This window comes from Chelmon rostratus, chromosome 19, assembly GCF_017976325.1.
Source record: "Chelmon rostratus isolate fCheRos1 chromosome 19, fCheRos1.pri, whole genome shotgun sequence".
NCBI classification, from domain to species: Eukaryota; Metazoa; Chordata; class Actinopteri; order Chaetodontiformes; family Chaetodontidae; genus Chelmon; species Chelmon rostratus.
In genome coordinates this window covers 19,875,648-19,989,335 of record NC_055676.1, presented here as the reverse complement: position 1 = coordinate 19,989,335, position 113,688 = coordinate 19,875,648, and the positions used below count along the sequence as shown (strand labels likewise).

The 113,688-nt window shown below is 42.0% G+C and overlaps 10 protein-coding genes and 1 pseudogene across 16 annotated transcripts; 6 read left to right on the top strand and 5 right to left on the bottom strand.

The window, feature by feature from the left end:
- Positions 1-3,945: 3,945 nt before the first annotated feature.
- Positions 3,946-17,484, bottom strand: ptpn11a (protein tyrosine phosphatase non-receptor type 11a). 2 transcript variants are annotated; one of them, XM_041959964.1, is made up of 16 exons: positions 17,251-17,484; positions 16,091-16,213; positions 12,546-12,740; positions 11,065-11,257; positions 9,302-9,421; positions 9,085-9,198; positions 8,863-8,959; positions 8,669-8,766; positions 8,315-8,473; positions 7,499-7,630; positions 6,662-6,816; positions 6,507-6,574; positions 5,898-6,049; positions 5,695-5,813; positions 5,440-5,545; positions 3,946-4,434 (listed from the first exon to the last, which is right to left on the bottom strand). In XM_041959964.1, the coding sequence occupies exons 1-15, from the start codon at positions 17,262-17,264 to the stop codon at positions 5,476-5,478; spliced, it is 1,809 nt and encodes a 602-aa protein (XP_041815898.1). In that variant the 5' UTR covers positions 17,265-17,484; the 3' UTR covers positions 3,946-4,434; positions 5,440-5,475. The 2 variants fall into 2 exon arrangements, with proteins under 2 accessions (XP_041815898.1, XP_041815899.1); XM_041959965.1 differs by having other exon boundaries at positions 8,687-8,766.
- A 1,201-nt stretch (positions 17,485-18,685) lies between these two features.
- On the top strand, positions 18,686-22,076 carry tmed2 (transmembrane p24 trafficking protein 2). Its single transcript, XM_041960151.1, has 4 exons — positions 18,686-19,034; positions 19,593-19,785; positions 20,349-20,456; positions 20,552-22,076. The coding sequence occupies exons 1-4, from the start codon at positions 18,855-18,857 to the stop codon at positions 20,674-20,676; spliced, it is 606 nt and encodes a 201-aa protein (XP_041816085.1). The 5' UTR covers positions 18,686-18,854; the 3' UTR covers positions 20,677-22,076.
- Positions 22,077-22,888: 812 nt separating this feature from the next.
- On the top strand, positions 22,889-29,378 carry ddx55 (DEAD (Asp-Glu-Ala-Asp) box polypeptide 55). The gene is made up of 14 exons (XM_041959798.1): positions 22,889-23,066; positions 23,150-23,200; positions 23,634-23,720; positions 23,802-23,893; positions 24,172-24,234; positions 24,700-24,849; positions 24,950-25,142; positions 25,224-25,306; positions 25,699-25,830; positions 25,918-26,010; positions 26,127-26,241; positions 26,675-26,843; positions 26,931-27,217; positions 27,305-29,378. Exons 1-14 carry the CDS (start codon positions 22,959-22,961, stop codon positions 27,509-27,511), a joined length of 1,830 nt encoding a protein of 609 aa, XP_041815732.1. The 5' UTR covers positions 22,889-22,958; the 3' UTR covers positions 27,512-29,378.
- Positions 27,525-30,977, bottom strand: eif2b1 (eukaryotic translation initiation factor 2B, subunit 1 alpha). The gene is made up of 9 exons (XM_041959799.1): positions 30,668-30,977; positions 30,481-30,582; positions 30,238-30,374; positions 29,584-29,700; positions 28,826-28,938; positions 28,660-28,728; positions 28,479-28,554; positions 27,798-27,923; positions 27,525-27,720 (listed from the first exon to the last, which is right to left on the bottom strand). Exons 1-9 carry the CDS (start codon positions 30,678-30,680, stop codon positions 27,565-27,567), a joined length of 909 nt encoding a protein of 302 aa, XP_041815733.1. The 5' UTR covers positions 30,681-30,977; the 3' UTR covers positions 27,525-27,564.
- A 2,009-nt stretch (positions 30,978-32,986) lies between these two features.
- Positions 32,987-41,351, top strand: bcl7a (BAF chromatin remodeling complex subunit BCL7A). The gene is made up of 6 exons (XM_041960122.1): positions 32,987-33,166; positions 35,350-35,431; positions 35,521-35,617; positions 36,252-36,401; positions 37,502-37,605; positions 38,904-41,351. The coding sequence occupies exons 1-6, from the start codon at positions 33,075-33,077 to the stop codon at positions 38,976-38,978; spliced, it is 600 nt and encodes a 199-aa protein (XP_041816056.1). The 5' UTR covers positions 32,987-33,074; the 3' UTR covers positions 38,979-41,351.
- Positions 41,352-42,552: 1,201 nt separating this feature from the next.
- On the bottom strand, positions 42,553-76,429 carry clip1b (CAP-GLY domain containing linker protein 1b). Of its 2 annotated transcripts, XM_041960445.1 has the most exons (23): positions 76,329-76,429; positions 73,015-73,206; positions 72,402-72,782; positions 72,154-72,287; positions 71,783-71,907; positions 71,449-71,650; positions 69,889-70,086; positions 69,425-69,528; positions 69,217-69,277; positions 68,289-68,393; positions 66,208-66,369; positions 65,794-65,889; positions 63,968-64,025; positions 63,798-63,883; positions 60,494-60,568; positions 55,203-55,309; positions 50,767-50,812; positions 50,528-50,571; positions 47,415-47,520; positions 47,175-47,340; positions 47,023-47,075; positions 46,815-46,927; positions 42,553-46,051 (listed from the first exon to the last, which is right to left on the bottom strand). In XM_041960445.1, the coding sequence occupies exons 2-23, from the start codon at positions 73,121-73,123 to the stop codon at positions 45,817-45,819; spliced, it is 2,766 nt and encodes a 921-aa protein (XP_041816379.1). In that variant the 5' UTR covers positions 73,124-73,206; positions 76,329-76,429; the 3' UTR covers positions 42,553-45,816. The 2 variants fall into 2 exon arrangements, with proteins under 2 accessions (XP_041816379.1, XP_041816380.1); XM_041960446.1 differs by lacking the exon at positions 68,289-68,393.
- A 218-nt stretch (positions 76,430-76,647) lies between these two features.
- On the bottom strand, positions 76,648-78,709 carry LOC121622863 (hydroxycarboxylic acid receptor 2-like). The gene is given in 2 exon segments (XM_041959897.1): positions 76,648-77,923; positions 77,925-78,709. Coding segments are annotated over 2 exon segments (1,200 nt in total). The 5' UTR covers positions 78,573-78,709; the 3' UTR covers positions 76,648-77,371.
- Positions 78,710-78,839: 130 nt separating this feature from the next.
- denr (density-regulated protein) lies at positions 78,840-83,793 on the bottom strand. 4 transcript variants are annotated; one of them, XM_041959900.1, is made up of 8 exons: positions 83,524-83,558; positions 82,813-82,925; positions 82,693-82,712; positions 82,484-82,568; positions 81,214-81,294; positions 80,641-80,757; positions 80,411-80,550; positions 78,840-79,134 (listed from the first exon to the last, which is right to left on the bottom strand). In XM_041959900.1, the coding sequence occupies exons 1-8, from the start codon at positions 83,541-83,543 to the stop codon at positions 79,090-79,092; spliced, it is 621 nt and encodes a 206-aa protein (XP_041815834.1). In that variant the 5' UTR covers positions 83,544-83,558; the 3' UTR covers positions 78,840-79,089. The 4 variants fall into 4 exon arrangements, with proteins under 4 accessions (XP_041815834.1, XP_041815833.1, XP_041815836.1 ...); XM_041959899.1 differs by having other exon boundaries at positions 78,844-79,134; positions 81,214-81,303; XM_041959902.1 differs by lacking the exon at positions 83,524-83,558 and adding an exon at positions 83,735-83,793 and having other exon boundaries at positions 78,845-79,134; positions 81,214-81,303.
- A 1,290-nt stretch (positions 83,794-85,083) lies between these two features.
- On the top strand, positions 85,084-88,014 carry LOC121623417 (coiled-coil domain-containing protein 62-like). The gene is made up of 3 exons (XM_041960690.1): positions 85,084-85,513; positions 85,754-85,897; positions 87,279-88,014. The coding sequence occupies exons 1-3, from the start codon at positions 85,478-85,480 to the stop codon at positions 87,498-87,500; spliced, it is 402 nt and encodes a 133-aa protein (XP_041816624.1). The 5' UTR covers positions 85,084-85,477; the 3' UTR covers positions 87,501-88,014.
- Positions 88,015-92,603: 4,589 nt separating this feature from the next.
- LOC121623441 lies at positions 92,604-98,048 on the top strand (annotated as a pseudogene).
- Positions 98,049-99,479: 1,431 nt separating this feature from the next.
- On the top strand, positions 99,480-111,783 carry LOC121623354 (KN motif and ankyrin repeat domain-containing protein 1-like). 2 transcript variants are annotated; one of them, XR_006007821.1, is made up of 11 exons: positions 99,480-101,691; positions 102,411-104,984; positions 105,622-105,774; positions 106,269-106,377; positions 106,457-106,636; positions 106,791-106,878; positions 107,805-108,024; positions 108,928-109,070; positions 110,163-110,367; positions 110,544-110,642; positions 110,732-110,771. XR_006007821.1 is itself a non-coding variant. In XM_041960619.1 (11 exons), the coding sequence occupies exons 1-11, from the start codon at positions 101,655-101,657 to the stop codon at positions 110,792-110,794; spliced, it is 3,867 nt and encodes a 1,288-aa protein (XP_041816553.1). In that variant the 5' UTR covers positions 99,480-101,654; the 3' UTR covers positions 110,795-111,783. The 2 variants fall into 2 exon arrangements, 1 of the variants encoding a protein (XP_041816553.1); XM_041960619.1 differs by having other exon boundaries at positions 110,163-110,363; positions 110,732-111,783.
- Positions 111,784-113,688: the final 1,905 nt, after the last annotated feature.

Below are 113,688 nucleotides of genomic sequence, written 5' to 3'. Positions count from 1 at the left end.
TCATATTTATCTGCAGATTGGAGGGGATCGACCCCTTGGTTAGAAATTACTGGATTAAAGCGTATGTAAAGTGATTAAAAGCTACTTGTAATGCTACTACTAATGCTACTTATAATATGTGTGGATGTATTCTAAATGATGGCTAACTACACTGCACTCAACAACACGACCAAACCGAACTCTGCAGGATTCTCTGGTCTTTTGTGGCCTCAGCAGAAATATGAAGAGAATCGACTTCCATCATCCGACTGATCCCACTGCGAGCTGAGAGAACGGAGAAAAATGTCTGTCTTTGTTGTGGCCACTTCGTTTAGTCCGTTTATTATTCCTCGTCTGTCTCTTCTCCCTAAATGTCGTTATCCTCATTAAGCGCTGAACTCATGTCAGCTTCATTGTCCTCGGTCCCGTGAGGCAAACGGGATTAGGATAAACTAATACTGATCCCTGTTCAGTGCTTAAAGGTCTCCAGATGAGGTTTAATGCAATTATGACAAAAAACAAACCCCCAGCATGATCTCATTACTCAACAAAGAAAGGACGTTTAAATGTTAATCGTAAGTTGGATTTAGGGCCAATAAAAGTTTCTCTTTTACGTTGTTAAAGGGTCAGTTCACCCAAATTATACAAAGACACGTGTTTGCTTTTGGCTCAGTAGAATCCAGCCGTGAACTGCTTGTATCTGCTCTGGTTTTGAGTTATTTGTCTGAGTTTTAAACTCGTCTTTTGACTGTGTACAGAACACACTTGAACTGTCTTCAGTGCTTCCACTTCCACTGATATTTCAATTACTGCACACTGATGACCTCAACTGACATTTCAGCTGCTTTCATTTCTTACGCTTGAACTTAAACCGAATCTTCAGCTTTTTTTAACACTTCAATTGCAACTGGACTCAGTGTTCACACTTCAAATGACACTTCCACTTCCTTCAGCTCAAGCTTCAACTGCCTTCATCTCACTTTATCTGTTGCACTTTCCTATCAGCACCTTCACCCGGTGCTCACACTTCAGCTTCATTCGGGGCTCATGTTTAGTCACACTTGAACTACTTTTACCATTCAGGTGTCATTTCAACAGGTTTCTTCCAGATTAAATTGCTTACACTCCTTTCAGCACTTTTCAGCACTCGGTGCCAACACTTAAACTGAATTTGCTACTTTCACCACTTACACTCCTTTCAGCGCCTCAACTTCTTTCCATTTCAGCTCTTCCTTAACGTAAATTTTCATCAACGAGCATGTAGAAGTTTTCTGAAGAGTATTCAGCCTTTATGCATTAAAAGAAACCACTGAATCTCTAAATCCAGTATCTCCTTCAAACATGTGACCTGAACCATCTCCTGCCCCTCAAACAGGAACTTGGTCTCAGCTTCTTAAGGCTGCCGATCAGTTTCAACGTCACGGTTTTGTGCGTATGTTGAGCAACACTTGCCAAGAAAATCCTACAGATCACACAGAAAGAAACGAATAAAGTCTTAATGTGGCATGAGCCTGTCATTTATTGTTTTTGAGGAAGTTAACATGGTTAATTGCATTGAAAGTCATACAATAAACCTCTTAAGCTTTGTGAGAGGTCCCTCCCTGTGTCACAGAGAGAAAGCTGTAGGAATATACATACAGTATATCTTATTGGCAAGTAGATATGTTTTAGTAAGTACATTCTCCTCTACCAGGTGCTCATGTACAATATACATGTTAAAAAATATAGTTTGTTTGCATTGCGATCACCGTTTTTCCTCTTTTGTTCAGGATGAAATAATTCACATTTAAGTGTTACAGGTTCTTGAATGGCGGTGGAACTAAAGAGCACTGTTTTTTTTTAATAGCTATCACGTACACATAGGCATATGCATAGAAGGCACGTCTATGCATCTAAATTGCTTACATGATAAATGGAAAGCAGTTTTATCATCTGGGAAGAAAAACAACAAAAACAAGAAAAGTGTCCAAGAACATACGGCTGATAGGCAGCCACACACACGCACACACACACCCCGACACACACACATCCCTGCACACACACACACACACACACATCAAAGGACACAAAACACCACAAGCAAGCACTCCACGAAACATAAGACAAGCACAAACTCATCCGTTAGACGATAAAACTGCATACAGTACACCACACTACAGAAGATCTCTAACTCAGTCAGTGGATGGCGTTCACCCGGGAGGAGGAGAACCGTTTCAAAGAACACTTGCTGTGAAGCAGCAGCCGGGTGTTAAGAGTCCACCGGTGGGAGGAAGCAGCCCCCTGAAAAACACTGATTTCATGATTTTTAATTGTTACAGAAAGAAGCTGCTGAATCCTGGATCAGTGGTTGCTGAGAACTGTCCCTCGAGGCAAAGGGGAGAGCCGCTTTGTCCTTTTATCCACTGAGACTCTGCGTCAGCACTGTTACAGTGACTTCATCGCAAGACTGCAGTTTCTCAAGGCGCGGTGATGCTAAGCAAATGTGCAGAAGCTCGGAAGGCTTGACAAAAGAAAAAAATACTTCAGGCCACACGTTTGAGATGAGAGTTGCGAGTAGAAATTCAAAACAGCCGACTTCCCTAAAAACTGCAGCTGATTGTGAAAATGAAAATGAAGGAACAGCATGACATTCTGACAAATGCACTTATTTGCTTTCTTGCAGAGTTACAGGAAAAGGTTGATTCCACTCTCATGTCTGTATACTGAATATAAACATGAGCTAACAGGTGATTAGCTTAGCTTAGCTAAGGGAAACAGCTAGCCTGGCTTTGGACCACAACTTGACATTGACTAATTTTTAGTTTTTAGTTTTAATACAGATTAAACAGACAAGATGTGTTAATAAGTGAGCTTTGGGGCTGCTGGTAGTTGACTTTGATACCTTTGCACAGAGCCAGGCTAGCTCCACCTACTCCATCTCTAGTCGTTGCGCTAAGCTATTAAGCATAGACATGAGAGGTACTGGTCGTCTCACTGAAAGGCATTTTCTCAGCATATCAATGTAAAAACATCGAGCTTACAGACGTGAGAATGGCATCAGTCTGCTCATCAACTCTGCTAGAAAGTGAATGTGAAGATTTCCCAAAATATCGAGCTACTCCTTTAAACTGTTTAACAGAAAGACAATACTATCCTATAGAAAACTGTATACACCTGTGTGTGTGTGTGTGTATAAACTACTGAATCCAGCTGACTATCACAGGGCCGACGATCTATAACCACAACAATGACCGACTATCTATAGTGCCAAAGCTGAGAGATGTGTGATTGCTTCTTCAAACAGTGACTCTTAAAATTAAGTACATGTGGTGCTCAAAATAGGCAATGGTACACAAAAGGCATTTGTCTTAAAAAACAAAAAGAAAAAAAAACAAAAGTAATATGCACTAAAAAAAAAAAAAAACTTAAAAAACAAAGTTTTTTGGCAGCCGTGCGTCTGTGGCGATGCCTGCAGCTGAGATACACAACAGACTCCCCTGAAATCTTAATGTCGTCACACTGACTGACACACAAGTGCAGGCATGAAGGCCCCCCCCCCCCCCAGAAACTCCTCTCTAAACCCGAGATCAGATTATTCATGAATCCACCCAGCGAATCAAGGCTTGACTGTAGCGGCTTCGCTGCTAAATAAAAGCGCAGCAATAAGGGCACTCGGCTTGAGCTCAGGAATGGTTGACTGACAGACACTAAATCCCAACAAAAGCATATTAAACCCAACAAAGACGTTAATTCGCACGCTGAACAGCCTGAATTTAACGCTTTCTTCCAGGCAAAAAAAAAAAAGGAATTCATGTTTAGTGGATTACAAATCAACAGTAAATATGGTATTAAACTACAATGCCAATAGTTCTTCATTCAGACACATTACTCTATATAACACAGTGAAAACTAGACAATAAGCACTGGAAATTTTGCCCCACTTTAGTCCACAAATAAGGTCTTGTCTCCCACTAAAGGCTCAACAGGCCGAATAGAGACTTTTAATTAGCTGAGAAATGTGGATAAACTCATTCGTGGTTTTGGCACAAGCCTTTTTCAGAAAACTCCTCACTTCTACAAACAATCTACAAACTCGTCCTTTGGTTAATTAAAAAATAATACATAGAAAAAAGAGAGATGAGCAAAGGTTAGCTAGGTGTTTCCCTCTGAGGAGAGTGCTCGCTGTGTGCAGCCCTTGTTGGGGTGAGATTTACAAAGGCTAAACCCAAACCGTGGTTTAGTAGGGGGGGGGTTTAGCATGTTAGGCTTCTCAAAGGCTCTTCTGATGATCACAGTGGTTTAGAATTCAACTAGAGGGCAAATGTTCGAGTAAGATGAGCGAGAGCAGGAGGACCCTGGCGTCTGGTCTCCCTCGCGGTTTTGTGTTTTTTGTGTTTTTCCGTTGTTCCATGTCATTACGGTCAAGTCTCAGGCGTCAAGGTGTGGCTGGCGAGAAAACTGTCAGGTATCGAGAACCTGAAGGAGACGGAAAGAAAAATGGAAATGTGATATGAACTTTATCTCCCCTGCAGAGAGGTTTAGATCAGAGACAAAGCTTCAGTGGTTTCTGAGTGCATTTTATCATATATTTGTAAAATGTATCATCTTCTTATTTTTTAATGGGCTGTTTTAATTGGCTGCTGCTGTGAATGCAAACTCAACGCCTCCTCCAGGTTTACATGTTGTCTTAACTGAACATTTTCTCTGCACATTCAAGTCATGCCAGACTTTGAGGTTCACTTTTTAACAGGAATACAGTGTTTGACATTAATTCACTTTAATTGCTTTCTTCTTTCCTGGTGGGCTTTTAATGTGAAACATTTACAGGAAGTGTTCAGTGTTCAAGCTGAAAACTCATGAGTCTGTTATGGTAAGTGTTCCATCACGTGTTATTGCACGGTTTATTTACATTCACAGCGCAATGTTAGCATTAACATGGAGTCATGTGACCGTTTCACTTTTAGCTCTTTTGTCTCCTCCAGCTGCTGAGGGAAATATCTGTCTCTTCAGCTGCTAAATGTTCCACCATGTTCACCAGCGACTCTCTCACAGTGTCTGTCTGCAGCTTGCTGTTGTGCAGGTAGCACACGGTGGCTTTTTAGACCTAATTCGCTGAAAACAATGATCAGAAAGATGTGGAAATGCTCTGTAGAGCTGAGGGTTACTACAGAGTCGGGTGATTATTCTCTGTGAATTAATTACTACAAGAAGCCCCTTTCACACCTCATTATTTGATCCATTGCTCATATGAAAATATTGATTAATGTAGCTTCAAAAACAGGCACTCGGGGTGTTGAGTGCTGCTGAGTTACTGATGGAATTAGCTCTGAGGAAAAGTACATAATGCTGCATTTACCATGCGAGTTACTATAGCGCAGGTAATTCAACCTCCATCAATGCCACGGCATCAATGCTAATTTTCACTTGAGAATTTACAGAGTAGTATTGTTTTCTATATGAGCAGCATGTTATTTATTTTACCTGGAACTGGTAGAGCACTGGGGTCAAAGGTGAATCTCATCTGTAGCTCTTCTGCTGCTGCATCAGGCCCACGTTCTCATACACTCTGGAGCTGTCCTCCCTCATCCTGCCAACACACACACACACACACACACACACACACACACAAGGTGAGGAGAAACTCCCGACAGCGCTGCTTTAACGAGGATGCACAAAGTGATTCAAACGTAAACAAGCCGCCTCCTGCGGCGGCCTTTTCCGAACAGCATCACTCACTCTGTGCAGGTGGGAGTAGGAATAGGAGTGCAAGGAGGCAAAGGGCTCTGCTCTCCCCCAGTCAGGTCAGACAGAGAGTACTTAATGTTGGTGTACTCACGCCCTTTAATCTTACTTTTCTGCAGAGGGGAAAACAGAGCGAGGTTAGAGACGGGAGCAGGAAGAAGCGGAGCTGAAAACGGGAGGCGTTTTCTGGGGCGCACCTGCTCCTCCTCGATGCGTCTCTGCAACGTTTCTATGTAGTGCTGTACGGCCATGTAGATGAATCTGTACTGCGCCTCAGTCTGCACCATCCCAGAGCGCTGAGAGCGAACCATCTGGATGGTCTTTGGCACGTCGATGTCGCAGTCCACCCCTGCAGCGTGGAAACAGTTTTTTTTTTTACACCAAAACATCCAACATGAGCCTTGAAGTCGGTGGATACGAGATATTCAGATGTATGTGTGTGTGTGTGTGTGTCTTTTACACTTAGTCACTCTATGTGTCAGATCAGACAGCTTTCAGGATTGAGAAATTAAGGGAAAAGTCACTAAAACTGACATTAATTAGTAATAATTATCTCTTCACTTTAGCCTTTAACTAATTAGCTATTGGTTCCTGATGCGGGTCTGAAGCCTATATCTTAATATTATATTGTGTGGTTTTATGCATTGTCTTTATTTTTATTTTCACCCTTATCGACAAATCAACAGCGTTTTATTCTCCATCTTATTTTACATTCATTACATCTGTTTTTATGTCCGAGGTGTGTTGTCTTATCCGAAGAAAAGACCCTGGAAATGACAGGTGTAGGTGAGGCCATGCAGACTCACCTTTTTCTCTGATCACATCTATCAGGATGTCGATCACTATAAACGTTCCTGTCCGCCCGATCCCTGCACTGAAGAACAGAGGAGGAAGTCTTTGAGTCCTCCAGGCTCTCTGATGCTTTATGGCTCATTTATGTCAGTGTTTGACTTGTGTTTACCTGCAGTGTACCGCTATAGGTCCAGCGTCCAGTATGCTCTCCTGTTTCAGGTTGACCTCCTCTAAGAAGTCGAGTACACCGCCGGGGTCAGTGGGGACTCCGTGGTCCGGCCAGGCCCTGAAGTGGTACTGCCAGACTGTACGTTCTGTGTTACCCTGGAAACACGCAAGAACAACCTTCAACGTGCGGTCCACTACCAGAGAGCTTCAGTACAGTTTCATGACATGAATACTGTCGGCACTCCGTGGCTCTCAGCTCCAAACCCACTGCTTCCAGCTGAAGACGGAAATCTTTAAAGACAGGTCTTGAATATTTACTAACATTTTTAAAAAAGGCTACATAATTTCTGTACTTTTCAGCAAATTTTACACTATTTTTAGTCCTGGATTAATCCACATTTGGTGCTCTGGTGAGCATTTGGGCCAGCAAGTGTGTGTGTGTTCATGGTAGTGAAGGAACATGTCACCCAGTGCAACAGTGTGACTCACTGATGTGTTTTTAATACGGCTCTATGGCACAGAGGGATTATACATCAGGCTTTGGACACTCACACAGTATTTGTTAGTAGGATACACACTGTTGGTTTTGGTCTTTTCTGGGAATTTGTTAAAAAATAAGAAAAATATAGAACACTGGCAGACGTATTTAATGCTTGGACATGCATCTGTTTATGACATGTCAATTTAAATGTACACTTTTATTTTTACAGGTAGAGCAGATATGCGTTACAGCATCTGTCTGAAATGATAAAATAAACTTTCTTTAATATGTATAAATGACAGCGACCCCTCTGAGCTTCCACTTGGTTTATCCGTATGTCAAACAAACACAACTTACCTGTCCGACTTTAGACAGCTTGAGTTCTCTTAAGATGTAGTCGTGTGCAGCCGTCTCTCTGACATTGCGAACGCGCATCGCACCGTATTCCTTCAGAGCCGACATGTCCGGCCAGTACTTCACACACTTGCTCTGTTGAGACACAAAAACATTCAACACATCGATCAACACGAGACACAAGTCAACTCACAGGCTGAAGCAGGCAGGGCTCAGCTGGACATAAGTGATGTCATGTACTTCTGTGCACCAATCAGAGTTCAGCAGCATTGTCATTAACATGGGATGGCTGTGGTGAGTTTGTTTACTTTTGTTGCCACATCTGGAGAGAACAGAGTTTTTGAATACTAAACTAAATAAAATAAGTGAGATTTCTGCTCATTAAGCCATGACTATTTTATATTATAAGCAAATACTTATGATTTAAAGGCGAGTTTTCATGGGCTTTAAGCAAAAAAAAAAAACCCATTATTTGCTGCTTTTCTTTGTCTTCTGTGATTTTAAACTGAGTATCTTTGGCTTTTGGACTGTTGGTCATTCAAAGACATCACCTTGACACCTGGACAAATCACTTAATTGGGAAAACAATCACCAGATTAATTGTTGATGAAAATAATGATTATTCGCAGCCCCTACAATGGGACTCCAGTTTTGATTAGATTCTGTGTGACTGATGCCATTAATTAACAGCTGCTGCACTGGAAATAAATTGATGCAAGCTAGCTAGCTAACATCAGGAATAAGAACAGCACACCACAAAGCTACAAACTGGTGGACCGGCATTAAGTCACAGCTCAGTGCGTGCTCTGATTTGCTTACCTTTCCTCTCTCCACCTCTTTGGTGGTCATGACGATGACTCGCGAGTTCTCCTGAAACACCATCCTCCAGAAGTCACTGATGGTGTTCTGCAGACAGCCCTGAGTGGCGATGTAGCTCTTCTTCAGCTTGGTGCTGTTACACTTTGAGTCCAGCTCCGGCTGCACACACAGACGTGAGAGTCGGCTGAACACTCAAAACGAGTCAAATGTCACAGCAGCACAAACAGACTGAAAACACATGTAGGCCGACTGCACAACCAACACAAAACTACATCTTATACATCAACGTATTATCAAGCACAAAACAAATGATGTGTGAGTGTGTGAGTGTCCCTGAGGATGAAGTGAGTTTACCATGACAGCAGATACTACCATGATGATATTGGCGTTGATGTAGTCAGAGCCTGGCTCATTTGGGTCCCTGTCATTCAGCACCACACGAGTGTGGTCGACTGGAAACAGAAACAACAACATGACAGTTAGCTGCCGTTTTAAAAGGTGTTCAGCTGAAAGGCTGCTCTGCTGAAAGAACAGTCGGGGTTTCTCACAGGGCAAAATGTTCTTGTATCTGTTCTTGTTCTTGTTCTCTGCTCTCTGGCCCTCTTTGCGACTGTAGAGCAGCTTGCACTCTTGTTGCTGCAAGGTCTGCATGGAAAAAAAAGGGAGAAGAGTCAAATTCAACATGCGATTTCATGTTTTAATGTTCGCGTTAAATTCATAAAACACACTGGGACAGGCGAGCTGCAGCACGACACAACAGAACTGCTCACCTCAAATTCTTCCCAGAAGCCCTGTTTGACCTTGTCTGTTGCCTCCGCTAGTTTGCTCAGCTCCCGAACTCGACTTTCAATCTCTGCAGCGTTAATACGAGTAGTGTTCAGGGGCTGGAGGGGGGGAGCAGGAGGCAGGACAGACATTACAGTCAGGAAAAGCTGCCTGAGCTTACGGCAACATAACATGCATGAACAAAACAAACATAGGCAGTACCTGTTTGAGCTGAAGCACAGTGCCCAGAGTCTCCACCATGGGGTTCTTTTTGTAGTGCTCCACCAAGTCGGTGAGGGAGTCAAACTTCTCCCCTCCACCCACGTCGTACTTCAGGTCATGCTAAAGAAGAAGCCACGGCCACATGAGTGCAACAGACCAGTCTCAACATCATGAGACGATCAAAACGTTTAAATGCATAAGAAACCAGGCGACTCAGAGAACTCAGGTACACAGGAAACCAGACGACACCTTTACATGCACTGCAGCAACCTGGTTACAGTGAATCCACGTACACTTATAGCTCTGTGTGTGTGTGTGTGTGTGTGTGTGTGCATGTGTGTGTGTTTGAGGGCTGAAGGCGGGGGAGCACAGACTGCACTGAGAGTGCACAGCTGTTTCCAAACACCACTTCACTGTGTTTTATTTGCTGTTGAAAATAAAAAAAGCCGAGGAACGATTGAACGATGCATCACACCGTCTGTTCTCCACCTGAATTTTCAGGGTTTCCTCTTGTCTTCTGATTGAGGAGAGAACCAAGCAGCTCAGAACAGAGAGAGAAAGCAGGAGTGCCAGCTGTTAACTCCGCCTTCAGGGCAGCCACCTGTCTGCAGAAACACACAGCTGGCTCTGCAGAGTCAGTCAGCAGGGTGGGAGCTGGTCTGGAGCCAGTCTGTCCACCTCCTACTGCGGGTGGGGCCCTTGCATTAAATTAATGATACTTTCAGACGTTTAAAAGTCATTAGGTATAAACATGAATCAATAAAAAAATAAAAAAAAATCAATAGCAGCCGCACTCATTCCTTTGCCGTCTGTCCCACAACTGCACTAAACTATCAGTGACAAAACACAGTGGAAACACGAAGAAGAACAAGAACCAAAGCTTGCAGGTCTTAGAGGTTATTAGAGGCTCCAGATCAGGAATCATTCTGAATACCAGCACGCATCACTATGCGCAATGATCTCTCCTCTCATCCTCCTGCTGTCATAGCAACACCTGCCTGACTGAAGTCTGTGTCACATGCATGTTCACCAAGAAAACGACCTTAAAATCCTGCAATACACCTGATGTCTGTATGCATTCGCTCCGGTTAAATAACCGACTGGACATGATTCATCTCATGTGCACGACAAAGACTGAACAACGCTCAACCTGCTGCAGTTGAGGCCTGACTCTCCTCATCACGGAACATTTTCAGCTGTGAGAGACGACGATACACCTGTGACCTGCTTTATTTTTGTTTGACACGACTCTTCCTCTTCAGTATGTGTTATGTTTTCTTTCTGTTTATCACATTAGTGCTGAGAGCCAACTGTAATCTGATTACTTACAACCCTGATTCCAAAACAGTTTAAACTGTGTTTAAAAAGTTATTAAAAACAGAATCAATCATTTCAAATCAAACTGTGTTTCCTGGCAACAGTTTTCTGAAGTGTTCCTGAGTCCACGTATTAATCTCCTTTATCCAATCATAAGACACTGAATTTGTCCACTAAAAATTCAATATATAAAAACGTAAAAAAAAAAAATCAGTGGCTGTCCTGTCGCAAACTAAAGAAAGAGCATTTCCTCCTAAACCCAAGAACATCTGGATCCTTATCTTAACATCTGCATCGCTCAGTATATTAATGTCTCAATTTCTCTGAGCAGTACTGGCAGCTACACACATCACAGTAGCACACACACACATTCAGCAGTACATCTTCTGATGTAACAGCGGATGTGTGAAGGCAGGAAAGTGGGAGGTAACGAGGAGTGTGTTCACCTGGCAGCGGATCATGACGTGAGTCACTTTGGGTTTGCTGTCGCTGCTGTCCGTCTTGTCGTCTCCTGTACGGACGGACAGGACGAAATCCCCCGGGTGGCTCTGGCTCTCTCTCACCAGGAAGCTGCCGTTCTTGCCTTTCTCCGTCAGCAGCTTCTCAGCCTCCCTGCCCGACAAGTGTCCGTGGAACCACCTGGCAAAAACATCCGCAGCGGTCAAACGCGTTTCATCACGAAACGCCTGCTTCCAATGGCGGCCAGGATAAACTCACTACTTTAACAGCATCACTCTTTGCTTGCATGAAGTCAGCACAGGATATTCATAGTTTACAAGCCTGGTTAAAGACATTACATTTACCCCAAAGCAAAGCAGTTAAGACTGTGTGTATGTTATAGTTTTGTCACAGGAAATATAAAATCTGACTTCAATTCTTCACATGAATACCTCAGAGAATAACTCTGGTTGTAATGGCAAAACGGAGCTAGAAGAATGTTTTGCTGTGAGTTGCATCAGCCTCCTCGCTGCTGACACTGATGACGGGATCTGTGAGTTTTTCAACACTGCAATATATTAAAGACCAAACAACTGATAAACAAAATAATCTGCAGATTATAAAATGTACGAGGAGCGAATAATTTTAACCTGCCCTGATACCTGAGCCATTAGTAAAATGCCATGCTGTGTTTTATGAAATACAATATTATCCTTCAATGAAAAAGATCAGAGGTGGTGAATCTGTGTGGTTTACCGGCTCAGTTAAGCAACCAAACAAAACATATGGAAGAAACCTGAGCAGGTTTAATACTCGACTGATTCCAGGGTCTCCCTCAGGATGCTGCTTAGCACTGACTCTACTGGGTAAGACATGTGTTTAATCAGACTGACTTCAGCCTGGTGTTTGACCTGCAGAGTAGCCGTTTTTCTCATGCCGTCACTTATCGAGCTGATTGGATGGCTTTGGGGGTTTTTATTATGTCGTACAGCCTTCCTGCTGCACCCCTCCACATTTATCTGGGCTTTAAAGAGCTTCTTCTCATGTTGGTTAAATCCTGGTTTCACAAGGTCATAAAATGTGGAAGTATATATTTTTGCTGGTACATATTTTTCTTAGAAAACTGAGTGGCTGGCAGTTAAATTTGTACATATTTTATCTGGACAAAAGGAAATGTGAATAAACATTATGGGAACATACTTTGGCTCTATGATAACACAGTCAGTTCCTCTTTCTGAGCAAGAAAAAGCACATTTTCACATTAAGTCTAGACAATGATATGCAGCACATTAGGCTAAATTGGGTAACTTCAGGATGAGTTTTTAACCTTTAACAAAATTCAGAAGTATTTTAAATCCCTGTTAATCAATTTGGCTGATTCTCTCCTTATTACAGACCAACAAAATTCAATCCACGATATATTAAAGTGCTTAAAAATGGAAATTCAAGAACAGAAATATAAATATAAACATCCAATGTCATCACTCACCTCTCTGAGGTGGGGTCCGCACAGTTGAGTGGATACTTGAGCTCAATAACATCTCCGTTTTTCTCTTTCAGCTGCCCATGATGCTCCATGTAATACTGCACCAGCTCCGCCAGAGTGGCAAACTTCTCCCCACCATAAAGGTCATAGTAGTCTCCTGTGTTCTGGATCTTAATATGGGTGACGGCTCCATTTCGCCTGCAGAAAAAAAAATCGTTTAGAGAGGTGCTGCCACCGGGGGCAACCACAGACTCCAACTGGAATCCAGTTAATTAATAGCTAGAATTGTCACCACATTGAAATGTACGATTCCACTGAATAATTTCCAGTGAGAAACACGCCGTCTTCACTTAGAGACTTTTTTCCACAGGAGTCCAGAGGACTGATCTTCTGACTGAGCTTCATCACATGGTTTAACAACAATCACCTGAAGATTAATATCAGCAGAACCAATCAGCTCGTGGAGACTACAATGCTTCAAATATGGACGCGGCTGCAGAGAAGCTAAAACTACAAAACGTGGATGCTTCACACACATCTTCAGGCCAGCGGCACACAAGATCTTTACAATCAGCACACTTTGAAGGTGGACGCCCAAGATCAGTGTCACCAATTCAGCATCTGACCAAGTGTGAAATATTTTCACAATCTGCCTTCTGTTCCTGAGTGATGCTGCTGAATAATGGACAGAACAGTGTCTCTGCAGAACATTATGATGTCTCAGTGAAGCTGACCTTTGACCTTTTTGATCTAAAATGTCATCCCTCCATCATTTCATCCTGTGAGACATTTGTGTGAACTTTTGTCAAAATTAGCATAGGACTTCTTTAATTTTGGCCAAAATCATGGTTTGTGAGGTGCCAGAGACCTTTGACCTTTGACCACCAAATTCCAATCAGTTCATTGTTGAATCCAAGTGAAAGTTTGTGCCAAATTTGAAAAAAATTCCCTTCAGGCATTCCTCAGTTATCACATTAATGAGAATGGGACCGACGGACAACCTGAAAACATAATGTCTTTAACCACGACTGTGACCGGCACAGAGGCAGAAAAACTAAAATAAAATAAAATTTTAAAAAATCCTGTGTATTAAGTTAAATGTGGAAGATTTGTTTAACTCATCAGAGTTTAACGAGTCCATAGTCGACATAAAATGACTAAAATGTCTCAGTGGGCTGGTCCAACATACTTTATAATTCTAGAGATGAATTGATCATTTGGTGGAGGTTATGTGCAACTCCACCAATAATCAATTACCATTTTTCACAAAAAAATGGCAAACATCACCTACTTCCTGTCTCAAATGTGAGGATTTGATGCTTATCTTTGTCTTATGAGACTAAACCGAATTTCTTTGGGTTCTGTTGGTTGGACAAAACAAGCACATTACAGACATTATGAGACATATTATAGATTAATCAATCACAGAAAGAATCAGAAGCTTCATCAATAATGAATATAACTCCTAGCTGCAGCCCTGACTGCATCATCATTGGTTCTGTCTTATGATTAATATGAGCAACGGATAAATAGTTCAACACTGAGCCACATGCACTGCTAACAACATGGGCACCACGTCTTTTATTTGCAAGAGGTGTGAGACAAAAAAGAAAAATCTGAAAACATTCAAAAGGCAGAGCAATGCCACTCAGATTCAATGTTGGCAAGTCTTAACGGAAAACACCAAGTTTCTGTGACACGAACCAGATAGACGACATAAAACTGTGTTGAGTCATTGTCAATGTCCGCCATTAAATCGGAAAATAGAAAAGGAGAACTTGTGGCAGATCTGAAGCTCAGTAGCATGTAACTTTGAATGACTTACGGTTAAGTCTGGCAGAATGTGCACAAAAAGAGACAGACGTGCTGGTTTGAACCAGCGGGGACCAGTCTCCCTGTGGAAATGTCTCCGCTTCCACAAGAGGAGCATGACTTGTTTTGTTTCCATAGGAAGTAAATATGGTGTGAGATGAGAGACTGTCCAGCTAAAATATGAGACTGTTACAAGAATAACATTGGCTACATCAGCTAAACGGAGTTAATGATACTTCATCTTAAAAATTTATGACTCGACAGGCTCTGAGATAAAACCACAAACTGTTTTTTATTAGTAAAAGGTTGGTCTTCCTTCTGTGGATAATGTCGGTTTCCCACCATCAATCAACATAGTTTATGCATAAGATAGAGCAGCGTTCAGTGCTGGAGCCTTTGTTGTTATTATTCCAGCGTCAATTAATACTGTGAATATTACAGCACATTTAAAGCTGCATTCATTGATTTTTCAGGCCTCTTGCAAACAGAAGAACAAGCTGAAAACACAACACAGGCACATCATTTCAACATCAGATGTGTTAGCAAACGGCGGCCTGTTCACACATCCAGCGGACTCAGAACATCATCATTCATTTAGAGTCATGTTTGTGTCCGCCTGATTAACGCCAATATTTACTCTGGTTTTAGCTCCTGAGTTATACATCTAGCTCTTCAGCTGTCAGATGTTCACCAGCTAGTTGCTATGTGAGTTAGTGCTGCTCAGGCGGTGTAAATCGAGGGTTTATCAGCGCTTTTTCACTCTGTGAACACAAACCAAAACAATGATCCAAAATAGATTAAAATACTCTGCAGAGGTGAAGGGGAAGTGCAGAGTCAGGTGACAACTATCCATGGAGTCGTCACTACCAGTTGGGTGACCCCTTTCAAACCGCACAATAATTTCATCCATCTTAGAAACATATTGATCATTAGAGCAAGTAAGCTCCTCAACAGACTGCTCTAAAACCAAAGGATGTTTAATTTCATATTCAGTTAAAATGAAGTTTATAATGTTCTTGTATCAAAGAAGAACGTTTCCCATCGTTCTCCACTGATGCTTTTCATCTGGTTGCTGGCTCACAATCACTGCTGCTGGACGTTTGAATAGTAATAACTGAGTTATGGATGGAACATCTGATTTGCCTGGTCTTCAGCTTATCATAACAACACATCAGCCATTTTCACTGCAATGGTTACAAGCCTGATTGATGTCAGCAAACATTTAACAGCATGAGAGAACATTTACTTTTAGTCTAGACCTAGTGCCTGTTTTAACAGGGTAGTCAGTACTTTAGTGACTGACTGCAGGCGCTAATATTCTGATGTGATTTTCTGTTAGTGGTGTTTCCCTTTTGTTGACGTTTGGGTGACGGATCACACCTTTAAAGCCCTACATTTTATCATCTTTATTCATTGATGGCTATACTATCCAAAACAGAAAACTTAAATTTGAAAAAATATGTATATCAAACGTCAACGTCAAAACTGGTGCTGGTAACAATATCATGAAATAAGAGCCTCTAAGCCTTTCACGCATGCAGAGGCAAATATATATATATATATAAAAATAAGGGAAGCCAGAAAAACATGGAGCCAACACTCTCAGAAAAGTCAGTGATCAGGTGGTGGTTCTTTCATTTTTACTTTCACTCGCACATACAGAAGTAGAGAGCACCTGAGAGTTTATCAGGAGACTTGACATTGTTGACACAGTATCACGCTGGATATGCACTTACCGTACTGAGAGGGTAAAGTCTCCTGGATTACTCTTACTGGGCCTGGCTAAAAAGCTCCCATCCACTCCTCGAGTCAGCAGGAGGTTTTCGGCCTCCACACCTGTGATGTTGGGGTGAAACCACCTGGAAGAGGAGCGAAACAATGATCAGCCTCAGTGTGGACAGCAAGGCTGTGCCCAAAGTCTCTCCCTTCTCACTGTAACTCACTCTGTATTTACTTTTTTACTTGAGTTTTTGCATCTTCAAACATTCTGATAAATTTCCGCGAAAAGCAGTTTGCATCGCCTGCACAATACTCTTCTTAACAATCCCGCAATGCAGAAACTGCAGTTGCATCAAAATATAATCTTCAACTTTATTGTTCAAGTGGAAAATCTGTTTTTGCAGCCACATAAAACACAGATAAACCTGAACATAAAACATATTACGCGTGCTGACTGCCTCTCCCTCCTTTCTCTTTCTGTCTGTCTGTCTTTTGAGGTACTGAGGCTCCTTTGAGCTGGACCATTAGCTATTTTGGGACTTTTCCCTTCTTGCTTTCTTCCTGTCTGACTGTCTGGTTCTGTCTTGGTTCTTGTCTGTGCTTCACTCAGACAGGATCCAGGTCATCATCGTCCAAGAGCCTCAACCAGTGTTTCCTCCGTCGTTGTTCATAACTGTCCTTACATAGCATGGTGCCTCTGTGTGAATAGTCTGTCCTCTTTCTACGTCTTCGTGGTCCTGAGGAAGTTTTGCGGTCTTTAGCTAACTTATTATAATAACGTTTCCTACTCTCTTTAATTATGTTGTTGCTTTACTTTCCTAATACTGTCATTGTGTTAGACCATATAGTATTTCTACTACTGTAACTGCTTTCTGCTCTGTATATATAACAGCTACACCGCTATGTAGCCTGTGAGTTTGATAGCAGTGTTGCAGTGTTAACGGTGTTTACTAACCTAAACATCTTCTGACTGGGCTCTAACGTTAAGTTGCCGGTGTATGCTAAATGAAGCGGTCCTTAGCTAGCTATTCCACAGCCAGCAGTTTTTTTCAGAAACGTCGTCACACTCAGAGCTTGTTTACGGACATACCAACATCCAAACAGCTGAGTTTGGTTAAAGTTAGCTAGCTCAGCTAACATAATCAGCAGACATTGTTTTCCAGACAGCCCCCCTTACCTCCGAGATGTCATTTTTTTCGTTCCTCACTTCCTCGCTGGCAGTTAGCAGTAGCTACAATTAGCTGGCTAACGTTTCCGACCGTTTCTGCTTCAATCACAGAATAAAGTGCTTCATCTGTTCACACCCGGTCAAAACGGGCACCGAAATCTGGGCATCGAGACTAGATTTTAAGAGCGTGCGTTACAAAAAAAGTCTGTAGGCCTCGGCCCCGGAGACTTCAGAGCAAGTCGACTATTGGACGTCACCAAACATGCGACAAAATAGAGGGTGCGCGAATTTTTTCACCATGGGCGGCCGTTCATCGCTGCCGCTCACCTCCTTTAAATACAACCGCGGTGCTCGGCCCGTCCGGCAAACAGTGTGACATAAATTAAAGAGTCCTATCACTTTCACTTCGCGCATGCTCACTAACAACTTATTTTATGATTACAGTGGCACGAGCGGGAAGCGGCACGGAGGGGCTTCTGAGAGTTCGCCGAAGCTCCGTGAAGGGTCTGCCGCACGCGTCAAACGAAACATTCCGGAGTTCACTGCAGCAGAATGAATCACACAACTAAGAAAGAAAGCAGCTCCTGATTAACTGACCTTTTATTTCTGTCTCGATCATTCAGCGCATGACATAATGTCTTTAATCAGAGTCTTTTAGGGTGTAACCTTCTCGACCACGGCTTCAACTGCTTCACATGTCAGATTGGAAACATTATGGCATTGACTGTCAGCACTTTTCATTCTTACAGATAGTTCTTAGTTATATTTTTAACTTAAACCACATAACTACAATAAACTCATCTATAGCAGGATGTGAAAACTGAAACAGAAGATGCACAAAGCATTTTCGTGCATTTATTAACTGATGTAAACAACCTCCGTTTCTTAGCCACAATCTCAGTTTGTCTTTAACTCGGTGAAATGACAGCATCCCGACAATGACAGACACCACAGCTGGTGATGAGTGCCGTGAATGCCAGGTTAGCTGCCCCACTTTCTGAGGATACCATGTGACTATACAGACAGCATTTAGCACTTGTGACATGCACTTTCAGAGGTTTACCTGCGTGTCACTGCCTGGCAGCTGCCACAGTATGAAGATTCACTAAAGCAAGATGGCACTGCAGAATAAGATGTGATATGGTGGCACTTGTCACATGTTTACCCGCTGCAGATATTATAAAAATGCTCTAAGGTGGGGATTTTGTTCAGGCTAAAACAGAATATTTTTTGCTTGTTTATGGAAGAATCCAGACTGCTCAATTATGTATTTATACCTTGGTTAGTTTTAACATCATAGCACCTCTCAGGACACAAACTGTTGGCATCACAACGGAAGCATGAGTCTCCGAACTGTGTTGCAGCAGAAGTTGATGTGACGGTTTGCTCTGAACAAGTGGCAAACTCCTAATTTTGGCCCTCGCCGTTCGCCGTTTAAGCCCGTACGTGGCAGTCAGAGAGCTGTACACAGCAGCTGAGGCTGATGCTGGTCCTCTCCTGCAACAATTCACTCATACAAGCTGACATCCTGCTCTCAGACAGGATATACTGAAGCAAGGACCCTCTTTACGTTGTCAGACTTGTTTTGACGCCTGCTATCAAGCATTTGAAACATGTTTACCGTGTCGGAGCTAGTTGTCTTGCTGGCCGTCCTGTCTGCCACTGCGTCCGGCTACTTCGTTAGCATAGACGCCCATGCCGAGGAATGCTTCTACGAGCGGGTCAATTCCGGCACCAAGATGGGCCTCATGTTCGAGGTTGCCGAAGGCGGCTTCCTGGACATCGATGTAGAGGTAAGATACTTCACCGAGATAATAAACCAACCACCTAGCACGGGTAAATATGTGGGTTTTTCTGTACTTAGCCGGCGCCTGTGATACAGAAGGCCTGTGCTAACGTTAGCTGGCGCCGTCTGCGTAGCGTCAAGTGATAGCAGTTGCTATCCGTGTTTATGGCTGTGAACTGACTCTCGAACGCAAAACATTTTAGTTTCTGGGTTGAATTAGTACAGAATTGTTATCCGGCCATCTTTCTCGCGTTAAATGTGTGACAATGATGATTAAATTATTCATAACGATACAGGAAGTGCAGAATTAGCTTAGTGTCCGGCTACGTTATGCTAGCTAACTAACATAATGCAGCTAGTACGATTTCCGCTATCTAAATAACACATTCTAAGAGTTAATATTGCTAGTCCTCTTTTGACTCGTATTTTGTGGAAAAGTCGGTGTGGTTAAAAGTACAATTAAGTGTTTTGTGTTCACAGATGTTACTGCCATATGCTACAACATGTTATTTATGTCGTACCTTTATGCGGCAGTGTTTTCTATTTAAATCTTGTTTCTCTATAGATAACAGGACCTGATGGTAAGCAGATTTACAAAGGTGACAGAGAATCTAGTGGGAAATATTCTGTGGCAGCACACATGGACGGAACCTACAAGTTCTGCTTCAGCAACAAGATGTCAACCATGACACCCAAGATCGTCATGTTCACGATTGATATTGGAGAGGCCCCTAAAGGCCAGGACATGGAGACAGAAGGTACACCAAGGGTGTTTGTGTTGGTTAATGTATACAAATTAGTAAGTGTTGTATCTCATATACTTAAGCCTTTCCAATATGGATCATGCAGAGTGCAAACCATCTTTTGTTTCTGTGTTCTAAGGTTATTGATCTTGTGTCATTGTGCTAGTTTCTTTCCCCCTTTGACTTTATTTTGGGCACTCTTCTCCTCTTTGTAGGTGGTGACAGCTGGGATGGTAGGGCACAGGGCAGGCTATGGCAGAACTGCTGTTGTGAAACAGACTTTTGAGTTTGTGATGCACTGCAGAGTTTTCTCTAACCAGGGTTGTTTCCATAGTATAAACTAATATTGTGCATTTCTACTATGTGTAGTCAAGCAGTTGTGATGTTTGTGAATGGTTTGAGTATTTGCACAGTAAGAACACGTTGGATCTATGAATGTCTCTGGTGATAAGATGGCATCACCTGCGACATGTGTCACAATTGCCAAACTGTTATGCATGTGTTGCATACCTCTTGCATGTTTTTTGTGCACAAGAGCTGTTTTGTGGCCTATTACTCATTACTTTTACCTGTTCCAGCCCACCAAAACAAGCTGGAGGAGATGATCAACGAGCTGGCTGTTGCCATGACAGCTGTAAAGCACGAGCAGGAGTACATGGAGGTTCGCGAGAGGATACACAGAGCAAGTGAGTCCTGATTCAATGAGAGCACGTAGCAAGAACCAGTTTGTCTTTGGATTGAGTGTAATTTCACACAATGTCTCTTCTTCTTCTCTTTCTAGTCAATGACAACACAAACAGCAGAGTGGTGCTGTGGTCGTTCTTTGAAGCTCTGGTTCTGGTGGCAATGACACTTGGACAGATTTACTACCTGAAGAGATTTTTTGAAGTACGGCGAGTGGTGTAGTGTGATTAAATAATCCCTCTGTGTCCTCCACTGTTTCCTCCAACACCAAGACCGATATTTACACTCTGGAAATGAGACTGGCAGTTTTGACTTAAGCCTACATATGATTGGATCTCAGATGTTCTGTTCTCATGTACCTACTTGGTTCCTTCTTTAAAATGTAATTAGTGTTTGTTTGGAATGGATGGCTAAAACATTCAACATTCTGAGATGGGTGTCAATTTTCATTATTTTTTCTTTTGTTTCACATATTGTTTTTGTCCAATACTGTCTGATAATTACAGTTAAATACCAATTGTTAGCCAGTACAGTTTTGCCTGTGTGAATGACTGTGAGGCTCATAATTTTTAGCAAAGGCAGGCAGAAGAAAAAGACGTAGAAATGCACATAAATCGATATGTGGAGTCACCACAGGAGAATGTAGCCCTTATTAAGATAAAAATAGGTTCCTTTTCCTCTGATAAAAATGGCAAACAAGAAAGAAAATGCATTTGACTTCTGTCTAAGATGCAGGAGGTTTTGTTTCCATCGTCTAAGTCAGACAATGTATTGGCAGATATGTGATATCTGTACATTGTGTTAATGCTCTCAAACAAAAAATTGCACTCCTGATGGATACATCTGAATATCTGAAGGACTTCCACTGCAGCTGGTCTTTAAGGGAAACTGTACAGCTTTTAGCTCTGTTGATTCATTGCGAGCCATGCCACATGGGGCTTCAGTTGACATCCTTTGTGTACGTAGTTCAGAAAATGACAATGGGCGAGTGGTTTCTTGGCCTACAAGTTCACAGGTTGATTTAATTTTCATACACTTAGGTTAAACTTCACTTAGCAGTCAGACCTTGAAGAGCTGAGGCAGGGTTGGATTTTAAACTGAACTACTTGGGGTGCAAGTGTAGAGGAATACTGAAATACATGTTACATGTTGATTGAGGGAGGGCGAGTGGGTGGGGGGGTCTGACATCTAATGACTGCTGTGTGCTTTAGTTGCTTCTTCTATAGTTATTTTGTTGGGGTTGGGGATTTTAAATTATATGATTGTATACAATTTTGAACTGTTTGTTTTTCCTGGAGCATATCCTGCAACGTGCAACTGTTTGGATGATGCCGTTCAACTGAATTTTACCTTTTTCTATCCCTATACAAGGTAAAAACTTAAGTCCAAGGCATTAGCTTCACAGTGAGCACACCGCAGCAACACCGTAAGAGTTGCATGTTTCTGGATATGCTCCAGTTTTGTATTAAAAACAATCTTTGGTGAACTCAGGCAGGTAAACTGCTCTGTACACAGTCTCCTCCTTTTTTGTGATTACAACAAAATCTGATAAGTGGATCTGTACAAATGTAGGATGGTTGTGGAAAATGCCCCAGGTTTCATAATAAAGCCAATATTCTGTACAATTACTTGGATGTCTTTCTAAGCAGGTGGTAACTTTTTTTTTTTTTAAATTTTTTGAGAAAGTTTGACCGTAAGCCGTTGAATTCAGCTCATGACCGGGAAACAGAAGCTCCTCGTGTACCGTACAGTTCTGCTGGAGTGTTTTTATCTTATAAAATATGATGTAATATTATAGATTGAACTACCCAACAGTGATTAGCTTCATAACAACCAGCTAAAATGCTAAAATGCTAGTTATACTTTATTGCTAAAAAAAATATCCTATTATTGAGAACTTTACTACATCTTGCTGATAATACCTGTGTGCTTTAGTAACAGTAAGATTTTGAATGCAGGACTTTTACTTGTAGTAGGTGCTGTAATCATGTTTTATTACCACAAGCAGTGTTGTGGTACTTGAGTATTAACCCTCTTGCTCTTTACTTAGTACTTAATTTTTTTTCTGCATTTCAGAGAGATATACTTTTACAATTATTTACAACTTACGAGTTACTTTGTATTTTGTATATTAAGATTTTACAAATCAAAACACATGATCTTAAGAATCGTGATGTGCATTGTTAAAGACTCATTTAACCATAGCTCAATAGATAGATCCAAGTATTGTTATACTGTGGAACTTTTACTTAAATAAGAAGGCGAAGGTTTCCTCCACCACTGTTGTAGTTATTAGAAATAAACAGTAAAGTAAATTAAACCAAATTGAATTAACTAAAAAATAAAAATGCATCCGTACGCGGAACGATGCTCGCGGCAGAGCTTCAGTTCCCACCCGGCTTGTAAACATCAGCGCACCAAAGGAAAGGCAGCAGCGTGGAGACTCAGACCAGCCGCGGCTAGCGACTTTAGCACAGAGCTCAGCTTTATGGTTCACTGCCAGCATGGATAATACGACAGACGGGACGTGGGGCAGTTTACCTGTTAAACTTAACGACAGCATTTTACAGACGCTCGATGAACTGAAATTCACACACATGACACCTGTACAGGTAACGTTCGTACTGTGCGTGTGCCTCGCGCCGCTCTTCAGTCAACGCATCATCTGATTAATGAATGTTTTTTTCCCTTCCAGTCTGCTTGTATCCCGCTGTTCATGAGTAATAAAGACGTGGCTGCGGAGGCGGTAAGTGTGAGATTTAACCAAAGTAACCAAGTACTTTTACTTAAGTAAATTTAACCAGTTCACCTTAACCACCAGTTGCTGCTGTTAACTGGTTTATTTCTGGAGGCTGAGGAAGTAAAGCAGTTGTGTCAAACCTCCAGTGGATGCAGGTGGCCAAACGAGACAAACTGACCATAAATAATTCACCCTTTATAAAATATTCAATTTACTGTCATCTAGTGTGACTAAGAAATGTTTTCCATTTTAACCTGAAAATAACTAAACTGACTCAAACCAGCTGCCAATTCGTTTGATTTCAGTTCAGTTGAGGCTCCGGACTGTTTGATCATTGCTGACCTCTGGAAATGGCTTCAGGACGTCTGGACAAAACTCCCTTTCTGTCTTTTTTATTGAGTGTTTTCTGTGCAGATCAGTAAATATCACGTTGTTGCAGGTGACCGGAAGCGGAAAGACGCTTGCTTTTGTGATTCCTATAATCGAGCTGCTCCTGAGGAGAGAGGAGAAGCTGAAGAAGATGCAGGTGAGGATGACAGCAGAGAGGAGAGAGAGGAAGCTTTCAGATCTGCTCCGGTATCTGAACTTTGAACGCTGTTTTCTGCAGGTCGGTGCCCTGGTGATCACCCCCACAAGAGAGCTGGCCCTTCAGATCAGTGAAGTGATGGAGCAGTTCATTCAGAAATTCCCACAGTTTACGTGAGTCCCTGAAGAGGACCTGAGTCTTCTTGAATGGTCGTTGAATACACTCAAAGTCCACTTGCTAGTTTCTTCTGTGGCTTCCCCGCAGCAGTTGAAAGCTCCAGAAAAGTGACATTATTTTGCCAGGAAACACATCTGAGTGTTTTTTTGTGTGTGAACGTGTATTTTAGTTGCTGCACTTTGGTACAACAGCATGATGGACATTAATTTACAGCGTCTCCTCCTGTTGTCAGGCAATCGTGTCGGTCTGCTTCACACACGTTTGTTTTTTTCAGGCAGATTTTGCTGATTGGTGGCAGCAACCCGATCGAGGATGTGGAGAAGTTCAAGGATCAAGGGTATGTGATGGTCACAAATACAGCTGGAAACATTACACTCAGATCTTTTAAAGGAATGCTTCAACGTCTGAGGCAGGCTACAGGCTTGATGCTAGAGCCAAAGCTCTTCTCGTCTCACTCCTGGCAAGAAAGGGAATATTGTACCAGTCGAAACCAAACGCCGCCCGACTCGCAGTGCGTCACCCTCCAGCTCGAGTGTTTAGTGGTCTGGTGCAGCCCAGTGCATTGTAGTAGTAGGTAGTTGTAGGTTTTCTACCTTTTGAGTAAAGGGTATTACCACAGCCATTTTTCTCTGTTTCCTCTGGTCATGTTGCACCAATTTCAAAAATATTTCCATCATTCTACTGCAGAGTTTTATGAAAAGACCACCTCTCCAGTGGTGAAACACCCCTTTAAACCTACCAGGAGAAAGGGAACAGGGGCAGTAAAGATTTTCTCTTGACGACTTGCGTCTCTGTTCTTCAGGGCAAACATTGTGATTGCGACACCGGGCCGTCTGGAGGACATGTTCAGGAGGAGGTCAGACGGTCTGGACTTGGCCAGCTCGGTCAAGAGTCTGGACGTGCTGGTTCTCGACGAGGCCGACAGGCTCCTCGACATGGGTTTTGAGGTCAGGTAAGAAATGAGCTCAGGGCCCTTTAACATTTCTCATCTTTTAATTATTTTTCGGTCTTGGTGCTGCTAACAGGGTCTGTGTGTGTGTTTCTGGATCCAGTCTGAATACCATCTTGGACTACCTGCCTAAACAGAGGCGTACAGGCTTGTTTTCAGCCACTCAGACGCAGGAGCTGGAGAAGCTGGTGCGGGCCGGCCTCAGGAACCCAGTACGCATCACTGTGAAAGAGAAGGGCGTGGCCGCCACCGCCGCCATCCAGAAGACGCCCTCCAGGCTCTCCAACTACTACACCGTGAGTCAGCTCAGTCTGGTGCCGGTCTCACATCAATCAGCCCTAAATGAGCATTCATGACACGATGTTCGAATGTTTCAGATCTGCAGAGCAGAGGACAAGTTCAACAGCCTGGTGGCGTTTCTGAGGCAGCACAAGCACGAGAAGAACCTGGTCTTCTTCAGGTACGTTAACACGGCCAGGCTCTACGTTTTCAATGTGAACACGGAACCCCTGACTGGTTCTGTCCTGAGACAGCTCCAATAACGTTAACACCTCAGAGGAAAAGAGAAAGTCAGTGTTTCTTTGTGTAATTCTACTATAAACTGTACTAAGTAACTGAAAGTAAGCCAAACAAAATCCAATCCAGCCGATCGTCAGCAACAACGTCGATCTATCAGGAGATCAGCTGTGACTCAAACCGCAGCACAGTGACGCCAAAATCCAACCCGGTTCTAAAACTACTTGGAATCGAGCTAAATCCATTCAGCGTCTGCCCGGCGTTGTGCCGTCACTTTAAGTTTTCCTTCAGGTGCGTAGTTACCAACCGAGGCCACCTGTTGCTGTCTCTCATCAGTACCTGTGCCTGTGTGGAGTACTACGGTCGAGCTCTGGAGACGCTGGTCAAGAAGGTCACCGTCCACTGCATCCACGGCAAGATGAAAAACAAACGCAACAAGATCTTTGCAGACTTTCGGGCCCTGAAGAGGTGAGACCTGATGTGTGTGTGTGTGTGTGTACAGGTAAAATAAATCTGCTTCTGTGGCTGATATGTTATCTTTGTGTTATGTCGCAGTGGCATCTTGGTGTGTACAGATGTCATGGCCAGAGGAATTGATATCCCTGATGTGAACTGGGTGCTGCAGTATGATCCTCCCAGCAGTGCCAGGTGAGTGCACTGCACAAGTCTGTGTGTCGTGGTCGTTTGTTGGGATGCTGAGATGTTAAATCTGGGATCTGCCTACATTTTAAGAATGAGCTCATCTTTTTTTGTCTTTGTCTCAGTGCCTTCGTGCATCGATGTGGACGCACAGCACGAATCGGCAACCAGGGCAATGCCCTCGTCTTTCTGCTGCCGATGGAGGAGTCATATGTCACTTTTTTGTCCATCAACCAGAAGGTGAGTAAGCTGTAACCCTCGAAATGCTGAGTTTATTCAGTCAGGCAGCCCTGAAATCAGTGGAAACCATCACTTTTTATTCCTGCTTCCAATGCAAACAGACATCTGAGACCAAACTGGAAGCGCCACTGGTTTAAGCTGAGATGAAAAAATGTTTACGTAAGACTTTAGTTTAAAAGTAGTCTAAAAGTAACAGCTGTTAAATAAATGTAGTGGAGTGAGATGTTCCACATTTCCAGCTGAAAATGCAGCTGAATAGAAGCACAAACTGGAAATCCTCGTTTCCTCCACTGTTTCAGACATAGGCGTGTTGGTATTCTCTGTTGAGCACTGTTGATCATGTTAGATTGTTAGTGATGAAGATTCCTGAGTGTGTGCGGCCCAGTCTCAGAAATGTAATCCTCACGAATGACGTGTTCGGTCATTACTTCAGTGCCCGCTCGAGATGATGCCCCCTGTCAGCGACGTGGTGGACGTGCTACCCAAAGTGAAGGCCATGTCTCTGGCTGACCGCGCCATGTTTGACAGGAGCATGAGAGCCTTCGTCTCGTACGTCCAGGCCTACGCCAAACACGAGTGCGGCCTCATCTTCAGGGTCAAAGGTGAAAACAGCCTCTTTATGTTTGAGTCAGTTCTGTCGTCTGCGTGAAGTGCAAACTTAACATTCTCAGCCTCGTTTCTTTGTCCAGATCTGGACTTCGCCTCTTTAGCCCGCGGCTTCGCCCTCCTCCGCATGCCGAAGATGCCCGAGCTGAGGGGGAAAACGTTTCGGGATTTCACCGAGACAACGGTGGACACGGACACCATCCGCTACAAGGACAAGAACCGAGAGAAACAGAGACAGAAGATGCTAACAGAGGCGAAAGAGAGGACTCCCTGTCCCAGAAAGAACTTCATCAAGAACAAGGCCTGGTCTAAACAGAAGACCAAGAAGGAACGCAGGAAAAAGATGGCGGCCAAGAGGAAGCTGGATGAGGTATTTCCACGCAGTGACCATTAAATGTCCTGATAAGACCGCGTGCATCAGTGGGCTGCATTCATTTTAACTTCTGTGTGTCCGCAGGGCTCCGACGTGGACGACGAAGACATGAAAGAGCTTTTAAATGACACCCGCCTCCTCAAGAAGCTGAAGAAAGGGCAAATCAGCGAGGAGGACTTCGAGAAACAGATAACAAGCAAAGCGAAGTCAAATAAACAGAAAGCAGAAGGAGCATCACAGGGCAGCTTGGGAGACGAGGACGGATCTCCTCACGCAAAGCAGCACCTCTGACATTTGATTCACCTTTTGATATGACGGCTTTTATTGACAATCGTCAGGCACAGTTATAAATAAAGCTTGATGAGTTCGTCGCTGACAGCAGACGGGGTGAGGACTCCCAGGTCCGTGAAGAGGAGGGTGATGAGGGAGGGAGGCGTGTAATCGATCATCGGATGCTCGTCTGACAGGTTCTGTACGGTCTTCAGGGTATCTGCTTTGTACTGTGGAGGCGAGGAGAAGACCTGTAAACAAATGCTCTAAAATAGAATAAAAATGAATCCACACTTTGAACTCGTACCTTAAATTTATCAGGCACGTCCTGTTGGTTGAGCGGATACAGGCGGACAAATTTGAAGCTCTCTGCCACCACGTAGAACGGCTTATTGTGAGCTTTGGAGCACACGGCCATCTGATAAGTGCCGATCTGCAACAGCAAAGAGGAAACGTTTAGTTCTGTTTGCATCAAGCATTATCAATACTAAGTGAAACCTGGGGTCTGTGTCACGAAGCAGGATTCGTGGGTTTTACAGCTGTGTTTGATCTTAATGGAGAATGCCACTGGTTTATCATTGCATTGCTGTAATACTGTCAGACTGCTGATGGAGAGTTTACAACAAAAATCAGCGGCCTTTTATTCCACACATTCTTCTTCCTTGTGCCTACATTACCCATAATGCAACTCAACCCCAGGCAGTTTGGTTGGAGATTAAAGTGTGTTACGCTAGTAGCAGTTAATGTAACATCAAGCAGACTGATGCTGGCTGGAGTGAGGCAGTCGTGGTCCCAAAGACCTGGAAACAGACTTTGATGTGTACCATCAGTGGAGTTCTCCTTTAAGAACCTCTGTCACATGAACAATTAGCTAGTTTGGTAAACTGGGCCGGTTGACAGCCATCTTTGCGACACCAGTTAACCTGTTATTTCAAAGAAAGCCAGACTTGAACTTGATACAGGCCCCCGACTATTTCCTGAAACGCACCTTGTTGATGATCCCTCCACTCTCAACGACTCCCTCTGCGCCGACAATAACGAGGTCGACTTTCTCCAAGACGTACCTGTGAACAGTGACACGAACACGCTGAATAAATGCAGCTGCGATCACGTGACCAATGTGTGACTGAGTGGTGGTTTTTAACTTAAATAATGAGAAATGTTCTTACCCCACAGCTGCATCCAGGACTACCGTTACTGGAACATTGAGCGTTCTCAGAGCTTCTGCCATCTGTCGCCTGAACACAGAGCACGTAAAAAAAAAAGGAAGCTTCAGTGAGTTTGTGTCCCCTCGGAATAAAACGAGGACACATTTTACTGGCTGTATTCACTCACCCGGCTGAGTCCGGCTGCGATTCAGTCACATAGACAGAGAAGCGTTTCTTCTCGCCGGCAGCTTTCTCCAGCACCCGGAGGACGACTCTGGAGTACGAGTGAGTCAGGATTTTCTGAGGGGAACACAAGAGGAACGTCACTGAGCTGCCTCAACACTGTGCATAAAGACTGTCGTATGTCTGCCCATGCTGAAGCATCTCACTGGAGGACAACAATGACCTTCAGCCTCAGCAGGCAGGTTTTAGATAAAGTTGTTTTCAGTCCTGGTAGAGTTCAGACTTCTTGCCAAAGGTGTCAAATCAAGCCCTTAAATGTTTGATAAGGTGTCCCACAAGGATCAATATCAGGCCCACCTGTTTTTTACTCCAGATGTTACTCTGTGCCTTTGTGGTGTTGGGTATTGTTAGCCATAAAAGGCTGTAACATTCGTCTATTAGTGCAGAACCATCACGGGTCATAGTCTGGTGCATCCAGCTACAACAGCAATAAGGGGATAAGACAAAGATGGTGCGTCGCCGCTGCTCCACAGTTGTAGCTGCACTAAACTCACATCAGTCCGAACCGTATCTGTGTGTTTCTGTTTGCAGGCTCACTTGGCTCAAATGGCCCCTCGTGGATGAATAAATGTTATGAATTAAATTACTGACATGCATTTTCCATCTGAGCACTGGAATTTCATTTTTATGCTGATGTTCTGGGTGAATAAAGTGTAACCAGCAGTAAATAAGTGGTAACATGTATGTAAAACAAATACTCACAGCGCCGTCTTTGATGAAGGTGTGACACAGCTTGGCAACCTTGGCCCTGGACATCGAGATCTTCTTCAGAAACAGTTCTCCTCTCTCTTCCATCACCTTCTTACAGCGAGACAAATCCTGACAGAGTGAGAAAAGTTAGCCAGGAGCTCCAAATGTGATCAAACAGGAGGAAGCCTGGAACAACTGGAGTTCAGACAGCAACCAATTAAACAAGCATGCCCTAAAAATACTTCTCAAAAAATAAAACAAAAAATCCCATTTTTAAATATTCCCAGCAGTCCCACTCAAATGTAATCTTTTATTTATTCAACCAACTGTTCAGTTACTTTTTCTGTAAGTCTTGTGCCTCATTGTGTTCAAAATAGTGTTTGAAAGTCTGCCAAACATGTAGATAGATAAAACTGTATGTAATTATAGTAGCAAATACTAAACCTCTTATTATTTAGTGTTTTTGGTGAAACATTCTCTCTCTTTTTTGGTAGTGTTCGGCTGTATTTGATAGTGACACGCAGCAGGGCCACAGGTGGGGATCGAACCCGGGTCTCTGCAGTGAGGACTCAGCCTTGATAGATGGTCCACGTTCTACAGCTGAGCTGCCCCACAGTTCACTAATGGAGTGTCGGTTCGTTCAGGTGCGTGGTGATGTCACCTCACCTGGTGCTCCAGAGATGTGAGGCTGATGAAGCGCAGGAAGAGCTCTCCTCCCGAGGACACGGCCACAGAGGAATCCACCCCTGTGAGGCGGTCTGTGGCCCAGGTCAGGCTCTCCCTCAGGCCCAGGAGCGTTTCTCCTGAGGGGGGCAGGAACATCTTATTAAGACAGGAGGTGGTTCACCAGAAACACGGGAGCTTTGTTCAGAACAGGTGCTGTTGAAAGGAGGCTGGGAATGAACGCACCTTTGTCTCTCTTGAGGAATTCGAGCAGAGTGCGGATCGCAGCCACAGCAGAGGCCATGTCCGGGTTTTTCATCATCTGAGCCCTGAAGTACTCCACCAGCTCTGACCCGGGACAGTGAAACACAGTGAACATCTGCGCCACAAACCACAAAACATGAGAGGAAACGGGAAACTTGAAACAACCTACCTTCTTCATTCATCCTGAAAGTCACAACAGAGTCTCGAAGCTGAAGTCCTCAGGGTTAAAACAAACCGCAGGTGGTTTTTACTGGATTCAGTCAGTCCGCAGTTTGTGACACATGCCAGAGCTGCTGACTCCCTGACTGCAGCCTTCGTTCAGACCAAATTATATACTCCGACTTCAAAATGTCCGTTTTAAATAAACACTTTTATCCACAGTTCCCACCGAAACACGCTCGAGTCTGTCTGGAAGGTTTTGTTATCAGTATTTGCTGAGTTGCACAGCTTTAACTCAGCCTGCTAGGAGCTGCGTGTTGATGTGTCGCGTAGAGATGACGTAGCACGCACTGCGTGCCCCCTTCTCGTACTGTGGGAAATATCGACAACATGAGCTTCAACAGATTTTGTTGGAAAGATTTAGTCTAAAAGTAGAGTACGCTTGTGATTTTTGTAACTATGATCCCCATTTAGCATTTATAAGCAATATATAATCATTTAATCAATTGATAATTTATTAGAATGTAGTTCTAAGCACAATTAAGTGTTTAAGTATTTGTCAACAACTAAAACTCCTCCTGTGGACCCAATAAATGGAGGCTGCTTTATAAACTTATTATTTATGACAGCACAGTAAAATATAGGAGTAAAAATATAAAATATGTCTTCATAGGAGAAGTTACAATTGCTGGAAAATACTGTACATTAATAATCAATTAAAAATGTCCCTGTTGTTGCATACAACTAAATTACAGTGTTTCATAAGCAATTTCTTAAATTGATGTGCTCATAAATACTAAATAGGCGGACTCACAGTAAAGTGTTACCAAATATGTTCTACATAATTTAGCTGCAGATCATTGTTGATAAATTGTACATTCACAAATCTGAATTTAACTGAATAAATGGACCAAACCCTGCTTTAACTGTACCATCTTAAATGAAAGATGGGAAGAACAAAAAAGCAAGAAAGAGCTTGATTTAATTTAAACTTTAATTAATGGATTTCAGTTGATTTAGTGGACTTAGTGGACTTTGCATAAAAAAGCTGAAAAAAGATATATATACATCTTGATTGCTATGTTCTCAAAACCTTGTTTGTTTGTTTGTGAGACTTCATGGGTCCTCACTGGGACCAGGTTCTTTCTGCAGTTCTGAATTAGACCACCAGAGGGCAACACGGTCATTTTCAAGTTCTGTGAACTTTACTCAAGGTTCACTCATGAGCTCATACAGATTATTTCCTACCTGTAGAGTAAGTAGAGCACAACTGTTGATGTCTTCATTAAATAGAATAAGTTTAGTTCATTGAGTGTCCAGAATGGAAATCTTCCCTCTCTTCATCAGTATGAATGTGCTCAAAGTTTCACTGAAACCTGCCAACTACATTTTAATCTCTTTTTGTGCACAGCTGCAGCACTTCGGTCATGTTGGCGCGAGACAGACTAATTGTTTCAGATCCCAAAAGTCTTAATCCCAACGGACAGCGTGAGACAGTCATTTAATCAATTAGTTGATTTGTCAGCCATCAAAGAATGAGCTGATCAATAACACAAGCAGCAGATAACCAGATTATTCCCATAATGATCAATCACAAGTACATAAAAGAGTAAAACAACGTCAAGAGAAACATGACTGCATGAGAACCAATAATCTAACACCATGCTGTATGATGGTACATATATGTTGTATGTAATCAGATTACATGCAGTAACAGGGGAGTACTTTTACTTTTGATACTTTAGGTACATTTTCCTGATCATATAAATCTTAGCACGCTGTATGCTGTGTATAGACGTGCATGCATTCATACACTGTACATAAACACTCTCTTCATGCATGTAAAGTAATCTATTACATTAATGACTGAGTACTTTCACCAGCTCTTTTTGCACTCTGTAGCCTTTCGCTGCTCTTGTTTAGTTTACAGGAACAGTTGACGCATGTTGTTGTTGGATTTTATGTTAATTATTCGTGTATTCTTTCACCTGCATCACATTTAAATGTTTGTGTTGAGCTGTTTGTTGTTCAGCTCTGTTTGTTGGTTTTTAGCTGCATGTCAGAAACGTCCAGCCGGACTCACACATCCTGCATGTGTTCACAGTGAGACTTCTGCACTTCTCAGCGCAGGACTTTAACTCGTACTGGAGTATTATTACAGCGCAGTATCGGTACTTTTACTTGAGTACAGGCTGTGAATCCTTCCTCCGGCGCTGAGGACAGCCGTGCTGCTCGCAGCCTCTTTGTTCTCCTCCACGCACAGCAGGGAGACGGATCCGTCCTCACGGTGCAGCTGCAGCCGGGCTCCTCTCTGCTCCATCAGGCCGCGCAGGCGCAGTCGCTCCTCTGTGCGCTCTACTGTTTGCATTGTGTCTGAACTGCCGGCGAGCTTTAAAAATATTATACCCACCGCGGCAATGTCGGGCAGGTCGGTCCGAGCTGAGACCCGGAGCAGGGCGAAAGATGACATCAAGAGGGTTATGGCCGCGATTGAGAAAGTACGAAAATGGTAAGAGGAAGAAGAGGAAAAAGAGGGCTTCGTTATCTAACACGAGAAAGGCTTGCTTGTTGGGGGAGGAGAGGGAAGGAGCGAGCCGGAGTGAGGGATGAAATTGAAAGAAAAGGACGGTTTTTGAACGGGATTCACGGCAGATGTACTTGCAGCTCAGGTGCACCGGGGCGCACTAGTGCGGTGCGGCGGCCCGGCCGTCGTGTGGCCGACGGAGCGAACGCGCAACACGGACCCGGTGTGTTTTTCCTCTCGCTGATTTTAACGGCGAGGGTTGAACCCAGAAGCCATTTCGATGCAGTCACATGAAGCCATTGCTGCCCGCTGCCGAGCTCGTAGCTCGGGCGGCGGTTTTAGGACCGAAACGTCCGATAACTCCGGACTTGGAAACAATTTGACGACGGCGCTCTCGAGTCGGAGTAGTTTAGTCCGTCTGGAGTTTTAAATTAAGCGCTTTGAGTCGCCCTTTAGGTCCGATAGAGAACGAGGCTCGGTGGGGGTTGGGAGAGGGAAGTAGGCTACAGTAGTGCATGGCTGAACACGTAGTGACTCAGTCTGGACGTTTAACTCTAAAATACATTTTTATCTCCAGTTAACGGTTCAAATCCGCACACTGAGCGCGTGAGAACATGCTGTGTTATTTAAATCCCGGCGTGTGACCCCGCCCGGCGGCAGAATTGATGTGATCGTTTTTTATCAGGTGGTTTAATCAAACGTCCCCAGGTCAAAGTAGAAGTTGGTGCTTTTGACAAAAACGTGAATATAACAGATTATTTTAGCTTTTAGACATAAAACTAATGATCAAACTGAATGTCAGACTTTCTTCTTCAACCACACGGCGTAAATTTAATGTTTTTTTTTCGTGTGGTTTATGTTTTTTTTGACACTTTTACACGTTTGTAACCAGAATTTGTTTGATAACTTTAGCTAACTGTGAATGCTACTAGCTAAAAAGTTACTTTACAGTCACTTAGAGACAGAATAAGTACTTTTACTCGAATAATGTACTTAAATACTTGAGTAATCCCATTTTTATACTTAAACTTAATTTGAGACAAATTGTGTGGTCCACTACATTTATTTAACAAATTAGGTTCTTTTCAGTATTAAGACTGTACATACAAAATATATGCAAATATTTTGAAATAAATCCATATGAAACAAAGTTTTAAGTACCCAACAGTGTGTAAAATAGTTTAAATTTAAATAAATATTTTATTGAATTGTGAGTACTTTTACTGTGATTCTTTAAGTACTTTGACTTAAGTGACATGCTCAGCACAAGACTTTTGCTTTTAATGTGTTTCATATCGCAGTATTACTACTTTCATTTATTTGTGTTTCCTCCACCACTGATGAAACAACTCGTCAGCCAATCAGTCAATTAATTCAGCAACAGTTTTGCTAATAAACGCTAAAGTGTTTTTTAAAGGTGTAAATTTACCAGGTCGCTTCACCACAGTGAATATTTGGCTTGAACAGTTTGTGACTGTTGATTGAACATTTGAACATGTGAAAGCTCTTTTTCTTCTGTTTTCTGACATTTTATAGACCAAATGATTCACGGCTGTATATAAAAAATATTTTAATTGTCAGCTAATGTGCTGAAGATTTTCTCTAAAGTGTTAGAAAGCAGAATAAATGCTCTGACGTCTTTAAATGTGCTTCATCTGCAGTGGTGGAGCTGTGTTTGGAGACGTGAAGAATCTTTGGGATTTTAGAGTCTTTTTATCATAACGTGATGTGTTTCCTGCTGCGTTAATCTCTGTGTTTTCCATTCACAGACAGATTTAAGACATTTATTAAGCAGGAAGTCTCCGGCTCCAGGCTCTAAGATATAATAATTGGCTCGGTCTGACTTTTGTTTGACATTTTGTCGACTAACTGGTTAATTGACTAATTAAAAAAAAATCAGGAGATTTAGTCAGTAAGAAAAATAAGTTGCATCTCTGAGAATAATCTTTGTAGTACATTTAAACTCATATCATCATAATAACCACCGGGAGCACATGTTGTTTTCTTTGTAATATTAAACCGTGTTTAAATGTGTTGTTTCAGGAACGACTGTAGTTCTTAGTGCTCTTCACATTATGTGACAGTGTCTTTACTGAGACGTGTTGGGCTAATCATATATGTAATTCTAACAGATTTATTGAGTGAACTTGGTTTTGGCTCCTGCACAGGGAGAAGAAATGGGTGACTGTTGGAGACACGTCCCTTCGCATCTACAAGTGGGTCCCAGTGACGGAGCCCAAATCAGATGATGTGAGTTCGGCCTCAGCTGCGACATTAACTGTCATCAGCAGCGAACCCGTTTTGTTCTGAATGCAGCTGACCGTTTTTTCTCTTTGTAGAAGAACAAGAATAAGAAGAAGGGCAAAGACGAGAAATACGGCTCAGAGCTGACGACCCCAGAGAACAGCTCCTCTCCAGGGATGATGGATATGCATGGTCGGTCCTGGACGTCTTCTTTACTGTCAGCGAGTCCAGTGAAAGTCCAAAACCAACACCGTGTCAGTCCATCGAGCAGTGCTGTCTGACTTCCTGTCTGTGGCTCTCAGCTCAAAACCCATTGGTTCCCACTAAAGACGTAATCTTAAAGAACAGCTCACAAATATACTCTTTCATTTTTAGCTCTGTGACACAGACGAATAATATATCAGGCTTTGGACACACACACAGTTTGTTGTTGGTTTTGGTCTTTTTATGGGTTTGTTGATCATAAAAAAATACAGAATATCACCAGACTTTAAAGTTTAAACAGTCAGACGTTCCTGAAGACTTTTCAAAAACTTTATTTTTTTGAATCTGTTGCTTTTTTTAACGCTGCCTCGTCCTTCCTTGTCTGAAGCCTTTACAACATGCAGCTCTTCATGTAAAAATAAGCTGGTTAGCAGCATGTAAAAGTGTTAACATTGTCTTTCTGAAACCTGTTTTTGCATCAAGCATTTGCGTGTTGAGTAATTTGTAGCTGATGCACCTGAAGGCTTTTCAGCATCTTCTCTGAACGGCGACACCCTGAAGCCAGGCTCACAAGATCAGTGTCCGATAATCTCATAATAAAGTGACTCTCTGTCTTTGCTAGATGACAACAGCAACCAGAGCTCCATCGCTGACTCATCCCCAGTCAAACAGGAAAACAGTTGTAGCACCAGCCCCACCCCAGAGCCCACCACCGTGTCCCACCGCGAGAGCAGCGAGGCCAAGACTGACCAGAGCCCGGACAGCAAGAGGGGTGAGACGCTCGCGCACACCTTCACACAAAGGTTACACCGAGCCCAGTGTGACCAGGGCGCTCCTCGCCGACGCCTCGCAGGCGGCAGCGGCGCGGTGCGGCTGGTCAGCTGGAGGATGAGCCACTTCCTGGCTTTGTTTTCCCGCTCTGTCGTGTAGCGTTGAGACAAACACCATCATTACTTCCTCATAGTTCAGGACACATGCTGGAGACACATGAAGGGGCACAGATGCAGCGCAGCTGTGGCCACGCTGCTCCCCTCGAGACTTCAACCCACAACCTTCTTTCAGGCGTCTCCACCTTCCCCCGTCTGTCGTGCTCAGGCCTCTTTATGTTCATCTGATGCCAGTTTAACAAGCTTGTCTCGTTTCTGAGTGTCAGACGGCGGTCTCACTAACCAGGACTTTGAACAAGTCTGAGGTAGTAAGTCCGGAAAGTGAAAGAGAAAATGTTTTAGAGGAGATTCTTCTCATGTCAGATCAGGCTGTGATAAAAAAAAAATCTAATTCTACTTCTAAAATCTAATTCTATTGTCTGATTGTTTGATATATAAAATGTCAGATTTTAATGGTAAAAATATTCCCAAAGCCAACTGGATTCAAGACCACATCAATAAGCTGGAAAAATGATTTAAGAATTAATTTATTGGTAAAATAGTTGTTTTTTTTTTTTAGAACTTTTTATTTCCTTTTTATCTAGTGAGATCCTTCAGTCCGCTCACGTTTCAGAGGCAAAGATGTGTGAGGGGCAGTCGGTGGATCTCAGCATCCTTCCAGTGTCCATGTGTGGTTCCTGTTCTCAAACATATACCAGTATAAGATTATAAAGCTGTAAATATTCACACATGAGTTAGGTGGAAACGGATCATTTTGAGGCTTTTTCACCTAAAATTGAATTGATCATCAGAGAAAGACCTGGTTTGACCTTTTTATTTATCGTTGGTTTGACTTAAGTCCATGACATTACCGTGCAGTTACTTCACTCGACCACACGGTGTCATTAAAGTGTCAGAAACCGTAACGCCTCACCTGAGCTGAGCAGCGCTCAGCCCTCTGAATTCATCACCTGGTTCTGATGTGCTGATGTGTTTCCATCCTCAGGTAAGACCACCCCGTCATCAGAGACCTCAGAGAGAGCACAAAGTGCCAAGAGAGACAGTCTCTCCTCAGGGGAGAAGGATTCTTCAGACAGCAAAGCCACTCAGGTACGAACTCGACTCATTGGTTTGCTCGAGGACGATTAAACGATCAGTTTCTCCGATGATATCCTCCTGGTGTCACCTGTCCAGGTTTGACTTCTCACTCGCTGAGATGTCCGTCAAACGTCAGGAGCCGCTGCTGTTTATTTCTTAAACTGAAATGTTCGATCGTGTGTGAGCATCACAAACTCCTCTCAGGTTACATTAAAAACCAGGAGTGAAAGTGAATGAAAGTGCAGTTTATAACAGTTATCATGGCTCCTCCAGCTGCAGCCATGATGTCTGCTGCTCTCAGGATATTTATAGTCACATAGAAACAGCAGGACCCTGACTACCAACAGGACCTGCAGAGCATGTGTGTCACTTTGTGCCTGCACAGAAACCACACAGATCTTTCTGTCAGCCGGCTTCCACAAACAGTTTACCGACATTAAAAGTTTTTGTTTGGTTCTGATAAAAGCTTTAAAATCACACAGTGGAACCATAAAATCCAAAACAAACAACACGAGAAACCGAATGATTGATCTGTGATCTGTGATCCATCGCTTTCAGTTCCCCTGAAAGCCTCGTCGTCTGTGTTGAGTTTCTCGTCTCATTCGTTCATTTTCTCAGACTTTCGAACCTCGGCTCAGACGTTCCTCAGCAGGGGGGTAGTATCAGCGGGGTACAGCAGGGGGGCGTCAGGGCTGCAGACACAGGTCGAACTCATGAGGGTCTTTAGTTTATTTCCAACAAAAAGGCCTCAGAAGGTGTAAAAAGTCTCACACTGACCTAATAAAACTCTGAATAAATGTTTTCTCTGGCCTGCAGGCGGCAGTAACGTTACTGATGCTGCGTTTAGTGTCAGACTGTACATCTGCACACTGACAGCAGGAAGCGGTTCAGGTCTTCTCTGGAGTTTCTCGTTATGAGCAGGTGTTGATTTTAGCAAAAACTTTAAATGAACTTAAACGAGCTCATCACCTTTCATCAGTTAATCTGTCCAGGTTGATATCATGAGGGATTATAGCATTAGAGCTGGCAGCACTGACTGAATCACTCTGCCGTGTTGTTCCTGCTGGTTTTAAATCCTACTGAAACACCTCAGACTGTGTGAGCCTGCAGCAGCTGTTAAATTCTGCTGTTTGTGGGATTAAAACGATCTTAAAAAGTCTTCAGTCTGACTGAACCTGCAGAAACTCGGATCAGCTGATGCTTCGTCTAGGTGGAACAGTAAATGTTCTGCTGCCTTCAAGGCTCAGATTGTGTGTCGTTTATTCTGGTTTTCGCAGATGAAGTTAGCATCGTTCTTCTTCTTGTTGCAGGACCTAGAGGAGGAGGCCCCGCCCAGCAAGAAGAGCAAACTGGAGTCCTCGTCTCAGAACTTTGAGGAGAGCTAAACGTTCATTTCTCTCCTTCGCCCTCCTCCTCTCCCTCTGCACCTCCCTCCATTAACTCTAGATAATTTAGGGCTAATGGACACACCAGCTCTCTTCCCACTCCTGTTACTACCCCGCCTCCTCTTCTCCACCCAAACGATACCAAAGGGAGAATGGACGTCTCTCTTCCCTCCCTCCCTCCCTCCCTCCCTCACCCCCTCCCCTCCTGACGGCTGTTTCCCCTCCAGTTTGTCCAAACACTCCTCTGCCACCGAGGGAGAATGGATATTACCTCTGTTCACTGCTCCCCTCCGTGCTTCCTTCCAGTTCTCCACTTTTCACTAATGCCAAGAGAAGCGCTGAACCCGGGGCTGCGATCCCCTCTGTGACCAGGGGGCGGCGCCGTCAGCCGAGCCCAGCCACCGCCAGGCCAGACCACAAACACTGACCTGCATCTGTGACTAAAAGAGTTAACACTGGGGATCTGAGATTAGGACGAGGTCGATCCCGGACGCTGCTCTGAGACCCTTTTAAAACGTTTTACTGCTAATGGTTTAGCTCAGGATACCCGAGAGGCTAACCTGGTCTCAGATCAGCGGCTTCGGGGGGAACCTCCACCCTAAGACCACATCACTTCAATCCTCCCGATTCGCCTCCTGTTAGACTAATGTTCTATATTTGTTTAGGAAATGTTTAGGGTTTTTTTCTCAGGAGGGTCAATGCACTGTTATGGTATGTCACAATCGATCACAGATAGATTTGCTGCTGTAGTGGAAGTCTTTTTTCTCTATCCATGAAAAGTTCTCCATTCACATGTTTTTAAAGTTAGTTTGTGGTTCGTAGAAGAAGAAGAAGATGATGACGACGGTACAGGTCAGGATCAACTCTCGGATAAGTAGTGGATGCGGGCGTAGCTAGCGTAGGTCCTGAAGGCGTGCCTTGAGTTGCTACGAGTAAAAACGTTTTAGGTCAAGCAGGTTTTGAATTACAACTTTGGTGCCAAGTTTTTTTTTGTTTTTTTTTGCCTTATAATCATCACTAATTACTATTATCCAATATTTATATTCAACTACGACAGTTTTTATTTGAAGGAGCAGGTCGACATGTTGGGGAACGGTCCTGCAGAGAGTCAGAGGGGAGGACTGACTCCACTCACGTCTGTATGTTAAACATCGAGCTCGAGCTGGAGAGCTGAGCTCGCTCGGTCTCTGTGCAAAATAATGTTCATTAGTGAGGCTGTTTTTTTACCTCCCAGCAGAACCAGGCTAGCTGTTTCCCACTATTTCCAGTCTTTATGCTAAGCTAAGCTAAGGCTGTAGCTTCAAACACACATCCTCTCATCCAGCTCTCCTTCCCCATAATGTGGAACTGTTCCTTCGAAGCGGTTGGAGACTGGAATTTGAACACTACCCAGAAGCTTTTTAGTTTTGTCTTCTGGAAAGTTTAACATCTGCAAACCTCGTAAGTCAGACTCTCTGCTCACTGGTCTGCGTCTGCTTCAGGTGTCTCTTCTTTCCCTCTAAAGTAGAACCAGACCAGGTGCAGGGGCTGGTTTTCCCGTCTGGTCGCCATCGCCGCTCGTATTTAATCACTCCTCGTCTCCGTTCTGCGTGTCACTACTTACCTTTGACCTGCAAATGTTTCTGTAGCTCCAGACAGAAGGGTCCAGTCTTTTAGCTCAAACATTGGTTCTAATCCTCCTTCAAGGTGCTGTCCACCGGCTGAATCCATACACGCGTGGCATCGAGATCTCGGCTTTGTGCAGATTTGTGCAATTTACTTGAATTTCATAGTGCGGATTCAGACCTGTGACCTCTAATGTACAACCTCACACATGTCAGATTTACTTTGGTTAATCAACGCTTACTTGTGAACATGGATTGGAAACGATTGACTCGCAGACCCATGACGTCATAACCGAAGAGGGGCTGTAGAAAACTTTGACACAGAATTACTTGATCCGATTTCAGCGAATCAGCATTCACATGGATGGAGAGAAAAGAAACTAAAACATGACAATTGTCTCAGTTTAGAGGATGGATTAGCATATACCTCATTCCCAGTCCAGCAGCGCTGGAACTTAAAATGCTATTGTATTGACATTAACAGTTATAAACAGCATTATGTACACTCAGTTTAAAAAAAATCTCACTTATGTTGTAGCTTTCACCTGATTGAGCCGATTGCTTATAGTTTGCTCATAACTGTGTGTTTAAAAAAAAAAAGAGCTGTGAGATATAAAATCTTGTATGTTTTTTTTTTCTTGGGACCATTTTGTTTCACTTTAGATCTTGTACAGATTTATGGTTTGGTTTGACTTATTTATTCCATCAGTAGTGCTTGGTTTTTATCATGTCCAATGGTTTTGTTTTCTTAATAAAATTCACAAAACTTTTTTTGGGTGTTTGTGTTCAGTGTTTGGACGAAAGGAGCCGAGTCAGATTTATCTGTTCTGTTATTAGCTGTATCTCTGCAGTGCTTCCTGTGGTTTGGAGTTGTTTCTTGGCAGAACGCGTTTCCTCAGTGTTTGTGTGTAATAACCAGTCGAGTGTTTCATAACTGAACCAGGATTACTTAAAGGATAACATGAAGGAGCTTTAATTGTACAATTTTGAGGTACTTTTAGGTGAGGGTTTCAATTTTACGCTACTTTCTCCTTCACTGCGTTTCAGGAGGAAGTTGCGAACTTTTATCTCTGACACAAAGTTACTGGTTACTTTACAGGCGGAGTTTTTTTAGAAATAAAACATGCGATTGGTTTATAAAATCTGACTTTTTACTTTTTTGTAATATTTAAGTGAATGTCAATGGCAGGGCTTTGTTTGTAACTGAGTATTTCTACGTGGTGGTATTACTACTTCTACTTTGGTAAAAGATGGTTAACAATCAGTGTCAGAAGTTCCTCCTCACTGATGAACCGAGAACGTGAGTCAATCTGCCGTTCACCTTGGGATTTATCACATTCTGAGGATTTAAAATTTGAGCATGAATCTTTTTTTTATTCTGCAGTAATTAAAACTAACTCCAAAGAGTTGGAAGAAAACATGGTGGAGCAGCGTTTTGTCATCCTGCAGCACAGACTGGAATAACCTCCCAGATATTAGACAAGCTCTAACTGACCACTTCAAAGTCAAAAAGCGTTCCCGTTTGACGCCGCCTGCTCTACTCTGAACTCATCTTCATAAAAGCCTTCATTTAAACTGTTTCTGTTCAGGATCCAAACAGCGTGGACACTGAAATCTTAAACAAATCAAAAGCAGAGCTAAAACTACTGGACGTACATTCAGTAGGTGGTGCAGGGCGGCAGCAAACAGGAGCTTCAGTCTGACTGAAACAATAAGCCTGAATCACTGAGGTAAACCTGGTTTAATCCTCATTTCTGAAACAGTCCTCAGGAGCTCATGAAAAATGGAGCAGGCTCTTTGTGAACCTCTCAGGAGTAAATGGATCTGAGGATGAAACTATAATGAGCAGCACAGCAGCCCATCTACACTGCGCTGTGAGCTAGAAAGTGGCTTTCAATGCTCTCTGAGAGGAGTGAAATAAACACGACGAAACATGAACACCCGCTTTCCTTTCTTAGTATTTCTATTGGACTGCTCGGGGGTCTACAGTACATAGAAAACAGTGACATTTTACACCACGTCAACATCTGTTAAACGGTTTCCAAACCATTTCTAGATGGTGCCTGAAACTGTTACATATAAAACATTACACTAATAATTAGATGCATCACTTATAAAGTACACAATGTTTGAAAGTCTATACAAATGGGCTTTTCCCCCTGGAGTGGAAACCTCCGTATACAATGTCAATCTTATCAACAGGGCAGAAAAATAAAATGTAGTACACATAAAAGCTTTCTTTTGTTCATGGCACTGTGTACACTTTTACCAGAAGGAGGCCTCTGATTAGTATTTACAAAGACTAGTGTCGATGGTTACTCACATCATGTGCTATCATACACTGTTACACTGGAAGATTCAATATGATCCAAAATTGTGCTTCAGAACGAGATAATTCAAACACAGGTGGCGCTACAGGCTTAATTTAAAGGAACGGTTCCACATTTGGGAAATTCACTCGTTCATTTCCTGAGAAGACGAGAAACTCGATTCCACTCTCACATCTGTTCGAAGAGTCACGCTGGACAAAAAAAGTTAAAAATCGTCTTTTTTATTCCACGCATTCCCTTTCCTTGTCAAAACCTGGTGCCTACATTACCCACAATGCAACCCAACCACCGACAGTTTGGCTGGCGATTCGGGCATGTTTTGCTATGTGGCTTTGAGCTGCTAGCGTCAAGCAGAGCCGAGGAGCAGCTGCAGATTTATTCCATTTTCAAACTTGTAGCCTTCAGACTCAAAGGGCGCATATTGCCTCAAGTGATGTCACTTGAGGCAATATGTTAGATTTAAAGCAGCTCCCTACAGAGCCACAAAGGCTCTATACAACTGATTTCTCAAGACCTGCAAACAGGCTGGTATGTATAATCAGCAGTCTCCCTTGGCAAGCAGCTGGTTAGCTTAGCTTAGACAGGAAACGGAAGGGAAACAGCTGTTCAGAAGTAAGAAAATTCACCTATCAGCACCTTTAAATCAAACAATTATTAGTATTTTGGTTTGTTTAACTAAAACAAAAACCAAAGTGTAAAATCAAAAATTCACAAGCTAGCTGTTCCCCCAATTACAGACTTTGTGCTAAGATAAGCTAAGCTAACCAGCTGTAGCTTTGTATTTAGCATACAGACATGAAAGTGGTGTCGGTCGTTTCATCTAGCACTCCGAAAGAAAGCAAACAGGTGAATCTCCCAAAATGTCAAACATTTACTTTGAGAGAGGGCGGCGTGAGAAGGTGCAGCACACACAATCATCTGCGCCGACCTTTTAAGACGAAATCATCACGTTTGTTTCGAATCAGGGCGTTAAAGCGCTCTATGTTTCTGCTGAATCTGTAAAGTGGACAGTGCAAACAAAGTCAGTTTCATCTGGGTTAGTTCCTGTAAGACGAGGCAGAGGCATCCAAAAGCCCACCGACACTACAGCAGTCCTAGTACAGACTACACACCTTTAATCAGTGCTAGCTTATTTCCCTGTAGGAACGTCACTGGTTAGCTAACGATCAGACAATAAATAACAAAATGCAACAATTTCTTCAGTAACCACAACAAATCCTCAGTAACTCAGCGGCAGCGAGTCGGGACGTCAACCTGATCTATGGAGAAATAATTACACAGAAGTGTTTTTCATTGAAAACATCTCATCACAAGGTCCATTTAGTAGCTGTTCTGGAGCTTTTGATCGAGTCTCCACATTGTCATTCCACTGTAGATGAACTTTGAATCTCAAATTTTAAGCCAAAAGACGGGAAAATTTTTAAAGTGCTCGAAAAAGAAAAAGAAAAGAAGAAACTTCAAAACTTAAAATACCACGGCTGGCAAACGATGTGCTGATGAAGACGCTGCGACCGAGATGAAAGCTCCAGAACAGCTCTTCAGTTTAAACCTTTCAGTGAGACTATGACAAAAAAAAAATGATGTTCATAACAGTAAAAAAAGTAAACAAGTAAACTGAACTTCATGTGTTTCATCAGCAGACGGAGTAAAATCAGTTAACTCAGGAATAAACTCCATCCACTGAGGAGGAAAGCCACAAGCAGTCGAAAGCTCTGGATAAAGACAGTAACCTTCAGTCATGTTACAAAGAATTACCACATGTTAACATTTAGGTCGATTACAACGAAGCATCAACGCCACAGAAAAATAATACATAACAATGAATCAGATGAATAAAAAAATCTGAATATTTCCACAAAAAACTGGCGACATTTGAGGAAAAAGGTGGAATATTTGGAAATTAAGTCAGAATGTTATGAGAGAAATGTCATAATGACAAGTGAAGGAGAGTCATGACATTTAAACAATAATACAGTTGTAATATTTCAAGAATAAAGTCGGAAATTTGAGAAAAAAAACGGTGTAAACAGTTACGTCATAATATTTTGAGAATAAAGTCGTATTTCTAGAATAAAGTTGTGATATTTTGAAACTTAAGTCGTTATATTACGAGATTTTACTACTCCATCATAGTAAACAAGGAAAAGAAGGTACGAATGAGTATTTAACTAATATTTACTTTGATTTCTACAGTAAATGTTTTCGTTAGTGATTTATGAATTTTGTCGCAGATCATGAAGGTCTGAGGATTTTAGACTGTTTTTGGATTATTGGAAATATTCTGACTTCTTTCCTCAAATATTAATCTGGCCTTCTTCTCTACGTCTTGTTTTTCCTGACAGTGGCAGGCTGGGAAAAGGACTTGGTAAATTACTGTTCAACATTAAAAACGAGTGACAGTATCGCTCTCTGATTGGTTCGTAGCTGTGCAGCCTGAGGAACGTGAACAGGAGCGTGGAGTCTTACAGGCGCTTCATCTTCCCTTCAGTTCCATCTGTGCTTTGTTTTGTTGCATCATTTTTTTATATAAGAATAATAATAATAAAGCCCCAAAAACAATGTGAAACATCACTAATGCTCAGAAAGAAACTTAAAATGCAAAACAACACGTTAAAAGCAACAAGTGCAGAAGATCCTTTTGTTCTAAACATCAATATTGCACCAAAGCAGCATATTTGGACGAGCATTCTGCGCTACCGTCAGAACGGTTTATCTTCAGAGGAAAGGATTCAGATCAGGACGGTGGCTACCAGTGATATGCATAAATACAGTATAAAAATACAATATGGAAAAATCTGTAGTCAGGCATGTTGGATTGTGGGAAATGTAGTGGGAGGGTAAAAGGTGAGTTGTGTTTAAGGGACGGAGGAAAGGGAGGACATTAAATGCGGGTTTTTGGAGCCTCTAGAAGGTCTGATCATCGTTGCAGGACTCCGTGGCGTGTCCGAAGGCCTCGCAGATGTCGCAGTAGGGCCTCTCGTCGGCCGGGTTGCCGTGATACGTGGTGTGAGGTACAGAGTCGGGGCTTTGGGCCTGAGTGGGACAGTCCTCTGTGTCGTGGAGGTCGAAGCAGTCGCAGATGTCGCAGAACAGACGTGGCGTCGCCTTCTTTTCCTGCTTTGACACACCTTCAACGAAGCTGACAGAGAAAAGAGCGGCGGCTCGTTTAAACGGTCGGCCTGGTCTCTTATTGTCAACAAATCCAACAAAAAGACCAAAACCAACACTGAATGTATCTTCACTGTCCTGCTGCCACAAATTCTCACTAGAGCAGCTAATGTGGATTAATGTACCACTAAAAATAGTCCCTAACGACTGCTTTAATTCCTCCGGTTTGAGTAGCGTTTGGTAAAAACTACAGTGGCTGTTTTAGGATATTACAGTCTACTGGACACATCTTTAAAGATGCTTTAAAGATTTATGTCTTCAGTAGGAAGCAGTGGATTTTGGGCTGAGTGATCCAGCTGCACAAAAGTGTGTCGAAAGTTTTCAGATGTTTATTCTGAACATGAAGCCCCCAAAAAACTCAGTGTGTCATTTTTACACCTCTGTTTCTGTACAGATGAAACAAACTTCAGAGGAGCTGGTAGGTGGATTTGGTCCCCTTTGGACAGAGGCAGGCTGACTGTTTCCAGTCTTTATGCTAAGCTAAGCTAGCCATCTCCTGGCTGATAAAAACAGACAGATGTGAGAGTGGTATCAATCTTCTCATCGAACTGTCGGCATCAAATAAAATAAGTGTTTTTCCCAAAATGTCAAACTGTTCCTTTAAGCAACGTGTGTTTGCTTTGGGAAGCTAGTTTCATTTTCACTCAATCTGGTGGTTACAAACACTTCCAAAAACAAAAATCAAAGAAGAGCAGCAATCGTTGAATATTTCCATCATTTGAAGTGTTTCTTACCCGTCAGTCCCGTCATTGCCGTTGAACTCAGCCAGAGCGAGCTTCTTCAGTTTGACCTTCAGCTCCTCGTTCTTCCGCTGCAGGTCCACAATCACGCTGTTCAGGAAGTTGATCTGATGGAGACAATCAGGACACAGATGAGACCTGAGGACCCTGAGCAGGAGCAGACTGACAGAAAGTATTTTGGGAGGCGTCCTGACAGTCTTACTTGTCCCTCAGCGAACTCCTTCTCCTCCCTCAGCTGCTCCAGAGCTGCATCGCCTGCAGAGGTGAACCAGAAAGAACAGGTTGACGAAGAGTCCTCCAGAACAGAGTGCATGCTCATCATGCTCATCATCATCGTCATCGTCATCTCCTCACCTGAGGGTGGAGCTTCGACGTCTTCTCCCCCTGCGACCTGCGTTCCCATGAGCCTTTGCTCCAGACTGTGGACACGGCTCTGCAGCTGAGCTTTGTCTCGCTCCAATGTCTCCACGGCCGCCTGCAGGGTCTTGGCCACGGCGTTTTCTCCTCGAAGCACCGCAATCTGCAGTGACGGACAAAACCTTTAAATCCCTCACGCCGAGACAGAAGTGACGGAAATAAAAGTTGCGTGAGTACCTCGTTCCTTAGAGTTTCCAGTTCCCGGTCTTTGTCGGAGATTAAGGCTCCAGTGGATTTCTGGAAGTTTGTGTCTCCCTCCGTTTGCTGATTCGAGATGGTCTCTCTGTAGAAAAAAGGACGTTTAGAGAGCAGAAATATGTCGAATGCTCTCAAACGGCACCAAACTCTCTTCATTTAAAAAGAGCTGAGAAGTAAATCAAATATTTAACAACTGGACAGAAATCAGTATTTTACCTGCATCATTTCCATGAGTTCCACTGGGGGGAACTTCTATAATCCTGGTTTTGTTCCTGACACTTTTCACAGCGTTGCCCTGAGTTTCACCTCTCAGGCTGCCCTAACACTGCTCCTGCTCCATGTTACATATTAATTTTATGCAGATTTTAAGTGCCTGCTCACACTGGAAAAGTTACATACAGCAATGAAGCACACTCAAAATATCTTTTGAGTGTCTAACACTGTGTAAAGTACAAGAGATATGGACGAACTTCTCACAGCTGGACAAAATTAAAAAGTATAGTAGTATAAAACAGTATTCTATAAAGACGCCTGCAGTTTACACTGTTCATAATTACTGATGAGAAAGGGCTGAAAAACAACAGCTCCTCAATCAATCAATCAATCAAACTTTATTTCTATAGCGCCTTCCAACATCCAAAAGGAGCACAAGGCGCTTAACAAAGAAAAATAAAAACAACAAATGAATAAAATAAATTAAAACAAGTAAAAAGAATTTTAAAAAACACACAGTCAGAAACAGAGTTAGCATTAAATGCCAGGCCAGTACATGTGCGATTTAAGATGACATTTAAAAGCATTAAGATCAGAGATAGTCTGCAACTGTGGTGGAAGAGAGTTCCAGAGTTTAGGGCCGTAAACAGCAAAAGAGCTGTCTCCATACCTCCATAGCTCCTGACATTTACTTTATGTATAATAGAAGAAGAAGAAAAGAAGATGCTTGAACATCAATCAAAGCTACAGCAGCTGAGGACAAGAACTGATGTTTGATGATCACTTATTTCTTAATCTCTTTGCATGTTTTATATAATTTAGTTTTATTCTAATCTAATTTTGTGGTGTTTGGTTTGAGGTGTAAATACAGCCTTATCTCAGTCTCAGCTTTCTATCATTTACGGGGTTAAAGGTCCTCTGTAGTTTTCTTGCAGATGATGCTTCTCACTAAAACACATTGTGTGCATCTTTGAGGTCTAACGAACAACTTTAATGCATTTCCTTCCTCGTGTTGGCTAGCTTGCAGTCTTCTTCTTCACTGCCTGTGCTGGTGCTTTGTTTCTTTGCGCGATACCGCCACCAACTGTCGATCATTGGAACAGTGTGAAATTGCGATTCAAAACGATTTGACTGTTTATCAGCCACTCATCAAAACAAGGCTCCGTGGTGGTCAAACTCCTCAGGGGACTGTTAATATAAATCAACATAAATAAATAGCTTGTTAGACTTCACTGCACCCCCTCCACTTGTGAAATCAACCTGACTTCACTGGAAATTCAGGTTCCAGCATAAAAACAACCTTAACATGTAAATGATGCTGATACTGATGCTGAAGTTTAGGATTCACTATAAATTCAAAACCAAGGAGCATCTTAGCTGTGGCTCAGTGCAGACCGCTGACACCCAGCTGTGTCTTTGATAAATGAAACTGGATGCGAAGCAGCTCGTTTCACTGAATCACATCTCCTGTCTCTCTCATGTTTATGTCTATTATTTCTGCTCTAATTGAACATCACCTCTTTGTTTCCCTCAGGCCAACAGCACAGAGCTGTCAGCTGCTCTTCACATCCCTTTTCCTTCACTTTGCTGCTCAAATCTGAGCTCACACGCACGACTTTGATCCAAACTGTCGTCCTGCCTCGGCCGTCTATCATCCGCACTTGATTAAACATTCACTCTCTGCTGAAGTGGCTGCTCTGAGGCAGCGGTGGGATGTTTTAATCCTCTGATTGCTGAGCTGAGACATGTGACTCGACACGAGGTTTCTGTTCTGAGAAAGGGGCTTAAAATAAGACCAAACAAAGTCAATGAATAGATGCTCTCGCCACATTTAAAACGTGTTCATCTAACAGTCCTGTCAGATATGAAAAAGTGTCCGGAATAAACTCTGTTGTTGCTCAGATACAGACGGAGGTGAAAAGTGCTCAGATCATTTATTTAAAGGTGGGGTGAGTCATTCTGCAGAAAGATGGCTGATATTACCGTCTCACCTTCATCATGATATGATTACACGTTAGCATGCCAGATTTACCGTCCCTCCCAATCCACCCATCGCCCCGCGGACTGTGCATGAGCGCCACCTGTTGCTGATTGGCTGGAAGTGTTTATGTTTGCTTCCCATTCACAGAACCAGGGTTGAGTACACACACAGGACGGACAGCTAGCCGACTGTGATGAAATATTCAACGATAACGTAGAAATACCAGATGTTGCTTAGGTAAAGTATCATCAGTAAAACACGCCAAAAGTAAAAGTTCTCATTACGCAGAATGGCTCCTTTCACATTGTTATGTTATTATAGATTACATCCTTATATTTTAATCACAAAAGAACACAAGCCGAGCATTTATTGTTATTATTGTTGAGCCAATTGTGGATACTCTGTATTCTACTGGGTAGACAGTTCATGTAGTACTGCTTTGCATCATTGATGAATATCATGTTTTTATATATACTAAGAAAATACTGTTCAATAAATGCAATAAAATAAAAAGTGGAAAAATTCCCACTGCACAAATGCATGAAAATGGAAATACTATCAGTAAAATACAAGTAAGTCAAAATTGTATTTAAGAACAGTAATTGAGTAAATGTACTTGATTAAATTCCACAACACTTAGTGGTTGTACACAAGTTACAGATGATTCATTGGAGGAAGTACTAAACGCAATAAATGTCTCAAATCTGCATACAGCTACATTTTAATATGTTCTTATCAATTAATTAACTGCAAACGTACTATTTAATAGAAATCTGAAAGTGACATTAAGTCACTTGTTTTTGTGATTACATAAAGGCAAAACTGGATCAGAGCATATTAAAGAGTGAGAACATGACTGAAATACAGTATATTTTCACACATTTCCTAGTTTTCTTACCTGGTCTTCATGTCTGGCTGCTGAGTGTTACGGTCCTCATTGAGCTGAGAGGCAAATACACACAAATAAAGAGGCATTGAAATAGAAGCTGAGGCCGTCTGAGCTTTAAGAGTTCAGTCACAGCAGGAAGTAAATCCTCGCCACGCCAAAACCTATTAATCAAATCAGCGTTTCTGACTCAACAAACCCTGATCTGTACCAGGATGGAGGGAATCGTTTATATAATAAAAGGTCGGTACCTCCTCGAGATGCTGAGACTTCTGGGTGGCCAGCTTCAGCTCCTCGCTGAGGGGGGAAAGAAAGAAAGGAGGTGACACACCATCACTGCTGTATGCTTAAATCTGAAGCGGTGCAACATCTGTTAAACATGCACACAAACATCACTAACACGCGCTGACATGCACCCACAACAGAACTGAATGCAGTTTCTCCTGCTTAGATTTACTGCAGTGTGATCCAGACACACTGTGCGTAAAGTATGTCAGTGGCAGGGTGCATCGATCATGAGCTGGAAAGTGCTGCTGCATGTCAGATAAACCTGCACTGCTCTGTGAAAACATCAGAAAGCCTTTTACCGCTTCACTCTGAGCTGCAACGATAAGTCCATTAATTGATTAGCTGATTGAAAAGCAACCAGCAGGTATTTTGAGAACCAATTAACTATTTAAGTCATTTTGTATTTCCTGCCTTTATCTTCTTTATACGATTAGAAATTGAATATGCTTGTTTTTCTAAATTGTTGGACAGGAAAAACTGCTCTTTAGCTGCTAAATGCTCCACTATGTTCACCAGCTGGTCTCTAACTGTGTCTGTCAGTTGTTTGCTGCTTGATCTTTAAAGCAAAGCGCTGTTATCTGGTCTAATGTTTAAGAATTCGTCCAGTTTTTCCAGCAAAATCAGTTTGGACTACGGCCACAACAGTAACAGTAAATGTCGTGCATGACTGCACTGATACAGATATAATCTACAGACTAATTCTCATCATTCAAAAGCCATCTGTTGGTCTATTTCTGCTGCTTATGTAGACTTGTACACCGTCCCATTTTAAACATCTTAAAGGATTTGACAGCTGCAAAACCTGCAGTGGTTTATACTCTGCAAAGCTATGATACAGTAATGACAGCACGCATGCTTCCCCGACTGAAAAATACCACCAGGATGTTATAAAACCGATACTGTAATATGCGCATATAATCAAATTTGGACGAAGAGGCAGTAGCATAGACAGCGTTGTCTGGGAATTTATGAATCTGGATATTTTTGGATGCTGGAAGCGAATCATTTGCTGGAGAAATTGAAATTAGCTCCATGTGGGTCATTCTTAGGATTTGTGTCAAAGGAAGAACTCTGAAGCTACGTGTGACTAATAGCCCGGTCTGAGCACCATCTGGGTGAAATATTTCACTGCTTGCTGTATAATTACATTGGCCATGCCTCCATAGCATCCACTCAAACACAACTGGGAGGCGTTAAAGGGAAACTGCATTATAAAATACATGGTTTATTGCATAGACTTTGCAAATGAAGCATTACTGCTGTGGCAAACTGGATTACTCCATGTCTGCCACTTGTATTCTCTATGCGGGTGTAAACAGGAACAGGCTCGCATGGACAAACGCTCTATTCAAGCAGAACTGCAGATGTGAGAGTGAAGCAGCTGAAGCTTCTCCAATTTTACTTGTGAAATTGTTTCGTGCATCATCTAAAATTTAACAGGGTTTATTATTGCAGGAGCAGTAATAAAGCTCCATGTCTCACCAAACACAAATTAAACTGAAAAAACTGCCTTCTACGTCTACACCTACAGACACATGGATCAAACCACAAGAAATCTTAAAGGAGTATATGAATGAATGAATGAATGAATGAATAATGAATGAATAATGAATACATATTTACATAGGTCTGTATACTCCTTCTACCATTATCACCACGCACAGCTCCTCCTTACACCGTCCCTCATGTACATCTCCCTGTATCGTATATCTGCAATTCCCACCCTTTGTTTTGTGTATTGTCTCTGTAAAAAAAAATTATATTAACTGCTGGCTTTAGCAGACAAACCAATCAGGATTTAACCTCCAGCAGCACCAAAAACCAGATAAAAAACAGAACACGCATCTGAGTTATGGTGCTTACAGCTGTTCTCTCAAATGCCACAAAAGCCACATTGATTCCACACACACACGCACACGCACACACACACACACACACACACACACACACACACACACACAGTTTAACACAGAAACACACACTCTGATGTCATAGTGTGAATAGCGGCCATGTTGGAGCCAGGCAGGCATAGGAGGAGAGACGGAGCGATTACATAACAGCAGGAGACTGAGGAAGGACGCGTCTCAGAAGGATGGAGCAACACAACGCTGGGACAAGACAGTATGAGGGTGGAGGGAAGGGAAATGTGACAAAGCTGGAGATATGTTTAACATGATTCCTCCATCTAAGACTTCTGAGTCTTGAACCCCCACAGAACAGCAGACAAATCTGAGGATGACGCTGCTCTTGTTTCAATGTAACTGAGGACATTTGTTGACATTTCTGTCTCCATCTGCTGCTCCTCCTTCAGGAAGCTACACATTGATGACTGTAATTCAGCCAGTCAGATCCATCTGCAGCTGTGACATCACAGCTCAGGGGTCCGATGACTCGGGGGGGGGGGGGGGTGGCAGGATGACGTAAAGACACAAAAACACACGTGTACAAACACACCACATACTTGTATGCAAACACAGAGAGGCACAAGACAGCTTCACGCACGCACGCACAGTCTATAAATAGACCTTTTTATGCCAACACCATGAAAGCCACGAAAGTAGTCGGAAATAAATCTTGCTTCATCACGTTCACTCTTATCCATCCACAGAGGTCTTAAGATAAGATAATCCTTTTTTTGCAGTGTTACAGCAGCAAAGGGGATCATGTAATCGTAAGAAGCATCAGTAAAGCATGTAAAAAGACGACCATGGCAGTGTTTTTAGATGATTTCATTTTCCATTTACAGCTTTGCATCACAGCAAACCATTTTGCACCAAAATGGTCTGAATGCATTTTCACACATTTTTCACCACTAAGGGACAGATTTTCATGGCGGCACAATGACCAACGCAAGACTATGACGTCTGCTTTGCCCGGTGCAGAGTGCACGGCGCACAGGTGGAGGCAGCGCACAGCGAGTTGCTGATGTTCTGGTTAACGATGACTCTGACTTGGACTTGGTGCTGAGAATAAACCACTCAGAAACAACAACGTCAATCTAGTGCCTCTTTGGTGATTTTATCTACAAGAACAAACTGAACACTTGGATGAAGATGCATTTAAATCAGCATCAAACATAATATTTAATGTTGTTAAATCAGGACACCAGTAAATCTGCATTAAGTCTGCATTGTGTCTAAAAGAATAGGAGTGATCATTCAGTTGCTGTTGTCCACAGCTGGTTTTATACTGTGTGAAAATCTCCTCCTTCAGTTCTTTAAACCCCTGCAGCCATATGAAGGCAGCAGGGCACATTCTGTACATTGATAAATCTGCAGCTTCTGATTTGAGCAGAGCAGCGTCCGAGCGCTGTGTCGTCACACATGTGTTTACCTTCATTAAATCACCTAATGCGCAATAACCACACACACGTGGACGCACATTGGAGGGGTCAATTATGGCTCATTATCTTTGTTTATGTGGGAGACATCGGATCACCAGTTTATTAATCCCGTGCGTCATGACCTCCTTTCTAACTTTCTTTGCAGTTTTTGTTTCATGCTCAGTATTTTAAAACATATTACGGTGCAAACGCTCCTGGATCAAAGTATTTATATTACAGTTATCAAATGCCAGTGAAGCGTTGGGGGGGGTCTGCTTGTTTGCTGTCTTACTGGGAGTTTGATGGATGATTAATGTCAGTTTGGTATCTATGTGGTCCCATTAATCTGACTCCAGGTAACTCTAAAGTTGTCTGATAGCCCAACACTGGTTACCACACAACGATAATGCGACTTTGACAGACTAGATGTTCACTGTGATGGGTGAAACAACCCAAGCTGCTTGATTTCAGTTCATGGAAACCAGAGGCTGCCTGAAGAGAAGAAACCGTACATCCGGAAGTCTAAAAACTGCAACGTGCATTTGAAAATGTTCAGCAAAAGGATTTACAACATTGTGAACAAACATTTTCAGGGACTCATGGTTTAGAAATGTTTATATAGAAGCCATAATACCCGAGGGGGTTTTCTCCCTGTGATTATTATTATTATTGTGCATTGTACTCCACTCCACCATCATATGCATAATCACATAATAGCACCCTCTGGCTAATTATGGGCTTTACACAGCAATTTATAGCATATTTACAAGTGGAAGCATCTCTCTGGAGAGTTACAGATGGAGCCACCTTAATAACACATTTGACAATTCAGTGTTAGACCAAAGCAGACAGTTTTACATATTTAAATCACTGAAAGCAATTAAGTTGAGCCACACTTGTACAGTCCTTTCTTTGTGCTAAATTCCAGCTGGAAAAGCAGACTGGATTTTTAATCATCAGCATACTGTAGACCCCACAGGACAACTTTACCACACCGTCTAATGAACCGGCTGACTGGGTCACTTTTAGTGGAGACCCAGGCCAGGAAAAAACACATTAGTTATCCTCAGTACTCACATTTCCTTGCAGAGGACGCCGATTCGCTGGTTTTCTGAGCTGCTTCGCTCCTTCGACAGACTGAGTTCTTCCTGGTATTTGGAGTTCTGCTGTTTCAAAGCCTCGAGCTGAAGAGAAACAGACACAGACGGAGGAAAGAGGGTCATAAAGAATATATAAAACCCTAATTAGAACAGCAAAGGACATTACAGGAGGGATCATTTTTCTCTTTTGCTCATCTTAATAGTATATTCACAGATAAAATGTTGTAACACTCAGACTGGATTTATTCCTCTATTGGAGGTGTGATGACCACCTGCGCTGGTCAGTGATTTTAATCCTGTAATCCAATCAGATGTTATACATATGTTGGTAATTTTCCAAATACACCCCAGAAATAATTACCGCAGTATGACAACAGAAAAAATTAAAGCAATCAGGAGTACAAGAGCTCATCAATCCATTAAAGAGTTTGCTGAATCAGCTGTTAGCACTGTAACCACCACCATACAGACATACATTACTGGATCACTGTAAAACTGAAGAAAACTTAAAAATGTGACGATTCTGCAGCGTCTTTTTTCTGATTTCTGAGTGAATTTATGCGCTTTTATTCATGACGGACATCAGAGATAACATCCTAACAAACAAGCAAAGTGTCCCCATTAAAAGGTTAGTCAAGGTTTGCACTACTCTTTACACAGCCTGTTAACAACAGCAGTGTAAAACAGCTGGATCTGTTGATTTTATCAGTGTTATCCAGCATTTTCTGTAAAAAAGAAATATATTAAACAATTAATCAATTATCAAAATAGATGCTGATTGGGGCAACACCCAAAGCTTAGGGGTTAAAACTCTGACCACGAACTACAACGTCTCCTTTGTTGCATCTCTTCCACTCCTTTCCTTTCATCTCTCAACTGTCTGTAATTAAAAAAACAACCCACCAATCAATTAATCAGATAATCGTTATTAAACACCAGAAACATGTATTTAACTTCATATTCCCGAAAAGCTGCATTCAGACAAGAGAAATTTTGGGTCATTAGTAAGGCCTTGATGTTCGTGATGAGTCAGCAGACAGCAGAATGCGTTCAATCCATGTGAATTTAAAAATAGAAGGTCCAGCTACGTCAGATCCTCCAACTTCACCTCATGAAAACTTTGTGTTTCTCATTCGAGTCGGATAACTGGGATCCAAAATGCATCTCATGAATCGTTTGCGAAACTGCGTTTCAGACACGTGCAGCTTTAAAATAGCAATAGTCAATAATTAATTAACAAGTATGACTTTTCAATCAATGGCTCTGCTGAAACTGGCTTGAGATTAAAGAGAAAAAAGCTCATGTGTTACGATGCACACAGTGAGCCGTCTGCAGCGTGCTCCTGTTGGCACATTAACACATTGTCAAGTGTGTCATCAACTGTGTTTTGGATGCCTTCACACAAGTTTCTGACTTTTCAGCATCCTAATATTTATCTACTTTATCTCACATACACAAATACAGAATGCACACAGGCTATCCACTGAATCACAGGCAGGCTGCATCACGAAATCTCACATCAGCAGCAAGGAAAACAATCATTCATGAGAGCCGATCAGAGACGAAACAGCAGCACCTCTTCCTGCTAACAGTGACAATAAAACCTCCTTGTGTTGGCATACGACTGCTGCACTGATGAGGTTATCCTCTCAGTTTGAAAAAGAGAAAACAGAAACACACAATTCTACCTGGTAGTGAGGCGAGTAGATGTTACTGGAGTAACCCTGATGCAGAGCAGCTACGTCCATACCTGCACAGCTCACCACTGCCGGATTTCAACCTATGTTCACCTGCTATGACAGCAGCGTCGTTGCTATGCCGGCAATCGCCTTCTACCTACAACAGATACAGCGGTGTGCGCAGACCAACACAAGTTGGGCATCAATAAACCATCAGCTCTCGTCCCCCGCCGTGCACGGCTGCGAGAGGGAAATGGAGAGCGCGTCGCCTGAGCAGCCTCCCTCTCTCTCACACAGTTAGGTTAGAGAAGCTGAGCACTTCCATTATGTAAGCCCCAACAGGCTCCTCCCAGAGCCCCCTCCTCCCTCTTCCCGCCACCTTTCTGCTGCTCACACTCTTGTCTCCTCACTCTCCAGCAGCATATGCACACACACGCGCACACACACACACTCTGAACCTTTCATTCACAGTGTTTGACATGAATCACAGCACACATTCCTGCAACGTCTCATAAAAACAAGTCATTCATTTTATCATCTCCTATACTGTTTTAGTGATGTGTTGCTGCAAGTGGCAATTATCTTCATTAGCGATTCATCTGTCAGTTATTTTTACGATTGATCGACACAAATACTGTAAGCCTCTACAAGAGTACAATGCTTAAATACAAATCTGAGGCACATCTCAGAGAGAAATATTGTACTTTTGTACTTCACTACATTCATCTGACATCTTTAATCTCTAGGTGGTTTGCAAATTAAGATTTCTGCACAGAAAAATATGAAGAATTTATAAAACAGGATGTTTTGTTATAAACTAATCCACCCAACAGTTTCTACAAGTAGAGCTGCAACGATGAGTCGATGAATAAATGAATTCATTAATTTTAATGTATTTGTAATAATTTTGAGGTTTGGAATACATTAACATTGTGAAGGCGTCACTTTGGCCTCACTGTGACAACATTTCTCACTATTGTCATAATTTTTACAAACCACACAATCAATCGATTAATGGAAAAAATATATAATCATTAGTTGCAGTCTGATACAAAATAGTTGAAAATGAGCTCCATCTCAACCAACTCCAACAGTAAAATCCTGCTTTTACATGAACAGCCAACAGACATCCAACAGATGTGTGGCAGCACGAGACAAGAGAGGCGGATCTCAAGTCAACCGTTCATTAACTAAAGCAATGTTCTATCCAGCCAGGCGTCACCACACACACACACACACACACACACACACACACACACACACACACACACACACACACACACACACAGTGACATGTGCAGTATTACATCACAACCTACAGCAGCATGGCTGAGCGGAGAGAAGGCAGATGTAATAAATAATAAATAAATAAATGCTGTACAGCGTGTGTTTGTGTCTGTCCTGCTCCACAGAGACTTTATTCCTCCTCTCTTTTGTAGCTGCGAAAACGTTTTTCATTTTTGATGACGCTCTCGTTCTGCTGATCCTTTCAGTTTCCTTAAAGCATATTTAAAGTATAATGAACAGTCTGTTGTTCGTACCTTTGAGTACTGTGTGTTATCGTTTGCCCTGTCCTGTCAGTAATGCCTCTGTGATATTACAACTATAATAATGAGCTTCAATGACAAAAGTGTATATTTTCTGTATTTTACTTTACTACTATATAAAAGCCTGTAGGATTAACACAAACAGCAGTTATAAAGTAAACATTTATTTTGGGAGCATATTTGGTGCGTATTTGCACAATAACTATTAAACTATAGAATGCAAAATTACTAACATTTAAACCCTGTATTTAGCATTTAAAAGCAGATAATAAAAACTGTACTTCAACATTATTGTGCGTTATTAACATTTATTAAGTGTTAACATATTACCACTAGTAGCGCTAAAGTGCTCATTAATGCTGAATATTGTTCCTTATTTAAAAATACTCTCAGAAAAAATCCTCCTGCACTTTCAAAAATGGTTCCAAATGTATTCTGCCTGAAAGTCTCCAACAGGAAAATAAATCATTTAAATTCTGATATTCTCAGATATTCCTCCTTAAATCATCACCTTAAATGACCAAGGATAGCATGCAGAGTACTGTGAGTTATGTCGCTGCACTGAAATGTGGTCCCTGTAAAAGGTCTAAGCCTTGGGATGACTAAAATAGATACGACCAAAAACAAAGCAAATTTACATCCTGTCTGTATCTCTAATCTGTGATCCACTTCACCATCTGGAGGTCGCAGCAGCTGGAGTCTGAGTGATCTCACAGAGTGGAGATGAATGCAGGCGAGCAGGAAGAGAGCAGCAGAATGAATGAACGGCTGCAGGTGGATCGCAGTTAGAGGAGTCGCGTGAACTGATGAAAAGATTACAGACGGCGGTGAGACGCTCTGACTGAGAGGGATGAGACAGGAAGAGAGAATAAAAGAGAGTGAGATGGTCCACAGTATTTCATGCGTGGCTGCTCACATGCGATGACTGGGACTTGCACAGTTGCATGCAGTCAGTGTTGGAATCCTGAAAACCTATGAAAACCCTCCGGGCTACAAATGCTGAACTTATGTGCATAAATGAATCCTTTTTACAGTGCTGTGGACACACAAATAACACAGAAGCTGGATTTCTCCACATGCTGAAGCAGTGTGCATGGGGCTGTAGTAAGAGAGATACTACAGAGGTTTTTTTTATCTTTCTAAAACCAAAAGCACAAGAGCAAATGTGTAAGGAACTGTTTAACCATTGTTTTTCTGCAGTAATACAAGCGACAAACAGCTAAACTAGTTGCTTTCAAGGCCAAAGAGAATGTCATGAGTCCACTACACTATGTTTGTGTTAAAAATAGCCCCATTCATGACTAACACGTCCACGCTGTATGGGAGCTGGTGCTCGATGATACAATATCGCAGTTTAAGCTCCTCTTTACGGGATTTGAGGATGTTTACACTCCAGCAACTCCAGCAAAACTCAGTTAGTCCTGATCCTAAAAGAAGGTCATGGCGAAACACGCTGTTTAAAAATGAGAACAATAAAACATAAATCTAACCTCTTGCTTGTCTAGTATGCAGATAAAGCAGCCAAATGGTATGTCTGATTTTGCATTTATCATACTTGAAGTACCAACTCTACACTTTTAACACTATAACACATACATAAGACATCAAGTGCATACTTAAGACTCCTTCTGCAGGATTATCGTTTTAACACAAGTCACTTAGAAGCATTAAAAACTGAACCTGAGATGGAGTTTTCATCCAAATCATGGAGCTAACATTAGCTTAACTTGTTGGGTAGATACATGTGATAAAATCTGCCACCACAGTTGTCACTTTTTGTTTACTTCTGAAACTGTTGGAAAAATAATCCTGAATTTTTTAATTTATCACAGTGAACTGGAAACTAAGTGCTGTGTGGAAGTGGAAAGATTGACTGGCATAGCAACAGTAACTGAGGGGGGCGGGGTTAGCGAATGGTCAATTGTTATGAAGGAGGAGAAGAAGAACGTACAAAATAAACGGGAACATGGTTACTTCAGTGACAGTGGGTATTTACAGCCTTGTTCTGTAGCTGAATATTACCTCGCATGTTTTCTGCTCACCTGAGTCTCCAGCGTCTTCTTCTCATTGGTCAGCTGCTCCAGCAACTGCGCCGAACTCTCTGCCTTTTCAGTAGCCTGGAAAACATAATGATAACATTTAACTCCACATGGTATGGTACTATATGTATGAATGTAAAATACTTCTCTACTGATGACAAAAAACAAAGCGTAAGAAATCATTCGCGCATGTCCTCTCTGATATCATCTGGCTTCTTATACTAGAATGCATCTGTTTTTGGGATTACGTCAGTATGTTGTGCACTGTGTTGTTCCCTGTTCTGACAGTAACTCTGCTGCAAATGGTAAATAAATGAATCTACAAAATCCTCCCAGTTGAAGCTGTATTAACTGATTTTTTGCCCCCTGGGGACACCAGGAACAAACTGTAAACACAACTGTGATATGTTAACAAAAGTTAATAATACAAAATTGTTAGCAACAGTTGTTTACACATCTGGAAGACAGACAGCAACATTATCATTCATTTGAGTCGTACTTGTGTGCACCTGATGAATGCTCTCTCTTTTACCTCTGTTTTTGGTCTCTACCAACTCCTGAGGGAAATATCTGCCTCTTCAGCTGCTAAATGCTCCACTATGTTCACCAGCTAGTCTCTAACTGTGTCCGTCTGCTGTTTGCTGCTGAGCAGGTGGTGGACAGCGGTTTTATACAGCTTTTTCTCTGAAGACAACAGCCTGCTGCTGCTGGAAACAATACTACAACAATACAATGAGAGCAGTGAGAATAAATCAAAACAGTGAAGCTGTGGGGTGTAAAGCCAAGTTGAAATATGCTAAAACGATCTATAGAGGGGAACTGCAGAGTCGGGTGATCTCTGTGGGTTTGTTACTACATGAGTCCCATTTCACATTGTAATTTGATCCATTGTTCATATAAAAATATAATGTTTTTGATGCTTTGTACGAAGGCACAAAACATCAAAATCACTCTCAAGTTAAAGCTCAAGTGAAAACGGACGTTAGCACTTGAAGACAAGCATTCCATTAATAGACTGGAGAGATCAGAGGTCACTAAAAATCCTGGCTGAAAAAGGAAAGACAGCTCTTTACTGAGACAGCCTCAAGCTTGTTCAGCTGTTTCACTTTTAAATCCATTCGTAACAAGCTCCATGAAGCGAGAGCAGGAAGTATGAAAGCTCTGACTTGGGGGAAAGAGAACAAAATCCTCTCTTGCGAACTGTAACCTGAAATTCCACTCTTCCTACTGTTTACCACTGCATTCATACAACTACTGCTCACACATGTGCAAAAACAGTGACAAGTAGAAACACAAGTGCATAAATATTAAATGGGCAGAGTGTTTCTGTAGCTTCAAACACACCACTGAACAAGGTACAAAGGAGGCACCTACGTACCAGTAAGTATTAAAGGCAGGAAACATTTGGCAACAGTATTTAAAGGATCAGTGTGCAGGATTTAGTGGCATCTAGTGGTTGGGTTGCAGACTGCAACCAACTGAACAACCCTTCCCCTCCCTTTATAAGACTGTAGGAGAAACTATGATGGCCTTCAGGTAACATAAAAAGACAAAAGGCGCTCTCTGGAGTCAGTGTGGGGTTTGTCCGCTCTGGGCTCCCTCTGCAGACATAAAGAGCTCATTCTAAGGTAACGCAAACTCAACGATCCTTATTTTCAGGTGATTGTACAAGAATGAGAACATAACTATGAATATCCTACACAACAGAGCTTTAACGGTACAGAATGTTTACTGCAAACAACATCAGCCATTTTTATTTCTGACCCATTTAGTTTACGCTGACCTGCACTCTTTCTGCTGCAGAGTCCATTCTTAACAACTTTGTCCTATTCTGCGCTCTGGTCACTTCATAACCTTCAGAACACACTACAGCTTCATGGTTTTGTCTCCCTAAGAGTGCAACTCCTATTCCTAAGATGAATTTTCTGTTATGTATGTGTTGTTCCATGTCTTCTTTTTTTTCAGCTGTCCCTTATCTGTTCTTGACATGATCGATTTCATCATTTCTATACTTTCTAAAGGTGTGCTATCTTTGCCAGGTCTCCCTCGAAAAAGAGATTTTAATCTCATCGTCTTCGTGGTTAAATAAAGATTAACTAAATAAATATATTTTGTTTAAAAATGTTCATGTTAATTAAAAGCTCCTCTGATTTATGGATGATTGTACAAACTGGTTTTCAGGCAGGTCCTGATTGTGGCAAAAGTTTGACTTTAAACTTGAACAAATCTTGAAGAGAAGCAGCCACAGCTGACCGACTCCCGAATAAACGGCCAAATAAAAGAAGAAGACTGGTGCAGAGACTTATCAAACCCACAAAGGGAATGAAAGTAATGTGTGCATGTGTGTGTTAGTAATGTTTTAACAACATCAAATTAGCCCGAAGCCACAGTCAGCTTCAGAGCGGGAGCTTTGCTAAGTCTGAATGAAACCACACTGGAAAGGTCGGTTACATAAGGAAGGAATATTAAAGGAAATGCAACTTGAAAGACCCTCAACTTTTTTAACTATGGAGTTGTCACGTTTTCAGCATTTCCCCTCCAAGAAGACCACAAATAATTTGTTGAAATCTGTTAACAGCCAGAAGCAGACTGAGCTATCCTGGTGAGAATCAGCAAATGCCGTCACACTGATTCATCGTCCGCAAATGTTAGCCGACTGTTAGCAGCGGTCAGAGCCGTGATTTCAGCTCTGTTCGGGCTCTTTTGTGTGCAGCGTGTAGACAACAATAAGGAGACCGTTTACATGAGGTTGACATGTAATGCTGTTTTCAGCTGCAGCAGGTAGTTAGTTTCAGAGAAAAAGCTGCAAAAAAAACCCCAACAAAAAACGCTGTTCACTACATGCTCAGCAGCAAACAGCTGACACAGGTTGAGGCTAGCTGGGGAACACAGAGGAGCATTTAACTGCTAAAGAGCCAGATATTTCCCACAGGAGTTTCTGGAGACCAAAAACGATGCTAAAAGAGACTGAATACTAGTTTAAATTCATCAGGAAGCACAAACGCGACTCCAAATGCATGATCATGCTGCTGTGTGTCTGCTTAAAGTGTAAGTAAGCAGCCGTTGGCTAACACCCTCATACCTCCCCCTTCCCTCCCCAGGCTATGGGTGAGTGGCGTTACAAATATTTATCACCACACAGTAATGTCCAAGAGATGGACAAACACACACACACACAAAAGCTAAAACTTAATCTGTTACTACATCAGTCAGATAAATGAGGTGGAGTAAAAAGTATAAAGTCACAAAAAATGAAAATACTTGCGTACAGCATTAGAGTATATGTACACTACACATGTGAACGTACCTGTGTCAGCTCCTTCTCTCTGCACTGACTCTCCTCCTTCAGCGTCTGGTAGTCTTTCTTTGACTGCTCCACACTGTGCTCCAATCCTGACAGGAAACAGATCATCCACCATAACAACCACCTTCACACAAAGAGATCAAATGCAGTCGAGATGCATGTGATATGTTTACCTTGCATGGTCTTTGCTGTCTTCCTTCTCTCCTCCTCCCCTATCTCGAGCTGCTGTCTCTGAAATGGAGAAACATGGGCTTGACTACGAGCTAATCGCTTACATAGCAACATTCTTGCACCTTGAGCTAACCAGAGAAGAATGACCGGGGCCAGGAAACATGCGAGGTTCGAGGATAAACTTCTTCTCTTAATGAGGCCATTTTCACGATGCCCACGAGCAAAACACGTCACGGTGCAAAAATAAACAAATCTACAGTTACAGACTCGATCCCCGCAGACATGCACTTCATTACGGAAAAGTAAGGCTAGTTTACACATCGGCCTCATGTTTAAACATTACTAACATTTCAAGAGCCAAAACAATTAAAAAAGTCAATTACAGTCTTCTGAAGTTTGCACCTGATTCAGCTGCACGTTGCTGGAAAATGTGCATAAAGTGTCATGGTCTGGTTTTGTCACTTCCTGTTTTATGTCGAAGGTTCACCTTAAGTCTCATCTTTTGCTTCACTGACTGTTAGATTTGTGTCACCTGTGTCTCATTAGTTGTTCCTCCCTGTGTATTTAAGTCCGTGTTTGCCCTCTCAGTCTTGGTCAGGTCGTTGTCTCTGTTTCCCTGTGTCAAGCCTGTAAGTAAGTGTGATTACTCTCCAGTGTAGATGGATTTTTTTTTTTTTTGTTAACTTCTGGGGACGTTCTACTTTTTGTTAGATTAGCCTGCCTACCTGTTTTTTCATTATTTTAGTTAATAAATCCGTTAGATTGCACCAGGCCTCCCTCATGTCTGCATTTGGGTTCAATCCCTGTCCACCTAAGACCCCAACCTTGACTGAAAGCTTCTGTTCACATGCAGCTTCAGGGTTTTTAGATGTCATGTATGAGACCATTTAGTGCATATTTAAGTCAGCTTTTACAAGATTCTCCCTTTAAAACGAGTCAGCAGGAAACATTAAGATTCTTTACAGCCAACTCATGGAGCCGGTGTTAGCTTCATTAGCTCGCTAGCTACAGCTCTGATTAAACAGGCACTTGTCAATGATCACTTCTGTGAAATCAAGCACCCACTGATTCTAAGAACTACAAAGACCTTCGATAAGTCTTCCACCATTAATGTGTGTATCCACACGATTTTTGGAAATGTCAGAAAATAACTGGTTTTAAAAAATGGTTTGTAAAGTGTTACAAGAAATGACAGGATGTAAGGTCCCTGAAGTTGTTTCATCTTCATAGTTTCTCTGAACAAAATGTGACGGGAAGCGACACACATCTTGTCAATATACTGTTATTAGCAAGTAAAAAGACAATTACAAGGAACTGAGGGACGGTAGGCTACTGACAAAGGACCAATGGCTACTGATCACTGAAGAAATCTTCTAAATGGAAAAACTGACTGGAACAGAGCTGCAAATAAATCCATCAGCAGGACGTATGAATGATGGAAAGACATGATTTTTGTTGTTGTTGTTGTTATGTGGTCTTCTTTTGTTGCTGTCATTGATTACTGTGCCAATAAAGATCTAAGTGGAAAAAACATTTGACAGGGGTCAGTACAGGGGGCAGGGCTTAGCAGACAGTCAGTTAAGACTTGTTGCTGTGTTGAAGTGTTTTAGGTACAACAGAGTAAGACTGCAGGTGCTTTTTCAGAAAGCTGCCATCACAGTTACTGTAGGTCACAAGGTCTGGTTTAAAAGCCCAAAATCCTGAACTTTAACAGATGGTTGAGGGCAGAAATGTGAGAGGTTCCATGTCTGAAAGGAGCTCTCTCTCGCTTCTCTTCTCTTTCCTGGTTATTTGTGATTATTATGTGCAGAGCTCCTTCCTTTCTTACCAGGCTGCCTAGCTGCTGTTCCAGAGAGCTCTTATCCTGCTGTACAGACTGAAGCTCTTTCTGTTTGCTCTCCACGTCGACGCTCAGCTCACTGATCTGTTGAGGACACACAGTATAGAACGCACGGTGTACACATGTACATCTGAGTAGAGCCATAAATTATGCATCATCGCAGTGGCTTCAACAAACCACACATAAAAAGGACACATGCTTGTTTATATTAGGGGCTAAAAGGAGGACTATAAACTGAAATTACGCCTATTCTTCGCAGTTCATTCAGTTTTACATGGTGCCATAAAGTATGTGATGATAATGAATAATCCATTTTACAAGCAGAGAGTATCATGCAGCTGCTGCCCGGGCGTAGCTGAACACAACTCCAGCGCTGGAAATTCTCTGATGCTCTCGACAAACCTTTTTCTCCTGAGACTGTGCCTGGGCCTTCAGGCTGCTGATCTGCTGCTGGGACAGAGACACGGCATCCTCCTTCTGCTGCGACGCCCGGAGCCTGAGCTGGAGGTCTGCCACCTCCCTCTCCAGCTCCATGATCCTGGAGCGCTCAGACACCGTGGCCACCTACAGCAGAACATGTAGAAAGGAGGCATGAAGACAAAGAGGAGACAGGAGAGGTGACAGACGACCGCAGCAGTGGAAACAGACCCGGGTTGTATAGTGTGAAGCAAATTTATTGGGCTCTATGTGTGGGATTTAAGCTTAAATAACTTGCAATTAGTAGAATTTTAATTACTGTAAAGTTAATTTAATATGCAAAATAATGTCAAAACACTGTATGCGAATGTTGTACGGCAGCAACTAACAATTATTTTCATTATAGATTATTTTTAATCAATTGTTTTGCCTATAAAATATCAGAAACTAGTGAAAAATGGCTGTCAAATGTTTTTGTTTTGTTTAGCTAACTTCAAAACCAAAAGATATTTAATTTGCAAATTTATTAAAAAGAGAAAAGCCGAAAATTGTCAATTAATGAAGCTGCAACTAGTTTGGCATTTTAGCTTGATAAATGACTCAAAAGAGCTATTCAATACCAAAATCAATGACTAGACTGTTTCAGCCCTAAAAATTGACATTAACTACTTTACTCATTTTATTTTCTCATACATCTCTTTCATATTCAAATCTTACCTTATATATGAGTAATTTTACATTTACCAACAGTTATTAATTTTATTCCCTGTTATCCCACAGAACTCAGTCAAAATTAGATCGCTAACATTTAAGAGAACACACTCCAAAAAAGAAGTTCCTGTGCTTGATCCTTCACAACGTGACAAAGAATTGAAGTTTTTGTTTGTCAAACAAGAGTCACTGCTAAAGTTTGTTCAAGTAAATGAAAAGAGTCTCCTTCTCTTTACTAGGATAAAACTATTTATCTAAGACTCAGCAACATTTCAGTATAATACAATAAACAACACATTAAAGGAGCATGACTGTATCTACACAGAAACTGGACAAGTAAAACTGACAAGAACAAACATTTCAACAGTTTTCTATTGAATAAAACCTTCAGTAACATCCTCAGTAAATTAATCAAGACTTATTGTGGCTGAATACAACTGACTCGTCAGGAGGACTGGAGCACCGTTTCAACCACCAACAGAGAATCTGGAAGTAGTGATTCACCCTCTTACTGCAGGAGACTTTGACTCATCAAACAGGTCAAAGCTTAGACCTTCTGGTTAAAGGGGAAAGGATGGTGTTGTACATTTTTCTTACTGTCAACAAATCCCATGAAAAGATCAAAATCAGCAATAACTGTATCTACTGACAATTATCTGTGTGTCACAGTCTGATATACGTTCTTTCTCTGTGCCATAGAGCTGCATGACAGTCCAGAAACTCTCAAAAACAGACCAGCGAGCCACACTGTTGGTTTGGAAGACATGTTCCATCATTCCTTCATCTCCTGCTGCAGTAAATACTCACTGGAGCACCAAGTGTGGATTAATCCACTACTGAAAATAGTCCCCAACAAATGCTCTTTTGCCCTTGTTTGAGTAACATTTGCTAAAAACTACAGAGACCAACAGTTTCACGTCCAGGCGGAACCAATGGGCCCTCACTGCACAGGGTAGGGAAGTTGGAAAGTATCAAAAGACGGGCTATAACATTGTTGGTTTTGGACTTTTCATGGGATTTGTGAAGAAGAAAAATGAAGGCCGACATTGTCAAAAGCACAGGCATTTCCAAACTCTGTCTTAAAAAAAAAAACTTTCATGCACACATGCATAACTTTGAGTATGACAGACCTGGTTATCAGAGAAGCTCAAGGCCAGTGAGACGTTAATGTGCCTACATATGTCAGCGCTGATCATGGACTGGGCCATGAAGGAAGAAACTTGTGATAAATCTGACAATTCGCATAACGTTTGCACGCTGTGTTTCCTTCAATACATTCTGTGCATCATGATTAAACCTGTTGGGGAAAAGCACATCACTCAGTCCTGCTGTGGGACTGGGACTGCCAGCATTACCCTAGTGTCCTCTAAATCCCTCTGGAGTTTTTCAGCTTTGGTCTTTTCAAAGAGCAGGCTCTGCTCAAGCTCCTTTATGTGGGCATGCTCCAGTCTGGTCTGCGTCTGTTAGTAAGAGAGAGCAGGAAGAGAAGAACAAACACCAATGCAACACTGACATGCCAGCTTTGTGCCACAAACAGAAAGAAGACAAGAAGGCCAGTAAGTCAGAAAGCACTGATGGTTTCCAGCATTTCAATCACATCAGTTGGTCGCTAACAAAGGAAGAGATTGTTATTTGCTCATTCTGCGAGGTAATTACTTCAATCATCTCTTTCTGACTCTCAGATACTTTTCTTCCTCTTCTATTGCCATTTGTTTGCTTGTATTTCAGTAGTTGAAGGAGACTAATTCAGGCAGTAATTCCTCTGAAGAGTGAAGAGGATGCAGACAAGAGAGGCAGATGAAAGCGTACAAGTAGATTGAAGGCGAGGCAAGACAAAAACAGATTTCAAGAACAGGCATGTGGATGAAAAGATGACAAGAGGATGGTAATTCAAAGAGCAGCAGAAGGGTGGAAAAATCTGAGAGGAAGGGCGAATGAATTAAGCATGAATGAATAAATAAAAGGAGGAGGAAGAAAGATGTGTCTGAACAAGAAAGCAAATGAATGATTAAAAGAGTGCAGGAAACCTTAGAAAGAATAATTGATTTAATCGCCAGCTCTTATTTTTAGAGAAAAATGCAATGCAATGTAATGAAAGTTAGCTTAGCACTTACTTAATGTGGTATTTAACAAAATATATCATACCTACCATCACCTAGTTTGTCAATAATTCACACATGAATTTCATAAAGAAAGCATCAGTCTGACAGGTGGGACATTTATAGCTTGAGTGAGAGAGAGAATATGTTTAATTAAGAACTGGTTTATATAACCACAAGTTACCTCCAGGTCTCCTTTGGTGATGCAGGCTTCTTCCACGCGAAACTGCAGATCCTCCACTTTTCTGTCAAACAGGAACAATAATAACATTTCCTCAAAGAGCATCTTTACAGGATATATTAGACACCCTTTTCAGACCTCTCACCCCTGACTTTAATGGTAACCATGAACAGCATCATGTGCAGGCCACAGGTGAAGTCAGACCACCCACCTCTTCTCCTCCTCCAGCTGGTTGAGCAGCTCCACCTTGTCTCGATCTGCTGCCTCCACCAGCGAACGCAGCTGATCCAACTTCGCTTCCATCTCCACTGCATACTACAACACGCAGGTGTAACAATAGTAGTGAAAACAGTAGTTATCATCGCCTCAGATACAGGATTTAAGGCGAAAATGGGGCAGAGGTCAAGGGTGCATGGTGCTGATGCTCTTTACCCCGCCAGCCACAAAAGAGGAGCTAACTGAGGGATTAATGTGCTGCACTTTCAAAAGGAGGAACTAACAAGAGACTGAAAGAGCTGCCTCTTGAACTTTCTCAGTCTTAAGCAACCACAAACAAGAGGGATGATGACTGTGTGCATGGGACAGCCCATCAGAACCAGTTTAAAATATTTCTAAATGTTTTTGCCTGTGTTCTTGTTTGACTGCAGATAACATCCATGTGTGCATATATCAGACCTGATCCCGTCCTTTCCTCAGCAGAGTCAGCTCCTGCTGCACCTCCCCGGCATGGCTGGTCGCCTTTGCCACCTCACATCTCTCCAGGTCTCGCTCTGCCAGCAGCTGCTCGATGTGCTGCTGCTTCTCCTTCAGAGCCTCCTGCAGCGCTGTGGTGCCGGAAATCTTACGAGCGTACCGAGCAGATGTCTCCGTCAGCTGGAGGAGATACGGTGAGAAATTTGGACATTTTGCAGGTTATCTGTTACTGTTTTTACATACTATCACAAATATTGTTTAAATTGTGTCAGAGGTCTGTGGGGGCAAAATATGAAACAACAGAATGAGGTTAAGGTGCCAAAAAAATAACTAAATCTGATTTAACATTGAGTCACACTATGGAGAAGCTACCAACAAAAATCATTCAATTCAAAACAAGATAATTTGCTTGGACACTGATTTGCAACCAACGCATTGAGGCCAAGGTGTGAAACCCTGTCTCCTTTTCTAAGCTACTAGTTTGTTTTTTCCTGATACATTTCAAGAAAAAGTTGCAGAAGCAGATGTTGTATCATTAAGAGCGGACTGGAAAACTCATTAAATGTTGTCACTGGGAGTTTTACAGGTGCGCTCGGCCTGAACATTTTATGACTTGACAAACATGTTTATTTAAAATATTTCCTTATCATGTTGATCAAAAATATAATTCAGGTAGTTTTGCGTTCTCTCTCTATAAAGATATATTTACTGTTGCAAATTAGTAGTTTATAAAGGTAAATTCTAGGAGACAGAACTGCAATGTGTCACGTAGTCTGTGATCAGTCATGAAGGGTCAGGCAAACTGATGGACAAAACTTTTGATTTAAGAACTTTTGGGGTAAAAAGAGAATCTACTGCAAATCACAGATTAACTAGAATAACGACCTCACTGTGGTATACCTCCACCAGCCAGTCAGGTTACATTTTTGGGCGAAATGGAAGTTATCGCTATATTGACTATTGTATGACTCCAATTAATAATATCCAGAGAGAAACATGCTGTCTTCATTTAGAGACTATTTTTGTTTTTAAGGTGGATGCTTCACACACATCTTCAACCCATCAGCACAGAAAATCTAAACAATCAGCACAGTTTCAAGGTGCACGGCCAAGATTAGAGTCACCAAGTCAGCGTCTGACCAAATGTGAAATATGGTCACAATCTGCCTTCTGTTGATGAGTTATGCTGAGTTATGCTGTTCAATAAAGGCCAGAAAAGTGTTTCTGCACAACATTATAATGTCACAGTGAAGTTAACCTTTGACCTTTTGGATATAAAATTCATCATTTTATCCTGTGAGACATTTGTGTGAAATTTTGTCCTAATTGGCATATGAATTCTTGAGTTATGCTGCGTGTGGTCACAGTGACCTTCGACCACCAAAATCTAATCAGTTCATTCTTGAATTTGAAGAAATTTGTGTCAAATTTGAAGAGACTCCCTCAAAACACATCCCAACAAAAACAACAAAACAGATGTGTTGCATGAGCAGCGAGCACACAGCCACATGGTGTTGGATGACAGCATAGCGTGACTCTTACCAGTCCTGCTCGGCTGGGTTTGCCACTGATCGAGGAGGTGGCGGAGCTGAGGGAGCTGATGGAGGAAGCACTCGGGCTCCTCTTCAGGCCAGACTTCCTCCGTGAGCTCTTGGCCTTGGTAGGTGTGGTGCAGGGGAAGCCAATGCGTGTCACCTTGTGGACCGGAGCAAACAGACCATACCTGGGCATGCACTGAAAGTATCTGACAGAAAAAGAGGTTGCACAAACTGAAACCTAAGCAAATCCACTGACAGCTGGTTTAGGAGCAGGTTCCTGTGTGACTGATGTTATTTAAACCGATATTATACACTCATCCTTTGTCAGTGGTCTTTACCTGGTCCCTGCTACAGCACCATCATTCTTGCCAAGTGGTTCATCTAGTTCCACTCCACACCAGTCTCCCTTGGCAAAGTCAGTTTCTCCCAGAAACCGCACCACTCCTGCCTTCGTACCACCAACCTACACACAACAAAAATTACAAAAATTATTCAGATTTGTTCTTTTTTCTCTATTTACAATTAATATCTTTGCTCTCTCCAAACAGTCCAATGCTCCAAATCTGTACAAGTATCAAAGAAACACAAACGAATGCATCCCCAAGTTTGCAGCCTAGAGAAGCATGATTACACAAAAACATGACAGTACATTAATGATTTGCTGCTCTAAAGCTGTTGTGGTGGGTTCAAACACTGTGGAGCTTCTCACCAGCACGCGGTCTCCCAGCCTCAGCTCCCTCTTGCTCTTCTTCATGGATTCTGTGTCTGACAGGTTGGACACCGACTCGCTGGACGTGAGCTTTCGGTTGAGTGCAGCACTCGTCTTTATGCCGATGCCCTGAGCTGAAAAGAGGAAACCTTTTTTTAGTATTCTGATTTGAGATCTAGCAATCAACACTGCCTTTGCTTCCCTGAGAAACATCCCAGCATACATGTTTTCCGTATTTTCACTGTTACCCGTTGAGGTAGTGCCAGCAGGCGCAGACTCGCTTGTTGCTGAGGCTCCAGGTGCTGGACTGCCCTGCCTCCCGTTTGCCTCCTTCTCTGGCAGCGCAGTCTTGGAAAGCTTTGAAGGCCGCGTGAATATCCCCTTCCCATCCTCACACTGGAAGTACCGGACCCCTGCCACAGACCCGTCGTTCTTCCCGATAGGCTCATCCAGCACAATGCCTGCCCACTGCCCCGGAGCGAACTGCGTGCCCCCAATGAACTGCACGTAGCCGGGCTTGTTACCATTGACCCAGACCCTGTCTCCGATCTGAAAGTCTGGACTTCCCTCCTGGGTTGGGGAGGTCACAGTGCCAGGGGACTTCTCAGGAGGAACTGGCTTTGGAGCACCTGCAATCACATTCATGCCTTATTAACCTCTATTCACTCCTTTTGACCATCACTTCTCTTTAACATCATACAAGTCGGTGGACGGATTTTGTAATCAGAAGCCTGCTGTGGTTTAGAACGGCTTTAATGATTCCTCAGAGCATGAAATCACCTTAGCTAATGTAAACTACATTATTCATCTAAATACTTGCTGAAATATATGATTTAGTAAGTGATTTCAATAATTTCTTACCAGAGGATGGAGATGTCTTTGATGGCGCCCCAGCTGGACGGACTATTTTACTGGGGGGTTTGAGCCCGCTGACCTTGCCTGGTGTACTCATGGCTCCTTGTTTGTCCATGGGTAGGTGGGACCTGGCCTGATCGAGGTGGGGGACGAGGCCTTCCCCACCACCCCTCAAAGTCCCAGTGAGATGGAGGAGAGCTGGAAAGCCAAAGAAAATGTGAATCAATTGAAATATAGAACATGTGATTGTTTCTGTCACTGGTTAGTAGTCGACTCTCAATTGTGATTGGGTCACCTTTCAGACAAGTGTCTGTGAGCTGATCTTCTTAAGGGCTGCAATTAGTGATTATTTTCATTATCGAGTAATCTGCTTATTATTTTCCTGATTAATCCATCAATAATTTGGTCTATAAAATGTCTGTAAATAGTGAAGAACGTCCATCACAGTGTCCAAAAGTTCAGACATCTGTTTTGTCTGACCTACAGTCCAAAACCCAAAGACATTCAGTTTACAAAGATACAAAACAGAGAGGCTGATACCAGAGAATTTAAAGCACCTTTGCTTTAAAAATAAACGATTAATCTATCAAAACAGCTGCTAATTCCTTTTCTGTCAACCAACAAATCGATAAATAAAAATCGACTTCAATAATAATAATAACTTGACACAGCACTTTTCAAAAGAAAGTCACAAAGTGCTTTACATGGTTGAATCAATCCTAAAACTTACTGGTAACCAGTGAGGAGAGCCTAAAACTGGGCTGTTTTTGATGAAGTCAAGCAGCTGTTTTGTATCAGCTGAAGGTGTGAGATAGTTTATGGTTTAAACCTGAGTGCAATGAGTCACAGTTATGTAACCGAGATGACACTGATTCAGTGTTGTAAAAGAATAAAATATGAAAACTTCCAATGCAAAGGAATGAGAACTTTTTACAGGCTCCACTACTACTCCACCCATAACTACAATAGTATCTCTGTGAGAGCTGCTGCGCCTGAGCGAGGCCTCCGAACATTGAACTCTGATACAATAACTCTCTCCAGACCGTCCTCAACACCTCCGCCTGTATGTCACAACCCACTGTTTATTACCAAGCTACTTGTTTCCACTCATGTAATAAATGCGAATCCAGCTGACCCTGAGTCATGTGCAAAGACTGTATTCTGGTGCCGTAAGAGACAAATGCCTTTGCCTTTATGAAATAAAAGGATGCTGATTTCCCACCTCAGACACTAAAGTAAGACATTCTCCGGACAATCAGCTGTTTTTTTCCAGCAGGTCTTGTAGGTGTTGGTCAGCAGCCTCACCACGCTAAACCAGATGACTCACTCTGAGTGCAACCACGTCAAGACAGACATTATGTTTCACAAAGTAAAGGCTATTTTCAACAGATCACGCTCTGCACGTAAGAGTACTACACCTATTTATCATCCAATAACATCCTCAGACCCATATTGAAAGCTTCAAAAAGGCAGCAGAACCAGAGATAACGTCTCTTTTAATCCTTGTCAAAACCTGGCACCTATATAAGATAAGATAAAACTTTATTTATCCCCAGCCGGAGAAATTTGGGCATTACAGCAGCATGTAGTAGCAGTTGAAATAAAACAGCAGCAGAGATTGAGAAATTTCAAAAAACGAAATACAAAATAAAAGTGGACTATATATATGTAAATATTATACAAGCAAAATGAAATTCTGACATATAAAAGAAAAAAAATGTAGAAAAATATATAGAAAATATGTATTTTTTCCAATAACTGTGGAAAAAAATGTATGCTGCCTTCAGAATAATAATAATAAATAGTGTTAACACTATTGCACAGAAGAATAAAATATACAAAACAGTAAAAAAAATGTAATATTGCACAAAATGTACAAATATATGTACAAATATTACCCACAACGCAGCCCGACTTAGCCTTCAGCAAAGACGAGGAGCAGGCTACAGAGGTCTGCTAGCTCACTTCCTTCGTCCACACCCCCAGATTCTTTTCATTTCTAAACTAGCAGTGTTCAGGCCCAGCAGACGCCGACTCAAGTGACACGTCATCAAGTTGTTCCTGAAGCCACAGAAGGTTTTATACAACTTTTCACATATGCCGTCGTACTCCCCAACCCTGACCACAGTTTGATATATGGAATTGTGAAGTTCTCCTCTCAGATAAGGCATAGGTGTGTGAACTTTGTCTATGCCCCGACAGCAGGTACTCTTTAAAACACTTACTTGTCTCTCCTAACACCACTGCATCAAATGAGAACAAAGTTAATCCTAACTAAGTCACAAACTAGTGCAAACAAACGTGATAAATTAAATTACATTTCACACAAGTAATATAAACAAGTAACAAAACATTCAAAACAAACAGGAACGTGTTCTCCAATGACTCTCCAGAGTTTTTCTATGATAGCAGTTCATCTTATCAATGATTCAAATGTAATGTTAATAACCCACAGCTAATTTCTGCCCCATGGTCTAGCACATTTTACCGGCCATGGTGTCTACAAGCTTGAGGAACCACCAGTGTTGTCGGGGCTGAACAGTAAAGTGTGGCTGAAAATGTATTTCCAGCCAATAAAATGATGTTTTATTTTGATTTGACTAGAGAAGATTGATTTAATGTCTATCTTTTATGCGCAAGTTATGTTTATGGCAACATAGAAGAAAGGGTGCATGCTTCAGGCTCATCCCATGCCATGGCAGGTAACAGGAGAAGCCTTGTTTGCCGATGACATTACCTCAACGCTGCTCCCCCCGCCCAACCGGTGCTGCCAGACCAAAACAACAAGCACACCTCGAGCTGTCAAATCTCATCCTGCGGCGCCACAGTCGCTGGTTGCATCTCAGACCACCACTTGTTTGGCTTTAGCCTCAAACAGTCTGTTGAGCTCTAAATATATCAACCATAAATTTGTTAAGTATTTTTGTTGCGCTACGCGACAAACAGATGAGACTGGCCCGTGGCGTTTGTGTCTGGGCTGGGCTCCTTCTTGCTGCATCTCCGGTGCTAAGAACTTGGGTGTAAACCGCCACTACACTTTCTCAGCATTCTACACATTAAATTACACAATGCCAGCTTAACTTGATCAAACATATTGCTGACCAGTGCTTCAACTTGTTCCATGATGTCATGTTTTGTGTCCTGATAGCCAGAGCCTCAGCCCTGCTGGAATGCGCTCCAACTGCCAAAGCTAGCTTAGCTTCAGGTTAGCAAGAAAGCATAAACTGGGGCTAACGTAAGACAACTAACGCCCTGCTAACATGATATTAGAGTAAAATAAAAGCAGACGGGTGTGGAGAGAGTTGTAGTTGGGAGCTTACTTGGTCTCTTTTGGTGAACTGGGTCTCAGTTAGGGATGCCGTGCGTAGGTGCGGCGTACCTGACACCGTTACATGTTTGTCCAGCGGCTCCTCTTTCCCGGCCCAACCCCAGCCTCGCGCAGGATGACGTCACCTTGGGAGCTAATGTTGCCTTCACAGGACCAAACGCAAGCTCGTACACCCGAGACACATCGTGGTAAAACACGATTTCACCAGTGGGAAATTGCCACAAACACAAGGGAAATGAGCACAGTAGTAATAATTGTAGTTGGTTGTCCTAATGCTTAATTTATTCGTTGAAAACAAAATGTGACAGCATACAAAGACTGTGAGTTGAAATGCGCAAAATATGTGCACACAGGATGACAGGAAATAATAGTAAAATACATTGCTTTTACAGTATTGGTAGAAATTACCTGCTTGCTCACTACCTTCCTAGACTCAGGTATCACACAAAAATTCAGACACTTTGCAGTGGACGTATGGTTTGGGAGCTGATTGACAGTTTACTAGCAGCACTGCAGTAATCTAAACTCCCTACTGCCATTGAGGTGATTTGTACAGTAAACATTATTTGATTCCTACAGTAAATATTATTCGACTGAGTGGCAGAGAATCAGTGCTTGCTGTTCGCAGTGGATGTGATTCACAATTCAAAGTATTACAAGAACTACCTTATGGAAAAGAGTTGAAATATATCATTTGTATGAGTTACTTTCACAAGCATTTGCAGCTCGGATTTGACCAGCTCACCTTGCAACTAAAGATGATTTCATTGTTAATGGCTAATAATTACTGACTGCATCCACACTCAAGGATTATACCTATACAAGTGCACAGCATTAAGGTGCTAATTATTGTTTCAGGTGCGTAATTTCATTGTTCACAATCACAGCAAATTTCTATTATTTCATATTATTGTTAAATCTAGGATAATATGAATTGTATCAATAGCCCAGTATTATTCATTCAAGTTACAAGTTCAAATTTAGAGTATCCCCGTAATGTTAGGAGGAAACACATCATGACCTGCTTTCTACCCTTTATATCCTACCATCAACGGTGGAAATGTCATTTGCAGATGAACCTTCCTGTTCTCTGTCGTTGCTCCTTCTCAGCAGTTTATTCAGGAGCTTGTTGAAGGTGCCACTGAATGCAGGGCTCGAGAAATAATACACAACAGGGTTGAGGACGCTGTTGAAGTAGGTGAAACACACTGAGGTGTAGAATGCCAGGTTGGCCTCTTCAAAGTATTTGCATTCATTATACCACACCTTTAGGATCCACACAGCTATGCGTGATATAGTGCTTGGAAAGAAGCAGGTAATAAAGATCAAAGCCACAGCCAAGACAAACTGAACGGCCCGTTTGATTTTCCCCTTTTTGTCAATAGTCCTGCTTTTCAGCTGCCATGTAATTCTGATGGTGCAGAAAGCCACGATTACAGTGGGCAAGAAAAACTGGATGATATAGAAAGCATTGTGCCAGGTGGAGAGGGGGCTGAAGCCCATGCAGATGTTGAAACTCTCACACTGCGTACGATTGCTGTTGTAGAAGAAGTGCTTTTCAGCAAGAAGATACCCGGTAGCAAAAAAACATCAGACCCCAGAGGCCGAGGGAGACCCACAGGGAGTAGCCCAGACCCATTCGGTTGATCCGGTTCATTGGGTGGACGATCTTAAAGTAACGGTCAACAGCCACGGCCGTGAGGAAGAATATGCCCGCTGCACGGTTGGCTGCCAGCAGGAAGAGCAGGATACGACACAGGGCGTCACCGTGGAGCCAGTTTTTTCCACGTCTGTAGTAGTCGGCCCTGAAAGGTAGGCAGAACAGTACAATGGAGTCCGCAACAGCCAGGTGAGTCAGGTACACAGAGTTGGGCTTCCATGTGTCCATGTGAAAGATGAACATCCACAGGGCAACAAAGTTCCCCATCAGCCCAAACATGAACTCCAAGATGAGTATTGGAGGCAAAACCTGGTCCAGGATGGGAGACTCGAAGGCGCAGCACTCATCTGAGTGAGAGAGATTCATCGTTTGAACAGGCAGTGAAGCACAACACCAACCTGCTGCTTGATACAGTGTCAACACAGATATGCTGCAACAGGTGACTCGTCTTCGGTAGGCGATCATATTTGTGCTCATGCAAACGATTCTCAGACAAACATGCAAACTCATAAGCGGAGGTAACATCTGTGCACTGTGTGTTATCTTTGGGGAAGCGGTATTGACCAGGAGGAACATGGAAACAACTGTAAATGTTATCTGTCAGGGGAGTGTGTCCTCATTATAAAACTATTATGCAGGGGAATAAGTTCACTCATGGGGATTGAGTGAGAAATCTAAAAAACAAGTAGCCTGCGGCCCTTTAACTCAAGGTAAAGCAGGTGACTACATGGGGAATGGCAACAGGAAGCCTGAAAAAGAAATCTGTTTTAATGGTTCTGACACAAACCCTTAGCAAAAAAAGGGAAACAAACTTGGAAAGAAGACGTGAGTGTTCAGACGAGTGGGAGACTGAAATTTATTAGCCTACAGTTTGCTTGAGTGAAGAACATTTGGGAGGGATTCACGTCATACCATACCTTTGGCAAACAAGAGAAAGCAGCTATTAACTAAAAAATTGCCAAGTGAGTGGCCAAGTCCGCAGCTTTTTATGAACAGTAAATAAAATAGGTATAAAATGACTTAATGTGTACATTTGGCCAGGTTGTCGCTGTTACAGGTCACATCCTTTTCAGTAAAAGTGCATATTTGGTCTTCACTTCTTGACTTCACCCAGATCATCGATGCTGTCATCATCCACCTGCAACAGAGAGACAGAGACTGAACTCAATAACAACTGAACTGCGACGCTTTAACATTTCACAGGTTCCACATTAACAAACCCGATTCCAAAAAGTTTGGACGCTGTGAAAAACAAAAAGAATGTGATAATTTGCTAATCCTTTTTTAACATTGTACTAAACTGAAAACGGCACAAAGCTGCTCATCAGCTTCAAACAAGTCGGGATAGGAGCAACAAAAGATATTGCACATGGGAAATATTAACATTTTACATGAGTAAATGTCAGTTTGTGTGTGTGTGGTCTACTGGGAGCAGTGTTCATCAAGTGTGACAGCAGCAGGAAGGAAGGACCTGTGCCATCTCTCCTTCACACAGGGGGTGAAGGTAAACAGCCTCATGGGTAACAAGGATATTACTACATGGGCTCAGGGACACTTCATAAATCTGTTGCCAGGAACCAGAGCTCGTTTGCAAATGACTGCATTTTGTTTTTATTTACATTCACAAAGAGTCACAAGTTTTTTGGGATCGTGTATTTATGCATAAGTCTGGAGATGTTCGATATTTTTCTTCCTGTTAACAAATCCCATGAAAAGATCAAAACCAACAGTGAATGAATCTACTAACAAGTACTATGTGTGTGTGTGTGTGTATCACAGTCTGATATATCTCCTTCCTCTGTGCCATAGAGCTCAACTGTTGTGCTAAAACTACTAAAAACACACCAGTGAGCCTCACTGTCGCTCTGGCTGACATGTTCCTTCATCACCATGAACACACACTGTAGTTTATTCTGACTTAGTTCTACACACACTGTCCTTCTGCCACAAACACTCACCACAGCACCAAAATGTGGATTATTCCAACAACGAAAATAGTCCCCAACAAATACACAATTTATTCCTGTCTATTAATACGCCACATAACATCCAAATACCTGCCAATTCATTTAATAGTCAACAACTAATCAATTAATCTTTGCAGCAACATATTGGTGCTGTACATGTATCTATCTCACTTAACGTCTTCCAGCTGGTGTGCAGTTGTGTATTATCGCAAGTCTGCTCACTTCCTCTCCTCACACCTACCATCTTACAGTTTTTTAGCATTGCTGTGTTCAAAGATACAACCAGGATCCAACTCAGTGCAAAAATAAGCATTTAAAAACCAGCACTGCCTCATCCAGTTAAAATAAAGTTCAGCGAAAAGGAGAAACGAGCAAATGGACGAATGAAGAGAAATAACTGTGTTTGAACCATTTAAAGACAAGTTTCTACAGATTCAGACAGCTCACCTCAGGCCACTTCTCTTGTATGACGTCGATTATGTCATCTGTAAAATCTCCCTGAATGATTATTTCATCCTCTCCTGTAACTGAGGCACCACAAGAGAATTTCTGGGCAAAGAATCGCTGAGCCTCTTTAAGTTCGATGTCTGCAAGAGTCAAGAAAATTCATGTTGAAAACAAAACATTAAGACAAAGAGAAGTGAGCAACGTTGAGAATAATAAAAGAGAATTCTTACCAAATGTTGCCAGGCCACACACCCGCGTGACATATTTTTTCTTGGCTCTTGGGATTTTTGCTATCGTGACTTTCTGAGGCACAGTCTTCTTTTTCTGTCTTATCTGGCCTCTTCCACCTGAAAAAGGTAAAACGAAATAAAGTCCTTCAACCTGTGATGTCACTGCAATCAACAACTAGAGATGAGTTTCACCAACAAGATGAACCAACATAGCGACATCTTTACATACAGACAGCAGTAAGCAGTTATTTTACTTTACTACTACGTTTTTCAGCAACAGCCAATCAATGTATTTATTTTCAGTGATTACGTTGCTATTTATTATGCTTTGGTGCTGGATCACACTGTCGTCACACGCACAAGAGATTCAGAGGAAACAATGCAGCACGTAATTCAACATGACTGTTTTATCTCAATGACATGATAACATAACATGTGCGACTGACATTAACTAACAACTAACTGAGCAACACTAAACCTAAAAAATTCAAAACTAAATATAAATAAAAACGAATGAAAAAACACATAACTATCATAACTCTGATAATAAGTCTAACAAAACTAAAACCATACCTCTCTTCTGTTTCTTTTTCTCTTCGTCCTCACCAGCAGGGGGAGCTTCTCCAGTGCCGGGTTCCTGCTTGGGTGCATTCGCTGCCGGGCCAGTAGGACAGAAGGAAAACAGGAAAACATTAAAACCAATTGGGCAACAAAATAATCAGCTTATTGGATGACTACTATACGTTCACACCTTCATCTTTTAAGTAACAGGATGGCCTAGCTGCTGACCAGTGTGTCCCTAACAGTTTTTTTTTCTCCTTGACGAGTGACAATTACCTTTAGACCTCTTAATGATACATCGTACTGGACGCTCTAGTATCAGTAGTATTAAAATCCGAAGACTCTGCTCGCAAAACTACACAGCCGCAAATTCGTGTGGCATATTTGCTACTTAAATTCTCTTGTTTTGAAACAAACTTTTTCATAGCTTTACGGCTTTCGTTGAGATTCCAGCATACACATACAACTTTTTGGGTATATTAATATTAATAATATCTACTATGCTCTGATGAAGCAGTCAAAGTCCAACTAAATCACTGTAGGTAAGCAAACAATACAAAGTTCTAACAAGTTGAAAGCACACCGTCTTCACTCATTCACTCAAAAATAAATAGCACAATATGTATAAAGCTCTTAAACACAATTGATCTGCATTGAAATGCTCAATGCAAAATTTCCAAAGATACCAAATGTGGGGTTGAATTTTGGGGAAATGTGTATAAGCTCAGGGCAGCTACTGTAGGAAATTCTATTTAATGGAGCAAAGCAACCCTAAACATTTTGTGGTTTATATTCACATGCAGTGGTTTCAATGCAGAGTAGGAACAAGGTGATACAGAGAAAAGATACAGTATGATACTGTATAAAAATTTGGAATAAGATTATTTTTCCTACTGATGGGAGGATGAGAAAAGCTGTGTGTAAAACACATTTTGGGTACATAAGCAAAATTTTAACACCAAAAACAATTGTGACAAGAAAAACATCAGTGGATGTGACACCCTAATGAGCAGAGGCTTTGGTAGTTAATTTCACTTCCATCAGAAATTCATGTCATTTGAATGTAGCGCAGATTTTAAACCAGGAAGACACAAACATAAGCTGTGGCACAACATTACCACAACCAGAAAGCCACACTGTTGATCTTCATACAACAATGATATCAATTATATAAATATATACTGTCCAGCTCTATTCTTAGGTCACAAATGTAGCACAGCACATAGAAGCTGGGAAATAGTGAGGAAAAATGTCACTGGCTAAATTCTTTATTGGCACTCACCCACAGTCATCCTGGCAAAAACATCTGGAAAGTTCTTCTCAAGCCAGTGCCTACATTTGGCTGGCTCAGGCATGTACTCACAATACTGCAGACACAACAGTGAAGATTCAGTTCTACCTTGATCAACACCTTAAATATCTCAATCAGCATATTTGTGAGAGTCACACAACAGAATATCCTTTTTTTTTTTTATTATTGATTAAACTCACCTCGGTAGGCAGAGAACACACTGCAGAGGAAAGAAAGAAAATCACATCGTCACACTTTGAAAAGGCACCAAAATTAAACTTGTAAAGATGCCAAACTGAGTAAAATGTTATACGCTGTACCTCCACAGTAAAGAACTTTCAGTGGGTACTTTGAATCAGGGTCAAATGTCCCTTGCTCTGATCTGGTCTCTGAAGAACCAGATTCCATCTCAGTAGTAGCCATCACAAATGGTCTAGACAAAGGACAGACACATGGATAAAGATTAAATGCACAGTTGGTGTAAATGATCCCTTTAAAATACAGTCAGGATAAAAGCATGAGGTTAAGACCTCACATCCAAACCTACAGGCCAGTAATGCAATGTCTTCAGCTGTTATCAGACTAGTGTGGACATGAGTGAACAAGGCTCCTGCCAATATTTCATCATGCTAGCCTGGCCGGCCAACACATATCCTTTTACTGTGAGCACAGATCACATGAGCAGCAGCTAGCTAACATCATGACACATACTTATGTGAACTAAAACGGTTCACAAGTCAGTGTCCCACGGGAGCTATTTTAATGCACTAACTGCAGAGACCAATTAATAGTTACCTTCTTAGCAACGAAGAAGTCAGCAGAACTAGCTTTAGCTGGCTAACACATGGGGCTGTTTAACAGTGGGTGCGTTGTTTAACAGACCGTTTAGCTACAATACGTGTTGTAATGTCTATGATTTATACATCACGTTTGCCGTGCACACTATCGCCATGGAGACAAAGTGTACCTTGCTGCGAAAACACCCCTGAATTTTGTTCAGTTGTTTCATTCATCAGGTAACGTTGACTCACCCAGCTGTCACCGTCAGCATCTCAGTTTAATGGGCTTTAGCTTAGCAAGCTAAATGAGCTAGCTAACAGGCTGTGCTGTTGAATAACTGAATAAAGATAGAAGAAATGTCGAGTTACGTACCCCGCAAAATATACTCTTAAAACTGCTGTCTGATCAGTAAAGCCGCTCGCATTATTAATGTTAGTTGGACTTCTAGAAAATCATTCTTACTGAATAACGTTTAGTTGGCGTACTTCGAGCACGCCTAGCAGTACCGCTTCTTGTTTTAGTTGTTGTGGCTGATACGCAGTGCTGATGTACAATAGCGCCCCCTGGTGCTCGGAGGACGAACACACAACTGATGTCCGTACATTAAGTACATGCATGAACTCAACTACTTTATTTGACAGTGTGAGTACAGATGTCTAATTCATGATGTAAGTCAATCAAATAAAATGAAAAATATTTCAAATAAAACTCCAATAATATCACAAATTTAACGACTCCAGAGCTGGAACGATTAGTCAATCAATGAAAAAATAATCAGCAGGTCTGCAGACAAGCACGTCATCATTTAGTATCATTTTTCATTCATAAGTGCCAAATACTACCTAGTAATGTCATCCGAATTGCTTAATCAAGACAAAGGCTAAAGATAAATTTAAAAAAATTAAACTGAATATGACATTAGCTGTAGCTGGTAAAAGTACAAATTTCAGCTACGTGATATTCCGCTGGGTAGATTAATCAATATCAACATTTCATAATTTATTATTTTATTTATATTTTGTATTAACAACCTGTATCTGCAAAATAACTATTAACTATACCTGTGAAATAAATTTACTTTAATAACATGTACAGGAAATTATTCTCCAATATGCAGTGGAGTAGAAGCATAAAGTATTATAAAATGGAAATACCCAAGGCAGTGCAAATAAGCGTCAGACAGAGCAGAACATACTGTACCATTAACACTTGGGAGGGTAAGAGATGGATAACACCTTTCACTCTGCAAGTGTTTATAACAGAAAATCACATCTAAACATTCCTGCATTCATATGGTTCAGTTTAATCATATGAATGTAATAAGATTTGAGTTTTAAAGATGCCTGAAATATTGAAATTATTTTTCAGTTTTACTTCCCAAGATTTCTGTTGTTATAGACACCCAAATACATTATCGTTTTTTTAAAAAGCCTGTTGTGCGCTTCGGTACTCTGAAGTTTATTTTGAAAGTCAGCAGACTTGACGGCATCTTGTATCGTTCCTAGGCTGAGAATTTCAGGGTTAAGTCAAGCGGAAACTTACGGAAGTAAGAAATTAACTAGGCTCATTTTGAATTCTCCAAAACGACGTTCATATATATATATATATATATATATATATATATATATATATATATATATATATATATATAACCAAGAAGCTATAGTAAAATTAATCATACTCTGATTTATATCATTTTACTTTATGAATCCAGCTAAAATATAAAAAGTAAAAAGAGCTGCGGAATGTGCGTTTACATGACGTCATTGTCCCATCCCCGTTTTCCCAGCTCACCTATTTACGCTCAAAAATTAAACTCTCCCAGAGGCTACCGTTAGCTAGTTTAGCTATTAAAGTTTTCTTGAGACATTTTTATATTCAGCTATTAATATTGGATTAGTTTTGTTCGGCGAGTTGTTAAATTGCATACGCGCTCAAATTGTTTAGCATATTTTGCTGACTGTTAGTTAACATTAGAGTTACTTTTAGTGATGGTGAGTTAACATTAGCCATTCTAACTTAAGTTAGGTAACTGGAATGCCCCTCAGGAGATGCCCACAACGAGCTCAATACAACAACAATGCAGGTAACATAACGCAGGGGGCTGCTGGAGAGGAACCACGAAGGAATTTGGGTTGGGTGCAATCCTAGTGGGTGACTGGTGTGATTTTGTGATGAACGAATGGACAAGACTGCCCCCCTCAAATGGAAGAACCTCAGCCTGTTTCCCCTGGTCAGATGGTAAACATTCACATCATCATTTTCTTTACCAACAACAATCTCAGTAAATTCCGTTGTTTGGCATGTATAAGTCAAAGTTTTAACCATCCAACATTCACTTTAACTTATTTTCAGATGCTTCAGCTGAGCTCTGGCACAGCACTCCGGTTAAAATAGTGACATTTTAGTTCACTTATAAATACCAAAAGCAGTGTGTTTATGTAGTCTGATGTGTGTGTGTGTGTGTATGACACTTTTCAGAAAAATAGTGGTGCTTCACTGGATGCCAGCCAACCCTCTGATCTAACCACCTTTAAGATGGACAGCAGAGCAAAACAGTGGGCCAAAAGTTCACCTCCCAACCCAGCAGACACCCTCTACCCCCGCGGCTCGCGGGACTCCGCAGTGAGTTCAGATTTTCATGGTTTATAATGTATCTTGTGCATTGCCCTACACTTTGAGTTAATTTGTGATGGTCTTAAGGATGAGGTCATGTGCAGGCTACAAGCTCCACCATATCTGACACCTGAGGGTTAAAAAAGAGCAATCCCTTAAAAAACTGCTTTTAGGTAGTATTAGGCTCATTTTTTACAGTCTGTGCAGCCTCATATGCTTGTAGATTTGAAACACTGAGTCAATTAATGGATTAGTTGATCGACAGAAGATAAATCATCAAATATTTTGATAATTGATCAGTTGTTTCAGTCATTCTTCAAGCTAAAAATTAAAAACATTAGCTAGTTCCAGCTTCTTAAATGTGAGTATCTGAATATGTCAGTGTAGGCCTTGGCTTGACAAGCATCTTCCACAATTTTCTTTAAGACAAACAGTGATTATTTTTCCTGTTACAATACTGGGCTCTGCTTGTTTTCTGTATCAATTAAGCCGCTGATTATTTTCCACATTAATTATTTGATCTATAAAATGTTGCAGGGGGCTCCAGTAGCTCATCAGCCCTGCACTAAGGCTGAGTCCTTACTGCAGCAGCCCGAGGCCCTTTGCTGCATGATATCCCCTCTCCACCTTCCGTCTCTATCTGCTGCTGTCGCAGTCTGAATAAATAAAGCAGAAATGCCAAAAATAATCTTTATAAAATTAAAAAAATCACATTGTTATTTCCTGAAGCCTGGTGACATCTTCAGATTGCTTGCTCTGTCCATACAACACATAACCTAAAAACAAAACAAAAAAAAAAAGTTACTGTCTCTTCAAGACAAAGAAAAGCATTAAATCCTCCCAGCTGTTTCAGATAATGTCTCGGTCAATCCACAAATTAGTTAATTAATTGTTTCATGTCAGTAAAATTGTGTTGCACAAAAATATCACCTGCTAAACATGTAAAAAATGTCTGGCAGGAGTGCATTTTTAAGGAGGCTTCACTTTGACTTTAATTAAGAAGAGTTAACAGTATTTAACTGTTTGTTCTGTTATTTCTAGCTGCCAGAATATGAAAATGATCAGATAGTAGCGGTGTGGAAATGGTAATTGAGTAACTGTAAGTTTGAGTCAACTTTGTGTTGAGTGCTACAACATAATCTGATATATAGAGTATGATTAAATTGTTTTGATCAAGTGATATAAAATGTTCTTGCTTATGTTGCTAATTAAGAAAATGATGAGATTTTTGGCATTTTGCTTAGAAAATTAAGTTCACTTCCTGATTCAAAATTGCTGTTGATACATTTTCTGTCAATCAGTTAATTGACTCATGGTTTCAGCTCTATTAGTATTACTGTGAATAAGGTAAGTTATGGCGACGTGTGTCTCTCTTTGTGTTTTGCCAAAGTTCCCTGTGAATGACCTCAGCGGCTCCACCATCCAGAGGCAGAGGAGGGAGCTCCAGCTGCTGATGGCTGAGCTGAAGGACCAGGACAGGGAGCTGAACACCATGGTTGCCTCCCATCAAAAGCAGCTTCACGCCTGGGAACAAGACCGCCAGAGGGTGCTCACCTTGGAGCAGAGGTGTGCCCGTTTGGAGGGTGAGGACACAGAAACCACAGGGATATAGATTCAATCTGACTTCCGTGTTATAGCTTCAAAACTGCAAAATAATGCTGGATAGATGTTATTCTGCTCATGTTTGTCTGCTGTAGGGCTGCAACTAACAATTATTTTCATTAGGAATTAATCTGCTGATTATTTTCTTGATTAATCAGTTGTTTTGTTTTTAAACTTAGGAAAAAGTTTACAAAATCAGGAAAATTTCCCAGAGCCTGTAACAGCATTATCAAATTCTTTGCTTTATCTGACCAACAGTTCAAAAAGGAAAGTTGGTTATAGTCTGGTCTGTCCATAAATCAGCTACAAATTGATTCTGTAGTCCAGGACTTGTTAATAACGTCGCCTCACGTCGTAAAGCCTGCACGTCAGGGAGGAAGAGCTGAGTTCCATGCTCAAACTCAAGGTACGTTAACAGACTATACATCTCTGTAACCTCCATGAATATATGGTTGCTTTGTGTCTCTGTCAGGTGCTGATGAGGATTAGCATGAAGTTAAAGGATAACTTTCGTTTTTTACAACTTTATTTGTAGCATTAAATACGACCATTTAGACACCCAGACAACTTTGGTGGCATTTGGAGTCGTTTTGAAGAAATTAGCCCCAGTGTAGCGGCACGTATATCCGTATAGTGCGAGTAATCGGGGCATCCGTGCGTAGCCTCTATAAACGAATAATCTGCGGCGAAACTCGTTCATATTCCAATATTTTGTATTCCCCTCTGAGCCCGTGGTGGCATGTTATCAATATACAGCGTCTCGAGGAAACTACCTCAGACGCGGATGATGTCATTTTCGAGCGACGCACGCTGTGAGCAACCAGCAACAACACGGCTAACTCTGCGGCCGTCGGCTAGTTTAGCTGTAGTTTGCGACTGTTATTTTTCACAAAATTGATGAATATTTTTCCGACTCTGAGGTGGTAGACGATGACTTTGTTTACGATGGACGTCCTTACCGTTTTGAGCCGGAGTACACGGACGAGGAGCTCTTTGAAAGGAGGACGCGGAGGCAGAGAGAGGAACAGCTGGCCAAACAACAAACACACTCCGAGCAACAGAGGCATTCCTCCTCTGTTGTCATCGATGAACATTGTCCACAAGAACACCACCAGTTACCGTCTAGTCGTGGACGCGCAGCCGACTCCAAATGCCACCAAAGTTGTCTGGGTGTCTAAATGGTCATATTTAATGCTACAAATAAAGTCCAGGTTGTAAAAAACGAAAGTTATCCTTTAACTCCCAGGGTGCCAAAGTAAATGACCTGATGTTATCACACCTAACTGTAAATTCCTGAGAACAGGACATCATCAAGTTTTATTGCAGACAACTGTTTTTCTGTTGCCATCTGTTAAACCAGTTCTGCTAAGACCAAAGGCATGTCAGACTATAAGAATGGGGTGAAAACATCTGATCAGTGAGCACAACTCTGAACTGCTTACTGCCGTGTGGTTCTGTGGCTGTGTCTCCTCTCCATAGAGATTAAACACTTTGTGCACATTACTTGCTTTCCTGAGTGGTTTGTTTGGCTCTCTATAGGCAGACCGGGAAATTTTTCCACAACAAGCTCGTCAAAAGAGGCAAGAGAATCTGGTGACTGACGTGGGATTGCATGTTTGTCAATCCCAAGTAAATGCTTATGTATGGCGCTCTTCTGGGTCCCCACAGCCAGTAGATAGGGTTGATGCCTCTCTGTGATGCTGTCCAGATGCCCCTCAACACTGGTCCCAGTCTGTGACAAGAAAACTTGATTAGTCTTGCTATTAAAATTAATCAGTTGCAGTTTAGGACCCCATCATCACCACCAGAATCACTTACTGCCACAAAATGCTGCCACTAATTACTTTCAACCACTGGATACAACTACAAATTAAAAAAATCATCATAATAAATAGCAATAATAATAATCATAATAATAATGTGAGCAGACAGTCCAGCGCTGTTCTTTACTTTTCTTGTCTTTTTTGCTGGGGACATGTCATTCTCCAGCCACACGTCAAGTGTTTTGTCCTCCCCAAACAAATGAAAAGCAATGTCCGCAAAATGCTCCATATTTGGCCTCTCTAATCAGCTGCCAATTTGTTATTGAGCTTGGTACATTAAGGGATTGCCCCTTTAGTCTCTGACTGGTAGGAATTCCTGAGCAGCCGCTCTTCTATCCACAATAAACACCGCTCCATTTGAGCCATTTACAAATCATAATTGACTATTTACGACTGAGGTCTCCATAAAATATATATATATATATATATATATATATATACATATGGAATCCATCACTTATTGGACACGTTACATAGTTCAAATGCGTATTTTCACGTTAAAGTTTTTTTTTTCCGTTTTACACTTTTCGACCGCATATTTTGAACCTTGCCTGACAAGAATAAACCTCTGACAGGAATCTCTGGTGGCTTTCTGGGGCTTTAACCACCGTGTGGCGGTAACGTTATGATATTACATACAGAACGCTGCCTGAATTGTGAGCTAACGTCGGCTAAAGGATGCTAACGTTAGGTTCCGCCCTCATAACCGAACCTTCTTTCCAGCTCTGTCTGTCACATGGTTCACTATGAACCGTCACAAAGGCAAATACTTCAACGTACAACTCTACTTTTGTGTCTGAATGTTGCCTTTTGTTCAAGAATATCTACCTTTGCGGGTGCCATGTCGGACTGTCAGAAAACAGCTTGGGCGGAAGTGCGCTGCGCCTTCTTCCTGTTGGGTTAAAACGGAGCGGCTTTGACTTGCTGCCCCCTACAGGCTGTATGTGATAGAAAAGCAAATTGTATTGGAAATTGTGCAAATCATTCAAAATAAAAAAGAATTTCAAAATTTAAAAAAGGCTATGTACAATGAATCTAAGACAAAATAGAAAAAGTGTTTTGCTCAGCAATAATATAACTCTGGCAAAGAGTATAAAACATACCTTCTAGTGCAAGAGGAGTGGATTATAGATGTTTACAATCACAGAGGAGGTAGATGTGGTTGATAAAGTGACACTGATTCCAGGTATTGGTACACAGAAAAATTTGAAGAGTAAATTTTACTCAATTTGAGTCAAATTTTACTCCCAAAAATATAGTATTTGGTCCCATTCCAAAAAAAAGCAAAATTTACTCTCGTCATAGAGTTATTTCTACTCTATCTAGAGTTCATCTTTTACTCCACTAGATTGAAATTTACTCAATTGAGCATAAAGTGAGAACAACTCCAGCACCATTTCACTCAATACAGAGTTGTATTTTACCCTGTACAGAGTAGTAACTGCCTCAAAATAGAGGTCCAATTCTACTATGAATAGAGTTCTGTTTCACTCAATAAAGAGTTGTATTTCACTCAATATTGAATAGTTAAGTGAGTAGAAGAGAGTTAAAGATGACACATTTATTCAATAACTCTGGATTCAAATATTTGAAATAAAAAAGTCCAGAAATGAAAATTCAACAATGCACTTGTATTTTTCTAAAATGCATAACACATGCACTGAGCACCCATAATATACATGTCAATACTGTTTGGCCTTTGTAATATGACAGCATTGTATATTACATGAACAACTAAAATGGCCTCAAAACCTGAAACAAAAATCTCCATGAGTAAGGCTCCATGGGCAGAGTAATCGATATGAGGGGGGGGGAAACGTCTTTAAGGGTGACACATCCCTAAAATTTCATAATAAACAAATAGAATATTGCAAACAGGTATGCACACGATCACCACACCATCAGTAGCTGCAGATAAGGCTGTAAAATACTGCAATAGCCATCAGCCCAGCCAAAACATTTACGCCCAATTGGTGGGAAACAGTACGGAACAATAAATGAACTTGAATCATCATTACTGTATGACATCTGCATATCCAATGCTTTATAACACAAAAGCTCTTTCACATCAACAACATGAGGTCCTTCTGCAGCACACACAACTTTAAATTCATAAAAATGCTCATCCATATACACTGTTTGTAGTGCAAATGTAAACAACAGCATCTCTTAGTTTCAGAATTTAAGACACCAAAAGGATTTTCAATGTTCTCAAAGCACTCGTCAATTTTACACTCAACCTCACAGCTACTGTAGCAGCACAGCTGTCCACAAGACTCTTATTAAGGAGGACTGGGTCAGAAGGGGCACTGTTTGATGGAAAGTCATCAACAAAACAGCTGATTTGAGAGGCAAAAATATGAAGCATTTTGCGGACATTGCTTTTCATTTGTTTGGAGAGGACAAAACACTTGACGTGTGGCTGGAGAATGACATGTCCCTAGCAAAAAAGGCAAGAAAAGTAAAGAACAGCGCTGGACTGTCTGATCACATTATTATTATTATTATTATTATGATTATTATTGTTGTTGTTATTATTATTGAGCAGCTCTTTCAGTGGACGACTGAGGCACTCAGTGCTGACAGGTACATGATTTTGAGTGTAGTTAGATTTTTGTTCTGAAAATTCACATGTTAAATTCATTTTTCTCCTGCATAGTGCTTTTTTGTTACAGTGGTAAGTTGGGGCTAGAGGAAAGAAGGGAGGCGCGTGAGTGACGGCGTCTCGAGAGGCGACATGTGCTACGGACGCCACTGAACTGACTAATGTACACCTGAAAACAGCAATTAATCAACTGTTTAACTACGTAGGCGAATTATAAGTTAAAGAAGAGCTGGCAGCGTTAGATTACAAGTTTTTCCGTGTTTTTAAACACAAATCAACTCAATAAGGAAGTCTTACCAGTGTTAATTTAAATACTTAATTACGGTGGGCTGTATTCGTTAGGTTGACGTCTCCGTGTCTCCTCCTCCCTCAGCTCTACGTCGCGCCGTGCCGGGCCGTGCTGTAGTTGGGAGGGGGGAGATGTTTGGGGATGTTGGGCCGGGGTATCGCGTCTCTCGACTCGGCTCCTTGAAATCTTGCTAGCATACTGTCGCCTGCCCGCATCCAGTATGGATTATTTACAGGAGGAAAAACATAGCGATTATCACCGTGGCAGCTGCTTATGTTGGTAAATAGGAGTCATTCATAACTGCTGTTATCATGATTTCTGAGCTTTGGTTTGTAGGCCTTTCACTTTGTAAATATGGGTTTTCATTGAGAAAATACTATAGATATTTAATTTAGCATGTCTCAGCTATCAGCCAGGGAGAAGATGCGTGTGATATCTCTGGCTGCACATCGTGCCTTTGTGTTGAGGTGATCCAGCTAGCTATAGCTAAGACATCTGAATTACCACAGTTTTATTATTACTGCCCTGTCAACAGACAGCATTAACAGACTGCCCCTGAAGAGAGCGAGTAGCTGTGGCCGAACAAGACATTTGTCCTCACCTGGACTCCATAGGAGAGGTCACCAAGGAGGACCTCCTCCAGAAATCCAAGGTGGGTTTTCAGTCATTCACTGGAAATGTTATACACAGTGTCAAAGATGTCCAGCCAGGTCACTGGCTGTGTTGATGTAGCAGCCTTGTCTCCATCAGTTCACACTGTAATAGTAATCACATGATCTGAAATATATGCTGGAAGCTCTGTGGTGCTGCTCTCGTTCCTTCTAAATGAACCAAAATGTTTGTGCATGTCCAATATTTCATTCTGTTCATGTTCTCTTCATCTGTCTGCAGGGAACTTGCCAGTCTTGTGGGGCAGGGGGTCCAAACCTGTGGGCCTGTCTGCAGGTAAGGACTCAAATCCTTTGTAAGATGTTTTGAATTTTATGTCTTTTCAAGGGTAATTGCTGGTGATGCTTGTGCACCTTCTCACATAAATGATGACTGCTGCAAACACAACTAGCACTACATTTATTGTAAACCATTTGAGATAAGGTCAGGTGAGTGCTTAATAATTAATGATGTAGGGCATAAATGTAATTATAAATTCATCATCTCTCAAGGCAGGCAAGCAAATACACAACATGTGCAGTTGCAGCTGATTCACATTCTAGCATGAACTTAATTTATAGATAATTTATAGATTGATCCAGTTAACACAGATAGACAGGATGATATTGTGACATAATGTTTTTGCAAAGGTATAAGAGAGGATTCAGAAGTTTTAAGTTCCTGTCTGGTGCTGTGTTTCTGCTCTGTAGAATGACTGCCCGTATGTTGGTTGTGGAGAGTCCTACTCTGATCACAGCACCCTGCACGCACAGGTAAAACCCTCTCACACTAAACAGACCTACCAGCTTCTGCGCTTCTTGTCAGCAGTTTACCTTGTTGGTGGATGGTTATGAGTGGGAAATGTTAAGTTAGTTTAAAGCAGAGTCCCATGAATGATCGCGAGTATGCTTCCTTTAGCCTAAGAAGCACAACCTCACTGTGAACCTGACAACGTTCAGGATCTGGTGTTACGTGTGTGAGCGGGAGGTGTTTTTGGAGCACAGGCCTGCGCTGGTGCCTGTACCCGCTGCTCCTCACCACTGTAAAGCCACAGAGCAGGTACGACTTTGCTGCAACAAGGTCACGCCTTTCATTGGTCTTGTTTCCTTCATGCTTGATGGATTTAAATAGGGGGAAAAACTATAAGTGCTCCTGATCTAATCAAGTTCATACTTATAGTAGCTATTAATTACCTCCCCAGGAAGCAGCTCCTCAGCCAGTAGGTCACCCACTGAAAGCTGTACCAATTGCTGTGGCTGAAGAAGAAGGTTCAGAGTTGGAGGAAGATGAGCTCAAACCCAGAGGTACACAAGTCTGCTGTCAGCATTATTTCTCCTAAACAACAGTTTCTCAGCTCCATAAATCTTTGATTATTAATTGGATTATTGCTTGGATTTTTCCGGGTACTTGTAGTATTAATATAGTAATTATACATAGTAATATGTATAATTGCTTTGAGTTCTGAGAATAGTTACTAGGGCTGTTTCTTTTAATGCACACTTGCATTGATAATTAACCCTTGGTGGTGTCCTTTCCATTTGTTTTATTCTAGTTTGGACCTAAATTGCTTGGTTTTTATACACTTTGGCACAAAAAACAAAAAAACAGTACAGCTCTTTTTTTGTCCGGACATATGTAGGCTTGACAGGAATGAAAAACATTGGAAACTCCTGCTACATGAATGCAGCTCTTCAAGCCCTGTCCAACTGGTGAGGTCACGTCCTCACATTACATTTGGTCCATTACTGGGCATGTGTCTCTTTTTTTCTGTGTTTATTCATTCAATTTCCTTTAGTTAAACAGCTGTGTTGATGTGTTTTTCCCCTCTCAATCCTCACCAGCTCTCCTCTCACTCAGTTCTTCCTGGACTGCAGTGGTTTGGTCCGGACTGATAAGAAGCCTGCTCTCTGTGAGAGCTACCAGAAACTCATCTCAGAACTCTGGCATAAAAAACGGTAACAAACACAGTAGTAGTTACATAAAACTACCTGAGACAAGTGACAGAATGCAGCTGTACATTGTATATGAGTCATTTACTTTATATTAAACTAACTCTCATGGCAGCTACCCTCCCAGGCCAAGCTATGTTGTCCCTACCAGTCTGTCTCATGGCATCTAACTAGTAAACCACATGTTTCGGGGTTACGCTCAGCAGGTAGGGGCAAGCACCCAGCAGGTAACTACACCTGGCATCACTCAACAGCTTGACACTGTCTTGGGAACCCCTGTGTGTTTTTCCTTAATTTCTTAAACATGACTTTTATTTTTCCTGCTAACAGCTACATTTGTTATCAATTTGACTCAAGTTCTCAAGAATCCTCAAGACCGCTCCCCGTCTGAGGATGAATTCCTATCCTGCGACTCTGGCTCCAGCAGCGACCGGGGGGAGGGAGGAGGAGCGGGTGACGCGGAGCTGCTCCTGCAGGATGAGTGTGATGGCGTCAGGTCACCGGCAGGAGGGATGGTGGGCGTCACTACCGGCGGGGTGATCTCAGAGAAAGAGAGGCTGAAGGAAAGGAGGGTGTCTGGCTCACCCCTCCGTGGAGGCTACCAAGAGATGGATGAGGACGCTGATGTGGATACAGCAGCTGAGGACGGGGTCGACGACAACCACAAACACTGAGCCAAGAGAACAATCAGTTATCTGATACTGGGCAAGGGCAAACCCAGAGCAACACGACCTCAGGTATAAGACCGGCAGGAGTATGAAAGTGGACCTTTCTTTACATGTGGCTCATTTGTCTCTAAAATTCTTTGCATCCAACATGCTGTTTTCTAGAGCCAGACAACGAAGCATCAATGACACAGCCCCAGTCCACTCCCTGCAGTCCTGTGCAAACCTTTCAGGAGCTGCATCCCAAACTGTCCTCCAGTCCACCTCGCTCCAGCCCCCTCCGCTCTGCAGGACCTGCGTACTCCTTCAAAAAAAGTAAGGAAATATGCAGGGTTCGATACATTCTCGCTGCTCATTCAAAACGCTTCATCATTTCTATTGACTCCTGGGGAGTTCCAGGTATTTAATCCTCTGCCTTGGGTATGTACAATGTCAAATGAGATTTTTTAAGGTCGTATTGGCAGCCAGGAGAGGCCTGTTAGAGTCACACGAATTAAGAAGTCAAGGAACCTAAATGGTCCCATTTATAGAAACAGCAATTTTACAGAAACAAAATAAAACTCACCACAACCTTGGTTTGTCTTTCACTGTTCCAACCATCACCACTAACTCTGATTTGGTCAAAATAAACCCTTGATTCACTGAGTTAGATGTCGGGGGGAGCCATAATATTTTCAACTGTGGAATTATTTTTCACAGGCATTATGGAGAGATTTAAATATATTGGAACTCAGCACATTTTCCTAGTAAAAACATGTGTGAATTACCAGAGACCCTGGAAAACACGAGGGGCGTTTTGATTTCATGTGACTTTGATAAGTGCAGTGACAGTTTATATGGTAACGTTTGTCCACGTCAAACAGCATTAGCAGACTTCAGTTTGTCCTCTAATATGCTGTCATGAATCTTCCAGCTCAGTTGATGCTCAGTGCCAGGAAGAAGAAACAGTCTCACTATCGCAGCGTGATCTCCGAGATCTTTGACGGCTCCATCCTCAGTCTGGTCCAGTGTTTAACCTGCGACAGGGTGAGATGTGCTTCATATGTTTAAACACCAGAGGGAGCTACATATTGAGTCAGAAACCACAATTTATTTACCAAATAATGTATTATTTTGTTTTAAGTGAAATGTGAATGAAAGTATGGCCTGTGCAATTGTGTCATTTCATGATTAGATTGAATAATTAATTGAACAATTCACATTTAAACTTTCATTAGTAGAGATGATGTTTTGTATTTCAAAGGTTGGTTTTGAGAGCTGCAGTAATTACACAATGGATTTTGTTTTAATGGTCCCTTTTTTACACACACATAAATATCCAAGCTGTTGAATAAAAACAAACATACATATCTTGTCTGTAAAGTACGGAAGTTCTTACATAAGTTAAACTCCCTTTTTGCTGGTTGTCCCAGTCAAGCTGCATAAGAACAGATTTGTTTTTACTTGCTTTGTGTGCAGTGCAAAATGTATTTCTCCACTGTGTCCACATGATGTCGCTGTGCAGCTTAAAAGTGGTTGAAGACAAATGGGCAAACACTCAATTGTAAGGAACAATTTCCTGCTGGTGCTTTTCTGATGGACCTGAAACCAATTCGAGTTTTTAGTACTTTGCTAATTTAAGCAGTTACTCAGTTCTTAAACCTTGAGCGCCATTCAAACAGTTCTGGTCAGCTTCAGCATCTTCCTGCAGGATCAGAGTGACCAACTTCTTTGTGTCATTTGTAACTGTAGCTTAATGTAACTGTAAAAAGTGGAATGGTGCATATGCACGAATATGCAGTGCAGTTTTATTTGGCTTTGGAAAACTCATAGAATCTGTCTCCTAATTATGGAGGAAAAAGTGAATTTAGGTAATATTAATGAATAATTTGATGATTTTTTAATGATTTTAATTAACTTTTAACAGTAGACATACAGCAGGAGTTATTTTGAGAAATAAAATGTGTGGGTTTTTTTTTAAAAAAATGTTGTTATACTTGATCAAAACATTCCTCTCTTTTGGAGAGAAACCTGCAGAAAGATGCTTCAGAGACAACAGAGTCAGAGATAATGTAGTCTTTAGGCTGTGTAATCGATTCAATAGAAGAAAAGGCATCATCAATAATTTACTGCGGACTATTCAACACCTGACGGACTCCCATCAGCAGGGTGACAGCTGTCTGCGCATGCGCAGTTACTGTCATGCACCTGCGGAAAGAGAACTTGTTTCTTCGACCAAAAGGTGAAACAAAAGAGGAAAGAGGATGAAAAGATTCACTTTTATATGTAAGAAACGCCATTTGACCTTCACTTACTGATAAAGGTGCTGTGTGACATTATTTTCAACTTGTGCATCACCCCAACTTGCAGGTGTTCACCTTCTCCTCCTCGCACAGGTGAGTCGCAGCTCATCGCAGTAGCTAGCTAACGGAGGCTAATGTGCACAGAGTTGTGTGGTGGTGGTGTAAAACTTTAAAACCTTTTTTTTTTTTTTGTTTTTGGTTGTTTTTAGTTTTGCCCCATGTCACAGTTTGTTTTGTATTCTGACCACAAGGCGTCAGACTGAAGCAACATCCAGCCTGGAGACGTTTGGCAATTAGGTGTCATCCTCAACTAGAATATTTCATTCTTGACCAGTACGCACCTGTTTCTGCAGTTTTTTTTTTTTACTTGTGAGTGACAGAACTTCTTGAATTCAAGCTCAAATGACCATGAGGACTTTCTAAAACAACTGAAAAATAGAGAAGGGGGGCAGACCTTCAGTGATTGCATATGTTCACTAGTTATGGCCAGAGTTATTGAGCATTTCACAAGAAAAAAAAAAAGATTAGAGGAGAGTGAAAAGATAGAAAAGATCTGTTTTTTTTTCCTGCTTACTTTGCTGTTAATTATTTTAACCACTTCGACTTGTCCTAAAACCACCAAGTCAGGACCTGCAGCTCTACACTGAAAAGAGATGACCTTAATGATCACGCTCATTATGTAACAGTGTGTAGCAGTTCAGCTGGAGATTTAGCTTCCTGATTTTTTTTTATTATTTTCCAGAATGTTTATGGCCCAGTCGACTAAAACCCAGCCAGGAAGGCAAACTGATCGCCGTTGGTTGGCAAATTAGTGGCCGTCCAACAAGATGAAGTGTCCTTTTCAGAGTTTACCCTAAAACCTTTACATGTCTTTCCATAAATCTACTGTAGGTAACGACATAAAGACAAGGCTCATGCAAATCTTAATAAATATAACCTCATAGCATCTATGTGCCTCATTCTGCGCAAGGTTATTTGAACAGGTCGCAGTCCTCAAGTTAAATCTAATAAATTTAGCAGATGAATTACACACATTAATGAAATGCACCTCGTTTAATGAAACAAGTTACCATTGAATTCACACACAGTTTAATTCAGCAGCTGTTTGACCAGAGCGGATACCTGCCTTGCAAACAAAAGCAGGTGGAAGTCTGGCGGAAATGTCACACTTTTACGTTTTAGAAATCAACTTTTTTCAGAAATTGATGGAAAGAAAGAAGCAAAACATATTGAAAACATGTGGAGTTTCCACATGTGGCCGTACAATGTTGACTCCCCAATGAATAATATTAAAAAATGACCCATGGTTGAGCCTAATTGTTGAGCCCTCTTGTGTACTGTGTACTGATGTGTGCAACCCATGTGTCTGAAACCCTCTCCCTGAGTTGAACTGCAAAAATCCCAGTCACCTTGAATGTCACCAATAGTGACGTCAGTTCCAGGTAGTTGAGGTTGCTTGAGTGAAGAAGTAAAGCATGCTTTGGTTATGTGCTGAAGTAACGTGGGCACACACACACAAAGAGAGAACAGATAACTTTACTCAGCTTCCCTACCATGAGTTTGCATCCGTTGCATTCGTCTGAGAGCAGCAGAAATAGTACTTTGGGTCACTGCGGCTGATTCTAAAGGGAACTTGCTAAACTTATTGGATTTATGGCCTGAGGCTTGATGTCATGTCCGCTTGCTCGCTCTGGCTTCAGATGAAGCGTCTTCAGATGTCAGCGTGGAAACAGATGAGTTTGATATTTATATAGACAAATATTTCCTCACACATACCTGCTTACATGTGCTAAAATGTTGCATATAAGTGATCCATGTTGAATTAAATGCAGTGATGGCGACTGACTGAAGTTACTCTTTCACATCTTTCTATCCATACTGATGTTGATGGTGATTGATGTTTTTGTAATGCTGCAAGTCTTTTCTTGCTCTATTACTGTATTTTCTCTATATTGCTTGTGTGCATAGACGCAAGGAACATGCATAGGTGCATAGCCCTGATACTTTTGCTGTTGGGACAATCCAAGTTTTGCTTACCTAACTCATTTTATATATAAAACCCTATTCAGCTAGTTACTTAACTTGCAAACTGTGTGAATGGAGAAAAATACCTTACTGTACCGTTACTCTACTAGACACTAGCTGTGGTTGCATGGACAATATTTATTCTAATCATACTGATCAGAGATGCCAGCTTACTGTAGGTGTTTACATGGACACTATATAGAGTGTGAAGCGTGTAGTTATTTAGACAAAATCACCGCTTTTATATGTGCTTTATGAGCAATAGCTCTGTACCAACCATGTAGCATCACTTGGGTGAAACGTGGTCCTCCAACAACAGGCCGACTGATTATAAAAGCTGATTTTTTATTGTTGTAGTACTTCCTCCATGGGATTTACACCAAACTTATGTATAATTCTTTGTGTTTAGTAAACTTATTTATTTATTTATTTATTTGAGAGGGACAGTACACATTAATGAACATCAGTATGTGAGTCGGAGTTAGCAAGCCTGCTAATTTACATCCGTAGTCCCTTGGCAGGTAATAGACAGGCAGACACATAGGAGGTAGACGAGAAAAGAAAAGAAGGAATATAATAATAACAGTACACAAGGAGTTCACATTAAAATACCCATTCATACATAGACATAAAGTGCAGTGTGAATTCCATCAAGTGCCAGGTGTAAAGTGCCAGTTGTTAAAGTGCAAGTGCATGGATAGTTAAATAGATCCACATGTGGGGGCCCACACCTGCCACTTAGAGTGGACCAAGACATCGGATACTTAGCAGCAGATGAAAAGTCCCATTCACAAATTAAGTACACAAAGATAATACATCACAGTACAGTTAAGTGGAGTGCATGCCTACATACGTATATGTAGGCATGCACTGCACAACAACAGTAACAACAACAAAGACAGTGGAAAGTATGGCGGACAGTCACAGAGCATGGTACATACGTATATGTATCGCAATCTGTGAGAGGTCTGCCTAGCCATAATAACAGTGTTGGTTTGTGTTGAGCCAGTTTTTTTGAGGTGGGCCTTAAAGGTGCTGAAGGTAGGGCATTCTCTTATTGTACATGGTATGTTGTTCCAGATGTTACTGCCCTTTACCGACATAACAGATTGTCCAAAAGTCGTGTGTCTGTAAGGTACTTCACAATCTCCCCTGGAATTGGCTCTGGTGGTTCTGCCACTGCTAACTTTAAGTTTTATATATTCTTTTAACGGAGGAGGTGCAAGTCTATTGAGTGATTGTAAATAATGCAGGCATACTTAAAAACTTTTAAGATTTTAAAACGCAAGAGGTTGTACTTCTCAAGGATATGGCAGTGGTCTTACAGTGGTGTTGTTATATTATATATTAGCAGTGTTTCTGTCCTGCCAAGAAACTCATCACCTAATGCTATCCCCATAAACATGCCCACAAAGAATATATTTATTCCAACCAGAGAGAATGCAGCTACTGACAAAACTATGCGCATTCTAAGCAAAAAAACTCCTCTCCTTAAAACCTGCACATGCTGCGAACAGAAGGTGCTTACCGATGAGAAAGTGATATGGCGTTGCAATGCGGTGAGTCACTGTTGTGTGCTGAGGCTTAGCCTTTTTGCTCACTGTACTTTTGCAGAATTAACTATAATATGTCACAGCCTGGTGTTGCATTTCCTTTATGTAAGCACTGTAAGGTTAGCTGTTATTGACTGTTGGAGCTGGATTGGGAGAGAGAGAGAAGCTGAATGAGTGATGCAGTGGGACAACACATCATTATCAAGATGTGAAGAATGGTTCACTTACTACGTTTTTCTTTTTTGTTTTTTTTCACAGACTTATTCAAAGTTCAAACTGGATTTAAAGGGGCCGCTCTATTATTGATACTTTGTGAATCGCATTCATGGCTCAAGGCAGTTACATCTTAAGAAATCTGCCAGGTAACTATTACTTTCCAAAGTAACGTTCAACGTGTGCAATTTAAATGCTGTTGTACCTGTTTCATGAATTACATTTTTTGCTGTGTCAAGTATTTTATAAATGAATAAGATTTCTCTTTTTTTGCAAGCTCATTGGCTGAAATACTTGGAAGATGTCTGTGGTTGAGAAAACCTGCCAAGTGTATGGTCAGGCATTTAGAGGGAAAGTTGCAGAGTAATTATAGAGTAGCTTCGGTCTGTGAAGAGAGACATGCCATTTGGAGAGAAGTGTCTACTGAAAACATAGTGTCTACACGATTGGTAAATTCTCCTCCGTCCCTCCTCTTCTTGTGAGACTCTGAGTCTCAGAGAGTTTATAGTCAAAAACATTTCGAGGTAATAGAAGGAAGGCTGTAGACTCGAATAGGAACTGTCGCCGATGATATTGAGGTAAGGAAAGAAAAAAAGAAACTGTGAGGGCAGAAGCTAGACAGCAGTTCAGTATTCAGTGGCACAGTTTATTGTTGTGAATTCAATGTCTAGTTTTATAGTTAGTTTTAAACTTGAATGTAGCAGTGAACAAAACATGCATGGGTAATATTTTTTTTATCATGTGCAATCAGAGGTATTTGGAGCCATTCCCACATTGTGTGTGTTTGTGATTTCCCACTTTCCAGCCCAATGATTGGACTCTTTTCTATGCTGCAAGAGTAATGAACTATGGCTATTTGGTCTAACAGGTCAAAGCACTGAAGACTGCATTCATAACTATTTGGGGATTAACAGTTATCAGCCAGACGAGGACTACCGCAAGTGTCTGGACCGTTTTCAACACGGCACCACCATTAAGCGGCTAAGCCTTAAGAGGAGGCCCAGAGTGGCCATAAATAATGGGGAAAAAACACAGAGTGGCATTTCATCCAGCCATTCTGCAGAATCCTTGTCATCATCTAGCAGTGATGACACAAGACTGCTTGGCATGTCTTCTACAACCAGAGGTCGACCTCCGCTTCCTCCACCACACGGTTCATCATTGGAAAGCAAACCCTCCAGGAATGAGGGACCAGCAATGTCTCACATGCTTAATGAGTCGAAGCCACAGCCTGCTGCAAGAACTCTTACTTTACAAAGACAAATCCCCGTGGTGGAAAAGACCATTGGGGAGACCCACAAACACTTGGATCAGGAGGTGACGAACCAGCCTCCACCACAGCCCCAACCCCGTCGACGACTGGCCAGCTTTGGAGGGGTGAGCTCCCCTGGGTCACTGTCCCCCTTCACTGGCCTTAGTGCATATAATCAGAACAACAACGGGAACAAGCCTACTGGCACAGGAGGCGATATGCATGTCCACCTTAGCTCGTCCCTGGGCAGTAGAGGCAGCACAGGATGCCTTAGGCTAAGTCCACAGACCTCTGGTAGAACCACCCTGGTTACAAGTCTTGGCCCCATGCACCTGCAACATGTCCGTGACCAGATGGTAGTAGCTCTGCAGAGGCTGAAGGAGCTTGAGGAGCAGGTGAAAATCATCCCTATCCTCCAGGTAAAAATCTCAGTCCTTCAGGAGGAAAAGAGGCAACTGGTGTCTCAGCTCAAGAACCAGAGTGACAATGAGGACACAAATGATGTGATCTGGAAGAGAGCATGTAGCATTGAAAGGTCTGACATTGGGAACAGGGTGAATACCGAGGAAGGACTTGAGGACATAGTGAGAAGTGGCTGCACCGACCTTAGGGAGTTCAGGAAACTGACTGAAGAGATGCAGGCATCGGAAAGAGCCATCAAGGGTGGACATCTGCAAGCATGGCATGGAAAAGGCCATAGCCCTCTGCATGGCAAGGCTATCAAGTCAGTTGCAGTTGGAACTGATAAAGATATAGCTATCACCTTGTCTAAACCCCTGAAAGAAAGCAAATATGTAAATACAGATCAAGTAGAGATGAGGTCCATTGCAACAGAAGTCTCTGAAGTTAATCTTGGACTTTACACAGAACGGGAAGCAGAGCTTGATGCCCAACAGCAAATAATTGGTGCCTTGAAGGAGAGAATTTGTCACTTAGAAGCAGAGTTGAAAGAATCAGCTCTCCAGACAGAGATGAGCCGTCTGAAACTGGAGCTTCAGGCTGCAGGAGCTAGGAACCGAGCTGATAAAACCTCCTTAGCTAAGCCATCCACTGTGAGCACAGGCGTCGAGGCGAGACCTCACACCACAAGCCAGGGTGTGGGTAATCACACAGAGCTCCAAGATGCCAGCACAGGGGAGGCGACAGAGATGAAGACTGTGGGAGTATCTTGTTGTAGTCCTGAGCTGAAGGATGTTTGCACAGGACCAGATGTACCCATGAGCCACTGGGAGGTCAGGGAGCGAGTGGAGACCATGGAAAAGGGTGTGGGGATCCACATTTTTACCAACACACAAGGAGTTGGAATGGAGGTAAAGTTATGTGATGCAGAAACTAACACAGAGGTGCCAGTAGAGAATCTGGGCTCTAAGAAAGGAAAGATAAAGTACAATTCTGTGGCTTGTGGGGACTGTTCTGTTGATGTGATCATCTATGATGCAAAGGAAGTGGTTTCTCAAGGTATTGCCACCGATCAAGTCAGAGGAGTGGATCTGGGAATCATGGCATCACCCAAGACAGCTTCTCAGCGTACCAACACTGTATCCAGTTCAGTGTCCCGCTTTACCAACACCAGAAATACCTTCAACGCGGACTCCAGCACTAATACTGTCCTAAGTACCAAAGACAAGCACACCAACACCATTCAGACTGTTACTCGGACAGTGTCAGTAGGCAACAGTGTCAAAGATATGAAATGTTCCCCAGAGACCTGCACAATTGGTGTAGGAACTGCAAATCCCCTTGGAAGTCCCTTAAAACAAACACCAGGGACAGTCACCAAGGTAACCAGAGACACTGGTGTTGGATTCACAAACATTAATGACAATTTCCTGGTTGGAATGAAAACCCGAAATATGGCCTCTGGACCATCCCATATACCTGACCCCATCAAGACGAGAAGCATCGGTGTAGGAGAGGGGAGGATACGGGATTTGTCAGTTTCATCCAGTAAGCCGGGCCACATGTCCCAGCAGTCTTCACAGTCCCAGTGGGACCCCGAGCTGAACCATTACATAGAGAAGATGCACAGGCTCCTCAAGGAGCATGGGGACCTGCTCACAGAGGACTGCACTCACCAGAGAGATACGTTTGTCCAGCAGCATGGTGTGCGAGGGAGTGCCAGCTGCAAGCTGCCCTGCAATTACCAAGCTGCAGCACAAGGAGTCCATCCTGTAGATTCTCAGCCACCAGGTAACACCGCAGGGTGTCATGGAAACAGAAAAATCTTTTCTTGTCGAGTGCAGATGAGTGATGGTGCTCAAATACCAGATGACACAATATTCAGATTCTTAGTAGCTCTTCGTTGCTTGCAGCCATCATAGGGTCTTATAGTAGTTTTAGATAACACACATTCACTGTAGCCAACAACAGGACGCACAGGACTTTGCTCAAGGTGTTATTCGACTTTTCTTTACTTGGTCAAAACATTTTCTTGGCTCGAGACATATTATTCTTCTCTCATCCTTCGCACATCACAGCAACTCAAATACCCGCCACCTGCACCTATTACTTAAACTCCTCCACACATACAGTACATCCTGTTGTTGTGCAGATAGACTGTTATTAACATTCTCAGAACACTTGCACACAGGAAGAGGTTTCAACCCCCTTCCAGACTATACCAACAAGGTTTCCAACAACACTGTATTATCATGGTGGATATATAAGACACATAAGCATTTCTGCATTGTGCCTCCAGTTGTCAGAAACTCTAAACTGTAATGCTGGATTATTATTATTATAACTTTGTAGTGTGCACTATGAATATCTGTAATGTCATGCTGGAACTATTGCAAAATATCACCAATATCCTCTTTCTTTGTCACAGTCAGCAGAGAGTTTCAGCCCCCATCTCAACTTTCAGTTGATTCTTCTAAGTGTGACAAAGCAAACCAAGGAATCTGCCAACAGGGTGGCAGTGATTCAGAGGTCAAAAGAATGATACAGATGTTAGAACAACAGGCATCCTCAGCTCTGCAAGGTAAACATGCATGTGGTGTGTGTGTATGTCTGTGTGCTAGAAAGTTCATCATCCTGTGAAGTATAATGCACATTAGCTGGGTAAGAGTACTGTCTGTGCAAAAGTAGTGAAGTTTAAAAATATTTTGTTTCCAGACCACTCCCGAGGCCCAGTTTAAACTTGTGTTTAGAGGAAGTGGCTGCCTTTGGCCTGGCAAGTTTTTCTTTCTGAGGGATACACTTGCAATGTTTGGAATGATATCTGGTTTTGGAGGCGTCTCGTACCACATACCAGTTTGTGGCTGAGGGTCTAAAATTGAATGGCTTCGTAGGAGAAGCTTGTGTCAAAGGAACTTTCTCTTCTCAAATGAGGCCTTCGGATTTGTAAGAATATATAAGGCCTCGTGAATCTTTCCTCACTAAGTCCTACACAGATAGTGGGTTTGTGTCTTTTTGTTCCACTGCAGATGACACAAATGCTAAATGAAGTGAGTGTGTTGCATTGTGGTGTTTTAGACAGGTCAACTCATGCCAGTGTGCTGCGATCTGTAATGAAGAAACAGAATGGTGACCAAGGCTGTAGCAGCAACAGGAAGAGCATGAAGTTCATGAGGGTGACCACGGGGTAATCGCCTAATTTCTAAGCCTCTTGGATCTGTTATCGTCACACGTCTTCAGTATTAACTCTTGTGTTTTGTCCTTAGATTGGACCCCTTGTCATCGTACGAGCTCTCTGCAGCTGAGAAGGTGAGCTCTGAGGAGGGAGAAAGAAGAGGAAGCAAAAAACTAAAGGAAACTGCTCAAGATGGAACACAAGCAAGAAGGTTCAAAGGTGGCTCCAACAAGGCGTCGAAAGGGTCTGCAAAATCACATACACAACAGAGGTAATGTGCAGGAGTTCAGATGGTTTTAAAGCCATAAAATCTCAGTTGAAGATAGCTGCTTTAAAAGGCCTCAACTATCAATTTTGATATTTTACTATGTGCGTCTTTCTTTCGAGGTGTGAACTCGTAACCTGCAGCGTTTCATTTCTTTCAGGTGTAAGTTAAGTGAAAAGATGTTTTCTGCCTGTCAAGCCTTAAAGATGCAGCTGAGCGATGACACGGCTTTATCCAGCAGGGACTTGGTATGTTCTGTTTACTGCTGTATATTCAGTGTGAGAGCCATCCCAGTGTGTGTGGCTGTGTGTGTGTGTGTGTGTGTGTTTGTGCACATTTAATGGTATGCCACTGGATGGGTGTGGAGAGACGCTGGGCCAGGCTGCGTTCGAGTGTGTCATTTAAACGAAACGACTTTGGCACTGGATACAAAAAGCTCAGGAATGTGTCGGCTCTGTAATTTTCTGTCATTGTTTTTTTCCTGAACTTGAAAACAAGGATATTTGTGAGTGAAAGAGACTCCTTACTCTCACGGCTTTCTTGTTGTTGTTGTTGATGTGTTCCTTCATTCACATCCTTGTAATCAGTGTTGTGCATCTAATGGCACCCAGCATGCAGGATGGCGAAGGCTTCACCTGCCCTGCCCTCTGATTGGTTTACCCTGTAGTTCTTACCTTAACCAGTCTCGCTCCTCATGCCTAAAACTGACCAACCGAATCAACGAGTATTAGCCAATCAGGGTGGGTCATGACTTCGCCATCCTGCAAAAAAAAAAAAAAATTGGTATGCCAGTGAATAGTCAAAGGAATTTTATGACTGAATGAGAGCAGATTCCAAATGAAGAAATCGCATTTTTATGGAAATTGTGTCTGCTGGCTCTGAAACAGTAAACCTACAGTACTAGACTACATCAAAGGAGATCTGCAGCACATTTTAAAAAATGTAAAGAAATGAACATGAACTAGTTCATCTTAATCTATGTGAGCTAGCTAGTTCTTGTGAAGTGTGAACTTGCACAACACTGCCTGTAATTATAGATACTCCTGTGTATTCTGAAGTAGCAGTTGACATTGCTCTGCACACTCAGTTCGGGCAGCTTGCAGGGCGCTTACTGTGTGAAGATGATTTTAAAAACATTGATGTTTTTTTTCTATATATACTCACACTCTTGCAGCATGACTGTCTACAAACGCTCCAGCAAGAATGGTTCTCTGTGTCCAGCCACAAGTCAGCTGCTCTTGACACACTGGACGACTACCTGTCCACGTTTAGGGCGATTTCACCCTCAGTCTTGCAACATATAGCTAATATGGCCGACGGCAACGGAAACACGGCTCTGCACTACAGCGTGTCGCACTCCAACTTTGGCGTTGTGAAGAAGCTGCTTGATGCAGGTACAGTGATGCTCAACTAGAGGTCATCATTTATCTGACAACGTTCTGACGTTTTCATCTCTTCTGTCCGTCCTCGCTGTCAGGAAGCACTTGGTTGACTGATTTACAACCAGCTGAAAGAGCTGCTCTTACGGAATAATAAGTACAGCACACTTAAAAAGTGCATGTACTTCTTCTAGTTTGTGAGATAATCAAACTTTTATTGATCCTCATTTGTTTAGTACTGCTATTGCCTGTGTCTGTAGGGCAGGAGGTATAATTTGTCTAAACACAGTAATTCAACTTAGAAATGAAGATGTACTTTAAAAAATCCACTTTAAAAACCATAATGAACCGTTCCAACGTTTTCTCCAGCTGCGGACAGGTCTACAAGGGATCAGAAACTGATTCAGTGTCAGGCCATTCAGAGGCTTTACTGAATATAAATTGAACAGACAAACACTGAATAAGCGGAGAAGATAAAATACTCTCTCTTGTTTCTTATCTAAAAGCCTCGAGCCTTCCAAAAGAGATCGGACCCATCTCTGTCTGGTCATATTATCAGCCAAAACGTTAACAGTCCTCTGTGTCATTGACATTTATTTACATTATGCTTCCAGTGTTCCTGATGGAAAAAGCATGACTAAAACCTTTCATAACGTGGCTCGAAATTAAGTGAAATATCACCTGGAACTAAAAGGCAAGATTAACCTCATCTGCAAAATCCTCATACATAGAAAAAAATGTATGAATGGATAACCTTTGCCATTTTTGTACAGGTACTTCTTAACAATATGAAATCTGTTGCAGTCAGCACGTTTGCATGTTTCACTGATAAATAAATGAAGATATAAACCTCTTTCCTCAATACATCTTTCTGCTTCTCTGTGTTTTGTTATTTCTACCTGACCACCGTCGCCACAGAGGTGTGTAACGTGAATCAGCAGAACAAGGCCGGCTACACGCCCATCATGCTGGCCGCACTCGCCGCTGTGGAAAGTCCAGAGGACATGAGGGTTGTGGAGCAGCTCTTCGCAAAAGGAGACGTCAATGCAAAGGCTAGCCAGGTCAGTCTGGTCTCAGGTGATGGTAGTGGACGTGATGTTTCTGTTTCTCTACATTATGTGCGTATGTAGTTATGGGCATAAAAAATGTTATAAATTAAAAACTGCTTGCTGTTGATCCTTTTTTGGGGGGCGCTTTGTTAGCTTGGCTCTTCAGTTGAAATCTGATGGGTGGATGCCCGACAAGGTTTTGCGTCTCTATGCATTTCCGTGATTATCCGTGGTTACACTGGAGAAGCGATTTGATTCCAATCATGGGTATTACACACAGGACTGAAGTTGGACTCATTCATGAACCTCGAATCCCAGAAAAATAATAGAACTACAGGAAATGGTGTTTTTATGTACTGCATGTATTTTTGGTATGACACTCAATTTTATAGGTCTCCTAATAATTTCCCCTGAATTTTTCCTGGAAAGAACTATGTAATTTCCTACTACTTATAAGAAAAAGATTTACAGAGAAATTTCCTTAGAACGACCTTCTCTGTTTCAAGTTTATATTCACTCATTTTCCGTTTATTACTGGAAACTTTGCAGCAGACAGGAGTTTAAAAAAAATGGACAGAAAAACCCTTTTCAACTCTGACAGGGAAGGAAGGTAAGGAGATAAATCAGACAAGCCTGCAAGCCAAAAGGCAGGGACAAACTAACACAATCCTCAAGGAGGAGATCAGAAAGAGGAGTAAGAGCAGCAAAAGAAGAGGCTAACTAATATAACTAGTCTTCATGTATGTGATTTGTGTGCTTGCCTGTTAAAAAATACATTATTTTTTGTATATTGGGCTGACCTGTACAGACAATTAATTGGAATAGCCTGCATAAATCTAACTAAAATTGATCAATATTTTACCTATAATTAGTACCAAGTTTCTGAGTTCTTTCCAGGAGAATTATGCGCAAATTACAGAGCTGTACACTTCAAACATCAGAGAGTGGATGTACCGTATGTGCATCTTCAAGGTGTGAAGAATGAGGACAGCGTGATCTGCCCGAGTCCACTGACGAGCGATAATTCTGTATTTGAAATGTCAGAGATGCTTGGACTCCTCATCATTAACCCTGTTTCCTGTGTTGGACCCCTCGCCGGCCCAGGCCGGTCAGACAGCCCTTATGCTGGCTGTGAGCCACGGCCGGATGGACATGGTGCAGGCGCTCCTGGCGCAGGGGGTGGAGGTCAATCTACAGGACGACGAGGGCTCCACGGCGCTGATGTGCGCGAGCGAGCACGGCCACGCCGACATCGTGAGACTCCTGCTGGCACAGCCGGAGTGCGATGCCACCCTGACTGACAGTGTATGTGAGTCACTGCTTCTGTGAGCCTGGTGGCTTCAAGCTGAGACGCTGAAGCAACTTTGTCTCACACATGGTGTTTCAACAGCACGATTTCCATCAAGTCTGTCAGACACACAAAGGGGTAGAAGTTGTCGCAAAACCCCTCATAATGTGTATGAGTGTGTGTGTGTGTGTTTGCAGGATGAAAGCACTGCCCTGTCCATCGCGCTGGAGGCGGGACATAACGACATTGCAGTGCTCCTTTATGCACATGCCAACTTCTCCAAAGGACAGACGGGGGTGTGTGAGCCACACGTTTCACACTAACTCTTAAAATAAGCACATATGCGGCCAACTTTTTTATTGTGTGTGTTTATGTGTCTTAGCAGGCGGCTGCTCGTCACGTTGGCAAGTCTCTCTCCTCCTCTGGTGGCAGAAATATCCTGGAGTGAGGTGATGCCCCAAAGCCTGAAGGGATGCTTCACGAATATTATCTGTGAGGTCATGCAGTATCAGAGCCCCCATAACAAAGGGATTGTTCTCACCGGTTGAGAGAACGCTCTTTACTTTCCAGTGACGATGATGCATTCCAGTGTCACATGTGCATATCATTGCACAGTGTGTGTTATATAGCAGGTAATATATGCATGGAAGAGTATATTACTATCGTATGTATCCTGCAGTCATCTATTATGGACTGTACTATCATTGCAAAGTTTCGTGATCTACTATCTTTAATTCTCTTTGTTTGTACATTATATTTATAGCAGCAATATTTTATAATTGCAAAAGAAGGACAAGATACAAAAAAGGCCAATATCGCATCAAAAGGCAAATATGTAAATTAATAAAAAATAGATCCCAAATAGCTAAAAATTCTTAAACTCTTAAAACTAGGTGAACTTTGTACATCCATATTTTTATTGTAATGTGAAAAAAAGATTTATTTGTATTTACAAGTTGATTCAGCATCTGTTCTGCCTTACTAGAAGAATCATGATGGTTTATGTTGTCGTCAAAGCTTCATGCAATTCCCTGCAGCTGCAGCACCTCTGTGTCTAAGATTCACGGGAGATGATGTTGTGGATGATGTGCTGTAAAGGAATATTTCAACACTTCTGGGAAATACACGTCTTTGCTTTCTTGCTGAGAGTTAAACCTCGTAATGGTTCATCAAACAAATTAGACATAATGAGTTAATTAGCTTTAGAGGTGGTGGCCAGCAGGTTTCGTTTTTACCTCTGGTGAGAGCCTGGCTAACCGTTTCCCACTGTTTTCAGTCTTTATGCTAAGCTAAGCTAACCGGCTGCTGGATGTAGCGTAATGTTTAAAGAACAGATTCAATCAACCTCGAAGCAAGAAAGCAAAAAAGCTCATTTTAGTTTGCAAAGTGTCAAACTACTCCTTTAAGTGGTGTTTTGTCTTCTGTGAATAAAGTGGCTTCTCATCGTTAAACTGCACTGCCGTCCTGTCGTCATAGATATTAACCGTTAAACAGTCCTTTCAGTTGGATTTGAATCAGTAAACTTTAAATTAGTGCACATTTTATATGAGTCACATTTGTTAGATCCATTACATGAAGGGAAATACATTAAACTTGTGAAAACACAAGCTCACTACCTCACATTTGTTTCCTGATCAAATTAAGCAAAAACCCTTCCATAAAAAGGGTCCACAGAGACGCAGATAAAAGCTTTTTGTTCAGCCGGTCGGAACGTCTGTCTGCTGTGGCCTCATTGGGTCATCAGCATTTCCTTCTCCCATTATCAGTCTGCCTGACACCAGTTTGATTCTTCTGTTCACGCCCAGCTCTCTACTCTCTAACAGAGACCCCTCACCTCCCTCGCTGCTCTGTTCCTTCCACCTACCTGGTATTGTCCTCTGTGTCCATGCTGCCCACACATCTTTTACCATTATGTTTTTTCAGTTAGCTCTCACTGATTATTTCACAAGGACAGGCCAGCAAGATGCTTTGAATTTAAAACGTCTTTTCAGGAAACAAATATAAGCGGCTGGCTCATAGTTAGCTTGGCTTTTTGACCTGACGGTGCAAATCACAGCCCGGATGCCTGATGGGAGTTTGCAGGGTCACATCCACGCTTGCACCACTGCAAATTAAAATTGTATCTCAGCCTTGTATGAGCTATAATTAATTTATCAAACATTCAAAAATAACCTGCACCCTGGTACTGTTCAGGCTGTTTTCAACGGCGGACCGAGCGAGAGGAAGAGGAGGCTGGGGGGTGGTGTTGGCATTTAATGTGGGATAATAATTGAATTCTGCATCAGCCTTGCAAACTGAAACTATCACTAAATTTTACATAAAAACACTGAGAGATAATGAATATGTGATCAGTCATAAGTTATAAGTCATAAAATAAGATGCAGCCCAATTTCTGAAGTGCAGACTGTTAATTTTCTGTTTTTTGCAAAAAAAAAAAAAAAAAAATCAATAATGAAGATATTTTTGACATTAGTGAAACATCTGCAGGGACACAGCGGGTCGTTTGTCTGTCCCTGTGCTTTTGTTCTCCATGTCTACCAGATGATTTACATTTTGTCTCTTTGCAAAGGTTGTAAAAGACAGGGTAGATGTATAAAATGATGTTGTCATTCCTTACAGCTTGTCACTGTGTCCCATTACTGAGAGCTTGTGTGACGGCGAGCACTCTGAGTCATTTCCCAGCAACAGCAATAAAATACAATGATATACAAGGTCCACCATCACAATTTGCAGTTGCCATGGCAACAGTCAGCGGTTTTCAGCAAGTGGTTCTTGGGATCATAATACTGGAATGATATCTTTATTTCACCACAGCGTTAGCGAACACAGTCAGTGCTCACTGGCTTCCTGTTAGAGCAGAAACTCCACCGCTGTTTGTTTGGTGCTACAATAGATTTTCATTTGAGGCATCTTCAAGATCCAAGCGATCACGGCTCCATTCTGTATTTCGCTCTTTACAACAATAATAAATGTCACATGAAAGTGGCATGCGGGGGAAATCAGCAGTCACACTGTAACGCAGATGAGCCCCCCCCCCCACTTCACCGAGGCAAGAAATTCGATCAGCAGATAGTGCTGTTTCAGTGTGCACGCTGCTTCCGTTTGCAGTCCAGCATGTAGCATGTTCTTGACGTCTGCTGGCTAATGATTAATTAGCTTGCTAATGATTGATGATTTCAAGCCTGCAAGCAGTGCAGCCCATCTTTGTGTGTGTGTGTGTGTGTGTGTGTTCGGGGTTGAACAGTTGTCGACGTCCTCTACTCCACAGTGTGTGCCTCTTTAATGCTAAATACAAGACACAATGCATCACCCTATCACATCCCATTACACTTTATAATGCAT

Bases quoted from the DNA above. Each gene is read 5' to 3' on its own strand.
- LOC121623417 (XM_041960690.1), top strand. From the start codon at position 85,478: ATGGAAGAACCTCAGCCTGTTTCCCCTGGTCAGATG. The intron at 85,514-85,753 runs GTAAACATTCAC...GACACTTTTCAG, and splicing joins CTGTTTCCCCTGGTCAGATG to AAAAATAGTGGTGCTTCACT. The intron at 85,898-87,278 runs GTGAGTTCAGAT...GTTTTGCCAAAG, and splicing joins GCGGCTCGCGGGACTCCGCA to TTCCCTGTGAATGACCTCAG.
- LOC121623354 (XM_041960619.1), top strand. From the start codon at position 101,655: ATGGCTCAAGGCAGTTACATCTTAAGAAATCTGCCAG. The intron at 101,692-102,410 runs GTAACTATTACT...TTGGTCTAACAG, and splicing joins CATCTTAAGAAATCTGCCAG to GTCAAAGCACTGAAGACTGC. The intron at 108,025-108,927 runs GTACAGTGATGC...CCGTCGCCACAG, and splicing joins GAAGAAGCTGCTTGATGCAG to AGGTGTGTAACGTGAATCAG.
- clip1b (XM_041960445.1), bottom strand. From the start codon at position 73,123: ATGGACAAACAAGGAGCCATGAGTACACCAGGCAAGGTCAGCGGGCTC. The intron at 71,651-71,782 runs GTAAAGACCACT...TTTTTCTGTCAG, and splicing joins GGTGCTGTAGCAGGGACCAG to ATACTTTCAGTGCATGCCCA. The intron at 47,521-50,527 runs GTAAGAAAACTA...TTTTTTCTACAG, and splicing joins CAGCCAGACATGAAGACCAG to AGAGACCATCTCGAATCAGC.
- eif2b1 (XM_041959799.1), bottom strand. The intron at 28,555-28,659 runs GTAAGAACATTT...CACTGTTCACAG, and splicing joins GTCCTGGATGCAGCTGTGGG to GTACGTCTTGGAGAAAGTCG. The intron at 27,924-28,478 runs GTGCGTTTCAGG...TTGCTGTTGCAG, and splicing joins GTGGAGGGATCATCAACAAG to ATCGGCACTTATCAGATGGC.
- tmed2 (XM_041960151.1), top strand. From the start codon at position 18,855: ATGTTTACCGTGTCGGAGCTAGTTGTCTTGCTGGCCGTCCTGTCTGCC. The intron at 19,035-19,592 runs GTAAGATACTTC...GTTTCTCTATAG, and splicing joins TCCTGGACATCGATGTAGAG to ATAACAGGACCTGATGGTAA. The intron at 20,457-20,551 runs GTGAGTCCTGAT...TTCTCTTTCTAG, and splicing joins CGAGAGGATACACAGAGCAA to TCAATGACAACACAAACAGC.
- bcl7a (XM_041960122.1), top strand. From the start codon at position 33,075: ATGTCGGGCAGGTCGGTCCGAGCTGAGACCCGGAGCAGGGCGAAAGAT. The intron at 35,618-36,251 runs GTCGGTCCTGGA...TGTCTTTGCTAG, and splicing joins AGGGATGATGGATATGCATG to ATGACAACAGCAACCAGAGC. The intron at 36,402-37,501 runs GTGAGACGCTCG...TTCCATCCTCAG, and splicing joins GAGCCCGGACAGCAAGAGGG to GTAAGACCACCCCGTCATCA.
- ddx55 (XM_041959798.1), top strand. From the start codon at position 22,959: ATGGATAATACGACAGACGGGACGTGGGGCAGTTTACCTGTTAAACTT. The intron at 23,721-23,801 runs GTGAGGATGACA...TGTTTTCTGCAG, and splicing joins AGAAGCTGAAGAAGATGCAG to GTCGGTGCCCTGGTGATCAC. The intron at 27,218-27,304 runs GTATTTCCACGC...GTGTGTCCGCAG, and splicing joins CCAAGAGGAAGCTGGATGAG to GGCTCCGACGTGGACGACGA.
- ptpn11a (XM_041959964.1), bottom strand. The intron at 11,258-12,545 runs GTGAGTGATGAC...TGTTTTTGCCAG, and splicing joins GCGGACCCCACCTCAGAGAG to GTGGTTCCACGGACACTTGT. The intron at 7,631-8,314 runs GTAAGCAAATCA...GTGTCTCAACAG, and splicing joins AAGAGGTGGAGAGAGGAAAG to AGCAAGTGTGTGAAGTACTG.
- denr (XM_041959899.1), bottom strand. From the start codon at position 83,543: ATGCTGACGGTGACAGCTGG. The intron at 82,926-83,523 runs GTGAGTCAACGT...TCCTTTGTCTAG, and splicing joins ATGCTGACGGTGACAGCTGG to ACCATTTGTGATGGCTACTA. The intron at 79,135-80,410 runs GTGAGCTGTCTG...TCTCTGTTGCAG, and splicing joins TACAAGAGAAGTGGCCTGAG to GTGGATGATGACAGCATCGA.